This window comes from Coptis chinensis, chromosome 2 (assembly GCF_015680905.1).
Source record: "Coptis chinensis isolate HL-2020 chromosome 2, ASM1568090v1, whole genome shotgun sequence".
NCBI lineage: Eukaryota > Viridiplantae > Streptophyta > Magnoliopsida > Ranunculales > Ranunculaceae > Coptis > Coptis chinensis.
In genome coordinates this window covers 88533291-88677469 of record NC_141457.1, presented here as the reverse complement: position 1 = coordinate 88677469, position 144179 = coordinate 88533291, and the positions used below count along the sequence as shown (strand labels likewise).

General features: G+C 37.5%; 5 protein-coding genes, 3 long non-coding RNA genes and 2 pseudogenes across 14 annotated transcripts; 6 read left to right on the top strand and 4 right to left on the bottom strand.

The window, feature by feature from the left end:
* Window positions 1–7467: 7467 nt before the first annotated feature.
* On the bottom strand, window positions 7468–8424 carry LOC147518692 (uncharacterized). Its single transcript, XM_086593981.1, has one exon. It carries the CDS (start codon window positions 8422–8424, stop codon window positions 7468–7470), a length of 957 nt encoding a protein of 318 aa, XP_086450107.1.
* Window positions 8425–23064: 14640 nt separating this feature from the next.
* Window positions 23065–27535, top strand: LOC147518690 (uncharacterized). Its single transcript, XR_015214109.1, has 4 exons — window positions 23065–23225; window positions 26891–26973; window positions 27097–27129; window positions 27442–27535. It is a non-coding gene; the product is annotated as an uncharacterized LOC147518690 (long non-coding RNA).
* LOC147518691 (putative alpha,alpha-trehalose-phosphate synthase [UDP-forming] 9 pseudogene) lies at window positions 24921–26513 on the top strand (annotated as a pseudogene).
* A 6320-nt stretch (window positions 27536–33855) lies between the features above and the next one.
* Window positions 33856–37700, top strand: LOC147518689 (uncharacterized). The gene is made up of 3 exons (XR_015214108.1): window positions 33856–34065; window positions 37342–37472; window positions 37566–37700. It is a non-coding gene; the product is annotated as an uncharacterized LOC147518689 (long non-coding RNA).
* A 5998-nt stretch (window positions 37701–43698) lies between these two features.
* Window positions 43699–49026, top strand: LOC147518688 (ABC transporter G family member 1-like). Of its 2 annotated transcripts, XM_086590473.1 has the most exons (8): window positions 43699–44262; window positions 44418–44497; window positions 46437–46901; window positions 46995–47081; window positions 47183–47308; window positions 47411–47602; window positions 47716–47802; window positions 48214–49026. In XM_086590473.1, exons 1-8 carry the CDS (start codon window positions 43749–43751, stop codon window positions 48901–48903), a joined length of 2241 nt encoding a protein of 746 aa, XP_086446599.1. In that variant the 5' UTR covers window positions 43699–43748; the 3' UTR covers window positions 48904–49026. The 2 variants fall into 2 exon arrangements, with proteins under 2 accessions (XP_086446599.1, XP_086446600.1); XM_086590474.1 differs by lacking the exon at window positions 47716–47802.
* Window positions 49027–54598: 5572 nt separating this feature from the next.
* On the bottom strand, window positions 54599–57671 carry LOC147518687 (uncharacterized). Its single transcript, XR_015214107.1, has 3 exons — window positions 57344–57671; window positions 56628–56779; window positions 54599–54878 (listed from the first exon to the last, which is right to left on the bottom strand). It is a non-coding gene; the product is annotated as an uncharacterized LOC147518687 (long non-coding RNA).
* Window positions 57672–69544: 11873 nt separating this feature from the next.
* LOC147518686 (ABC transporter G family member 1-like) lies at window positions 69545–106779 on the top strand (annotated as a pseudogene).
* A 9774-nt stretch (window positions 106780–116553) lies between these two features.
* On the top strand, window positions 116554–118205 carry LOC147518685 (uncharacterized). Of its 2 annotated transcripts, XM_086590470.1 has the most exons (5): window positions 116554–116713; window positions 116901–117112; window positions 117197–117295; window positions 117403–117554; window positions 117640–118205. In XM_086590470.1, exons 2-5 carry the CDS (start codon window positions 116909–116911, stop codon window positions 118013–118015), a joined length of 831 nt encoding a protein of 276 aa, XP_086446596.1. In that variant the 5' UTR covers window positions 116554–116713; window positions 116901–116908; the 3' UTR covers window positions 118016–118205. The 2 variants fall into 2 exon arrangements, with proteins under 2 accessions (XP_086446596.1, XP_086446598.1); XM_086590472.1 differs by having other exon boundaries at window positions 116607–117112.
* A 168-nt stretch (window positions 118206–118373) lies between these two features.
* On the bottom strand, window positions 118374–123334 carry LOC147518684 (Leucine-rich repeat protein kinase family protein). 4 transcript variants are annotated; one of them, XM_086590466.1, is made up of 11 exons: window positions 123097–123334; window positions 122812–122947; window positions 122656–122727; window positions 122281–122424; window positions 122085–122156; window positions 121931–121990; window positions 121642–121748; window positions 121429–121575; window positions 120513–120851; window positions 119875–120266; window positions 118374–119171 (listed from the first exon to the last, which is right to left on the bottom strand). In XM_086590466.1, the coding sequence occupies exons 1-11, from the start codon at window positions 123197–123199 to the stop codon at window positions 118854–118856; spliced, it is 1890 nt and encodes a 629-aa protein (XP_086446592.1). In that variant the 5' UTR covers window positions 123200–123334; the 3' UTR covers window positions 118374–118853. The 4 variants fall into 4 exon arrangements, with proteins under 4 accessions (XP_086446592.1, XP_086446595.1, XP_086446593.1 ...); XM_086590469.1 differs by having other exon boundaries at window positions 118374–119166; XM_086590467.1 differs by having other exon boundaries at window positions 121642–121715.
* A 4518-nt stretch (window positions 123335–127852) lies between these two features.
* LOC147518683 (shaggy-related protein kinase eta) lies at window positions 127853–134668 on the bottom strand. Of its 2 annotated transcripts, XM_086590465.1 has the most exons (12): window positions 134507–134668; window positions 133771–133863; window positions 133321–133380; window positions 132952–133224; window positions 132790–132864; window positions 132655–132711; window positions 130906–131046; window positions 130779–130829; window positions 130539–130634; window positions 129468–129551; window positions 129214–129315; window positions 127853–128460 (listed from the first exon to the last, which is right to left on the bottom strand). In XM_086590465.1, the coding sequence occupies exons 1-12, from the start codon at window positions 134636–134638 to the stop codon at window positions 128365–128367; spliced, it is 1260 nt and encodes a 419-aa protein (XP_086446591.1). In that variant the 5' UTR covers window positions 134639–134668; the 3' UTR covers window positions 127853–128364. The 2 variants fall into 2 exon arrangements, with proteins under 2 accessions (XP_086446591.1, XP_086446590.1); XM_086590464.1 differs by having other exon boundaries at window positions 132655–132864; window positions 134507–134666.
* Between the last annotated feature and the right edge of the window lie 9511 nt (window positions 134669–144179).

Below are 144179 nucleotides of genomic sequence, written 5' to 3'. Positions count from 1 at the left end.
TGCTTGTCATGGCTCAATTCGATCTGCTTTATAAGCAAGAATGCGAGATCGGGCGTATTAGAAAAACTCTGACCACTCAGCAATCAGAATTCGACAAATTGACCCGAGAAAATAGCGGCTTCAAGAAGGAAATCCATCAATTGAAGACTGATATGAAGCTGCAATTTGAAAAAGCCGAGAAGACTTTATCGGATAAACTGGCTGAGCATGCAGAACTCGTGAAGAAAATGCTTGAAGATTTTGCTGCCGAAAGACAGAAAAGTGCAGAAACCTCTGAAGCTGCCGATGCCGAATTCAATACTGTCATGGCCGCTGTAAATTCTCTAAGTGATAAGTTGGATATCTGCAAACCTTTTGTTCCACGCAACATTCTTGTGGAAAACAATATGATTTCTGATGATGAAGAAGGAGATACAACTACTGTGGCTGCTGCTCAAAATACTGAGGCTACCTTGTCTGATGTTGATGCCCTTCTCAACAATTCTCCTCTTTAAACTATCCTCTTTTTACTCCAAAGTTGTAATTTCCAAACAAGTTATACTTTTTGATTGCCATAATTTCTAACTTTTATTGGTTTTTAGCCATGACTATTTGCCATCATTTATATTTTTCCCTTATTTACATTTACCATCATCGAAAATCAAATTTTTGGATACCCTCAAAGTATCGGCGATACTTAGACTTGTATCAAAAAAAGAAAATATAATTTTCGATATCCTCAACCAAAAAGAGAGTATCGGCGATACTTAGATTTGTATCAAAAAGAAAATATAATTTTCGATATCCTCAACCAAAAAGAGAGTATTGACGATACTTAGACTTGTATCAAAAAGAAAATATAATTTTCGATATCCTCAACCAAAAAGAGAGTATCGGCGATACTTAGACTTGTATCAAAAAGAAAATATAATTTTCGATATCCTCAACCAAAAAGAGAGTATCGGTGATACTTAGACTTGTATCAAAAAAGAAAATATAATTTTCGATATCCTCAACCAAAAAGAGGGTATCGGTGATACTTAGACTTATATCAAAAAGAAAATATAAATTTCGATATCCTCAACCAAAAAGAGAGTATCGGCGATACTTAGATTTGTATCAAAAAGAAAATATAATTTTCAATATCATTAACCAAAAAGAGAGTATCGGCGATACTTAGACTTGTATCAAAAAGAAAATATAATTTTCAATATCCTCAACCAAAAAGAGAGTATCGGCAATACTTAGACTTATATCAAAATGAAAATATAATTTTCGATATCCTCAACCAAAAAGAGAGTATTAGCGATACTTAGACTTGTATCAAAAAAGAAAAATATAATTTTCGATATCCTCAACCAAAAAGAGAGTATCAGCGATACTTAGACTAATATAAATCATTACCACATACCTTTATTATCGAATGATCTCTAATGCCTCATCCTTTGCTGATATCTTGTCCGATATTATCATTTCTGTACTTCTCAGAACCGTTCATGCCTAATATCTGCCCCTGTTTTTGATATCAGGACTTTTTGATAATTTGCCTGAGATCAACATTTCTGTCAATCTCAGGACTTTTTTATGCCTGATATCTACCACTGTTTTTTATATCAGGTCTTTTTGACAATATGCCAGAGATCAACATTTCTGTCAATCTAAGGACTTTTTATGCCTGATATCTGCCACTGTTTTTTATATCAGGACTTTTTAACAATATGCCCGATATCAACACGTCTGTCGATACCAGGACTTCTTACGCCTAATATCAACATTTTTGTCAATACTAGGACTTTTGACAATATGCATGATACCAACATTTCTATCAATACCAGGACTTCTTATGCCTAATATCTGCCACTGTTTCTGATATCAGGACTTTTTTGACAATATGCCTGATACCAACATTTCTATCGATACCAAGACTTCTTATGCCTGATATCTGCCACTGTTTCTGATATTAGAACTTTTTGACAATATGCTTGATATCAACATTTCTATCGATATCAAGACTTTTTATGCCCGATATCTGCCACTATTTCTGATATCATGACTTTTTTGCCGATATGCCTGATATCAATATTTCTATTGATACCAGGACTTTTCCTCATATATTTTTATATGAAAATTGAAAATTTGAAACTTGAATCCATTTGTATTGAATTGAAAATTCATGCTACACATCTTAACTTCCCATAAAATTTGAACAAATACACTATTGATAGAATACCTTCAGATTATTGACATTCTGAGGTTTTGCTAGCAATTCACGATCAGCTTTCTTTAGATAATACACTCCATTTATTCCCACCTTATGGACAATGTATGGACCTTCCTAATTTGCCGATAACTTCCCAGCTCCCTCTTCTTTTGTCGCCTGTGTAACCTCTTTTAGCACTAGGTCACCTTCTTGGAAATTTCTTTCTTCAACCTTCTTATTGAATATTTTTCTGAGCTGCCTGTGATAAGAATCAAACGTCATTCTTGCTTGCTCCCTTCTCTCTTCCAAATTCAAGACTTCTGCCTGCATCCCCTGATCATTCAACCCTTTTTCTACAAGCATTGTCTTTGATGTCGATACTACCATCTGAGCTGGAGTTACTGCTTCCATACCATAAGCTAAAATAAATGGTGATTCCCCCGTTGCTACTCTTGGAGTTGTTCTGTATGCCCACAGAAGGCACACTGTTTAACTCATCAACCCATAAACTTTTCTTATCCTCCAGCTTCTTTTTGATGTTATCCATAATGGTCTTATTTGTTGCTTCAGCTTGCCCATTCCCTTGAGCGTAGTAAGGTGCCGATGTAAAGTGCTTAATCTTGTATGATTCTATAAACTCCTTCACTTTACCACCAATGAATTGAGGACCATTATCCGATATGATATCATATGGCAATCCATATCGGCAGACAACTCTTTCAAACAGAAAACCGATGGTGTTATGCTCTTTGACATGTTGTAAGGCTATCGCTTCTACCCACTTAGTGAAGTAATCAGGTACTGCTAATATTAATCTTTTCTTCCCTTTCCCAGGTACTAGAGGACCCACAATGTCCATCCCCCATAAAGCGAACGGCCATGGGTTTGAGACACAATGCAACTCCTCTGCTGGCACATGAATGGCATATCCATGCTTCTGACACTGAATACACTTTTTTGCATATCGCAGACAATCCCTCCGCATTTGTGGCCAGAAGTATCCCTGCCTTGCAATCTTACTTGCTAACGATATTCCTGATAGGGTTATCTACTAAAAGCATTACTTTTGTATTAACTCTAATTCTTTATATTTTGAATGAGAATCATATGGGCAAATGTTATGCATATTATATATGTTATTAGTTATATGTATGTGTCTAATACTTTATGTTGTAGATGATATGGTGTGAACACACAGAAGATTATATCATCAGTACCTTATAAAGTATAAGTAATCGTTCACAACCTAGATGGATTTGGACAAACCATTAGTACGGTTGTAGTATAATCTGGTATTAGTCTATCTTGACTATAGGATTACACTAGTACACTTTGTGTGTATTGAACAGGACCAAGTGAGGTTGTTTCTCTTTATACTGACTGTATAAAAGAACAAACGCCTATGTTATTATGGATGTTTGTCCTCCTAATCCGGATATAATAACGGGCACTTACATGCATTGTACATTGCTTTAAATCATCAATGAGTGAGATTCATTTGTGAATCAACAAACTCAATGGATTGGATAATGACATTGTATGTAAGGTGTGATGTTGATTATAGAAGGAATCCGTGTCCCGCAAGAAGTCGGGTTGATGATGTCCCCTTGAGGAGCTCAAAAAGATTGTCATGTAAACCCTGTAGGTGGATTTATTCCGACATGACAATGAGGTTGAGTGGTACTACTCAAGGACATAAGAAGTTGATTAATGTAGTTGTCAGTAACTTAACTTAATCAACGGACATTCGATATCTTAAACACAGGGAGATCAACGAGCATATAATATGGAGCCTATAAACGCTGACACGTAATTTGGGATTAGGGTGGTAGTGCAACAATGGTCTTTAGTGGAATAAGCCATTTGTTGACGGACTTGGGCCGTGTGTTCTGGGCGAACATGGAAAGCCCAAGCCCGTCAGGAGGCCCAAACCTAATTTCTCCTCATGGTCCCTGTTGTAGCCTATAAATAGAATACTCTCTCTCTGGCCAAAATTCACTATTCACTGTATTAGAAAAAGAGGCAAGGAAAGATAGATCCAAAATTGGATCTAGCTTTGTGAGAAAGAAAGGGATTGATAGATCATTGCCCACACAACGTCCAATCTATTCTAAAGGAATACAATAGAAGATCAAGGGGTTGATTGTTGATTCAGATTCATAAAGCTTGGATTCTCAGAGTTATCTAAACCGGATCGAAAATGTATGTTTTCTATCCAAAACCGTGAACCCTATTGATTCCGCTACGCGTGGGTTCTCGCAGTTTGTAGAAATATTCGTTATGAAAATAACGGTTCCTACATTTCCGGCCGAATGATTTCCATATTCCCCTTCATGCATTTCTGCAATAACTTTCGAAGAATCTTCTGCCGATATACATTTTAAATGTGGTCCTCCTGGATTTTTTCGATACAGTTGATCGTCTATTAACAGATATCTTTCAGCTCCTTCTTTTATCCTTCTAGCCTCATTCTTATATGATGGCAATTTTCCTTCTAATAAAAATAGCACATAATCGTTCAACCATGACGCCCCCAGCGTGTCTATCTCCATCACCTCTATATGATTTATACTAATACTTGGAGTTTGCTGAACATCGACAACCGACCTTCCTCATTCTCGAGCATTGCAGCTACATATGCCATCGCATCAGCATGCCGATTTTCTCCTCTATTGAGATGCTGAAAAATAATCTTCCTGAAATCCTTGAGCTTTACTTTTACCAAATTAAGATAATCTATCATATTATCGCACTTTGCCGTATATCCTCCATTGATCTGGCTTATCACCAACTGCGAATCACTGAAGACCGATAAATCTTTGACATTTAATGATTTAGCCATCTCCAAGCCTGTTATTAGAGCCTCATATTCAGCCTCATTGTTAGAAGCGTGAAAATCTAAAGTAACTGCTGTCTCGAGTCTTTGGTTCTCTGGAGTTATCAGCACAGCGCCGATACCACAACCCTTTTGCCCTAATGATCCATCTATAAAGAGCCTCCATCCATTTGTACCTACCCAAGGATCATCCTCATCCATTGCATTATCAGTCTCTTGTACCAATAGAAGATTATCTTCTTCAGCTTTCCAATCTTCATCTTTAGCAGGAAAATCTGCTAAGAAATTAGCTAGAACTTGGCTTTTCTCCGATACTCTATTCTTATACTCAATCCCAAACTCATCAATAAGAACTGACTACTTCGCCATTCTCCCTGACTTAGCTGTCTTAGCTAAAGTTTGCTTCAAAGGAAGATTTGTCATTACTACTACTGAATGGGATTGAAAATAAGGCTTTAACCGTTGAATAGAATATAAGAGAGCTAATGCATATTTTTCTAACATTAAGTATCGAGTTTCAGCTTCGAGCATTGTTTAAGATTGAAAATACACAAGTCGCTCAGCTCCATCTTCCACTTTGACGAGTACTGAACTGATGGAGAAATCTGAGACTTCGAGGTATAATAACAACGTATCGCCTTCTTCTGGTTTTATCAGAGTTGGTATTTCTTGTAGATACTTTTTTAACTCCATAAACGCGAGTTCACATTCCTCACCCCATACAAATTTTGCATTCTTCTTCAACAACTTGAATAAAGGTTTACATCTATCGGAAGTTCGAGATATAAACCTATTCAATGCTGCAATCCTGCCTGTAAGCCTTTGAATTTGCTTCCTTGTACTAGGTGACGGCATCTGTTGGATAGCTCGAATCTGATCTGGATTAACATCAATTCCTTGCTTTGTGACGATATATCCGAGGAATTTTCTTGAACTTACCCCGAAAGTACATTTCTCAGGGTTAAGCTTCATATTAAACTGTCGGAATATTCAGAACACCGTATCCAAATCTTGAACATGATTACACGCCTTCTTTGATTTGATGACCATATCATCTATATACACCTCCACAATATACTTAATTAGATGCTTGAACATCTTTTCCACCAATCGCTGATAGGTTGCCCCTGTATTTTTCAAACCGAATGACATTCTAATGAAACAATAAAGACCCCCTTCAACAACAAATGTTGTCTTCAATTTATCTAATATTGACATAACAATCTGAAAATACCCGGAATGACCATCACAGAAACTCAAAAATTCGAATCCAGCTGTTCTATCCACCAGTTCATCAATTCTAGGCATCAGATAGTAGTCCTTCGGGCATTGCTTGTTAACATCTATGAAATCAACGCATATTCGAATCTTGCCATTCTTTTTTGGGGCAACCAGAATGTTTGTAACCCATTCTGAATTATCAACCTCTTTGATGATTCCACATTCTAGCATTTTATGAATTTCATTTTGTACTGCTTGTGCATATATCAGCCTGACCCTTCTATGACGCTGATGGACTATGGTTGCTCCTTCTCGCATATTCAACTTATGGGTACATATCTGAGGGTCGATACCAGGAAGATCAGCTATCGACCAAGCAAATACATCTTTATTTTTCTTTAGAAACTTGATCAAATCACTCTTGATTTCTGAACTCATCTCTGTTCCAATGAAAGTGAAGCAACTTTCATTGTCTTGTCCGATATTGATCTTTTGCACTTCTTCCACTGTCTTACTTAGGATTACCTCGGGCTCTATCTTCATCTCTGATGTGAATCTAAAATCCTCCTGATGGTTTTTGTTATTGGATTTTGGAGATGAACTTTCCATTAACTGCTATCTGGCGGCTTCCGAGATGCCCCCAGTGTCCACTTTCTCCCTTTTCATCATACCTTTTACCATAACAAAATTGCATTTCTCAGATTTTGATTGGTCACCTCTTATCTCATGTGGCCCATATATTGTTGGAAATCTGATCACTTGATAAAAAGTACTCAGAACTGCTCTCATAACATGTATCCATTTTCTTCCCAAAATAGCATTATGATCTGAATGATGCTTTATGACTATAAATTTAGTCATAATAGTTTATGGGCTTGCCCTTACTGGCAGCTTGATTTCTCCCGCTGGTATTGTTGAAGTTCCATTGAAACCAAACAGATTAAACTATGGTACTTTTAAATGGGATTCATTAAATCCGATGCCAGTATATGCTTTCCAAAACAGAATATTGACAGAACTACCACAATCTACCAAAATCTTTTGCACATCATATCCTAATATTCTTAATGTAATCAACAGAGCATTATCGTGAGGTAACATTACCTTTGACAAATCGTCAGGTACAAACATAATAGCTCCAAGTATACTTGCCGATATGAGAGCAGGGTCTACTGGTATCGGCTCCACATTCACTTCCAACACTTCTTTAACTGTCTATATCTTTCGAATTTTATCCCTGATGATTTTCTTCTGTGGTATAACCCCCTTTATATATCATATTGATCACCCGTAAAGGCTTATCATTCATTGCTGCTGTTACCTCTGGTCTGGCATCAGCTCTAAACTCCCTGATCTTTCCATCTCTCATTAATCGATCTACTTCCCTGAGCAATTGAAGACATTTGTTTGTCTCATGATTCTTTACCTTGTGAAAATTACAGAAAGGTTTATCTTCTATCTCCCGAGGCTTATGAGTCGGATGTTGGAAATAAGGCTCTTTCCCAACCCTTCTCAGGATGTCTTCCAATATAGTATTAATAACAATATAATTGGACGGATCCAACTCCTCTCTCAATGATCTATCAAACTTCTTCTTCTGTGAAAGTTGACCCTCTGATTTCGAAGAAGAATCATTCGCCTTTCGCTTATCGGATTTATGATGGGTCTCTTCTTTGGATGAATTGCTTGCCTCAGATACTTGTAACACAGGTTGAACTAAAGCTGATAGAACACCCTCTTCAACTTGCACGTCTTTCTCGGCTTTATCATAAAGCTCACTCAAAGTCTTAATATCTTTTCGAAGTATATACTTGTGCATATCGGATGTAGGAATGAGCCTTGTTTGAAATTCCATTATTGCTGTCATCTCAGATTCATCCAAATGTTCTACTAACTGTGCTTCTGCCTTGAATCGTGATAAGAAACCCTTCAGAGATTCTTTCTTTCCTTGCTTCAGTTGGAACAAAGCCGACACCTGCTTTGGCTTCACTCGTTGATGCCTATAATTGGTCAGAAACTTTTCTTCAATCTCCCTATGACCTGATATTGATCCCTCTTGTAAAGAACAGAACCACTTTAATGCCTTCCCCTTTAGACTTGAAGAAAAGGATTTGCATAGCAATGAATCCAAATATACAGTTCCCTTATATATCGAAAACTGATGTCGGTATGCAAAGAGATGGTCCATCGGATCCGATGATCCATCATATTGAGTGAACTTAGGCAGTTTAAAACTTCGGCGGAACAGGCATCATCTCGATACTTTGATGTATCTGATTTCTTATTGATGTTGAAGTCTTCTTGAGCACTTGATTTCCCAGTTGCTTTATCATCATTTCTTGTATCATCTCCTTGGTGATCAGTTGTGGTATCGGAATTTCCGATATTGGTGATACTTCTGCAACTCTTTCCTTTCTTGATGATGCCTTTCTAGTATAATGACTACCCGACTTCGAACTACAATGTTCCTCCTCTTCCTCATGAAGATCTCTTACCGCATTACTTGAACCTCCCTTCTTCATCTCTTGGTTCTCCTTAAGTACAACATCATTTTGCCTTTCCACCTCCTTCAATCTTTTCAATACTTCCTGAAGTGAAACCTCAACCCCTATATTTTCTTCCTGATCTCTTCGACTTACTGAAGCTCTTGTATTCCTTGTATGTGATTGATTATCATTATCCATTCGCTTGCTATTTGCTTTCTTTTTGGGAGCCATTATAATCCACTTCTTAATCCTCTTTCACACGTCTTTCACTCGAACTTAGAGAAAAACTTCGGATTCTTTATCGTAGAAGAAGAAAACATCAAATTTTCTTGTTCATGAACCACAGATTGCGCCAATGTGATGTCTAAGAACACCTTTCTTAAATGTTCTAAGCTCACACAATCTTACTAATGAATCAGAATGAATGAAAAGAATGAATGAAGAAGATGAATTGAGTCAAAGTTTTATTGATTGGCGATATAATTTTACAATCCTTCTTTCTCTCTATTTCTCTCTCTCTCTCTCTCTCTCTCTCTCTCTCTCTCTCTCTCTCTCTCTCTCTCTCTCTCTCTCTCTCTCTCTCTCTCTCCTGTTTTTACACTTTTTTGTAATCTGGATCGAATGAAAAACATTCAACCTTTTCTGATCCTCTTCCAGTCTTTATATAGTGTCCTGATTTATCTTGGACCCAGTCAATCTTTGACACGAGTCCCTTGTCTTTGTCTTTCGTTTTCTGCTTTCTACCTGCAACACAATTCAAACACCCACGAAATATACCGAGATATTGGCCTTTATGCCAATATCTCGAGTTTTAAAATACTGAAATGAACATGTTTATAGGTACGATATTTGCCCACTACAAAGACCTTCTTCCTTCTTCTGGTAAAAAAGATCCAATCCTTTTTGATACAATCCAATTGTGGAGTACCCCCTTATCATTGCATTCAAAATAAATACATTACGATTCAAAACACGGTTAGAAACTGTTTCAGCAAGTGAGATGTTTCCACACTTTGAGTAAAGATTAATTAGTTTAGTTGCAAAGTAAGAATCATGTTCTAATCCTTTTGTTATAATTTTAGAATGTATTAGTTGACCTAATAGTAGTTTCTTGTTTACGACACAGTTTTCGAGTAGTTTTTCGTAGGTTGATGGGCTTAAGAGTTTTTGGTTTGAAGATGCAAGTGATCAGTAAGTGAAGGATGATGGTTTGAAGGGTTTGAAGAGTGAGATTGAGGTTCTGAGGGGTTGAGTGATTGATGAAAAGGGGTTCATATTGTTTGGTTTAAAGAGGAGAAATGAGGGTAAAACTCAAATACCATTTCCATGGCGGGTAAGTTTGAAATAGAGAGATTTGAGGAGTCATATACAACCAATTTTTGAAACAAGTCTTGATCCTGTGGATTGCAAGACACAATACTACATGGTGCACTGGCACAACTCCTCCTAGTCGAAGTTGGTCAAAGTCTGTGACCCAATCTGACTCAAGTTCGAGAGAGCCGTGAGCCTAAGGAGAACCAGGGCTATGATAGATGCTCAATTGGCCAGAATGAAGTTAAATTAGTTTTGTTGTCTACAAAATTTTGGAAACTATCAACAACAATAACAATGCACACTAACAGGTGCTAAGTAGCAAAGTTGGTAAAATCCTTGGGTGATGATACCAAAGGTATGGAATTCGAACCCTACCAGTATCAAAGAGTCACTAATCTAATTTAATAAAGGCTTGCAGGATGGGATGGTTCTAGCATTCGGGATGGACATGGGTGCCTAGTTGCCTACAGCAGTACAACCTACTTGTATAGCCCATAGGTATGGAGTTCTGGACTATGTGCCGGTCTCAGCACTTTGGTTTGATAAGTTAATCAAGTGAACAGAGCTTAACGTTAGGGGGCCTAAAATGTCATTTGGTTGGTTTATGTCTCTCTCTCTCTCTCTCTTTCGTCTCTGCTACGATTATTATCTCTGCTCAAAATTTCTCTCTCGCCCTCCCCCATCTCTCTCTCTCGATACCCCCCATCATCTTTCTCAATACCCCACTATTGTTTTGGGGATTCATTATTTTTACTTTTCATAGGTGTTATACAACGGGAACCGGATTAGGGCTAATAAGTTGATATTGTTGACTGATATTGATGGGATTCTCTTGCGCAAATGAAGGGTAAAACATTCTTTACTTACTGAAGTTCTTACTGATAAAGGGTCTGGTATTACTATGAAATTTCTGGTACTAAAAATAATTATGGGTTGATGTTAGTTTGTTTAGTTAAATGGTCTTTTGATCTTTGTATGCTTATAGTTTATAAACTTGAGTATGAGTAGAGTTCAATTAGATTTCTACTAAATGTGTACGTCCAAGTCTTGAACCCATAATTTTAGAAAGTTGAGAATGCATTATCTCATGATGTGAATAGTTTACTATTTTATTTTGAAGAATGCGCGAGAATGCTTGTTTTGAGTGTTGGTCGAAGTAATGGTGCTAGTGTTTTTTTGGCTGGAGCAAGTTGTAATTATCTAAAAAATATTAGAATTGTTATTTTTGGTCTCTTAGTTCTAGGCTTAGAATGGTTGAACTCTTGATGCAGAAGTGGCTGGAGTTGGTATTATTAAGATATGGTAATAATGCATAAATGTGAAAATGTCGCATTGTGGAAAAGAGTATATAAGAAGTAAGGAACGTGTAACATATCTCTTGAATCTTGATGAAGATTGAGACATTTTTTTTTTGTATAATAAGAAAATGAATGACATTCTAGAGGTATTGAGTTTGAGTACTGCAAGAGTTTCTAGCGCAGGTCATAAACATGCTCCTAATGCGCTTTTTCAGTAGAGTTGCAATGCCTTTTCTTTTTATATGAACTTATCATTGCCCTCGAAATTGACATTTATGTGTGTTTGTTATTATATTATAAATTCAAAAATATTTATCTAGCTGTTGTTATTGGACCTGTATAGATGCTTCAGAATATGTAGTTTTTTTTTTTGGTAACTTGTTATTACGGTGGTCTTCATTTTTGTTGATATTTGACCCACTGTATACTAGTAACCGACCTACACGACAAATCTGAAATCACGTCGCTTAAGAAAAAAAGAAAATTGAGTACATGATCAAACAGATACAGAAAAAAGAAAGTCATAATCTATTCCAACCCTAAGATGAGATTATGAGCTAGTAATTGGATGGTAATAAAGACGTGAGACACGTCAGTCAATTTGAACCTTGATATATCTATATCTTAATATTAAAGCTCCCACATGGGGTATTTTTTGAGCTCTATTAAAATTCCACATCATCATTTCCTATTAAAACGGGAATTCTTCTCCTATTGATTTTTTTAGGCACTTCTAATTAAAACATAAATCATTCTCCTATTAAAACGGAAATTCTTTATCTATTAGAAAAAAGAAATTCTAGCACTTCTGATTAACACATGAATCATTCTCTTATTAAAACGGTATCTTTCCTAGAGTTAAAAAAACGGGTTTTTAAAACTTAATTAAAATAATTTGTTGAGAAATTAAAACGAGTTAGCGATGAAAACATGAACACGATTTGTTAGAAACTATATATATATATACACACACACACACACACACGATTGTTGAGCAAGTTTTTAAAATAGCCCACAAGGGATATTTTTATAGCTCTTTTAAAATTTCACGTCATCAACTCTTATTAAAATGAGAATTCCTCACCTATTGAAAAGAGAAATTATAGTACTTCTAATCAAAACGGGAATCACACTTTTTAATTAAAACGAGATCTCTTCCCCAATTAAAAAATGAGTTTTTAAAACTTAATTAAAACAATTTGTTGATAAATTAAAACGGGTTTTTAGACTTGATTAAAATATTTTTAAAAAAATTAAAACAGATTAGCAACGAAAACATGAATCATGATTTGTTAGAAAAAATTTATATGTATAGTTATGATTGTTAAGTAAGTTTTTAAAAGAGTTTGTGCATATACACAGGTCTACTTTCTAGTAAGTAAATAGATACTCTATCACTATATAAATAAAAATGTAATTATATCCACTTGATTAATTGCGATTAAATCACCGATTAACCGATTAATTGTATCTCACCCTGTGACCGATTAGTTCCGAAAACCGATACTAACAACTTAGGTTGCAATTGTGGTTTTTCTTAGTGCATCATTGATGTTACATGCCACGTCACTGTGTTGGTCAACCATGCCAATTTATCTGTGTTAGTGTAGAATTATTGTGAACTCAACACCTTACCAGAAAATGCAATCACCAGACCAACCTGCCAAGCCAAACTAGTGCTAGAATACTTTCAATTTTTGTTTTTAACATATAAACTGATTTTCTTATGAACTGGTTTCGGTAAATTGATTTTCCTATAAACTGATTTTTGTTTCAATTAAGTCTAAAAATTATGCAATCCATATCAAAACTTATTAGATAAATAAGAATCTGTCAGACCGAATTGAACAAAAAATCAGTTCAATTAGTGGTTCGGTTTTTCAAACATTGATTACAGGAAGTGTATGGTTCAGATCAACAGACGACATTTATGTCACCATAGTATCATACAGTATTCCTTTTTTGAGGATTGATAGCGTCCTGCCCTTTTATGGGATAGGACCATCCTATCCCACTAGAAACAAAAAAGAGTGACATGTTCACCTATTCAAATGGTTCCAACTAAAACACACTGAGTCAACTCATTTCCTTCTAGCGTCTAACCGAATGTGTCATCCACCACCAAAGCAGCTACCCACTACACCAGCCACCATCCAACGAAATCCGGTCATCTAATTTAACTGATGAGGGACAGGTGTTGAGAGTGACTTATAGCAGTGCCAGCTCAACCCTTAGACCAGTTAGGCAGCCACCTAAGGCCTCAAATTTGAAAATGCCTCAAATATCCTAAATAATGTGCATTTTCATATATTTCTTATTTTTTTTTGTTATATTTTGGATATTCTTATTGTTTATTGTTAGATAGTATAAAAGCCTAGTTTAATTAGACTTAAGTACTTGACCATTCTTTATGTACACATTGATTTTTGAAGAGATTTCTTTCAATATGGAAAGTGATAAGGCCGGACAATATTAGAGTCCATCAGTCTACTTGTATGAATATAATAGAATCTCATACTTCTAAAAGTATACATCAAATTATCTCACATTGAATCTTGTTTCAAATTAAAATTCTTCTCAAAATCCAATATTTCTTCTTCTCTTACTCTCACGAATGTTAAGGTCTGGCATTCAACAACAAGTTAGTAGTAAAATTTTTGTTCTCATATAGAAAGTCATCATAAGGGATAAAAAAGGTCTTGTGAGGGAGTAATATATACCTCCAGTGAATAATTAAGCACGTGTCCAACACACCTGGACGATCACACTCATCCACACGTCCAGGTTGCTGATGATCAGTTCATGCAGGTTAAACGACCTCATTAGCACCCTGCGCGCTCTTCTCCCAGAACGCCCACATCCAGAACACTTATATTAGCCAGCACCCCAACGACTAGTAACGTATGGCCTGGCTGTCACCTTAAAGACCGGAGCTGTAGGTGCGCACGCCATTATTTCACCACAATACGCCTTTATGGCTCCTTAAAGGCCATCAAGTCCAGAACTTGACCGGACGTGGGAGAGGAGGAGGCGCAAACACTCTCACCTATTGTAGATGTTGCTGTTTTATGCCTACGACCTGATGTTGAGGTTAAAGGGGAATGGCTGCACTCTTCTTGGGATAAGAGTTGCCTACGTATCACGTTTCTTGGGGTAAACTTGAATCAAGCCTTACGTAGTTCATCTATCTCTATTTATAGATGTTTGAGCTGACCTTCCATATTTTCTCCAGGCCGTTATGAAGTGTAGATCCACCTTGTGTGCTATCTTGGAGATTCGTCATTACTCTGATGTTACAAAGTAAATGTCTCCTTGATTGTTACGTTGACTGAGCTCCAGGATTGCGCTAGCTGATTTGCTTCTATAAATGGCTGTAACTGATGTTGGGAACGTTCTGGGGTTGGGTTGCTAGTATGCTCTGATGAAACCTGGTGTGTGGACACGTGTACTGTAGTTTAGAATGGAAGGTACTTACACAACCCCCTTTATTTTATGCGTTCTGTGTACAGTAGCGGTGGAAAAAGTATGTGTAAAATAAAGCTTGACAACACATGTCAGATAGCTTGTTATTTGAATCGGGTTTTGAAAAATGTGCAGGAACTGTTGGGCTGGATTCATGGACCCAAAATCGCGGCGGTTTGTGGGCGAGTCATGATTGCAGTTGTGGGAATACAAAAAGGCTTGTTTTTCTTCGAGGTTTGTGCTGTCAAAGGGTTTTGTTTTGTTGGAAAGGTCATTTGTGTCTTCATTTTACCAGTTCAATGAAGAAAAGGAAGAGAGAAAAAAAAATACTCAACAATCCTTCTTGCTCTTTCGTTTTCCAGGTGCGTTCTTTGAAAAAAACTTGATCTTTATCTCTTTTTGCTTTCATAATGTTTATGACCAGTGATAGTTTAAGTGGTGAAGTTGAGATAGATGAGTGGAGAGAGAGAACAGTAAGTGTTAAAGAAGTTGAAGTAGGGTTTGTTGTGGTGATGAGGCTTCATCGTCTTCGTCATTGGAGACGATGGCTGATGATGCGAGGAGGCCTAAGTCGGAGGATTGTTATGTTTCTTTGAGGGAGGAGTTTGGTTGGGTGGAAGCCGACCTGGCCATGTACGACCTGAGTGGGGAGAGGAACTTGTATAGTAGTGAATACGTTCCTTAGGGTGAAGGGGTAGTGGTTTATTTTGGGCAGTTGAAGGCTGGGATGAGGTTGCCTTTTTCCCGTCTTACTGTGGAGGTGTTGAATTTTTTGGGAAAAGCCCCTTGTCAGTTCGTAGGGAACAGTTGGAGGATTTTTCATGTGTTGGATTTGTTGAATGAGAGGGGATATAACATCTGCTTATCAGATGTGCTAGAGCATTTCACTGTGAAGAGGTCGGCTGCTCTAAACTTTAGTTTTCAAGTCGGGAAGGGGAAATTTCCTGTTATTGTGGGAGTGCGTAATGAGAATTGGGGGCGTAGGCCGTTGTTGGTTGTGGGTAGATATTGTCCTTCTCATTGTCAGTTGAACACTCGTGCTATACGGTTGGAGGGTAGGTCGTTTGTTCTAGGTCGTACTGTGTGTATGTTACATTATACTTTGGACGTTCTGACTTATTTGTTTTGTTTGTGCAGATGTTCATATTCTTGATCGTACTAAGACTAGTGCTATAGAAAGGTTTGCTTGTTTGAGGTTGGAGGAGAAACAAGCTTTGTTGGGGGAGGTTGCGCATTATTTTAAGAGGCGTGGAGAAGAGAAAATCAACCGTAAAAAACTAGAGCAAAAGAAGAGGGCTCGCAAAGTTGTTGTTGATATCTTTGATTCTAGCTCGGATTCTACAATGGAGAGGGAGAGCCATAAGAAGGCACCTGTTTCTGGAGGGGTAATGGCTGGAGAGGCTGTAGATAGCCGATCTACCTCGGTGAGGATGGCTGGAGGAGCTGCTAAAAGCCGTTCTACTTCCAAACGTTTTGAGGTGGGTGATGGTGAACGTTCTGCATCCAAACGCTCTGAGGTTGGTTGTGGAAGTGCTGCTGCTAGTGCTAGTGGAGATGCTGGTGGTAGTGCTGTTGGTAGTGCTGGTGGAAGTGGTGATGCTCCCACTTTGTTTCGGAGGCCTAATCTGAAGAGGCGCTCCGAAGTGGTTAAGACGGAGGGGGCAAAGAGGTCCCGTTTTGAGTCTGAAGAACGACCTAGTGCTGGTGAAGGTCGTGCTTCTTCGGGTCGGGTACCTTTGAAGAGGATGAACTTGAGTGATTTGGTTGTTGATGCTGAGGTGGCTGAGGCCTGTGGTAAAAAGAAAGCTAGGGATGCTGAGCCAGCTGCCCAAACATGTCAGGGGTCGGAGAGTGCGGCTCCAAGTGACAAGAGTGGAGATGATGTTCTGAGTTGGCTTGTCATGTATGATGACCCTGCGAGTGGGCTGAGAAAGTTTGTAAAGAATGGGGATTGTAGTTTTAAGTCCACGTTGGTGGCAGGAGGGTTGTTGGAGAGCATTGCTCTTGATGGAGATAGGCTTAAGTTGGACTTTGGGAAAGGCTTGGATGTGCACCTGAAAGAGATGGACTGGTCGCTGTGCTTTGTGAGTGCTCTGCTGATCTGAGCTTGTTTTCTTTATGCATTGTAAGTGTTGCGGATCTAACTTATTTTGTTAGTTGTTAGGTGCTGGCCATGTACAGGAAGTTGAGGGATATGGCAACCATCTCCGACAAGGATGCCGCCAAGGAGGCCTATGACAAGCTGGTGCCTGTGCAAAAGGTGGAGAGGACTGAGGTTGTTGGGCTGAGGGCTCAGGTGCATGATATGGCTGGGGATGTGGCATTGTTGCGACCTGCTCTCAATGCTTCAAATCTAGAGACTCAGCACTGGGATGGTGAGTTCAGAAAGGCATAGGTCGTTGCTGAAAAAGCTTAGGCTGAGTACAATGACCTGGTTGATTTGGTGGAGAGTGTGGTTAAGTACGTTCTGATTGAAGATTTTATGGAGCTGGATCGTAAGTACAACGCCCTGAAAAGATCTGTCGAAAGTGGGGATGCAGTGGTAACTGGTGGAAGTACCGTTGCAGATGCTAGTAGACGATCTGATTTGCCCTCCGACCTAGGTGTTGTTCCAGTTGCCTCTCCTGATGATGTTGTTGTGGATGTGTTGAAAGTGGTTGATGATCCGGCTAGCAACTCTGCTACTGTAGAGGGCTGCGAGCTGGATCCTTTGAATGTAGAGCAAGTTTCCCGTGTTGTGTGGTTTTGAGCTTCTATGGTTTGAGTTTTTCTTCTTGGTTCGCAGGTTCTTTGAACAATATTTACACCTTTGTGTTTTTGCTACTGATAAACTATATTTTTTATGATGGGGATATTGAGGTCGGTTTCTCGGGATAATCTGGGGGCCTCTAGTATCTATCCAAAGTTGTATTTAAGTAGCAATATTTAAATTACTTACTTGCTGAGATTGTGCTGGATGTTTGCATGCATATGAGTGTTGTTTTTGTGTTTTGGATTTGTTGTATGACGACCTGTGTTCAGAATTGATGAACTGTTGGACTTTGCTAGGTCGTCTGGTTGTAACATGTCGTAGAGCATTCGTGTATGACCTGATATATTTGCGTAGTTGACACCTAGGCTTTCTCATGCCCTTAGGTGTTTGTGCTGAGTCGTTCCTTCTTGGGGGAATTTCTTATTGATATAATTAGCCTTTGAACGAGCATTATACTTGAGTCTAACTTAAACCATGTCGAGGTCGTAAGCTGGCCTAGGGTCCTTTTGGAGGACCCTTGGATTATATTTGTTTGATAATTGACCTTTGAGTGGCAATTACAGTTGAATCATACTTAACCCTGGCGTTGGTGTTAAGTTGATTTATGGTCCTTTTGGGGGACCTTGGGTTGAATTGTTTGATAACTAACCACTGCGTGGTTGTTGTAGTTAAGTCGTTCTTAACTCTGCCTTTGATGTATGACCTGACATTGTGATGTTCGAGGTCGTGTTGTGTAGTGCAAGATGTCATGTACTCATGTAAAGATGACATCTGTACTTGAAATATTGATGAAAATTTATTTATAACGACTGATATATCTGGGGAAAAAAATTTATTGATAAAATCGCTTGAGGGGAGCTGTATTCCAAGGTCGGGGAAGCATGTCACCGAGTTGAGTTTTGATCCAGTATGCGCCATTTCCAACAATTTTGTCAATAATGTAGGGGCCTTCCCATGTTGGGTCGAGCTTGGCAGGAGCGAGTGTCTTTTTGAGAACTAGGTCGCCAGCTTGAAAAGATCTTGGGACGACCTTCTTGTTATAAGATCGTTGGATTGTTTGGTGGTACCGAGCTAGGGATATTGCAGCTGTTTCCCTTCGTTCTTCTAGGAAATCAACCTCTTTTGCCAAGATGTTGTCATTTTCTCCTGATTCGACGATGTCAGAATGTGTGGTTGTGATTGTGAGTTCTGATAGTATGACTGCTTCGGTTCCGAAGGAAAGTGTGAAAGGAGATTCATTGGTATTGGCTCTAACTATTGTTCTATATGCCTATAGAATGTTCTCGAGTTGTTCCGGCCATTGGTTTTTCTTGCTTTCCAACTTCTTTTGGAGATTTTCCTTGATTGCTTTGTTGGTAGCTTCTGCTTGGCCATTGCTTTGTGCATATCTAGGTGTGGAAAATGCTTAAATGATACTCCATTTTTGTAGAAATGCTTTGACTTGTGAGCCAGTAAATTAAGTTCCGTTGTCCATGACAAGGGTGTGGGGGAGACCAAATCTTATGATGATATTGGTCCATATGAAGTTGATGACGTGAACTTCTTTGACTTAAACTAGAGGGATTGCTTGTACCCATTTGGTAAAGTAATCTGTGGCTACTAGGACGTATTTGAGTCCCATTTTCTTTTGTGGAATGAATGGTCCCATGATGTCTAGCCCCCATATGTGGAAAGGCCAAGGGATGGCTATGTTGACCAATTCCCGTGCTGGGCTTAGATAGTTGTGACCAAATGTTTGACATTGGTGACATTTGAGAATGTACATTTTTGCTTCGATATGCATGTCTGGCCAGTAGTACCCTTGGGCTATTGCTTTATGTGCCAAAGATCTTGCTCCTGCATGGTTGCCACATTCGCCCTTGTGAATCTCATCGAAGATAAGTTGTCCTTCGCATAGAGTGATACACCTTCGGTGGGGTTCGCCTGCTGATTTACGGAATAAGCGTCCGTTGATTATGGTGTATCTGGGAGCTCAGAATTGTATGGCATGTGCATTCTTTATCTCTGATGGGAGCTCGCCATGTAAGATGAACTTGACAAATGGTCCTCTCCAATATTGACTAATCTCTTCCTCGGATGAGGGTTGGAAATCTGTGAGGCTGTTGACGCTTTCTTGTTAGTAGGCGGGCCTCTCTAAAATGTCAATGTAGATTGTGCTGGGGCAAACCTTTTCTATTTTTGAGGCTAAGAACGCTAGACTGTCTGCATGTCTATTATCATCCCTTGGAATATGCTCTAATGAAAATGTTTTGAACGATCTGATGAGGTTATTGACGACCTAAGCGTACTTTGCAAGGTTTGCTCTATTCGTGACATATTCCTTGGTGATCTGCTTGACTATTAGCTGTGAGTCACTGTAAGCTTTAAGCTTTGGGACTTATAGTTGTTGTGCCATGCGGAAGCCTGTGATCAATGCTTTGTACTCCGCTTCATTGTTGGACGTTGCGAAATCGATCTTGATTGATTTTTGTAGCTGGGTGCCTTTTGGTGAAGTTAACATAGCCCCCAGTCCACTGTCCACTGCTGTTGTCGTTGCATGCTCCATCTACGTAGAGGTGTCATGTGTCTAGAGTTGCTGGTTGATGGAGTGAAGTAATGGGCTCGGGTTCCCAGTTGACGTCTTCGACGGGGAAATCTGCAAGAAAGTCAGCAACGACCTATCCTTTGCGAGACGTTCTGGGAACGAACTCGATGTGGTGCTCTCCGAGCTCTTCAACCCATTTGGCCATTCAAGCCGTTTTGTTGTTGGAACTCAAAACTTGCTTGATGGGTATGTCGCTTATTACCTTTATACTGTGGGCTTGAAAGTAAGGACGAAATTTTCGAGCTGAGTATAACAGAGACAACATTGTTTTCTCCATTGCGGAGTAATGTTTCTTTGCATCAGCCAATGTCTTGCTTGTGAAGTAGACATGCTTTTCGATTCCCTTGTTTTCGCAACAGAGGACTGAGCTGATTGCAAAGTCAGTAGTTGCAAGATAAAGTCCCAGCGTTTCTCCTTATTTTGGTTTGGACAGGACGGGTGGAGTTGATAAATACACTTTCAGTTCGTTGAAAGATTTTTGGCATTCGTCTGTCCACATCAATGTTGCTCCTTTTTTTAGTATTTGCAGGAATGCTCTGCACTTATCAGATGCCCGTGAGATGAATTTGTTGAAGGCTAAAACCATTCCAGATAACTTGTGGATTTGTTACTTTGTAGTTGGCTCTGGCATGTCAAGGAGAGCTCGTATCTGTTCTGGGTTTGCTTCAATGCGTTTTTGTGAAATGAGGTAACCTAAGAACTTCCCTTAGGCTACTCCGAATACGCATTTGGCTGGGTTGAGTTTCATCTTGTTTTGGCGTAACCTTTCAAAGGCTTCTTGTAGATGAGAAATGTGATCGCTCGCCTTCTCGCTTTTAACCACCATGTTGTCTATGTAGACTTCCATAGTGTCGCCTAGCAAGTCTTTGAATATTTTGGTGACCAATCTTTGGTAGGTCGCACCGGCGTTCTTCAAGCCGAATGGTAAGACGTTGTAACAGAACGTTCCTTGCTCAATGATGAAGGACGTTTTTTTCCTGATCTTCCTCTACTAGCGGTATCTGATTATATCCGTTGTATGCGTCCATAAATGATAAAAGCTCATGACCGCAGGTTTGATCTACCAATCTCTCGATTCTTGGTAGGGGGAAATTGTCTTTTGGGCAGTGCTTGTTGATGTTGGTGAAGTCTATGCAAAGTTATACCTGACCATTCTTCTTTAAAACGGCTACAATGTTGGCTAGCCAGGTCGGATATTCGACCTCTCTGATGAATCCCACATTTTTTAGCTTTTCTATCTTTTCATTGATGGCCTTTTGAAATTTTAGTGCTAGTTTCCTTGGTCGTTGTTTGATAGGCTTGACAGTTGGATCTACATTTAACTTGTGACAAGCGACCTGAGGATCGATTCCTAGCATATCGATATACGACCAAGCAAAAACATCTTTATTGAGAGATAAGAATTTGACAAGTTGCTCCTTGAGCGTGGGGTCTAAATCAGCCCCTACATAAACAAACTTTGGGTCATCATCTGTGCCCAGATTGACTTTTTCTCTTGGTTCTATTTGAGCTTGTTTTCCTTTGAGCTTGTCTGCTGCAGTTGTTGGAAGGCTGGATGCTTGAGGATCTTGCTTCTTTAGGACGTCCTTGGCTTCAACGACCTGAGGCTTGGGTAAGGTCGTTGTGCTGATGTGATTGCATCGGCGAGCTTCTAGTTGGTTGCTTCTGAGCTCTATGATGCCTCAGGGTCTGGGGAACCGTAGGACTTGGTGCAATGTTGATGGAATTGCTTGGATCTTGTAAATCCATTTGCGTCCTAGGATGGCAGTGTTGGATGACTTGACATCGATCACATTGAAGCGTGTTGAAGTTTTGACCATGTCTTCCTTTTCGCCAATGGAGATTGGTAGGATAACGTCTCCGATGGCATCTGTGCGATCTCCGTTGAACCCATAAAGTGGTGCATTTGATTCTATCATCACCGAGTCTGGCAGGTACATATCCTTGTAAGTTTGATAGAAAAGTATATTGCACGAGCTACTTGGATCGATGAGGACCTTTTTGACTGTCCACCCATTGATTTTGACGTGCACTACCAGGACATCATTGTGGGGTAGGCACACCTTGTCTAGATCCTCCTCAGTGAATGAAATTGTTGTTGTTGTTTGAGGGTTGGTGGGATTGATCACCTCAGCTTTGTGGGAGAGGTGATAGATTTCTTGAAGCGGTCCAACTCTTCAGCGCTTTTCATGACCTGAGGTTTCGTCATTGGAGGTGTATGTAATCATGTTGATTATCTTTTCCTCATCATGGTCGGAGGAGTGCTATCTCCTGTTATGCCTCAAACGACCTGGTGATTTAGATCGTCGGGTCAATCGGCTCCTGCCTCTATTGTTGGCAGCTCGTTCATGGATGCGGCTCTTGCTTCTGTGTCGCTTGGCATCCAGCTTATGCTTGAGGTTGCTGTCTGGCAGGAACTCTTTCAATTTGCCCTCTTCGACCAAGTCTTTGAGGTAGTGCTTTAGGCTCCAACAATGATTGGTGTCATGGTGGTGGAGCTTGTGGAAATGGTAGTATGGACGTTCTAGAATGGCGATCACCTTGTTGATGTTGGGTTTGAAGTATGGTGATGTATATATCTTCTTCAGGATCTGGCTTGGGGTCCTGGAGAAGTTGGAGAATTCTCTCTTTGTGTAAGAGGGTTTGTGAGAGCTGGAGCTCTTGTTGTTGTTGTTGTTGTTGTTGTTGTTGTTGTTGTTGTTGCTGTTGTTGTTGTTCCTAGCACTACACCAAAACAGGATATTAGTAACGCATAAGTTTTTCAGTAACTAACGGTTTTTAAGTGTAACTACGTTACTAACGTTTTATGGGCGTTAAATTCATTTATAAAGTGTTACGTTAATTTTACTGCATTTGAGAATTAATTTGTTACGTTTTTTAAACTTTTGCTTCGGCCCATTAATCGTAAACAAATCGTAAAGGCTATGAAAAATTGAAAATAAGACGCAAAATTAGAATTTTCGGTGAGAGGGAAAGACTAAAATAATTACGCTCTTCTCTCTTTCTCATCTCCTTCTCTCCTATAATTTTCATCGCCTCTCTCAACAACAACTCTTGGGGGTCAGCACCGGTCGCCGCTGCTAACGCTATTTGGTAATTTTCTTCCTTCGTCTTCTTCTTCTATGGATTTCAACTTTACATCTAATATCTCTTTTCCGCGTTTTCTCACTACTACTAGATGTTTATTTTGAAATTAACTTGGGTTTATAATTTTGTGTTCTTCAATGAAAGATTCGATTTTTGTAGTTTTGATTTTGTTCTTTTATGTGTAATTAATAGTTAATGCAAGTGTTAAAATTCCTGCTTTTAGTTATGTTTTGATTTCTATTTTCCTTGCTTTGTGGTTTGATCTCTGAATGATTAAAGCATGTTTTTTTATGTTGCAATATGGATTCTTAGTTCGGTTGTTTGAGTTATAAAAATTTTAGGGTCTTTAGTATTGCATATTTAGAGTTCTTTGTATCCTATCGAATCGCAAGGGTTGGGTATTAAATTTGTCAAAATTAAAGTAGTTGTATACTTTGTTCCCCCTAGCTAGAAGAAATGATTTTTCATCTATGTTTATAAAACTGGTCAGTTGCAAAATGATGCTAATTAACTGTTTGACAAGATTCTTGAAAGAAAATGGTCTTAATTAACAAAATTATTTCGTACTTATCTCAAAATGGTATTACATCAAAGTGTTAATGGTGTTTAAGACTGTTTGTTTGGGTGGGTTTAGACCAAATTCAATTGTGTTATTAATACTAGTGCGGTTGTTGAGTTATAAAGTTATCAAACATGCATGGCCGGAAAGTGGCAATGCTGTCCATCGACAGATTTCATAAACCAACCCCAAGAAAAATATATACATAAGTAAAAGTAGATTAAGGGTTTTGAACGAGGCATAGTTTTTAATTATCAAAGAAATAATTTTATTAAAAATATTGTAGATTTATATAATTCCGCAAGTCCACATGCATCGATAAAACAATCTAAACGTTAAACACTTAAAGATCAAATCTCTAGCCATCAGGCCAACTTTAAATTCAAACAACAGGATGTAAGATCAATAAAAAATAATACTCTAACCACGGGTTAGACACACAAGACCAGTGAGCGTCAAGCCGGATCAGCGTAATCGGTTTGCATATCTTATTTGAACAATGGTAGCCGCCTTTCTCAAATCCCCAGTTTGGATCCACCCGGTTCTACAAGAGGCGTTGAAGGGTTTTGTAATCTTAATCGTAGGTAGGCTGAGAAACTGCGGTTGCATGATCTAGTAGAATCACGATAAAATTGTCGTTCAATCTGTTCTTGTCTTGTCATTGAAGTTAGCTTCACTGGTTTACGCCGCCCCAAAGGCTCAACAGCTGCAGATTCTTCGCGAGGATCGAGGATGAGATTTGCTTTCGAGACAGTTGGGATGAGAAAATTAGACCATTACTACCGGCTTCACTAGTGACTGGTGTTGCTGTTGGTGTTGCACTTGCGTACGACGAGTTGAAGTAGCAGAAAATATCAAAGGGGGTTCTTCTTAATATAGCACACCGGCAAGCATATCCCGGTTAGTAAAGAATTGGAATGTTAGCAGTAGTGTCATTACCTGTTTGAAGTCATTTCTGTTGGAAATCTTAGTACTGTCTATAGACTGATTTGGAAGTTGTATGACTGAGTATTTGGACAAGAAATTTTTGGTACGAAGCATGGTGTCATGTGCAGATTTTTGGATTTGGTTTCGGGGATCTACTTGATATTCCAAGAGCGCCTAGAAGAACCCTTCCGCAGTGATGACGTTCTCGGGTTATAACCGACATAGATGGTGATGGAAGTAACGGTGAAGATTCAGATATTTGTTCAATTGATTGTCGTGGCGTAAAATTATAGTGGCAAATCGGCTACCATTGCATGCACAAAGAGATGCCAGAATAGGAAAGTGGTGTTTTACTTTAGGCGAGGACTCAATATTGTTGCAAATGAAGGATGGGTTTTCATCGTAAACCGAGGATGGCGGATATAGATCTTTGGTGAACAAGAAGAGGTTTCTCAACAACTGGCTGGAGAAGTTTAGTTGTGTCCCAACATTTCTACTGCGACCTTCGGAAGAAATTTTACCATGGATTTTGCAAGCAGCGGTTGTGGCCTCTTTTTCACTACATGTTACCCATTTCCCGACCGTGGTGATCTGTTTGATCGCTCTCTTTGGCAAGTTTATGTTTACGCAAATAAAATATTTGCAGATAAAGTGATGGAGGTGATAAAATCGAGGAGGATTATGTCCGGGTCCACGACTATCACCTTATGGTACTCCCAACCTTCTTAAGGAAGCGATTCCACCGAGTCAAACTTGGCTTCTTCCTTCACGCCCATTCCCTCGTCGGAAATTTATCGAACTCTTCCAAATGAGAAGAGATTTTGAAGGCTCTATGAATTCGATGTAATTGGGTTTCATACATTTGACTATGCTCGACACTTCCTCTCATGCTGCGAGGAGGATCTTTGGCGTTGAGTATGCATCGAAGAGGGGGTATATTGGTGCGGATTACTTTGGTCGCACAATATACTTGAAAATTTTAATGTCGGTGTTCATATGGGTAGACTTGAATCTGTGTTAAATCTTTCATCTACGCATCGTTAAAGTTAAGGAGATTCAAGAACAATTTGCGGGTAAAAGGTTGATTGTGGGTGTAGATGACATGGACATATTCAAAGGGATCGGTCTAAAGCTACTAGTCGTGGAGCAACTATTGAGGCAAACATCCCCGAACTTCAAGGCAAATTAGTATTGGTTCAAATCGTGAACCTGACTAGAGCACTGGTAAAGATGTCGGGAAGCAATAAAGAGACTCAATTGATTTGCCAAAAGGATTAATAAGATTTATGGTTCTCCATTACTGACCCAGTTATCTGATTGACCGTTCTATTCCTCTTCATGAAAAGATCGCATATTATCTTTGTCCGCGAGTGTTGCATAGTGAATCTTTGTGAGGGATGGTATGAATCTGGTGCCATACAAGTATGTTGTTTGCAGGCGAGGGAACACCTAAGTTGGACGAGGCTATGAATATTAAGGTGGATTCTCCTCGCACAAGCACACTTGTTGTATCGAGTTTGTAGGTTGCTCACCGTCACCGAGTGGAGCAATCGGGGTCAACCCATGGGATATTGATGCCGTGGCGGATGCCTTAAATTTGGCCGTTATCATGCCGTCGCGAGAGAAACAATTGCGATTAACGAGAAGCATTACAGATATGTTAGTTCTCATGATGTTGCTTATTGGGCTCGCAGTTTTCACAGGACTTGGAGAAAGCATGCAAAGATCATTATACAAAGCGAAGTTGGGGAATAGGTTTCGGTCCGAGTTTTGAGGGTTATATCTTGTTATTTACGCCAAAAAACTGATTTTTTTTTTTGGAACTTATTGATGGTTAGATGCAAACACTCAAATGCATATAGGCTGCGTTGTAGAAACTGTCAATCTATCATTCTCGGATGGGTCATGGCTGCATTTATCTGTATGCTTGATTATGTTCCTAACCTTTGTCTTTCATATGTTTACAATTTTTCCCATTTCCGTTTTCATTTTAAGTTATTTGTTTTTGTTACCCTTTTTATGTTGATGTTCCTTTTATATATTTAAACAAAAGTGTTATATAAATTAAGGGTGCTTTTCAATGTCACTATATATATGGAGAAGCGAGGGAAGTAACAAAGAGAAGTATGGTCCTTGGTAGTTTTAATCAACTGTTTGTCTAACTAGCCTATTGTTTTTCTCACAGGGCATACATATTCTTTAGTTCACCTATTCCAAAGGAATTGGTTAGCCTCATCAAGAATGATACTAGTGTATTACCTCGAATAGGTGCATATAAAGAGATTTCTTCCTCATTTATCTATTTATGAGTGACAAGATTTTTTTTTGGTTTTGGATGATAGTTTATATGCTTAACAGTGATCCTCTATAATTTGGGGTGTGAACTTGCAGATGAATTTGGAGTATTTTGTCATAGATAGTCAGGTATTGTTCTTACAACTTTTGTTAGTTACCTTCATTTTGTGTCCATTCAGACTGGGTGAGCATGTAAACGAACACCTAATTTCTTTATTTAGAAGAAAAAGGTTTAAAAGCAGACATATGGGGCTGAATGAGACTTATCTTTAATTGTGTTATAGCTGTAAATGATGATATAGTAGAGGAAAGTGTGTGACCTGTAATAACAGTTTGCTATCCTATAACAGATACTATACTTTCAGTGGATCCGTATATCTTTTAAGGGATTAATTCTAAATCATTGATATTCTTTTGAGTTCTTCTGTATGGTATTATCAGAGATAATAAGAGAGCAATGGAGGAAGTTTTTGGGGGGAATGTTGAGAATTTTCGCCACTATGATGTCTGTTTGAACGTGATGGCTAGTTGCATTCTTTGCGGTTTGTGCTTCAATAAGGGTATGCATTTGTCAGAGCTGAAATTGTTTAATTATTTTGACTTTGGTTAAGTCTTGTGATGTCTATGGTTGGTTGCCAATATATTGTCAAAGGAGGCTTCTATGGCGGCTTTTTTAGTGAAAATAGTTGTAGGATATTTTGGAAACCCAACGCTTTGCGCCTCTGCCTCGCCCTTTAGAGGGATCAGACTGCTTGAAGTCCATTTTATTTTCCCACTTTTTTTGTTACAGAATAAAATCTTTGTTGTTAGAGCTCTTTAAGGCTGAGTCCAATGGCTCCCTATCCCTTTAAAAGTAGTGTTAAAGTCAATAAAATAGAGCTAAAGTCAATAAAGTTGAGCTAAAATAGAGCTAAAATAGAGCTAAAGTCAATAAAGTAGAGCTAAAGTCAACATATTTTACTCTCTATCTCTATTTTACTCTCTATATATAGAGAGTAAAATAGAGATAGAGAGTAAAATATGTTGACTTTAGTTCTACTTTATTGACTTTAGCTCTATTTTAGCTCTACTTTATTGACTTTAGCTCTACTTTATTGACTTTAACACTACTTTTAAAGGGATAGAGAGCCATTGGACTCAGCCTAACATACTCCTTTTGTTGAAACTTGTTTCTCCTTTTGGGAAGAGTAACCTTTAATTCTATATGAAGATTAACAGTAGGCTAGGAATAAGTGTTTTTTTTCTTGGGTAATTGCCTTTCGAGAAATTGAGGGAATTTTTGGCATTTAAGTGTTCCTTTGAAAGTATGTATGAGAGCATAAAAATTGTTGAAACCTAAGTCGGATGGACATTTCATATTCTTGAACCCACCCACCCACCCCCTACTAAAAAAAAAATCGTTGAAACCTAAGTAAGATGGACATTTTATATTCTTGAACCCCCAACCCCACAAAAAAAAATCTTTCCCACTCAAGACAATTTGTAGTATATTCCGTTCTAAAAGTTGTCTAAATTCCTTTATACAGTCTATTTACGAGTTTTGTTTTGGAAGATGGGTTCTTATATGTAAGTAGTGAATGTATGGTGTATATATATTCGAAGTGTGGTATCTCGGGTTGGAACTAATAGAAGTGTATAACACTGATATAAGTGGAAGTGATGTATATGTTGTTTTCATTTTAATTTTGGTATATAATTTATAGTGTCTTTTTTATTCGAGGATTGGTTATTTGACTTAACTGGCATTGGTCGAGATGGTTAAGTAGCTGGTTCTACGAATCAATATATTTGAGTAGTTAGTTATAAGAATCAATATATTATTTGATTTTCAGGTTATGACAGGATTTATGTTTATGAAATGTTGAAAATACAAAGGAGACTCTGCTTGAAATTTTTATGTATGTCTTTCGTCAAGGTGTCTGACAAGGTTATAGGGTTTTGGAGAGTTACTTAAACTTTCATGTCTATACTATGTTTCTATTGCTACTAGCCTACTACCATATTCTCTTTTCTGAATTTCGTAGTTTGAGTATAATGAGCTACTACTTAAGAATAGGATATAAGTATATATCTATACATATTTGTTTTCTACTGCCTGATTTCTTTTTATATATTTCTATTGGTGTATAGGATGAAAGAGACTTTTCTGATGATACCATCCCAAAATCATCTCCTGATGCTTACAACTATTGAAGGTGCTAGTTCTATACAAATGACGTGAGAGTTTGAGTTTAAGAACAAGTCTCATTGATTTGGAAAATAGTGTGTATTTCATTCGTGGCAAATCCTATTTATGAAATATGTTTTGGTGATGTTATTTTAATAAAAGATTATGTGATTGGATGTACTTATGAGATTAATTTCTTGTTTATATTATGGACAATTGTAGAATACTCAATAAGTGGGGGTATTTTTGGCAGAAATTATTTTTTTTACATATCAAATAGTTTTGTAACGGTGGAAAACCGTAACTAAGCTTTGCAATGAGTAACACTTACGAAGCAGCAAAACCGTTACCAAAAGAAAATTAACCGTTACAAACTTTATAAATCAGTAACGCAAAAAAGCGTTACTAATTTTATAAAACCGTTACTGATGTTAGAAAAGATTAACACAAAAAAGCGTTACTGATTTTATAAAACCGTTACTAATGTTAGAAAAGAGTAATCCTAAAAAAATGTTACTAATGTTATAAAACCGTTACTAAATAGTAATACAATTGAGCAAAGAAAACCGTTAGTAAATATTTTCAGTTACGGAAAAAACCGTTAGCAAAATAATGCTTTGTAACGCTTTTAAACCATTACAAATATTTGTAACAGATTACCCACGCCCAAACTGTTATGGATAAAAAGCGTTACAAATATTTTTTGTAACGGTTTTTTACTGTTAGTAATAGCCTGTTATGGTATAGTGTAGAATAGTGGATGCTCTCTTTGGGCTCTTGTTTGTCGCTCACTGCGAGGACTTCTTTGCCCTTGCACTGGGCCAACCATTCCTCGTATTTGATGTACTTGTCTATTCTGTGGTACAGGTCATCTAGGCGTTCTAGCTTGTTTCACATTAGAGACCCTGCTAGGTCAGAGTCATCCAGGAGAGTGTTGGTGAATGCAGAAGTTGCAAAGCTGTCCTTTAATCCTGGCTCCATTGAGAGGAGCTCCTTTTTGAAACGTCCTAGGAAGGCACGGATTGTCTCGCCATGTGCTTGCTTGAGCTGAAACAGGGAGTCCAGGTTGGCTTGCTTCTTCCTGTTGTGGACAAACTCTGATGCGAACGACTTAGCTAGCTTGTCGAAGTTGCCGATTGAATTATGAGTGAGCGTGTAAAACCATTCCAAAGCTCCGTCTTTCAGGCTAGTTGGAAAGAGTTTGCACTTCAAGTAGTCGTACTCTGTAGCGTTGTATAGGGTGAGGATCTGGGTGAAACGAGCTACGTGCTGGCCTGGACACGAGCTGTCGTCGTACAACAGGAACTTTGGTTGGATGAACTCTGATAAAGGCTGCTTGTCTCTGATTTCAGTTGTGAATGGTGACGCCTTGTACGTCTGGAGGATCTTCTAAGCGATCTGGAGCGCGCTGGCCTTGTCATTCGACTTCTCCAATATTTGTTCGAAGTCTTCTAACCTTTTGTTTGCGGTGGTGGTGAGGGCTGTGACGGCGTTGTTCTCCACTGCGTCTGGAGTGCCGTTGTTGTTGTTGGAGGTGGCTTGTTTCCGCATCGTCTAGTTCTCTTGTTACAAGGTGAGGAAGGCTTCTTGGAGCGTCTTCATCTGATCTACAAACATTTGAAGTGAGGGGTCCATGGTGGTTTTTCTGACCAGCTTCGTGGGCTTAAGAAAAGAGTGGTTGCTCTTTTCTTAAGGAAACGAACAAGCAAACGGCGCCAATGTAGATGTTGCTGTTTTATGCCTACGACCTGATGTTGAGGTTAAAGGGGAATGGCTGCACTCTTCTTGGGATAAGAGTTTCCTACGTATCAAGTTTCTTGGGGTAAACTTGAATCAAGCCTTATGTAGTTCATCTCTCTCTATTTATAGATGTTTGAGATGACCTTCCTTATTTGCTCCAGGCCGTTATGAAGTGTAGATCCACCTTGTGTGCTATCTTGGAGATTTGCCATTACTCTGATGTTACAAAATAAATGTCTCCTTGATTGTTGCGTTGACTGAGCTCCAGGATTGCGCTAGCTAATTTGCTTCTATAAATGGTTGTAACTGATGTTGGGGATGTTCTATAGGCCGCTAGTACGCTCTGATGAACTGGTACGAGCTGATAGACTACGACTTGGTGTGTAGACACGTGTACTGTAGTGTAGAACGGAGAGTACTTACACCTATATAAAGAAGAGGATGAACTATGTTTGACATGATTCAAGTCTCCCCCAATAGAGAAAATTTGATACGTAGGCAGTTTGTCCATATGAACTCAGTCAAATCCAATTGATAATCCTATCCCCCCGAATCAGCCTATACTTGTAAAGACAAACCAAATACATCCTTTACAGGTCTCTCATCAATTTACACTGCTTAAGGCCTCAAATAACCTTACTTATAGTGGAGAGGTTGAAGATGGATTGTATGGAGAACTTGCTAAGGACTCGGACTCATTTGAGAGAGTCGTAGGTTTTAGACTTTTATTTCTTTGAAATTTGCAAGTAACTAATCACCCTTTTTTCGTATGGAGGTAGGGTGGTCTTACCCCTATAAAAGTATAGGACGCTAGCAATCCTCTCTCTTTTTAGTCTAATTCTAGGATGGTCCTGCCCCATAAAAGTATAGGCGCTAGCAATCCTCTCCCTTTTTAGTCCAATTCTGAAGGAGAGTAATTGATCAAGTCACAAGTCACGTAAGTATCTCCTGCTCGATCATTGATGTTATTCACTGAGAATAATAGTGTCATGCCCTTAGTCACAGAAACCGTGGTACACCCTCACCGATCCTGCTCTAAATTCGCGCTCTTGCACTCTAGACACAAAATCGTGCTCTCACAATTTGTAAATTGCGCTCTTTGTTTCTTGCATCTCATGTGAATAGTCAAAATCGTCCCAAACAAACACAAATGCAATAACCCACATGGTGATAACGGATGCCCACACATGAATTGCTTCAATTTGCACTAAAGAGTATGAAATCCGAAATAGATTTCACGATAGATTGAGTTCGATCTTGAAACCCATCTCGAATCGCTTCATTGAAAGGAAAATATAGCGGCTGAAATAACTTCAAACTTTAAATTTAGTTATGCACTCATGGGATATATTGTTACACAGTTACAATACTGGAAAAGAGGGAGAATTTAGCTTGAAGATGGAAGTGTGGTTTCAGAAAGAGAAAACAGCAGTTTTAATGAAACTGGTTTTTATTTTTTCGTTAAATAGTAAAAATAGTTTTCTTGGTATAAGGAACTTTGGTGGGACTAGGGAGTTTCAGTGTTTCACACTTTCACTACACGTCTACACGATTTTACTTTTTTTTGTTTTTATTCTTTATTTCCTTGTGACTTACATATTCATTTCAAAATGACCTTTTTAACCAAAAAAATAAGATATGTGATTAATCATTTGGGATTTTTTTTTCACAAATCTATGTGATTAATCGTTATTTAAATTAAATATAATGTATTATGTATAATATTTAATCGGCGCTCTAAATTACAGAGCTTCCCAACTTGGGCGCCTCACGATTCCGCTCCTGCTCTCGCTCCATTATCTGGTGACTAAAGTCATGCCAAGAGAAACTAATCTCAATTAGTAGAGTATACCATAATTAAGATGGACATTTAAATTAGACCAGCCTTTTTTCTACCATGAAATACCCTTGATAAAATATTAAAATCAAATATTCAATGCTTTTAAGAAGGACTATTTAGTCATTTCAAAATTTAATACCATCTATACCCTTAAAATTATATAGTAACTCAAGGACGTATGTGTAAATTCAAGTAGGAAATCAACTATACGCCCTATTCAATTGTTCGCAACTTACTCTTCATTAATTGCAAATAATGACCTTTTATACCGAAATTAAAATTAAGAAACCAACCGGTCTCTCTTCTTCTTCTCTCTCCCAGCAGTTATTTACTTCTGGCTTCTCTTCTCCCTTTTCGTCCTCTAATGATAAAAAAAGATAAACTCTTTGTTGCCTCTCTCCCTCAACATACACTGATATACTTCCTCTTTCAGTCCTTGGTGAATTATTATAGCCAAACTGCAAATGGGGTTGTCTCGGATCTTTTCATTCCCACTTAAAAAGCTTGAAACACCACCAAAGGGAGGTTTGCAAGATAAGGGTGGACTACTTTCAAGTGTAGTAGAGAAAAAAGATGTTAATAAACAGGAAAGGAATGATTTTTATGTTAATTTGGGATTAGTTTGTAAGGACACCATTGAAGACATGCCTTTGTTGTTCTCGAAAGATCTTAATTACAATATTTACAGGTACCCTTTTGTCACTTATTGTTGTAAATATGATTTATTTGTGATTGAATTTGTTTAGTGGTTATGAATTTTGTGAACTTATGTATTGGAGTGCTTTTGATAGTTTTGCTTATGATTCAATACTTTCAATGGCTGTGTGTTTAGGTATTTGATGAAATTCGTATTGCTTTTTTAGTACTAATGGTATGTGGAAGTCGAAAAGTTAGAAAGTTATATATGGTTGCATTGGCACTTTTGAGAACTTGCTTATAGACATTATAACCATTTTTGTTTGTGAAATGAAGGGGAAATAACAATTATTACCATTGGATATATCATCATTTTCTAAATGGAAGTAAGACTGCTCAGCCATTGGTTTTCGAGTGCGTTATTATAGTTCATTATACATGAGAATGCTTTCTGTTTTGCCCAACACCCATCATCAGGGCGCTATTGATGGATCAGTTAATTTTGACATTGTATTAGTATATTATTGGGTTTGCTTCCTCAATGATATGGTTAGACTTCATTTTCCTTCTGTAGCATAATATCACAGAGATCAGAACGGATGCATTAAAACTGCTTGCTATGCTGAAAAGGCCTATACCTCGTGCTTCTATAACAATTGGGGCTTGGCTAAACATTTTTCAGGTGTGCAATTAATTATTAAGTAATATGTACCTCACTCTTACTGAGGAAGTAACAGCTTACCTCTTACTGTCTTACATTTTGTTGGATGTCCCATATAATCAGTATTATGTACCTCAACATTTTATTAACTATTAAATTATCTGTACCTCTGACTTCTTTTAGACCAGTAGCGGAAACTTTACTTAACTGACGTGATAATATATGATCAACACTATTTTTTTTAAAAAAAATTTCAAGACAGAAAAAAGTATGCAGGGAGCTTGTGATCTAACTATATTTGTGATTGATATTGGAGCATTCTTAAGGGACTATTGAATATGAATTATTTGACTCCACTTTTCAGTGTGCATATTGTAGCATTTGGTTTAGGCAATGCAGCTTGTGAATCATTGTTGACTACTTGACTATTGTTTTATTTCTATGTGTGTTTTCCTGTTTCTTGCATGGTTTTCGTCACAGTAAGTTCAGCCACCATTATTTTAAATACAGGAAATCTTTATAGGGACATATTTTAAATTCAGCTGAGATAACCTCGCCACATTTGATATACATGCTCCTCTGTCTTACAGCAATTGTATTAGTTAGCAGCTTGGTTATACATGGTTTTCACTGAGGATGTTGGATTTCCGTGTTTCTCAAATCTGTCCTCAGTTCGTACTACCTGAACTGTTAGATTTTGTTTTTTTTTTTTCGTTTTTCTTTGGTTTGTATTCTTTCTTTTATTTCTAAGTACTTGTAGGTTGATGGAAAATCTATTATACTTTTCGGACCGTTGGATCACACATCCAACGGTCTCGGAACCCTCATCTATTCTCGTGGTAGCCCAGGCTGAAACAAACACGAAATGATAAGGGGAGCATTTAGTATCTATGGCCATGGGAGGTTGAAACAAACATTATTATGTGTACTGAAATCAAGATTTGTGAACATTATTTTGTATATTGGGAGTGAAGATGATCTACTTTATTGACAACTTTGTCAGCTATAGTTATTGTCGATCTATATTAAACTAGATGTCTAGAACAATGTAGGATCATCAGTCCACTAGGACATTCGATCGATGCAGAAAAAAAAATTGTTTAAAAGAGAAATTTGTGTACTCATTATGGGATCCCTTCATTAATCAAAGATTGAACACATATTTAGAGATTTATAATCACTACGAACCGGTTTTTCAAACACTTGATAATTGTCCTTTTAACACTTCTTACCAATCTTATAGTAGTCAAAGATTTGGCCAACAACATGGTTGGGGGAGTAGTAGCACAGACATTATTTATGATTAAACAACAATAAGCATGCTGTTTCCACAGTTGACCCCTGCCGTGTATCACATACTCCTTCTTCGGCTTCACTTTCTCATGAACTACGATAGTTTTCACTTACACCCCCCCCCCCCACACACACACACACAAATATAAATATATTGACAACAAGGTAATAATAATAACAATAATAAATACTAATAATTATAATAATAATAATAACAACAACAAAAAATAAGAGAAACAAATACAAAAACAGAGAAAACAATGATTCCGAAAGCAAAGGAGGAAAAGGGAACATGGTCACAAATTAGAAACCTAAAGAATAAAGTACACTTCCCAACTTCTGTAAAAGTGGTATCATGTTCCGCTCATACCTTAGCTCTGCAAAGAATGAAAATTCAATTGTTTGTCTCCATCAGCTAGCCATTCCTTGCTTTTCTCTTTTATCAACCAACAATATTTCTTCCAATTGAAGGTATATAGTTTCTATCGTCTTCTAACAAAACATCTCTAGGTCTAAAGCTAAAACGCTTTTGACACTTTAAGGACTGATAGGTTTCCCTGAACATGCCGAGTTAGTTCCAAAAGCTTCTTAAATAACTCAAGTTTCTGGAAAATAACATACAAAAAAGACATTCAAGTAAATTAATAGTTTCAGAAACCACCTATTTAAAAGTATTGTTCATTTGAAACTTACAAAATATTGATAGGACTATATAATTACCGGACCAGCCACAAGTAAACAATCGAAATTCTGATCGGAACATCTTCAAAACATCTTCAAGATAGAACCGGAAGAAAGTTACAAGTCATGTACCAATCGATACCTTTCTCCAGCCACATTCCAATATGCATTGTGATTCTTCAACCACGCACAACAAATAAGCAAGTATATTAGGGTTTTGTCAAAGGAGGTTTTGTGGGTATTCGAGTAAATTAGGGTTTAGATCAAAAGAAGTTTCATGCGACACCTTTGCAAAGATTTTGCAGATTCACAGACTTATTAATTGATTTGACACTAAAAAGACAAAAATGTTGTGGGGTACATCCTACGTTCAATTTTCTTCCAACTCAACACAAAGAAGATGCTAACTAAATACCTACTACACTAATCTACTTGGACCATATCTAAATTAATAGTAGCAGTAAACAAATTAAGAAAACCCAAAAAACAAAACAAAAAGAAGTAACAACTTCTAAAAATAAAGACTTGGGCTTTGATTTATGGAACACGTATCACGTGTTGCCACGGGATTACTATATGCACCATAACAAAAAAATTGGGAGAATCCAAATATCAACATAAATGCAATAAACTAGCTACCTACTCATTTAACAAGCTATTGTAATGTGCTTATCTTAGAGATTTAAGGTTTATAAGTGTCTTCTTATTGAAAGAGTCTAGGCTCTTTTATTTTCTGTGTTTTGTTTAGTTTTCATATAAAGCATTTGATCAGGAATACTAATGGTCTTGGTTCTTGATCATCTATGTGATCTATATATTGTCATTTTGGTGAAAGTTAATGTTTTTGGTATGTGTAAATCCGTGTTTTTGTTTGTTAAATGTTTGATCTGTTTTTCTAGCTCTCTTTGGATTGTTGAAGTGGTGATCTTAGATTTGTGTGCTTTGTCAATTCGTTTCGGTGATTTACGTGTGTTAGTGCTCCATTTTTTGGCGGTCATGCTAGCATTGTCATTCCCTTTCTTTTCTCTCAATTAATAATATATCTCTTTTCCATTTTCAATTCCATACAATGGAGTTTGTATTTTTGTTACAAAAGTTGATTTAGGAATCTATTTTTCTCACAAAATAGGGGTCCGAAGGTAGTAATTTGTCAGATTTACGAATTTGTTTTTCTCACAAAATAGGCTCGAATGTAGTAATTGTCTCTGAAAATGAATAGATTGAGATGCAATTAGTAATATTTCATTCTTAAGATTTGAATTGTTAACTGTGGATATTTGTTGGCTCCCCCTTTTGATACTCCATGGTGTGTATGAATATCAGATTTGGCTATTAATGAAATGATAGTTTCGCAAGTGACGTGGTTGCTATTTTTGTTTTTCAAAGTCTCTGAGGTAGAAGTTTGTATAACACGTTCAAAGAACAAAAGATATCATGTGTTTTTCGTGTAACAGGTGTGCAAACTTTGTCTTCTTTTTTCTTTATCGGATCGGATATTAGATTTGATCTAATTGAAATAATTACTAATTGTGTTTGCTTTTGTGTAGATTTTCAGCGATATTCCAATGGTGGTACCTTGCTTTCAATAGAATGGTTAGACTTTAAAATCAATAATTTAGCATGGCTGACGCACAACAAAGCAAAGCTATGAAATCGTTGTCACTGACGCAAGTACTTCCTATAGCCCATTTCTTCTTATATATATATATATATATATTCTAGCTTTGTGATTTATTATTTGTTTGTTTGTTATGAATCGGTAACATGAACACAAATCTCATTTAAAAAAATCATAGATCTAATCTTGAGAAACCGGTGTCGTAGTTTGAGGTGATATTGTAATGACTTTGAAATAATGATAGCATTGTCTTACTTTGATAGTCACCCTGGAAGTTTTATGGGAGTTTTGCCTCAAAAAATATATTTGGCTGTATTTGAGTAGTTGGCTATTTCTATTATTTTTTCTACCTGTTTTTTTTTTATTGATAAAATTGTCATTCATTATGCTCAGAGTACCATTCAACGTTTCAATTCTAATTTATAGATTTGATTTTTTCTTAAGTGTGACCATCCTTTTCACAAATGCATACTATAGATTTGATTGTGATGAGTAGGGAATGTGGTAGGTGCAAAGAGTTGTATCAAGAACATGCTAATTCTTCTATTCGAAAACTTAATGAATGTTAAGTAAGTTGGTGATGGCCTTAACTTATTCCACAAGTGGTATTATATATTCTTGCCACTGATTATTGAGAACATCAAGTGGTGCAATGATAGCATGTCTGATATAGCTCAAGCTAAGCTGTCACAAAAAAGCTAATACACTTTTGCTCCTAGGCTATGCCTGTGTATTCTCGAGATGATTGCTTAACTGTAGTCATCTAAAGTCTTTCCTTATATATTTCTTTTTAATGCAGAATTATGATTATAAGATCAAATATACATCATGTACATTCTGCACATGTCGTATATGGTTTATATGGGATTTCTATCAACATGTCTTACACTCTTAATTTGGTTTGTTTGTCATTGATCTTCAATATGTTCAACTGTCATATCTTTTTAAGAATAACTTAACTAAAATAATGTGTTTAATCTGTCAGGACTAGAAGGAATGGACTTCGGTCCAGTTTTCCTATTCCTTTTCGGCTGCTGAATTCCTATTTCAGTCGCATTCTTCTTATTTTTTGTTCTCCCGTCAAGTCCTACTCCTATTACTGATCTTAAATCGTTGACTCATTATGGTTAGCCTTCTAATCGAAATATGTTTAATGTCAGTAGAAAATTATTTGTTGTTCCTATGAGAGCCTGTTATGGGTAGTCTTGCTTACTGCATGGTGCAAAGTGGATATCGCCTAAGGTCACCAGAAATTGGGTTTTTTACTATTTTATCAACTATATTTTCTTTTATTTCTTATTCACACTGAATCCATTACCCTTAGATCATTGATATGCACTGCTTTTAACTTTATCTACCCTTATTGAATGATTTTTACTGTTTTATGTTTTTCAACTGCTATATTTTTTTTTCAACTACGATATGTAGGGTTCGTACTTCCTAAGTGTAACTGGAATTAATTTCTTTTGAAATGTTGGGCTGTCTAAGGTTTTCGGCGATGTATAACAGGCGAGCAAATGTGGAACAGTTGATGTATATGGGAGCAACTCACTTATATATCCCCGTTAGCCAAAGTCTTTGAGGGATTGAGGTGCGGTTTTGGTTCTCAGATTTTTTATGTTTCTTTGCAAGTGTACTATGTTTTTTCGACGTGATTCATTTGATTTTTATTTGAATGAGGTGGTTGGTTTTATGTGATGTAAGTCGCTACATGTGATGTGGTTGGCTGAATTTTCTTTTCTGTTCGACCATATACTCTTTGTGTGTTTGTTTGTGGGGGGAAATGTCTGTGCTAACATTTGTAAATTTTCTTTAATCCAACTTCTGTTTTTGAGGATTATACAGTGTTTAGTATTTGATGTTTTAATTTTTGTTTGCACACTTGTGATCACTTTCCAAATGGTGTATTTGGGGTTGTTGCAGTGAGTTCCTATTCTTACTACCATTCTATGATTTATATATGTTCCACCAATTCTGGATTTTTCTCAGCATCCGGTAATTACTACTTCCCAGTTCCCATGACTTGACATCTTGAGGTAGAAGTACAACACATACTTGGTTACCTTGCCTAGAGTACAGTCCTTCCCCACACTCTAGATGACTCCCACAGAAACTGCCTCACGCATGCCTTAATCCAGATGCCATGCAAAATGAATTGACGTGATATTTTCCTTTTTTCCTCCTAATCTGAAAATTATGATCCAGTTATAATCCAAAATGAGTTGATGCCAAGAGTTGATTGAGCGAATAATCACAGTTCTCAGTTATCACATTCAGAAAGGCTACTGGCTTAAGTGCTTCACTAAATTAAAAAAAATTTACCCTTACAAAACAAAGTAGTAGCCCCAATGAACACAAACTTCACCTCTCTGATACGCCCTTAATGTAGAATTCTCATCCAAAATTTTTTTCCTCTTTTGTAAGGCGTACTTTATTTCAGAAAACTTCAGTGAATCACTACTATAACTAACGGGTGTTGTGATATAACACCAACCATATCATTTTTCTAAAGAAAATTTAAAGGGTTGGAGTTTCCTTTTGGAGTAACCTTATTTGCACAATGCTGGCAAACCAGGAAAGGGGCATCAAGGCCTACATGAATTGGTTTTCTTTCTATCATAGGTCCAGCTGGATATATTAATATGCAATCTGGAATCAGTCGTATTCAACTCTCTTTTGAGTTCTGATCTTATGCACCTAATGGTTAACACATGAAATTGCTGCAACAAACAATTCACTTTTGCCATTTAGTGCAAGCGAAATGTATAGTTGATTAATAACTTTTTTGCCATTTAGTGCAAATTGAGACACAATTCATATGGTGCATAAATTTTTGTTGTTTCTCTTACTAACTTTTGACAATTTGGATATCCATTTTACTCGATCAACTGACACAATGTTGAAGAAAAATGTTTTAATTCATCAATTGTTATGAAGATTTTTATTTTCACTTTTCTTCATCTTTGTTTTCTGCCTTCCTCTATGATCCTACAATGTTTTATTGACAGTGCATGACTTATGTTTAGGACTAAGGTTCTTTGTTGCTTTTTAATGGAATCTATTATGCTGTTAAATTTCTTATTGTCTGGCGTTTGTCCCGGCAGGTGAAACTCTCGTGCCATAGAATGTGTTGGAGTTTGACTCGAAGTTACATATAGGTCTCGACTCCCAATGGGTTGAAGAGGATGTTACTCAGTGTACTTACAATTGTGCACTCAATACGAAGTTGAGTGACAGTTCTTGATCCTTAATTTGTATTATTTCACTTCTCCTATTACCATTTGAATCTTTCTTGGAAGTGTTTTTCTGTGTGTTATGACAACAATTTTTAAAGTTTTTACTTCTTGATCAGTTCTTTCCTGCCTTTAAACATAATATCGTAGTAGTGTTGGTAGATGCCTTCAAATTCCCTCTTTGCATATGTTTTGGGATCGATCCTGGTTGAGGCTTTATTAAAAAAAAAATGTAATAATTTGTTGCACTGAAAGTCTTAGAAGCAAAAAAGAAACTCAATCTAAACATTTGTTTGCTCTCGGTCGAAAATAACACTTTTCTTCATCTTACGAGATTTCAAATTAGAATAGAGTTGATTTCCGAAATCAAACCAAGTAAGTTGTCTAAACGAATTCCTACTTCATTACAACTACAGTCGTTTTATTTTAAAAGTATTAGTAGTTTTTGTTTGATAAAATGTACAAAACACCTTTTTATTTTATTTTTTGCTACACGATATATCATTTATTAGTATATTACATTTAACATAATGACCATAATTGTGAATGTAATATTCTTTGCTCATGTGGGGTTTTCGAATTTTTAATATAGGCATGCGCTTCACTATCGAAACCTCATAAACTTCATTTCCGACTTGAAGATCCATATATACTCCCATCATGCTTTTGGAGATTGTCGTTCCTGTAATAATCTTCTGCTTAAGCTATCCAAAAAGAGTACCATTCAAGTTCAAGATGTTGTGATATTACTAGAGACGGAAATGGTTCACTTATTTGCCGATTGTAGCTCGAGTATCCGAGGCCTACCATTTAATGGTTAGCATTGACAGGTTAGCAATGACATCTTTGTGTATTACTTTCTATGAGATGTGGAATATTTGTGGTAGTTATAAATCCAGTTTTTTCGCACTTTCCTTTCATATAAACTAACACTTGAGTAATAGGAAGAGAGATAGAGCGAACCATTTTTAGGATAAGTAGAGATAGGGCAACAACATAAGTATTGGAGTTGACAGGCAATACAAGCAAAGATCTGAAAGTGAAGAAGTGTATCACCCCAAGGCATCTGCAGCTAGCTATCAGAGGAGATGAGGAGCTTGACACGTTGATCAAGGGAACAATTGCAAGTGCTGGTGTGATCCCTCACATCCACAAGTCACTCATCAACAAGTCAACCAAAGAATAAACCGTTCTTTGCTAAGTTTTCCATCAGGCTTAATTGTTGTTTCACAGGCATTGCCCTTTATTGACTCTAGAGATATAGTAATATGGAGAAGACAAAATTGTTTGAAGCACCGACAAAGCCGGAAGCGTCGCTTGGTTGTATGTTTAGGTACTCAGTAAATGTTATGGTGTTGAATATTTTTAGGCTGTGTTTTTATTCTAACTTTCAATTCTTAGAGACGTTCTGATTTGAACTAGGATTTCTCTCTTCTGTTTGCCTTTCCATGGATTGATGTATTTTTTAGCAAATATGCAATTTGTCTTTCCAATTTCAAAAAAAAAAAAAAAAACTGTATTTTTTTTATTTTTTCTCTATGGAGCTTAGATTTAAGCTGGTTGGAATAGATTATATTTTTAATCAACGGAGAGTTAATGTGTTTCACTCTTAAGTCTTAATCATCATTTTCACAACCTAGCTACCATTAAAATTTTCAAAATTTCCTTAAAAAAATTGTTTAATATTCACGTGCAAAAGCACGTGCATTTTAGCTAGTACTATTAACCTCACTAGAGCCACTAAGTTGTGACTTGTGAACCAAAATAGTATGTTGGTAATGTGACTGAATATAAGAGAAAGGTTGCAATTAATATATCTAAATAAAACTCATGGCAAATTACTTGATTATTGCAATGGATCCCTGTTTCTAAAGGAAAACTGGTAGGATATTGGACACATGGAATCTAACTACTTTAAAGAGTTTGGTTCGGTGAATAGTGCTTTTTTCCGGTTATACTCCTGAACAAGTTTTGTTATTACAATTATTATTAAAAGGTAAATTCGTAATAAGATATGTTATGAAAGGGTAAGACCGGTATTTGACCGGTAAAATTTAGCCGTTTCCCTCTCAATTTATCACATTATTTTCAATTTTGCAAATATTTGCAATATTGCCACTGCTTAAAAAACTGACACGTGGATGACTCTTTTTAGAATTGAGACATTACCCTCCTTTTTTGCAAACAATTACAGAACTGCCACTGCCCAAAAAAACTGCCCGCTCACGTGGCGTAGCCACGTGTCAGGAAGCTAGTTTATTTAAACGATTTTGGCTATTGTTATCATACAACTTAGAGCTGTATATTGCATTATTGCACTATTATGATCAATATATAAAGGGACCATCAATACTCAAACATAAGTTATGAATGTGATCACCAAATTCTCGACAACCGCCGGTTATTAGTTAAGAATTTAAGATATTTGGGCGCGCAATTTATCGTTCACCTGCACAACCCAAGCCAATTGATTGCATCTTTGTTGACTAGATTTTAGATTTTGGTCTCAATTCTCTAACCGTGGATGCTATTATCCCCTCGAAACCAAAACAAATTTGGCAGAAGCATAATATATTATGGTAAGATTGTAAGAAGTCTTGAGAGGAGAACGGCAGTAATTGGATGCGTATACTCGGAAGTCGGAACATGCCAAAAAAATTCTACTTGCTATCCCAATGTTTGGACATGGACAAAGCTTTAAATGTGGGGTCCTACTTCTCATTCCGTATACTCCCGATATTCAAATAATTTGGCAGCAGTAGTAATCTCAAATTCCCTCTATATAAACGCATGCCCATTAACACCTCTTATCTATCAATGCAAGCCTCCCCAAGCTGGCAAGCTTGAACAATATTTGCAAGAAATCCTGAAACCTCATCATGGATTCACCATCTGTTAATGTGCCTAGATGGACCCCTTCTCCAAGCCCAACAAGGTCACCACCTAGGGTGAAAAATGATGATCTAGAGCTGAATAGCTTCAACTCACAAGCAGCACATAACATACCCTCTCAAAATCAAACATTATTCCCATTTAGTAGTTTCACTTCACCTCCTCTTCCTCACTACCGTACTCAAACTCAACCTGAACGTATTCCAGACGCACCATCTTTTCAGATTGGCAATAAAATTAACAGTCCTATTGGGTCTGAGACAGTTAGTCTCATGAATACAAGACAAGCAAATTATATACAATATGATGCAGGTGGACAGCATTCGCAAAGTGATGGTGTGCTCTTGACATGGGAGGATCTATGTGTGACAGTTTCAGCTGGAAAAAATGAAAGCCGTTCAATTCTTGAAGGGCTCACCGGGTATGCGCAACCCGGTGAGGTCTTGGCTATAATGGGTCCTTCTGGTTGCGGAAAATCGACACTTCTTGATGCCTTGGCAGGTAATAGCTTTTACATTTACAGCACTTCACGACTTACGAGTTCATGGCAACGAATATCCTGCATTTGTAATATTACACCACACATTTTATCTCGTCTTTTGTATCTTTTAAAAGTTTTAATGAAAGCTAATTTTAAAAACACTTACTGATTGCAGGGAGATTAGATTATAAAACAAGGCAATCAGGTCAGATCCTTGTAAATGGCCATAGACAAGGACTAACTTTTGGGACTTCGGTGAGGAAATTATTAGTCTTCTTTTCTTTCTAGTGTAGCTTTAACTTTTATGCAGCAAAATATATGGCCTAATTGCCAAGTCAACCACGTTCACAAGAAGCTTGCACAAGTCAACAGCAACCAGTTCTCATTCAAATTATCGGAAAAAAAAAAAAAAAACAGTTCTTATTGTCCAGTTTAATTAATAATAGCCTTGGGCACGTGGTTTCCATTTCTTCTCTCTCTCATATTTTTTTTTTTAGAACTATGTATCTCTCTCATCTCATACTTTTTTTTTTTTTTTTACCATCTCTCTCTCATATTTGTTTGTGGTGGGCCAACAGAACAAAAGCCAAAAAAAAACAAAACAACGGCTAAAATTAAAAAAACACGTGTCACAAAATTAGAAAGAGGCAGAACTGAAAACAGCTTATTTGGCTAACTTGCTACACCTGTAAGAAAAATAGGGCTGGTTAGAACAGAGAGACAACTTATTTAGCTAACTCAACCACGCGACTTATAAGTAGTAGAGATATTGGATTTAGAACAAATCAACTGGTCCAGATAAAATAAATATTAAAATTATTGATTTAGGCTCCATTTGGGATTACTCTGTTCTTTAATTTAACTAGAAATCATAAAGCACGTGTCCAAAAGCAAACAAAATTTCCCGGCAAAAACAAACAAAAGTTCAAAAATTAGCAGGAAAAACACAAAATAGACAGAACCGATAGACATGTCAAACTTTTTAACTGACATTTTTTTGTTTTACACGTGTCAAAAAAAATGAGTAGAGGCAGAACCGATAGACAACACAAATGGCCAACTCACCCACGCTTGATTATAAGTAGTAGAGATTTGATAGCTTAAACCTAGTCGTACAAAACACATGACATACTTCAAGCGTGTAAGGTGTATGTGTCCAAAGAATTGAAAGGGATTAAAATATGGTTAAATCTATGGTGCGCAGGTCGTATGGTATGCTATCAAATCTGGCCCACTCATACCAAGGGGTGCGTGTGTATTGTATGACAAAAGTACTGATCCAAAGGCCCACATTACCTGCGCACCATACATCTCGCGCACTGAAGACATGCTCTTAAAATATTATTGAAATTTACAATATCTAGTCACGACAATTTAGATGGCGTGAGTTCAAAACTAGGGAATGAGCACAGGTGAGTAAAGTACAAATCAAAGAGAAAAGCGGGTTCTAGCAATGCCATTGGACCTTAGTTTGATTATATTTGGCCAGAACCTCTAAAGCAAGGACGCACCTCTTAATATGTTGTGTCCGCGTCCGATGCGGATACGGACGCGGCATGGACGCGCATCGGACGAGGTCAATATAGTCAAGACGCAGTCAACTAAACCAGACGCGAGTCAAGACACAGTCAGGATGCGATCAAAATGGTCAGGATGCGGATTTTGACCTAAAAAAATAAAAATCAAAAATCAAAATAATATTAAAAAACTCAATTTTTTCTTTTTTTTTGTTTTGTTAAAATTTATGACATGTTTTTAAAGTTTGATTAGGAAATATTAAACTTAATTTTGTGGCTATTTATCTTTAATAGTTTTGAATTTATGAATGTTGATACATTTAATTTAGTTTTTAATGTTTAATTTATATAAAATAAAATTATAAATATTAATTAATTTCCGCGTCCTTTGCCGCGTCCGCATCCTACTTTTTTGAGATATAACCGAGTCGTTGCGTCAGTGTCCGCGTCCGCGTCCGTGTCCGTGCAACATAAGCGCCCAGAACATGTACAGTATAAGTGCATAGACACTATAATTGCCATATGAACGATTTAAATCAGTTTCTGTTCCACTAACTTATTACAGTCATATTCAAAAAAAGTGAACCATTTATACAATATATGAATGTATAATATTCGCTATTGATGTCAATCTGTCATTGTTTTTTATTTATGATTGTTGGATTTTTTTTCACCAGGCTTATGTGACTCAAGATGATACGCTAATGACAACATTAACAGTAAGGGAAGCTGTTTACTACTCAGCTCTACTACAACTACCTGATTCCATGTCAAGATCAGAGAAGAGAAAAATAGCAGATACTACAATAAAGGAAATGGGATTACAAGATGCAACGAACACAAGAATAGGAGGATGGCGGAATAAAGGAATTAGTGGGGGACAAAAGAGAAGAGTCAGTATTTGCATAGAGATGTTAACGCGTCCGAAGCTTCTGTTTTTAGATGAGCCTACAAGTGGATTGGATAGTGCTGCTTCATATCATGTCATGAAAAGAATTGTAGGTCTTGCTAAACAAGATGGAAGAACTGTAATAGCATCAATCCATCAACCTAGTAGTGAAGTCTTTGAGCTCTTTCACAATCTTTGTTTGTTCTCATCTGGTAAAACAGTATACTTTGGTCCAGCTGCTGCAGCAGAGGAGGTGATTCTTTTAGGCCAACTTACACACTTACTTTAGTTTCATATTAATTGGATATGTTTTTACAAATACAACTTCTTGTTCAAATTTGTGTAGTTTTTCTCATTGAATGGTTTCCCATGCCCAACTATGAGGAATCCATCAGATCACTACCTTAGAACCATCAACAAAGATTTTGATCAAGTAAGAATTCATTTCATTTAAGACATTGCACAATCTTCTGTCTTGGATTATTTGCTATATTTACTTGAAAGTTGAAACTTAACTTTCTTGAATTATTTCAGGACATTGAACAGGGCTATGGCAGGTTGATAGCCACTGAGGAAGCAATCAACGCACTTGTGAATTCATACAAGTCATCTCAAATTTGCCAACAAGTTGGTAAAAAAATAGCAGAGATACATAAGAAGGTAGTATGTAAGGCACATATATGCTATTGCAATTTCTAGTGAACATCTGACACCTAATGTATGGAAGCAAGTGACGAAGTAATTAATGTTTTTAAAATGTAGGGAGGGGGATTATTGGAGAAGGGCAGCCAAGCAAGCTTCATTGCCCAGTCTATGGTTCTTACGGGAAGGTCCTTTGTGAATATGTATCGTGATCTAGGCTACTATTGGCTACGCTTTGCAATCTACATTGCTCTATGTCTATGTGTGGGAACTATCTTTTATGATATTGGTCATTCTTATGGCTCAATTCAGGTATCCTTTTCGCTGTAAAATGAACCAAATTATATGGAATAGTAGATTTTTTTTTCTTAGTGTTCAGAGTAAGGTGCAGTATCTCAAAATCATAACCATTTCTAAATTTCCAGGCTAGAGGATCAATGCTTGTGTTTGTAGCCGAGTTCTTGACTTTTATGGCGATTGGGGGATTCCCTTCTTTCGTAGAGGACATGAAGGTATTAGACTTGAGACATATCATGTATATAAATATTATAAGAAGCTAATCAAACCTATAATATACTTGCTCAGGGACCTCCCATTTGGGTGATCCATGGGGGCAAGAACAATATGCGCTCCTTGTTTTGTAAACTCACTGAATGTTTAGCAGCCTTGATCTTCTATGAAATTAGCTTCTTCCCCAAGTTGGAGTCAGCTTTCTGTAAATCAAATTCCCCTTACATATGTCCCATCTTTGTTGCATCCACCATGGAATTTGAGAACCTCCAAAGGCATGTATAGCTGCCGCAGTTTAAAACTAATTACAAACTTCTAAACATGTTGATATAAAATATTATACCTGGCAGTTGGTATGATCAAATACTTCTGTACAAAAGTTCTTATGTGGCATTTTTCTCTGTTGAAATCAGATCTTCGGACACGAAAGATTAAATGGACACTATGGCGTTGCTGCTTTCGTCTTTGGCAATACATTTTCTTCTATTCCCTACTTGCTCCTAATTTCTATAGCTCCTGGAGCTATAGCTTATTTCCTTGTTGGCCTTCAAAGGGGAATCGATCATTTTGTGTACTTTGCTCTAGTACTACTGGCATGTATGATGTTGGTTGAGAGCTTAATGATGATCGTTGCAAGCATCGTACCAGACTTCCTCATGGGTATTATTACAGGAGCTGGAATTCAAGGCGTTATGATGTTAAATGGGGGCTTTTTTCGATTGCCAAATGACCTCCCCAATCCATTTTGGAAATACCCAATGTACTACATTGCATTCCATAAATACGCGAGTCAAGGATTCTACAAGAATGAGTTTGAAGGTCAAACTTTTCCTAGCAGCCAAATAGGAGGGGCTCCTACCATCAGTGGTCAAGAAATTTTGAGAGATGTGTGGCAAATGCAGATGGGCTACTCTAAATGGGTTGATCTTTCTGTTTTGTTAGGGATGGTGGTGCTATATAGGCTTATGTTTTTGGGCATTATAAAGACTACTGAAAAGGTTAAGCCAATCATTAGAGGTTTTCTGTCAAATCCAAGCAAGCAAAGAAAAACAATTATGGAGAATCCCTCGTCTACGCCAGTACATGAATATAGTGGTCTGTAGCTTCTATCGCTATTATGTACGCCATAGTACAAAATATCAAGATATGGGTATTTATCGATACTCAATTTCTCGATATGTATTGTGGATATATCTTTCTTTTTGGGGATATTTGATATTGTTTCACAATTCACATGCAAATATCGTAGATATATCTAAAATATCGACAAATATCATAAATATTGCGGATATTTTTTGATATATAATGATACATTATTTATATTTATTTAAAATATAATATTAAATATTAAATAAAATTGTTACATACACAAAATATCACCAAATATTTCCAAATATCACAAAATATCCCCAAATATCACAAATATCGTCGAAATATTGTCGATATTTACAGTTGTATATATCTCTGAACATATCGTGATATTTATATATCTTTATCTGAAATCTCGATAGATATCGACAAATATCGTGATATTTTGTACTATGATGTACGCTGCTTAAAAGCTTCAACCATGGTTGAAATAAATAAGCTCCTAGCTAGTATATATCTATATCTTAATATTAAAGCTCCCACAAGGAGTATTTTTCGAGCTCTATTAAAATTCCACGTCATCTCCTATTAAAACGGAAATTTTTATACTATTTGAAAAACGGGAATTTTTTTTTACATCGGGAATTTTTCTCCTATTATAACGGGAATTCCTTTCATATTAAAACAAATTTTAGCACTTCTAATTAAAGTGAGAATCATTCTCCTATTAAAATGGGAATTCTTCCTCTATTAAAAAGGAAAAATCTAGCATATCTAATTAAAACGGAAATTATTCTCCTATTAAAACATGATCTCTCTCCCAATTGAAAAAATGGGTTTTTAAAACTTAATTAAAACTTTATTTAAAATAATTTGTTAGAAAATTAAAACGGGTTAACGACTAAAATGGTAGTCCCAATTTTCTAAAAAAAAATCTAAATATTTTCAAAAGAGCCGATGCATATGGACATGCCTACAAGCTAGTCTTAATATTAAAGCTCCCACAAGGGATATTTTTTGAGCTCTATTAGAATTCCATATCATCTCCTATTAAAACGAAAATTTTTCTCCTATTTGAAAAACGAAAATTTCTCTTCTATTATAACGAGAATTCTTCTCCTATTAAAACAAATTCTAACACTTTTAATTAAAGCGAGAATCCTTCTCCTATTAAAATGAGAATTCCTCCCCTATTGAAAGTTAAGCGAAAATCTATCGTATTTAATTAAAATGGTAATCATTCTCCTATTAAAACAGAATCTCTCTCCCAATTGAAAAAACGGGTTTTTAAAACTTAATTTAAAACAATTTGTTAGAAAATTAAAACGGGTATTTTTCTAGCGCTTTTAAAATTCCACTTTATCAACTGTTATTAAAATGGGAATTCTTCTCCTACTATAATGGAATTCCTCCCTATTGAAAAAGAAAAATCTAACACTTCTAATTAAAACGAGAATCCTTCTCCTATTAAAAACGGGAATTACATTTTTAAATTAAAACGGGCCGGGATCTCTCCCCCAATTAAAAAACAGGTTTTTAAAACTTATTAAAATAATTTGTTGAGAAATTAAAACGGGTTTTTAAGACTTAATTAAAACAATTTGTTATGAAATTAGAACGAGTTAGCGATCTATCCCACCCTATATATATATATATATATATATATATATATATATATATATATATATATATAGGGGTGGGATAGAAGCATAGTCACTGTAGCCACATTCTAGGCACAGTTGATCTAATCCACCAATCTGTTTCCAATAAACAAAATTTCGGCCCTTGGATATTTTTCAGAGTTTTGAAAATCAAAACAGTTCAATATCAAAATCGATAATCTTACGAAGGGTTTTCTCTCTCCTTCTCTCTCCTATTCTTTGGAAAAAATATGAATATATACCTGGGTTTGAAACCTAAGCCCAACACAGACTCGAGCCTGTAGACACCCCATTTTTGCACCCCAGGCATAATTCATTCATGATTTTGCCTTGAATTAAATTTGATCATATAAGGTGATTTGTTTTCTAGAGTCTTCATTTCTACATCAATCTTCTTTCTTTTCATCTTCTTTTAGCCTCTTTAGACTCTCCTCATTATGTTCTAGCTATGGCTGAAGTTTTGTTGCTTTCTGAGTTTTGAGCTGAAAATGACCAAAATACCCCTATAACCCTTTGGAGCCCAAATCTCATTTTTTCCACTCTTTCTTTGGATGAGATTATTTCATATTTTAATTTCCCTTGAAAAATCCTTCGAAATGAGTACAAGCTTGCCTAGGTTCCTTTTGGATTTCAGAAACCCTAATCTTGTCATATCCCGTTTCAACCCGTTGTGCGCACTGTTGAGTGCAATATTTTTTTTGGAGTAAGATTTCGACCCAAGGGTATTTGTAAAAGTTCATGGACCTTCCTAGTGGATTAATTAACATTTTTTGTGAAGAAGAGCTTGCCTAATTTTGACCCGGCCAAAGGGAATTTGCAGCATTGAAAATATGGTCAAAATGGGCCTTTTTTGTAGATTTTGGACCCGTGCTCATGGGCTGTCGATCCAGCTCGAGTTGGACCTTTTCATTACTGTTTCTAGACCATTTTCAAGCCTCCAAAAACCTAGAAAACCTTCCTTATTTTTTTGATTTGATTTGATCCCAAAAATCAAGAATATTCTAGAGAATATGCCATTTTGGAGCCAAGTTTGGAAACCCTGGATTATGGGCTCATTGAGGACGTGTAGGGCTTAATTTTTTTCCCTAATCCATCTGAAATATCCAAAGATCAAGGGCCAAGATCACACCCATTATCCCACCTCTTGAATCAAGGGCCAGATTTAGGAGGTGCAACTAGAAAGATATCAAGCCATTGGATTTTTCTTAATCAATATTCAGCCATTGGATCAAATTCATTACCATATTGAAATCCATCCCAAAAAGCTATAAATATGGGTCTCATTCACCCACAAAAAAATATCTAGAGCAAGCTAGAGCTAGGAATTCGGAGTTAATAATCTGGACCTAGTTATTCAGAGCTAATAGCCTTCTTTTCTTTAGTGTTCTTCATTTTTTCTTTCTAGTTCTTCATTTTTAGCCTTCTTTTCTTCTCGTCGATCTTGAGTAGAAATTTCTTTTCACCAAAAGTTGTTTTTTTTCCTCAAATCACCTGTTTCAATCCAAAAATCATAGTTGTCAATCCAAGATCAAGTTTATCATCAATCAATCAATCAATCTACAAGCAAGTATGAGGCAACATTCCAAACAAGGTGACATCTTTATTTTCTCTTTTATTTTAATTAGTATTGCATATTAGGATTATTATTTTTTATATATAGAATATAGTCATTTGCTTTTAAATAATTTAGTGAAGATCATCCAACTTGGTAGATTATTTTTCAAGCTTTCTTCGTTTGCCTATCTTAAAACTTTGCACCTCAATAGAAGTAAGGCTGGTTTTACCAAGCGATTGTGGGTGCCTAACACCTTCCCACATCGTACCTTGACTCCCGAACCCAATAATCATCTAGTTTCGAGGGCTAGTCCTTCACATAGGTTTTACTCAATTTTTCCTTGATAAAGTTAGTGGTGACTCTAAAAATCAATTGCATAGACCTAGGTACACATTTTTGTGCGTACAGGGCCCAAAAATCAGGCCCACATATCCCAAATCCAATCCAACAAATTTTAAAATTAATTTAATTAATAAATAAATAAATAAATATAGATTACAAATACGGGGGTTACAGAAAACCTTGTTCTTTACTTTTGCTTCTACACTTTGTTTCCATCCTTAGCCATTTTTTTTTCCTTTTTCTTTGGCTTTTAACTCCTTTGATTCTGTTTTTGGAGTTCTATCTCTTTATTTATTATTTATTTATTATTATTATTTTTATTTGGATGGAAACTTTCTTTTCTTATTTGAAGCGACTAACAAATTCTTGATTTCAAAGGTCTTTCTCTTTTTTATTCTTCATCTCTATTCTCAGACTCATTCAAAGAATGGGTAGGCTGATTTTTATTTTTATTTTATTTTGTAAAAGGTTAAAGGATTTGCGGTTTATGAAATGCTAAAGAAAGACTCAGAGGGGTGACTATCAGAAAATAATTCACAGGTTTAAAATTTTGGCTATATCGATCCAAAGAGAGCTTAAATTCTAGCTTAGGATATGATATAGTGATCAAACAAGTGGACGCGTGATTTTTCTATCCAGATTTTACTTCTCCCTTGTGTCATTTCTCAAATGTTTCACTCATATAAGGCTTTAGGCTATATTCTCACAGAATTTGTAGAATACGTACTCTAGCCTAGATTTCAAAAACTTACTACTAATACAGCATAGATACTCATGCAATATGTTTATAGAAAGATGCAAATATTATCAGCTACATATTAACTTCAGTTTCTAAAAGCTATTCTAACGCAAAAGCTAACGTGGAACTTCTAGATTATTAAGAGCATAGAGAAAGAAACAATACCAATATTCCTAAGTGTATAACATAAACTTTTTATTTATATTTTTGAAATTTTGAAATTTTTGAATTTTTACTAGAAAACAAGTGCATATTGTACATATCTATATCCTAACAGATGCCTTAATTACACGTGTTTCTATGCCACCCCCAAACAAGAAGCATGCTTTGTCGTAAAAGTATTGAAATAAAAAGGGTAGAAAAATACCATGAAAACGCGTGAAATTTTGGAACATCTGCAAAACAAGGTTAAAACATACTAATATAAAAAATAAAAAAAAATAAAAAATAAAAAATAAAAAAAAAAAGACGCAACTCTATATGAGTTTCACTCGTTATGGGGTTTACAAAAAGTAAATTGCTTAGGACGTAAACAGACACAAACTGAAACTAAAAACTTACCTTATCTCCATTGTTTAAGCGTCATCCTCCTCCTCATCCTTTTCATAGGACCAATGCTCTTTTGCATCCTGCCACGCTATGATAACTTGCCAAGCCCTTCGCCGACTCTTTTAAAAACTTGCTCAACAATCGTAGCTATATATATATATATATATATATATATATATATATATATATATATAGGGGTGGGATAGAAGCACAGTCACTGTAGCCACATTCTAGGCACAATCGATCTAATCCACCGATCTGTTTCCAATAAACGAAATTTCAGCCCGATATTTTTAGAGTTCTGAAAATCAAAACAACTCGATATCAAAATCGATAATCTTACGAAGGGTTTTCTCTCTCCCTAATTTGCTCAAAATCAAACCAAGACCTCCAAATTTAACACCTCACTACTAAAAAAAAGGCTTTTAATGACAGCTAAAAGTTGTCATTATATGCTTGTGATGACGGCTTTTGGGTGAGAAAAAAACCGTCATTACTGGGGGCGTCATAAAAAGTCTACCAAAACTGTTATTAAATTTATGACAGCTACTAGAAAGCAGTCTTAAAAGGTCATGCTCTACTAAAAATGTCATAATATGGGTGAGTTATTATGTCATGTTCTTTCTACCCGTCATGATTTCTTAGCAAAAAACGTCAAGAAATGACAGTATTTCTTGACTGATTTTCTTCAACCATTGTAACATTATATTTTTTTTCCAAAAAAATAATAATAATTTGAATTTTTCAATATATATATATATATATACACACACACACACCTGTAGATAATTTATAGTAGAAAGCATTTAAACCTGTAAACAATGAACTCCATTGTAGAAACTTGAACCATAACATAATCTATATAAAATTCAAAAACTTTCTCAATTATATAATCTCTTCTCAAAAAGTTGTATGTTAATTATATAATTTACATGGTCCAACAAACTCTCATAAACTAATTAAATTTGAACACATCATACAAATATTCTAATAAACTATATATCGATCTAAATGAGTCTTTTGCCAAGCTCTGATTCTTTCGTTTCTCAACCATGCATACATTGTTCACTCTCTCCTTTGCAAAATGAACTAATGCAAAGATATGAACATTCTCTGCATCAACCAAAGTGGACTTCCATTTCCCTGTAACAGAAAAATCACCTTTTAGTCTATAATAAGCAATAGAAAAATATACAGCTAACCATATCTTTTAAACTAAAGGACAAGTGAAGGATGTGTGCACTTCTCTTTTATAAGGCTATGTTACAATGGTTGTCATTAGTAAGCAAAACGAATTAGTCTAAAAAATGCAGACATAGGTTAAACAACTATCCCACAGTTGCTTAATTCACAATAGTAATATATATATATATATATATATATGGACCAACTCTTCACACACTCACATACACACACTTGACCACCACCTGCACACACGTACTAACATACACACACTAGCATCCTAACATATATCTGACCACTACCAACATCACCACTACCAGAAGCATAGTCACATATACCTGCACCCGCTACCAGCAGCACCACCACATGTCCACACATTGCACACCACCAGTCCACACACTAACTAGTAGCACACACAGCACCACCTGCACACACTCGCACACTAGCTAGAAGCAACACCGGAAGTAGTAGTAGTAGCAGCAGCGATACTGCGGCACTAGTCCACTGCGACTACTAGCTTGTCACACCAACTTTGGGAAGTAGTAGCGGCGGCGGTAGCATTACTGCAGCACTAGTCCATCTGCACTACTAGCTTGTCACACCACTTTGCACCACCATAGTCTAACGACACACTGCGCACACCACCGGTCCACTCACGACATACACACCACCTCCCAAAGAAAAACCGGTCCACATCTCATTTTTACCAATGGTGCGTGTTTTTCGAACAAGATAACCATACAAATATACAATTAAGTTAATGTGAAACTTTTATTGTGAAGCGAAAATTTGAGAAAACAGTCAATATACACTTAGGTCATGCATCCATATGCTAGGTTCTTAGACCAAGTAAACAACTCAAAACATATATGTTTAATGTAATAGGTATCAAGAGTTCAAGGGTGAAACTAATGTAGCAACAAAGAAGTAACAAACATAAGATCTATAGTTACCAGAAAATAGCTATATAGATATTCTAATTGACCAGTCCACCTTGCATCTAAAGTGTTTCACAATCTAATTGCTAAAACTAAGTAGTGGGCGTGACACACATAATTGTGCGTGGCAAGAAAAATTATCATTATTATATGACACTTGGGCAGAGTAGAAATGGATGAAGGTAGTGGCTTAAAAACTTTGTCGTGACTTACTAAACCATGGAAGAAGTCCTTGTTTAAGGATTGACATCTAACACCTACATCCGAAACCCGTTCTTAAAACGTACACGATATGTAAGAACGTGTAGAAGAAAGAACTTACAAGAATGTCGGATTTGTTTATTCAAAAACTTCAGTTTCACATTGCTTCATGAACGAGTTCCTGATTTTCATAACAAAATAAGAAAAATAAATTTTAAAAAAAAAACACAAGACAAAAAAATTTGTAAATGAGGTAAAAGTGTTGCGCCACAAGGTTTATCCCCAAAAAAACCAGAGATAAGTTATAATGTTATAGAAATAATATTTCAAGATTAAACCATATTTCAACATGTCTATACATCTTATATCTAAAAAGTGCCAATACCATTTCTTATGGACAAGCTTGCTGATACTAATATAGATCAACAATCAAAATCAAGCCACCGAGAAATTACAATAAAAAGTTTCGAATTGGATTGTTAACATAAGAAAAGAAATCATTTTTTATAAAAAATTTGCCAAGCCCTATAGCAATTAACTAAAAACAAGAAAAAAAAATATATATACCTACCAAATCACACATGACTTATCGACAGGGAAGCATAAGAGATGTGTGAACGATCCTACAGAATCCAAAACTCTTCATCTTCTTCACTTGCAAACTCGAGCCTTGTTGAGCATTAGCACCTAAGCTTCCCTGTCGATTAGAGTTGGTGTTATAAACTGGTTCGTCGTATACAAAAGAAACCAAAAAGAAGATTAGAATTGCAAAAGCATCAACAAGTAAACTGAAAAATAATCCAAAAACTAATAGATATAATAATTTCATTTCTCCAAAAATCTTGACAAAGGCCACACTCTCATAGAAACAATGACATGTTATTGAACAAAACTATTCCTCTCTTTCATCCCCCAAATTAAAACTACCAAAAAATCATTGAAGTGAATTAAAAAAATCAGTGTAAATTCAATGACAAGAGTAGCTAAATCATAGATTTGGGGAAAAGGGGGCAACTTTAATCGCTTCTGAAGGAAAGACAAGAGAAGTATGTGCAGGTCGATATCAAATAAGCCGTGACACTCAAAAATCACCATTTGCAACATGGTTCCATTGTCCTATGCCCTTGGACCTTTAAAAGAATCCAACTACACAACTTTCAGTATCCTCTTTAACTACGTGGTTATAACACCCACGAAACTAATAAACCGTCAAGATGGCACCCCAATCAACTCGAAAATGTATTCAAGCAGTAATAGATTTAAAGAAATTGAGATAGAGATGCATACCTTGATCAATGCAGCTTGAATTTCATCAATCCGCATAAACATGTGCAATCCCATTTTGAACTGAGACCACTCGTTGCTGCCCGCTCGATTTTGAGAAGAAAGAGCTCGAGAAGAAAGGGCTTCGATCCATTTTGATTTGGTTCCTTAGTGTGGTGAGATCTAATCCACTGAAGAGTGCAGAGATCGAGATTTGGGAAGAAGATAGGAAGAGAACTGATCAAAGGTTTTCAAGAAGAAGACGGCGGAATAAGGCTTTCTCTGTTTTTTTTTTGTTTGGTTTGGGTTTTTACTGATTAAGGGTTTTCTTCAGCTAGGACCCGAGCCTTGAGTTATTGATGTTTCAATTTGATTAAGCCCACCAAACGTACCCGTATGTTGCCTTGACGCTTGACTATAAAATAGAAACACTAATTTAAGAGTCCTCGAATAAAATGTTAACCAGCCAATTTTATTGACTGTTTAAGAACTATTGGAGTTATGGCTTGTGCTAGAACCGTCAAAATAATCCTTGATGGCTTTCTTACTCTCGTCAAAAATAGAACTATATCAGCTGATAGTTTTTTAGTAGTGACAATTAATTAAACACCGGTTTTGCTAGAAGGAAAAAGTTAGACAATTTGTGACTTGATGTTTGTGAGAAAGAACTCATAAATTAGACACCAAACTTGATACATTGATAAAAAAATGTTATAGATATTTATGACGGCTAGCCTATAACCGTCAACATTAACATCATGCGTCATAAAGTGAACGGTAAGTATACAATTGTTAGTCACAAACTTGACACATTGATAAAAAACGTCAAAGATATTTATGACGGCTAGCCTATAACCGTCAGCATTTGACATAAAGCGTCATAAAAGTAATGGTGAGATAGAAATAATGACGGCTTATACGGAAGCCGTCAAGGTAGAAAAAAAAATAGCCGTCATAAAAAGCCCTTTTTTTAGTAGTGCCTCAAACACAAAATCAAACAAAGAATCTGGCATGTGTGCTTCTCCATCTCGCATCCTCCAACAAAGTTGCGAAATAGGAAAAAAAATTGAAAACCCTCACTCTCTCTCCTTATCTCCTTTAACAGGAATGAAGAAGCAGAAACAGTTGACACAACAAATGAGTTTAAAGGGTTCGATAAAGGTGATTTCTCAGGGAGTAAGAAAAGGAAGAGGTGATTGATCGATTGTGTTCATCTTCTAAAGGATGTTAATTGTGCAGTAAGTGAGAGCTCTGAGAGGTAACAATTTACTTTTTATTGTTTTTATGACCTACCAAGTCTCTTGGTCTAGTAGTTGTCTATATCTTGATGCAGTAGGTTGTTTCCTAATTTTTTGACTTCTAAATAAATGAAACAGATTGACTGTGACCAATTTACCAATATTATCATCTTGGGCTGCAACAATTTTTTTTTCCTTCCTAGTATGTAGATATTATTTATCTTTTTCTTCCGCTTGCAGAGATGAGTTTCTAGAGAAGGAACATGCTGGTTCACCATCCATTTGGATAGATTCCTAGATAGCCATGAAAGATGTAATAAGAGTGCAAACCTTTCAGATTATTGTCTTGCAAGGCATTGTTGGGTCACTACCGTGGACTGCCATGGTGTTAGGTTCTTTACAATGTGGTTCGAACTAATTGGTTAGCATAGATGTAAATTCAAATAAGTAGGTTCTTTACAATTTGGTTCGAACTAATAGTCTGTACCGTTAATCCAGCCTGATAAAATATTACGTTTTACTAATTGCAGGCTTTAACAATAACAATGCGGCTGGCCTCCTCAGCTTGTTCGCAATTGGATATGCTATGGGATCTTTTCTTGGTGGAGTAATAACAGATAAGATGTCTCACATTTATCCACACTCAGGTCGCATCATGTGTGCCTAGTTTAGTGCCTTCATGGGCATACCATTTTCATGGTTCCTTCTTATTGTTATTCCACAGACAATAAATAGTTGGTTCACCTTTGCCACAACCCTCTTCTTCAGGGGACTTATGATTAGTTATCATAGCGTGGCAGGATGCAAAAGAGCATTGGTCCTATGAGGAGGAGGATGACGCTTAAACGATGGAGATAAGGTAAGTTTTTAGTTTCAGTTCGTGTCTGCTTACGTCCCAAGCAATTTACTTCTTGTAACCCTATAACGGGTGAAACTCATATAAAGTTGCTTACGTCCCAAGCAATAAGTTGGTGTTATGGGGTGGAGATGATCCGCTCATATGTAAGCTCTTTCCATCAACTCTAAAGGGAGAAGCATTACGCTGGTTTAGTGAGTTACCTTCAAGATCAATTCACCAATTCAATGAACTAGAAAATCAGTTTGTTAATCGTTTCCGCCACAATTGCAAGGCGCCAAAGGATGTCGACTCACTTTTGAACATCAAGCAACAACGTGATGAAAAGTTACGTACTTTTGTTACTAGGTTAGGAAGGCAGGCCGCACCGCCACCGCCCGCTACAAGAACGGCGGTACAAATGCCTCTGAAAGAAAGAGTCACAGAAAAAAGTATAAGGAAAACCTTAATCCCAGACTGGACCGACCTGACAGGGAAGGCCGACCTCGCAGATTTGAGGAAAATCGCCATCCTAGACAGTCCGACCGGACAAGGAAAAAAGCGTCCGCGGAAGAAAGTATAAGGAAAACCTTCATCCGGTTTGGACCGGCGGCGGGGAAGGCCAACCTCGCAGATTTGAGAAAAATTGCCATCCCGGCATGTGTCCGACCAAACAGGGAAAGAAGCGTCCACGAGGAAGAAAATATAAGGAATACCAATATCCCAAAGCGAGACCGACGGCGGCGGGGAAGGCCGACCTCGTTGACCTGAGGAAAATCGCCGTCCTAGACAGGTCTGATCCGATAAGGAAGGAAGGTGTCACAGAAGCAACTAGAGAGAAGATCACAATCCCAGACAAACTACCGACCTAGATAGGCTGGTTGCACGCAAAGAAAAAGACAATCTCCAGTCGGACCCGAATGTGTGTACAGCCTAAAATCTCTAACTCTTGTAAGAGGTAATGGCAGGTGTCATCTTCCACATAGGCTCGACCGGGGGCGTCTGTCTGTTTAAATCTTCTGGATAAAATGGATTTTACCCCACTTAACACGAAGTCCTTTTGATGTAACTTCCCACTTATCATAAAGTTCATCTGAACCTTAACGAATCTTAACGAAGCTTGTCTGATTCATCCGTATCCGTTGCCACGAATTTCCGAACTGGTGAACGCCACTTCGGGCTTCCACGCCTATCTTTCATGGATGCTTCTTCAGGGTACCACCAGATATCTTTGAATGTGGATGACCAAGAGTTCACCACATTCATCACCGACCAAGGCATTTTCTGCTACACTGTTATGCTTTTTGATCTGAAAAATGCCGGTGTAACCTACTAAAAGCTTGTCAATACAATTTTTTCCGATCTACTGGGAAAAATAAGAGAGGTTTACATCGATGATATAGTCGTTAAATCGAAGCATACTGGTGATCATCTTTTCAATCTTCAACTTGTTTTCGGTAGGCTTAACAAGTATAACATGAGACTCAATCCTGCCAAATGTTCGTTTGGCCTCTCTTCTAGAAAATTTATGGGATACCTCATGACTTGTAGAAGTATTGAGGCTAATCCTGATTAGATACGTTATTGATATGCCATCACCAAAAAATAAGAAGGAAATTCAACGACTTACTGGTCGGCTTGCCGCTCTTCATAGATTTATTTCTAAATATTCCGATCGTTGTCATCCATTCTTCCAGACTTTAAAGGGGGCGGCAACTTGGAACGTTGATTGTAAGATGACATTGCAACAACTGGAAAAATACTTGGTCAGTCCTCCTATATTGACAAGTCCTTCAACGCGTCAACCTGAAGGCATATATACTACAACTCAAGCTGTTAGTGCTGTTCTTTTCATTGATGATGGTAGACCCGTCTTTTTTATCAGTAAGAGTTTAACCGGAGCTGAGTCTCGTTATTCAAAGATGGAAAAAATTGTACTTGCATTGGTTCATGTCGCTCGCCGATTGAAACCATACTTCCAGGGGAGGTTGGCCAGAATTATACCGAAAATTCCTTACGCAAGATCTTTCGTAATGCACAGGAATCAAGTAGATTAGCCGAATGGGAAAGTTATCTTAGTGCATATAGCATTGTCTTTGAAAGTCATACTACCGAAAAAGGACATGCTCTAGCTTCTTTGATAGCTGATTTTCCGATTGATGATTCTCCTATTGACGATTTCTTGCGCTAGGAAGAATTTATGGAAGATATTCTGCCACCAATAACTGGGGGCGACGAAGGCCAACATGAAAACGCAATTCCTAATCCCATTGACCTATATATTGTTTACTCATATGGCTCCCATAGTAAATCTGGGTCTGGAATTGGATACATTTTTTGTTAAACCCGACGAAGAAAAGATTGGGAAATCTGTGTGACTTGGCTTCGCCGCTTCAAATAAAGAAGCCGAATATGAGGCTGTCATACGGATTCTCGCCTTGTTGCCAATCAGTTTGGTGGGTCTTTTGAAGCAAGAGATGAGCGTATGGCGACTTATCCTAGTTTGATACATAGTCTTGCTCGACAATTTGATAGCATCTCTATCACTCAAAGACCCCGAAATGACTTACGTCATGTAGATTCATTGGCTTATCTTTCCGCCGCCGTTAGAAGCGAAGGGTCAAAGCACATCACTTTTGTAGTCATCTTTTCGTCAGTTTAAGTTTGAACATTTTACGCTCGCTTAGTTCGTTACTCTCAGTACCAAAAAATCTGACGAAGTTACCACATTTAGCTTCGTCAATTTAAGTTTGAACGCTTTTACGTTCGCTTAGTTCGCTACTCTCAGTACGAAAAAATCTGACGAAGTTACCACATTTAGCTTCGTCAGTTTAAGTTTGAACGCTTTTACGCTCTCTTAGTCATTACTATTGCTACGACAAAATTTGACGAAGTTAATACATTTAACTTTGCCAGTCTAAGTTTGAACGCTTTTACGCTCGCTTAGAGCATCTTTAGGAGAGCTACCAAAAAAACACCAAAATTTTGAACCAAACCAAACACCAAACCAAAAAAACACCAAGCAACTTTAGGAGTAACATCAAAATTTCACCAAACAACTACGCGATTTTGGCAAAACCGCCCCATATAGCCCACGCGGTTTTGCCAAAACCGCGCCACTAAAGCCCAACTGACAGGCCCAAGCCTACGCGGTTTTCAGAAAACCGCGCCATGTATCACACATACACTTTTTTTTTTCTTTCCCAATCTCTGGCGCAGTTTTGTGAAAACCGCGCCATATAAGCCCAATTAGAAGCCCAAGCCCACGCGGTGTTGGGAAAACCGCGTGAGTGATCCGATACAACATCAAACCTAGAACCAAATATTGGTCAATTTGGTGTTTTGTTTGGTGTTTTTTTGGTGTTTTCATCAACATGTAGCTCTCCTGAAGTTGAAAAAACACCAAATTGTTAGAAATTTGGTGTTTTGGTGCTAGGTTGATATCACTCCTAAAGATGCTCTTAGTTCGTTACTATCACTATAACATTGTCTACGTGGGGGTGACTCGTTCTATTTCATTTCAACTGCATAAATCTACAACATTGTCAGTTTTCCGCAGGTATGTTATCTGACACAACAACAATATTCAATAACAAACCCATCTTTATTTTTATTTTTCATCAAAAGAAGTTTTAGCTCTATGGTATTACATTCACACAATTATCTAATCAATTGTCTCTGTCAATTGTCTTACGGTTGTTCGATTAAATCTTCATTTTCTTCTTCAAAATCTGCATTCGTTTCGCTTAGCGTTTTCGGTTAACTATTTTCCGCAGTCATTCTTTTTTCTAAGGCATTATGCCGATCTTTCTACGACAAATTTTCCGAGCGAAAATTTTCGTCAGCTTCATTATTTTTTCTAAGGCATTGTGCCGATCTTTCTACGAAAAAAATTCCGAGCGAAAATTTTCATTAGCGTCGTTATTTTTTCTAAGGCATTGTGTCGATCTTTCTACGAGAAATTTTTGTCAGTTTCCTTATTTTTTCTACGAGAAATTTTCGTAGCGAAAATTTTCGTCAGTTTCATTATTTTTTCTAAGGCATTGTGCCGATCTTTCTACGAGAAATTTTCCGAGCGAATTATTTTTTGATAGCTTCATTATTTTTTCTAAGGCATTGTGCCGATCTTTTTACAAGAAATTTTCCGAGCAATTTTTTTTTTTTTTTTGACAGTTTCGTTATTTTTTTCTATGACATTAAGCCCGATCTTTTCTGCGGCGAACTTTTTTCGAAGTTAAACCGTCATCAACTTCATTATTTTTTCTAAGGCAACGAGACAATCTTTCTGAGTGAATCATTCCGAGCGAAACTTTTCTCCCGCTTCTTTATTTCGTTTAATCTCAACAAACTTCTATCAGCTACTTTAATTCTTCTACGACATTAATTGTCATCTGCGCAAAACCTTTCTTCGTCGACTCTTTGTGAATATATTTTGCTCGTAATACCGGCGTTTCTCCGTGCGGCGAAAATTCGTGTTACGTCAACTTTCTGAGCGAAAACTTTCTCCTTCTTTATTTATTTATTTATTTATTTTTTTTTACAAGGCATTGAGATCTTTCCGTTCGAAACTTTTTTCTTAGACTTTTCGTCAATATATCCATCTTCTTCGTTGTTTTCAGCAACTCAAAATTCAATTTTGATTGAAACCCAACAATTTGACTGCCTCATCAAAGATCTCATCTACCTTCTCAATGGAATGAGCGTCCAAACAAACATGTATCAAGGAATTAAAAATATATGCACTGGGCAATATACCTCTGCCTCTCATTTCGTTGTGAAGCTCATAAGCCTTCTCCACATTTCTGTTTCTATAGCAACATTCGATCAGAACAGAGAACAACGTATGTAACTCTATTTGGAGAAATTCCACTCTTAGTCATCTCAGAGAAGATATCCAAAGTACTCTGCAGATTTCCTTGAACACAATACCCATTCATCAGTCTTGTTCCAACAACCACATTCACACGCATGCCACTTTTAACCATTTCATCTTTCAACTTTACTACTCTCATCACATTTCCTTTCTTCAAACAAGCTCCAATTACAGTAATATATAAATTATCAGAAGGAATCCAGCCCATCTTTCTCATCCCTTCCAAATAACGCACGCAACATCATCAATGGCGTCTGACATCGTCTCTGTTGTCATATCCATTATCTTGCTCATCCGTGTTGAGAGGTTTTTCTGTTTCTGTTCAAGCAGATTTCCTTCGAGAACAAACAAACAATGAAAATTTTCTTCAAATCCACAAACAAGTTGGAAAGTATGTTCCTTTAAACAAGGTATGCTCGAGTATTCCCTCAACTCCCCCGAGTGCTTGGATGATGTCGGTTATCCCAAGAATCCTCAAGATCCTCAATAGTTAAGCGTCTGTTCTGGGATTGTGCCTCCTCCCACTTCATACATATTCTACCCAGACACGTTGAGATTATAGAAATTCACAATGAGAAACTAAATCCTCCGCATGTTTGGCTTTTGGTTTTGGTATAACTTATGTTTTTCGGTTTTAGCTTTTTTCGGAGCAGTGTTTTTCGGTTTTAACTTCTGCGTAATGTGGGAGACTCGCTGGTTTATTTCGGTATATCATATTAGGAGAGAGTCGTGTTTGTAGGTGCCTTTTATCTACTTCCAATTTCTCTCTCTTCAAGTAGTCCTACTTGAATCACGTCCATGTGCAAGTACTATTCAAGTCCAACTTATATTGCAAACTAGCTCTATCTCTTATCCAATCCGGATTTAAATTTAGAGTCCCAGTTTTTCAATGGTATTTGATCCCATCACATGCAATAATTTATTTGTTGCATGCATGTATTTATCACTTCCTACCTTTGTCTTTATCTCTTTGCCTCCTTGGTTCCGAAACTCATGCTTTATTCTCCTACCTGTCTTTATCTCCTTGCCTTTTTTGGTTCCGAAATTCACCACCACTGAGTGAGCCTCGAAATAGGGCTTCAACTTCAATGCAGAGAAAATCAACGCCAAGGCATACTTCTCAATTCTACTGTATCGCGTCTCTGCGTCTAGCATGGTTTTACTCTGAAAGTAAACTGGTTTCTCTACTTTTTCTACAACACGCACCAGGACTGAGCTTATCGTGTACTCTGAAACCCCCAAATAAAGATACAATTTCTCTCCTTGCTCCGGTCGCGATAGCAAAGGTGTTTGTCCTAAATAAACCTTCAACTCCTGAAAGGCTTCCTCACACTCAGTGGTCCATCGAAAATCTGCGTTTTCCTCAGCAACCGATACAACGGTCTGCATTTGTCAGATGATTTAGATATAAATCTATTCAATGCCGCGACCCTTCCTGCCAACCGTTGCACCTCTTTCACATTCTGAGGGGACAGCATCTCAACTAGTGATCTAATCTGCTCGGGATTGGCCTCTATTTCACGGTACGTGACTATGTAACCCAAGAACTTTCCTGAAGATACCCCGAATGTGCATTTCTCGAGGTTGAGTTTTAGCCTATGCCTCCGGAGTATGTGAAAAGTTTCTTGGAGACCTCTCAAATGTTCCTCTTCTGACATGCTTTTTTCCACCATATCATCAATATATATTTCCATGCCCTTCCTAATCTTGTCTTCAAACATTTTTTCCCCCAACCGCTGAAATGTAGCCCCCGCATTCTTCAAACCAAAAGGCATTCTTGTATAACAGTAAGCAAGGCCCAAAATTTCGATATCGGTTAATATATCGGTGTACCCAAAAACCGAGATATATCAGATATATCGGATATCTCGGTTCTTTTGGTGACCAGTCCAAAGTTTCTAAAATATCGGATATCTCACCGATATATCTCGGATATCTCGGATCTCTCGCCGATATATCTCGGATATATAGGATATTTCAGAAATTTCAATATTAAATTATTAACAATTGGTCAAAAAGTCAACCGATATATATCGATTATCTCGGAAATATCGATTATCTCGGCGATATAAACTTTCATATCGGAAATTCCGATATATCTCGGAAAAAAAAGGGGTTTAATATTCGGTGGATATATCTCGGAAAAATCGATATCGGTGTACCAATTTACCGAGATATATCGGCGAGATATCGGATATCTCGGCGATATTTTGGGCCCTGACAGTAAGTACCTCCTTCCACCACGAAGGTTGTCTTCTCCTGATCTGGGCCGAACATCGCGACCTGGTTATATCCCATGGACGCATCCATGAAAGAAAACACCTTGAAACCAGCAGTTATATCACTAACTCATCCACTCGCGGCATAGGATAACAGTCTTTTGGGCACTCTTTATTCACGTCTGTAAAGTCAACACACATTCTGACCTTGCCGTTCTTTTTTGGAACAGCGACAACGTTGGACAGCCATTTCGTACATTCCATATCCCTGATTATCCCCACGCCCTTAAGCCGTGTAACCTCCTCACGAATCTCCTCCGCGTATTTGGGTCTTACGCTTCTCATCTTCTGTCTTACAGGCTTCGCATCTTCCTTCATATGCAAGTGATGACAAGCAAACTCTGGATCTATCCCTGTGATATCTTCAATCGCCCATGCAAATATATCAGCATTCTCTGTCAATAATTGTACCAGCTTGATTTTCCATTCCTCTGGCAAGTCCGACCCAACCGAAGTAAACTTCTCTTCCTCTCCCACCCCCAGGTTCACGATCTCAATCTCATCAAGAGTTTTCGGTCCCTGAGGAGACTCGTATTCTTCAGTCAAGTCCGCCTCCTGTAATTGCTACGCTTCTCCTTTCTCGCATGTCGATTTTTTCCCTCCTGTTCCGCGAACCATATTTTTTATCGTCACCTGATGTATATTCTGCGTGGCGACTTGATCCCCCCTTATTTCGTACATCCCCCCTTCACGGGGAAGCGAATCATCTGATAATAGGTCGACGAAATGGCCTTCATTTCATGAATCCATTTTCTCCCTAGAATGGCATTATATTGGGACCCAGTATCTACCACCATAAACCTGGTGAATACCGTCGTCGGACCTGCTGTTACTGGTAACGTTAACTCCCCTATAGGTTCTGTCATGCTACCATTGAAGCCATACAAATTTGTCTGAGGAACCTTTAACTGATCTTTATCTATGTTCATCTCTTCCATGGCCCCTTTAAATAACAGATCTACCGAACTTCCACAGTCTATCAGCACCCGCTTCACTAGATAACTACCCATTGCTATGGTAATCACCAAAGCATCCTCATGCGGCGAAACCACTGATTCCAAGTCTTTTGGTGTGAACATTATGTTTCCTTCGCCCATTGCGGTTCCCAACACTAATCGCGGTGTGCTTGCCACCTCATTTACTTTTGTGCTTCATTTGTCTTTCTTATCTTGTCTCGGTGGGCATTTCTTCCGAGTGTCTCTCCACTGTAAATGACATTTATTGTTCCCAAGATCCTAGCAGGAGCCTGCACTCTCTCCGCATGATGAACCTCCGCGAAAAATTCTCTGAGCATCCCCTTCTCAATCATTCTTTCCACCAGCCACTTCAAAGCATAACACTCGTTCATGGCATGGTTCCTAATCTGATGATAGGCACAAAAAGGTTTCCCCTCTATCTCTCCAGGTGTATTCCGCGGTCCTTCATAATGCTGCAACCCCTTGATGAGTGGCAAGATTTCCTCTAATAGCCTGTTAAGAGGTGTCTGTTCTATCTCACGGTATGGCTTTCTTTCGCGAATATCTCTCCTGTTCCAATCTCCAGTTCTTTCGGGTCCACAATTTTCCCCTATGTAGGATCCCCCTCCTCTCTCTTCTCTCTTGCCTCTATCTCTTCGATCATCCTTATCCACCGCCTGCACTGCCTTCCCAGATCTCTTTTGTTCCCTCGCATTTCTTTGCATTATGTTCTCGTACCGAATATATTTTTCTACCTTCGGGTACAGAGCGTGCAGAGTGGTGATTTCTATTTTGGACACTGACTCGTGGACCCTAGTCCCCTGCCTCAAGCCGTGCTGAAAGGCAATGACCGTTGTATGCTCATCCAGATTCTCCACCCTCAGGGTCTATTCTTTGAATCTACACAGAAATTCCCTTAACGATTCCGCTGACCTCTGTTTGATGTTGAATAATGTCGCGATATCCACTACCCTCCTTTTCTGGTGGATGAAATGGTCCACGAAGGCGCGCTCTAACTCTTTAAATCTACTGATGCTCCACGAAGATAAGCGGTAATACCAATCCGAGGCTCCCCCCTTAAGGCTGGCAGGGAACATCATGCAGCGCAGTCCATCATACTTACTTTCCTGCCACAATGGCATCTGTTGTCTAAAGTGATGCAAATGATCAGTTGGGTCGCCCTTCCCGTCATACCTTTCAAATCTTGGTTGACTGAATCTCTTAGGTTCCTCTAAATTCTAGATCGAATCCGCCATTGGATTCTTATTGAGGTTAGCAACTTCCTTTTGAGCGGCACTTTGGTTCACTTTTTCAGCCACACGGTTCACTTCTCTATCTTTCTCAATCATTGCCTGTACTACTTCTAGCGTGATGCCCTCTACTGGATCTACTCCCCGAGGCTGGTATTCCTCATTTTCCCCTTCCATCTCACTGCCCCGATGATCCCCACATTCCATGTCCTCTTGTGCGGTTTCTCTTTCCTTTCTCAACTCGGCGTTCTCGTTCCTCAACCTAACTATTTTTTCTTGCATAAGTCTGGTGGCGTCTGCCGCCACTTCAGATATATCTTCCTCTCCACCCACCTCTCTTTCTTCGCTCACAACTTCCTCTACTACCTCTCAAACAGTTTCTTTCCTAGGTCTTCCTACTCCCTTTTTTGTTATGGTGGTCATTTTATCTCGCTCTCCCCACAGACGGCACCAAAATGTATACTCAAAAAATTACAACCTAATGGCCGGATTTACTTCTTTTTCTTTTTTTCCTTATTTTTTCCTCTTCTATTCTTTATATACTGTATCTTTTTTCCTAACTTCTCTTTTCATCAGGTTCGTTCATCTCCTTTCCATCATGCGCCCTCTAGCTCTCCACCTGTCCCACTTCCTATATGGCAGTTTTCGGCAGTTAGGTTACCACGGACCTGATCCGCTGCATCATGTCTCCTCTTCGCAACTCTGCGTACGACCCCTTTGCTACCTATGACTCCACATGTCATCAATATGTCCTATGCAGCTATCCCAATGTTTGGACTTGGACAAAGCTTTAAATGTGGGGTCCTACTTCTCATTCCGTATACTCCCGATATTCAAATAATTTGGCAGCAGCAGTAATCTCAAATTCCTTCTATATAAACGCATGCCCATTAACACCTCTTATCTATCAATGCAAGCCTCCCCAAGCTGGCAAGCTTATACAATATTTGCTAGAAATCCTGAAACCTCATGATTCACCATCTGTTAATGTGCCTAGATGGACCCCTTCTCCAAGCCCAACAAGATCACCACCTAGGGTGAAAAATGATGATCTAGAGCTGAATAGCTTCAACTCACAAGCAGCACATAACATACCCTCTCAAAATCAAACATTATTCCCATTTAGTAGTTTCACTTCACCTCCTCTTCCTCACTACCGTACTCAAACTCAACCTGAACGTATTCTAGACGCACCATCTTTTCAGATTGGCAATAAAATTAACAGTCCTATTGGGTCTGAGACAGTTAGTCTCATGAATACAAGACAAGCAAATTATATACAATATGATGCAGGTGGACTGCGTTCGCAAAGTGATGGTGTGCTCTTGACATGGGAGGATCTATGTGTGACAGTTTCAGCTGGAAAAAATGGAAGTCGTTCAATTCTTGAAGGGCTCACCGGGTATGCGCAACCCGGTGAGGTCTTGGCTATAATGGGTCCTTCTGGTTGCGGAAAATCGACACTTCTTGATGCCTTGGCAGGTAATAGCTTTTACATTTACAGCACTTTACGACTTACGAGTTCATGGCAACGAATATTTGTAATATTACACCACACATTTTATCTCGTCTTTTGTATCTTTTAAAAGTTTTAATGAAAGCTAATTTTAAAAACACTTACTGATTGCAGGGAGATTAGATTCAAAAACAAGGCAATCAGGTCAGATCCTTGTAAATGGCCATAGACAAGGACTAACATTTGGGACTTCGGTGAAGAAATTATTATTGTCTTCTTTTCTTTCTAGTGTGGCTTTAACTTTTATGCAGCAAAGTATATGGCCTAATTGCCAAGTCAACCACGTTCACAAGAAACTTGCACAAGTCAACAGCAACCAGTTCTCATTCAAATTATCGAAAAAAAAAAAAAAAAAAAAGTTTTTATTATCCAGTTTAATTAAGAGCATGTCTTCAGTGTGCGAGATGTACGCGAGATGTATGGGCCTTTGGATCAGTACTTCTCTGTCGAAATACACTCTCTGTGAGTGGCCCAGATTCATTCTCACTTTCTCTCTCCTGCACACCATAAATTTACCCTTTAATTAATAGTAGCCTTGGGCACGTAGTTCCCACTTTCTCTCTCTCTCATTTTTTTTTAGAACCATGTGTCTTTCTCATCTCATACTTTTTTTTTTTTATGATCTCTCTCTCATATTTGTTTGTGGTGAGCCAACAGAATAAAAGCCAAAAAAAACAAAACAACGGCTAAAATTAAAGAAACACGTGTCACGAAATTAAGAAGAGGCAAAACTGAAAACAGCTTATTTGGCTAACTTGCTATATGTGTAAGAAAAATAGGGCTGGTTATAACCGAGAGACAGCTTATTTAGCTAACTCAACCACGCCAGTTATAAGTAGTAGAGATATTGGATTTAGAACAAATCAACTGGTCCAGATACAATAAATGTTAAAATTATTGATTTAGGCCCTATTTGGCATTACTCTGTTCTTTAATTTAACTAGAAATCATAAAGCGCGTGTCCAAAAACAAACAAAATTTCCCGACAAAAACAAACAAAAGTTCATAAATGAGCAGGAAAAACACAAAATAGACAGAACCGATAGACATGTCAAACTTTTTAACTGATTTTTTTTTTGCTTTACACGTGTCAAAAAAAATGAGTAGGGCAGAACCGATAGACAACGCAAATGGCTAACTCACCCACGCTTGTTTATAAGTAGTAGAGATTTGATAGCTTAAACCTAGTCGTACAATACACATGGCATACTTCAAGCGTGTAAGGTGTATGTGTCCAAAGAATTGAAACGGGTTAAAAAATTATTGAAATCTATATAATAAAAAGCAATGGTGTGGAGCCCGCAGGGTCTCCATCTAGTGGTTATCATTGTCTTTTAGTAAGTTGTGACATGGCAGATCCAAGTGTTTCGAGAGTTTGTGTAATTTTGTTAAGTGTAATCAATACTATGGGATTTATCAAAAAATCAACCAAAAGTCAATAATTGCGGCTGGGCTTATAAATTGTTGGGCTAGCCCATAAACTGTTAGGCCTCTAATTGATTTGGGCTTATAGATAATGAGTAATTGGGATGGCCTGGCGAATTTGGACTTATAAATTGAGTTGTTTCTACCGGTCTGCGCCCGAATATTTTGCACCTAAGATATTATGCGCCTTGCCAATGGGCGATGAGTTGTCGAGGTGGTGCAGCGCGTCCAGTCAAGGGTCCGTAGAAACGCGGGCATACCCTAGTTTACAACATCTAGCCACGACAATTTAGATGGCATGAGTTCAAAACTAGGGAATGAGCACGGGTGAGTAAAGTACAAATCAAAGAGAAAAGCGGTTTCTTGTTCTAGCAATGCCATTGGACCTTAGTTTGATTATATTTGGCCAGGACATGTACAGTATATGTGCATAGACACTATAATTGCCATATCAACGATTTAAATCAGTTTCTGTTCCACTAACTTATTATAGTCATATTCAAAAAAATTGAACTATTTATACAATATATGAATGTATAATATTCGCTATTGATGTCAATCTGTCATTGTTTTTTATTTATTATTGTTGGATTTTTTTTTTCACCAGGCTTATGTGACTCAAGATGATACGCTAATGACAACATTAACAAGTAGGGAAGTCATTTTACTACTTTCGACTCTACTACAACTACCGATTCCATGTCAAGATCGAGAGAAGAGAAAAAGAGGAGATACTACAATAAAGGAAATGGGATTACAAGATGCAAATCGAACACAAGAATAGGAGGATGGGGAAATAAAGGAATTAGTGGGGACAAAAGAGAAGAGTCGGTATTTGCATAGAGATGTTAACGCAGCGTCCGAAGCTTCGTTTTTAGATGAGCCTACAAGTGGATTGGATAGTGCTGCTTCATATCATGTCATGAAAAGAATTGTAGATCTTGCTAAACAAGATGGAAGAACTGTAATATCATCAATCCATCAACCTAGTAATGAAGTCTTTGAGCTCTTTCACAATCTTTGTTTGTTCTCATATGGTAAAACTGTTGGGAGATTTCACTAGAAAGTCACACCTCAATCTAGTTACTTTCTATCCCAAATGATTTCAACTTGGAGCTCACACTAAGGAAATCACCCACCCAAGACTTTGGAAGTTATCACAACAAACTCAAACAAGCAAAGTCACTAATTTATCATCACCCATAGCAAGCAAACAATAAATAAGGAAGTAAATATGCAAAGAGACACAAAGATTTAGGTGGTTCGGTAAATGTTACCTACATCCACACAAGAGCCAAGTTTCCTTTATAAGCAAAGATTGGAGAGTTTACAAGAGATATCAAGAATCAAGAACAAGAGGCCTCACTCAAACCCTAACTCAATAGAGCTCCCACAATACCCAAGAAATGAATCTCTCAAAAAGTTGTCTCAAAACCCTAATCTATTTCCTTTATATAGGTGTACATAGAAAAAAAGGGGAGAAAAGGTTTGGGGCCGAAATATCGACAAATCGTCAAAATTCCGAAAAGTTTCAGAACTCTAAAGCTTGCTGGTGAGATACCGGAGCTTCATACGCTCGACGGTTCCACAACCCAACAATCTCCTACTTGGAACCTTCGAGATTCTACATGCACATCACATCTCAATTGTAACAACTCCATCCAATTCCAATTTACTAAAGAAACACTTTCATCCATCCATCATGGTCTTCAAGCAAAGAAGACCCACCGGGTTGAACACAACTTCAACTTCTCGATAGGGCACGCGGTCTTTGGTCAACATATCCGCGGATTCTCACTCCCTTGGATCTTCTCAAGTGCCAAAACCTCATCCTCTACGAGAGATCGGATAAAATGATACCAGGAGACCAATGTGCTTGGTCCTAGAATGAAAGGCGAATTCTTAGCAAGATGTATAGCACTCGACCGTCAGCGTGTAACACACTTCTCTCTTTGCTTCATCCCAAGCCATCAATCCTCCGTAACGGATCATCTCTTTGCTTGCCTCTCCTCAGAACGGCCACATACTCTGCTTCTGTGGTAGACAAAGCAACAATCTTCTGTAACTGAGAAATCCAACTCACTGCAGTAGCACCTACTGTAAAGACATAACCAGTAGTGCTTCTTCTGCGATCTACTTCTCTTGCAAAATCGGCATCCACATACCCTTGCAGGTTCACAACACCCCTTCCATAACATAGGCATTTCTCTGTAGTACCTCTCAGATATCTCAATATCCACTTCACGGCTTCCCAATGTTGCTTGCCAGGATTAGACATAAATCTACTGACAGCTCCCACTGCTTGGGCTATATCCGGATGCGTGCAAACCATGGCATACATAAGACTTCCAATGGCAGAGGCGTATGGTACCTTAGCCATGAAGTTTCTTTTCTCAACAGTCTTGGGAGAGTGTTCCTTGGACAACTTGAAGTGGACTGCCAAAGGTGTGCAAACTGGTTTCGCACTACCCATGTTGAACCTCTTCAATACCTTCTCAATATACTCGACCGAGACAACTCGAATACCTTTCGCCTATATCTCTTCGATCCTCATCCCTAGAATCTGTTTCGCTGCACCCAAGTCCTTCATAGAGAACTCACTTGCTAACTTCTCTTTCAATCTCCCAATTTCTGACATATCAGAACTTGCTACTAACATATCATCAACATATAGCAACAGGATGACGTAGCTGGAGTCGAACCTCTTGAAGTAGCCAACAATGGTCAGCGTTGCACTTATAGTATTCATTTCCTTGCATGAAGTTATCAAACTTCTTGTACCACTGCCTAGGGGCTTGCTTCAAACTATACAAGCTCTTTCTGAGCCTGCATACCATATTCTCTTTACCCTTCTTGATGAAACCCTCCGGTTGCTGCATGTAAATTTCCTCAACTAGGTCACCATGGAGGAAGGCAGTTTTAACATCCAACTACTCAAGATACAAATCTTCCGCTGCAACAATACTCAAACGACCCGAATAGTATTTAGTTTCACCACTTTGGGGAGAATATCTCTGCGGAAGTCAACGCTTTTCTGCTGAAAACCCTTGACTACTAGCCTCGCTTTGTATCTCCGGGAACCATCATGTTCCTCTTTGACTCTAAACACCCATTTGTTACGTAGAGCCTTCTTGCCCATGGGTAGTTTGGCTAACTCCCCGCGTGCCACTAGAGATGAGGGACTTCATCTCATCTTGCATAGCAAGCTCCCACTTGCTTGCATCACTCACCTCCAATGCTTCATCATAGCATTGAGGCTCGCCACCATCAGTAAGTAGCAAGTAATTCACATAGGTGGAGGGTGGATATCTCGTACTCGGTACATGTGGCCTGGATGTCTTCCTTGGGGCACAAGGTGGAGATGGACTTGGTGGTGTAGTATCCTCATTATTCTCTGAGTCACTACTACTGTCATCCTCTGACTGTGGGGCTCCCACTATACCACGACTTTCATCGAAGTCTTCCAACTCAACATACTCTGTGCCGCTCTACGTACTGATTCCTTGGTTTTGTGCTTCATCTCGTCGCCCTTGTACATCACCTTCTCATTAAACACAACATCTCTACTACTGAATGATTTTCCGATTTTGATCATCCCAAAAGCGATACCCAAAATCATCACCGCCATAGCCGATGAAGGTGCACTTTAGTGACTTAGCATCAAGCTTGCTTCTAGCTTGGTCACTAATGTGGACATAGGACACACAACCAAACACCTTCAAATGGGAAAGGTTCACATCCTTCCCGCTCCACACTTCCTCTCGGAATCTTAAAATCCAAAGGTACCGATGGTCCTCTATCGATCGGGCCGCTTTGTGCTAACACTTTCGCCTAAAAAACTGCTTGGCAAAGCCTGCTAGTGTAATGCGATACACCTAGCTCTCTCTGTCGATGTTCTATTCATCCGCTCTCGCAGAACCCCATTCTCACGAGGTGTCCCTGGCAAAGTCTTTTCCATCTTGATGCCATTGTCAGCACAATACTTCTTAAAACCTGAATCCTCATACTCTCCACCGTTGTCGGATCTCAGCTTCTTTACTTTCAAGCTTGTCTCATTCTCAACCATGGCCTTCCAAGTCTTGAATACTTCAAATACTTCTGACTTGTGTCTCAAGAAATAGACCCACACCTTCCTAGTATGGTCATCAATGAAAGTCACAAAATATGACTTTCCACCAAGTGAAGAGACATTAGCTGGCCCCCAGACATCTGTATGAATCAACTCAAGCCTTCTTGCTTTCAAAGTCTGACCCATTCTCTGAAAACTCACCCGCTTCTGCTTTCCAAATACACAGTTCTCACAGAAGTCAATTTCAGTCGACTGTAACTTTGGGAGTTTACCAGAAGAGTGAAGGATTTTCATTCCTTTCTCACTCATGTGACCAAGTCTGCGGTGCCAAACATTCGGATCCTCTTTGCCATGTGCCACGGCAATCGACTCACAACCATATGCAGTCATGTAGAGAGTACCATCTTTCTTACCATTTGCAACAATCAATGAACCCTTCGAGACCTTCCAAGTATCACCGGTGAAGACTGTAACAAATCCTTCACTTGCCAATTGCCCCACAGAAATCAAATTCTTCCTCAAATCCAGAACGTGTCTGACATCCCTCAATAACCATGACGAGCCATTCATCTTGACATGCACGTCACCCTTGCCGACAATGTCACAAGGTTGGTCATCACCGAAAGACCGTTCAAGGTCACGCCGATCGTGTAGTTCTCAAGGAACTCTCGATGTGAGGTAGCATGGAAAGATGCACCGGAATCAAGTACCCAAGACTCCTTCTTGTGCTCCATCGAACATATCAAAGCGTCATCTACCATCTCAACAACATTAGCTTCTTGATTCTTTTTCTTGTTCTTATTAATGTTGTTGTTGTTTCTTGGTACCAGACAATTGGGGCTATAGTGGCCAAGCCTACCACAATTATAGCACACCACTTCACTTATGTCTCGAGGTTTGTGTTCAACGCTTTGCAATTGGGGCGCTTGAGATTTCGATCTCCCCCTCCACTTCTTCTTACCACGATTCCTGTTTGAATTTCTCCCCCTACTTTCAGTGCTCAATGCCGACCCCGAAGTTGACCCCGAAGATGAAGGACAATCCTGTCTCCGAATTTCCTCGGTTAGTACCATACTAACAACGTGCTCAAACTTCAACTTGGTCATTCCCGCAGAGCCACTAATAGCCGCAACTGTAGCCTTCCAACTTGGAGGCATTTGTCCAAGTATCGCCAAAGCTAGCACCTCATCACTAAATGTAATCTCAACCGACTCCAATTGGTCCTTAGTTTGGTTGAATTCATTTAAGTGATCCTTGAAGGATGTCCCCTCCGACATTCTCATACTAAATAGCTTGGTGATCAAATAGACTTTGTTCGCGGCCGAGGGTTGTTCATACATCGTAGTAAGTGCCTCCATGAGAGACTTCGCCGTCTTCTCAGTTTTAATATTGAAAGCTACCGACTTCGAAAGACTCAATCGGATTGTGGCCAAGGCCTTTCTATCCTGCAAATCCCATTTGTCTTGCGGAATCTCCTCAGGCTTCTCACTTATCAACGTTTCCATCAAATTCTTTTGATAGAGAACGTCCTCAATTTGCATCTTCCAATAGCCAAAGTTTGTTCCATCAAACTTCTCTATCCTGTAGCTTTCTTTGTCGGTCGTCATGACTTTACTGAATCAAAACCAACGGTGGAGAACCACTCAGAGGAATTTCCTCAAACACCTAGCCTCCAATGCTAAAGGTAGAGTCTTTTTCCACACACACCTGTAGCTCTGCATGATCCTCAGAGCTCGATACCACTTGTTGGGAGATTTCACTAGAAAGTCACACCTCAATCTAGTTACTTTCTATCCCAAATGATTTCAACTTAGAGCTCACACCAAGGAAATCACCCACCCAAGACTTTGGTAATTATCACAACAAACTCAAACAAGCAAAGCCACTAATTTATCATCACCCATAGCAAGCAAACGATAAATAAGGAAGTAAATATGCAAAGAGACACAAAGATTTAGGTGGTTCGGTAAATGTTACCTACATCCACACAAGAGCCAAGTTTCCTTTATAGCAAAGATTGGAGAGTTTACAAGAGATATCAAGAATCAAGAACAAGAGGCCTCACTCAAACCCTAACTCAATAGAGCTCCCACAATACCCAAGAAATGGATCTCTCAAAAAGTTGTCTCAAAACCCTAATCTATTTCCTTTATATAGGTGTACATAGAAAAAAAGGGGAGAAAAGGTTTGGGGCCGAAATATCGACAAATCGTCGAAATTCCGAAAAGTTTCAGAACTCTAAAGCTTGCTGGTGAGATACCGGAGCTTCATACGCTCGACGGTTCCACAGCCCAACAAAAATAGTATACTTTGGTCCAGCTACTGCAGTAGATGAGGTGATTCTTTTAGGCCAACTTACACATTTACTTTAGTTTCATATTAATTGGATATGTTTTTACAAATACAACTTCTTGTTCAAATTTGTGTAGTTTTTCTCATTGAATGGTTTCCCATGCCCAACTATGAGGAATCCATCAGATCACTACCTTAGAACCATCAACAAAGATTTTGATCAAGTAAGAATTCATTTCATTTAAGACATTGCACAATCTTCTATCTTGGATTATTTGCTATATTTACTTGAAAGTTGAAACTTAACTTTCTTGAATTATTTCGGGACATTGAGCGGGGGCTATGGCAGGTCGATAGCTCTTGAGGAAGCAATCAACGACTTGTGAATTCATACAAGCCATCTCAAATTTGCCAACAAGTTGGTAAAAAAATAGCAGAGATACATAAAAAGGTAGTATGTAAGGCACATATATGTTATTGCAATTTCTAGTGAGCATCGACACCTAATGTATGGAAGCAAGTGGCCGAACTAATTAATGTTTTTAAAATGTAGGGAGGGGATTATTGGAGAAGGGCAGCCAAGCAAGCTTCATTGCCCGATCTATGGTTCTTACGGGAAGGTCCTTTGTGAATATGTATCGCGGATCTAGGCTACTATTGGCTACGCTTTGCAATCTACATTGCTCTATGTCTATGTGTGGGAACTATCTTTTATGATATTGGTCATTCTTATGGCTCAATTCAGGTATCCTTTTCATTTGTAAAATGAACCAAATTATATGGAATAGTAGATTTTTTTTCTTAGTGTTGAGAGTAAGGTGCGATATCTCAAAATCATAACCATTTCTAAATTTCCAGGCTAGAGGATCAATGCTTGTGTTTGTAGCCGCGTTCTTGACTTTTATGGCGATTGGGGGATTCCCTTCTTTCCTAGAGGACATGAAGGTATTAGACTTGAGACGTATCTGTGGGAGAAGAAGAAAGGCAAGCAGCTTGTGGCTGACCAAGGCTAGTTGGTTAGTTGAGGTCGCCTCTAGTCGGTGTTTGCAGAGATTTATCAGATTCTTATGTTTTCTATAAAGGAAAGTCTTCAATCCTTTATAGAAACATATAAACACGAATATGCACTCATGTTGTGCTATATAAACTCTCTGTAACCTAAACTCCTATTATCTCAAGCAAAATAAAAACCTTTCTTCTCCGTGGGCGTGGTCCGCCGATTGGCACCGAACCACTATAAATTATTGTGTCTTATCTATTTATTTAGGTGTTAAATTCTACATGGTATCAGAGCGGAGCTCCTAATCTCTCTCTAAATCAATCTAGATAAACACAATACATTATGTCAGATCCAAATCCAAACTCAAAGTCGAACGTTACTCACAGACTCGATTCTAATCTGGTTGGAAGTCTGTCACCGTTCTTTTGAATGGAACGAACTACATACCTTGGTCTAGGGGTTTCTCTATCGCTTTGTGGAAAGAGGAAATTGGGGTTCATTAATGGTGCAAAGGTATGTCCCGCCATTGATGATGCGAATATGAGAATTGGGTTTCAATGATCGACTTGTTCGATCTTGGTTACTAAATTCTATGGAGTCTACTATTCTTTGGGATTTTTACTTTCTCGATTCGCGAAGGAGATGTGGGATTCAATTGAAGATTTATCACGGAAACCGAATAATTCTGCGTGTGTTTGAACTTCAACTTCGCAATCGGTGTTTTGCAACAAGGTGAGAAAACTTTTACAGAACACCTTGGGAATTTGAAGAAATTGTGGGATGAGTTAAACATTTACCGTCCCCACACCACTGATGCGAAGACTCTATTAAAACGGGCTAAGGAGGATAAAATCTTCACAGTATTTCGTAGTCTTAAACCAGAATATGAAAATCTAGAAAGCAACATTCTAATGGAAAGCACTCTTCCATCACTTGCTGCTGTTTGTGCAACTATTTAAAGGGAGGAAACAAAAAAGAAAACCATGAACTCCGAGGTAAAGTCCTCAATCTCTGAATCTACTGTATTGTTTGCAGAAAACAATTTTAGGAAGAAGTCACAGGGATTTGAAAAGGGTAAAGGAAAAAGGGGACCATCTCACTGTGATCATTGTGGAAAGAACTGGCACACCAAGGACCGTTGTTGGGAATTATATCCACATCTTAAGAAGAAAAAGGAATTGTCCAAGAAAGAGCATGTCGTTGTTGCCGAGACATCAATGTCCAACTCAGATATTAGTCATCAGTTGAGTCAAATTCTCCAACAACTCACTAAGTCCATGTCTTCTAGCAAAGGTCAGTTTACCTCAACTCATGTGTCAGGTAATTTACATGCCTATTTTACTATGCCAGAAAACAGTAACTCATGGATAATTGATTCTGGGGCTACTGATCATATGGCTAACTGCCCTTCCTCGGTCCATAATTTTGTGTCCAAACTTGGAAAACATAATATTTCCATAGCAAATGGTTCCACAGTTCCCATTCTAGGTAGTGGTCAAGTGAAATTTTTTGATAAAAATCTCAAGAGTGATGCTCTAGTCGTTCCATCATTCCCTGTTCAATTTCTATCTGTTGGAAAACTTACCAATTCGTTAAATTGTGATGTCATTTTTTCTCCTAACTCTGTCATCTTTCAGGATCGAAAGTCGAAGAGGACGATTGGTGAAGGAATTTATTCTAATGGACTCTACTTGTTGAAGTCGCATAAGAAGGCGTATCAAGCTAGTGATTTACTTGAGAGTCGTATTTTGCATAAAAGACTTGGGCATCCATCTAGTCATGTCCTTTCAAATTTGTTTCGCGATGTTTCTTTAAACTCGATGATGTTTGTGATGTTTGTCAATTTTCTAAACAAACTTCGGTTATCTTTTCCACACTTTCGAATTCGCGGTCAAATAAAGGTGTTTGAGTTAATTCATTCTAATTTATGGGGACTCGCTCCCGTTAATTCCTATGATGGCTATAAGTATTTTGTGTTGTTCATTGATGATAAATCTCGGTCCTACATGGTTATATTTATTGAAATCGGCGAGGTTGTGGATCAGTATTCAAGGATTTTCATACTATGATTACTAACAGGTTTGGTGCTAATATCAAGATGTTTAGATCGACAATGGCACTGAGTTTTGTAAAGGTATGTTACCTGAGTATCTTCGTAGCCAGGGGATAATTCATCAAACTAGTTGTGTTGGCACACCTCAGTAGAATGGCGTGGCTGAAAGAAAGAACAGACACCTTTTGGAGACCACTCATGCTCTTATGTTGGGCATGAATGTTCCTAAGCACTACTGGTCTCATGGCGTCTTAACTGCTGCATATTTGATTAATCATCTTCCCAGTCAGGTCCTTGGTTTTAAATCGCCATTGGAAGTGCTCAAAACCAGGTCATTTGGATCTCTCACCCGCGAAAGTGTTTGGGTGTAATGCATTATGTGCATCGCAAGCCATTCATCGAGATAAATTTGATGCTCGGGCTACTCAATGTGTGTTTGTTGGTTATTCCACCACACAGAAAGGCTACATATGTTACAGTCCTGCGACAAGGAAATTAGTTGTCTCTCATGATGTCCGCTTTGTGGAATCTGAAGCCTTCTTTCATGATTCAGCTGTGCCTGGGAATCGGTCCCAGGGGGAGTGTTTGGCAGATTTGGCACCTCTCCCAGCTATTATTACGGCTGAGTTGGCTCCTCTTCCAGCGGTTGGTGAAGGCATTGCCCCTGTCCCAATGGTTGGTGAAGGTACAGTTCCGGCCACTAAAGAATTGGGCGCTACTGAAGCAAGGGCGCAGGTGCGCTTGCAGGAGCGCGGGGTGCGCTCTGGTAATCCACGACTTCCAGTAGATGGGGTGCAGGTGCGCTCTGGTGGGGCGCAGGTGCGCTTGCAGATTGAGCAAAGTGATCCATGACTTCCAGTAGATGGGGCGCAGTGTGCTCGGTGGAAAGCTTGGTGCTTTGCTTGATTGAGCAAAGTGATCCACGACTTCCAGTAGATGGGGCGCAGGTGCGCTTGTAGACTGAGCAAATTAAGCGCGGGGTGCGCTCTGGTGATTCTCCAGCCCCTCCAGCTCCTCCAGTTTCTAGACAATCTGAACGAGAGAAACGACCTCCAGTAACTCTCAAGGATTACTATAAATCTGATAGAGAAAGGCATCCTCCAGTGACTCACAGGAATTTTTATTCTTTGCATAACGTTACATATCCTCTACAGGAGTATATAACGTATGCTAATATCACTTCATCTCATCATGATTTCCTAAGTACAGTTGATAACGTGCAAGAACCCAAGAACTTTAGAGAAGCTAACTCTCGTCCAGTATGGAGAAAGGCGATGCAAGAAGAACTTCGTGCTCTAGACGAGAATAACACTTGGGATATTGTTATGCTACCGTATGGAAAGAAAACTATTGATTGTCGGTGGGTGTTCAGAAATAAGTTCAACAGTGATGGTTCATTAGAGAGGTCTAAAGCTCGACTTGTTGCAAGGGGATTCACCCAAACGTATGGTCAGGACTATAAGGAGACTGATATATGCTCTTTACTACTACTTAGAGTTTTGAACTCTTTAAATTGGTGCAAAAGCAATCAAGGTTCCTTACTCACGATCTTCGTTTTGTAGAGTTGGAATAAAGATTCGAACTAAACTAAAGCTTAGAACAACTACAAATTGGAATTTACAATAAAGGGAAACTAAGGAGTAAGGTCATAATATAAATGCTAGATTTTTCATTCCTACATAAACATTAAGAAAACATTAACGTTGAAAACATTCACTTAATACCGAAAGAGAGATTTGAAAGAGAAGGTGGAGAGTTAATCCTCCTCATGTGAAACTATCATTAGTGTTGATTTGAAAAAGGTTTTGATTCTTCCTAGACTCATAGACAAGTCCCTAACGGAAAAATAGATTTGATCCCTAGCATGCATGGCTCACTAAAGAGCTCATACATGCTAGTAAGTGAAACCAAACAATGACTTATCTCTAAGCTCATTGCTTGATTCCTAACTAAACTCTACACCAACTACCATTTTGGGATAGGATGTAGAGTTAGTTGTTCTTCCTAAACCTACTAAACCAACAACAATTGGTTTACCCTCACATGAGTTAGATTAACTTCCCAAAAGGGAAGTTAGCTCATGATCTTTGGGATAAGGATTTATAAACTAAGAAAAAACACAAAAGAGAGAGAGAGAGAGAGAGAGAGAGAGAGAGAAGAAAGATGAACAATCAAACTCACTTCTATTTATTTTCTAGAAGAAACAAGTGTTCCTCCATTAAAACTATTACAAGCTTTTTAATAAAAACTAAAAACTAACTTTACATTTCTTTCACTAAGGAACTAAAATAATGTCATGTGAGGAAAATAAGTCAAGGGAGTAAATGGAGTGTCCCCCACCCTTGTCTAATTTCTTCTCCATTTGAGAGAAATCTCATTTCCTCCCACGTGAATTATCAAACCACATTAATGAATTTTTATCCACCACATTAAAACAAAGTGACACCTTGCCTTTTTTTTTCACTATTAACACCTAATCTAATTTATTACATGCAAGGTGTCAACTTTGCACCAATAATTTGTTATCTTTGTCTTGACATGCTCCATGATTGATGACTCATCCAATCTTGTGGCCCCCAAGATAGTCGGTCCATGTGCAGTCCGATGGCGGTCCGGTATTTTGGGCAGTGTTACAACTTCTCGCCTATGCGTAGAGTTCATCGCCCGATTGCCCCGAAAGCAGCTCTCTTGTCGATTCGGAGTCTTGGTTCGAGAGGTAGGAGCTTTGGAAGTTTGATGCTTCTGTGTGGATTTGGGAGAATTAAGTATATACTGCGTTCCTCGGCTTTTATTTCAGGTTTAACCAATATTTCCATGTTTACTGCAAATACCTGCAAAAGTATGAAAACATATTTATTTCATGATTATTAAACACATAATTAACCAAATTTATATGTCTCAATGGGGTTTCATAATACACTTTTGGGTGCTTATCACATTACCCCCAAACAAAGACTTTGCTTGTCCTCAAGCAAAGAAGAGACACTAAAATAGATAAGTGGCCAAAAAATGTTTAGTCCTAAACTAATTCTCGTTTCGCAGAGTGCGGTTGCATTGACCATATGCAACAAGGCCTTAAACCACTAGGGATTCCCTAGTGGACGAGTTATAGCCTCGTGAGAGTTTTCCAGAAAAGATACTCACAAACTTCATTTATACTACAACGACTCAAAATGATGTAAAACTTCGTTTCCTAAATTAATCTCAGATATCCATACATCTCCTTAGCAGGGAACGAGGATTGATTTCTTTGAAACTCAAGTTAATATGTATTCAATAATTAAAACATCTACATATGATTATTCATGCAGTGAACTTTTCATTGAAATATACTAGCAGGGTTGTTTCTGGATCCCTTGGAGAGCGTACCTAAATGGGTTCTCACAGGTATGTGTCAAAACACAATTCCACTCAAAATTTTACCACTCAGGTTTTGTTAACTCCAGTGTGCAGTAGGCACACGTTTCCTTACATCTCAATGACAGTCAGAGGAGCCGATGTCGATCAATCACGTCTACTACTTATTATCACACCACCCTACTCCTAATTGAGCTAGAGGTCTTTATTAGGTATTGTGGGGCTTAGGTGATAGTGTACAAGAAAATGGAAATGGATAATCAAAATTTACTGAGTATGAGAGAATAGGTTCTTCATATATTTACACTAGAGAAATCCTTGTTTCCTTTCCTTCTTCTAATCGAAGTTTTTCCAACCTTGTTCTTAAGCCTCCGGATACTAAGGATTTATATATATATATATATATATATATATATATATATATATATATATATATATATATATATATATATATATATGGCTTAAGAACATGATTCTATTTTCCTTTTCCTGAAGCAAGTAACCTGACTTTTATTTGGGACAAGTCTTTCTCTTTATTCTTTCCATATTTCATCCTATTTTTCATACTCATCACTTAGGTAGGTTCTTTTATTTGGTTTAATAAATGGGTAAGGAATTTTTTTGGTGAAAGTGAAAGGTTTGATGAACGGTTCGATTGGAGTGACTAGCGGTAAAATTTGTAAAGGTAAGAATTTTTAGCTATGTCGATCCAAAGAAGGCCTAAATTCTCGCTTAGGGTTGGTGGTGATCAAGTAAGTAGATCGTAATTTCCTCTAATCGAAAAACTACTCCTCTGTGTCATCACACACAAATCACTCATATCAAGGCTTTTGGTTAGATTCTCAGGATTTATAGTTTAAGTAACTAACCGTTGGTTAGAAACTTCTTGCTATGTACAATCAATGATACTCGATTACATGAATATTCATGAAAAGATGTATAAACTATTGCATAATTATTATCTAAAGTTTCTTTAAAACAAATCCTAATTAGGATACTAATGTGAGATTTCTAGACAATTTTCATCATTGAAAAGGAAACAAGACTTTGTCACTAAGTACAATTATTAATATGAAAATAAAAACTATATATAGGCTACAAGATGCCTAATTTTTTGCTACAGTTTAAAGCACCCCCAAACGTAATGATGCTTAGTCCTCGAAGGATCAATAATTAAAGAGAGAAAGTACCGAGAACCGGAGCAAAATTAGGGCTAGATTGCTTTGGGAAGAGAGGTTGGAGATCATAATATATTATTCAGAAAAGAACAAGAAAATGTTCAATAGCACACTAAACATAGCACACCCATACATAGCACACCTAAATAATGAACCATAGCATCTTAAACATGAAAACAATAGCACACCAAACGAAGGTTTAGCTAGATATATGTACAATGGAAAACTCAAGCTTACCATCCAGCAGTGAAGGTCAAGGCCCTCTTTAAGGAAATGCATTTCCTTAGCATCACGCCAATAGATAATAGTCCGCCAAATTTCTGCCCATTCTTTGTCTCCGGATTCCCTCAAATTGGTCTTCATCTTTTTGTCCTTTGGGTAACATCGAACATGCTTCGTGTATCGGCGGGACGCCTTCCATTATGAAACCTCAATGAGCTTAATGATTCGTTTTTCGGGCACATGGAATCTACCTTGACCAGTCATGAAAAGTGGTCGCAAACCGTGGGAAATGTGTCTTCATGATCCGCAAGCGGTGATCGGTAAAAGATATACCGATCCCGAAAAGTCGCGAGCTCATTTCAGTTGGAGATAACACAACCTAAAATGTTAAATAATGTATGACCCTCGAGCTAGTGCAATCAATACAACGCTATAGCAGCCTCATTGGCGAGAGAAAAATGCCAATCTCCCATAATGTTTAGGAGTACAAATAACATGGCAGTCCCCATGTTCATGGTCATGCTTGCTAATGGAATGGTGATGTTGCGCCATGGCACATGGCCATCTCCTTCTCGTTTGATCTCAAGACCATCACCATAAGAGTCGCGAAACGCTTGCCACTAAAAGGAACGGTAAGAATTATAATAGATGTACTGCCAAGATGCAGCGGGTTCGTGGTATGGAAGGTCCAAAGATAGAGCAAGTTGTTGTTCAGAAAAGATATGAGGTGTGTCACCAACTCAGATTGTGAACCCATCTAAGTAGAAACCATGCGCATGGTTGAATGCTAGTGTGTCATCCATATTAGCATAAAAGTATGCAGCCAAACTCGGAGAATAAGTTTGGTCTGGTTGAAGAATTAGGGAAGACCACCCAATGTTTGTGATGTAATCATGGAAGAGATGGCCATAGGCATTTGAATCCATCATAGACTGAAAGGATTGCTCAGGAATGAGTTTGGGAGGTACCATGGATGATGAAGATGCAATGTTTGATGAAGATGCCATGGTGGATGAAGTAAAGAAATGGGTAACGATACAGGCAAACTGGATGGAAAAATGAGTACGTAAGAAAATAGACCCTCCTATAGCACATGTTAAAATTATATTAGTCACAATGGAAATGATGACAATCCTATTAAGCATTGCATACAAAAGAAGACAAAAAGATAAGACAAAATACATAGTAAGACAGAAAAACGTAATAACATAGATGATTATATACTTATTGACTTAGTAATATCATGGATTCTTATATTGCTCTTGGAGATGCATATTTTGCACCAAACCTGTTTAGGTCTTCTATTTGTTGGCCGAAATTTTGATCTGAATGTCCCCTTGGCCGTCGGGAGAGTACGCTTTGATTTTCCATTAGAGAGCATGATTTTGCAAGAATTGAGAATGATTTTCCAAGATCTCCTCCTCGCTCAACATCATGCGTTGCTTGACGATCTTGGAAATCTCAAGAGTTGTGATGATGATATTCTCGACGGCGTGTAGTTCCCTCAAACCCCGATGAAGAAGTTTAATGCCTTCCATGGGATTAATAATATTCAAGATGGCATTTTCATCAAATAAATGGTCAATTTGAGCTTGGGGTGTTCTCGCTTCATCTATCGAGTATCAGGGTCCAAAACCAACGGAGTAGTCTGTTTGAAGTACCTTTATATATGCTCTTTGAAGGGGTGTCTCGAGAAATTATTGGATAACCCCAACGATCATAATCTAGCGTAACCAAAGTGGGTAGAGTTGTCGACCTTCTTGTTTTCTTGGTGATTACGTCCGAGGTGTTGGATCGGATAAAAAGTCATCTCTTTGAGTTTGCAAAATCCAAAGTAGGTGAAGTTGAGGCTTTGTGACTTCAGATTGGTGTGATGTACCTACCACATTATGTCCCAACCAGTGGAGCACAACACGTTGATTCTGTTTCAAAGAGCGTTGAAGAACCATGTGATGTGTATCTTCGACGTTGCCATGAGATCTGGTAGCTTCAGCAAGAAAGTTTTTTATGAATCGAATGATGACTCTTGAACAAGGGACTCCTGGGTTTTTAGTAGGATTTGAAGTATGTCGGAGATCATTTCCTTATTCAATTCTAATCGTTGTCCATAGGCATTGAAGTAGAATTTTCCATCTTCATATCCGCTAAATTGGTAGAACATCAAAACCAATTCTCGGGAATAACTAGCTGCTAAATGATATAGAAGAGGCGTCCATCCGCGACGTATGATTTCAGTGTCAAAATAAGGAGAAAACCGGCCTTCTTCGAAAGTTTTTAGGTAGTCTTTCTCTGCCGTTATTTTTCTTGGTTGAGCCATTACTGAGGGAAGGATAGTGAAAATTGTATGAATAAGAATGGCTTAAAAAGAAGAGATTTATAGGCAATCTATGAGGCTATACCAATCTGGAGTCCAAGTGTATTTAATGACCCATGTGATTATGAATAGCATCATAGGGGATCCACAGTAAGTCTTTGTCATGTCAGATATCCAAATATAATTAATAAGATGGTTTAATGTTTAGAAAATACAGAGGAAAGTTTCACAGGGTAGTTAAACTTACACGTAATTTCAGAAATGATGATCATAACTCAGTAATAGAATATGGATAGAATAATCGAAGCTGCATGTGTGACAAGTGTTATGTGTACCTTTGTAGCGTCTTGGCGATTTTCTCTCAACACTATGTATATCCATTAATTATTTTGGTGAGTTTTGGATGGCCTTTCTTTGTTATGGTTTGTTTATTTATTTACTTATTATTTTTATTTTTATTTTTTTTTATATATATATATATATATATATATATATATATATATATATATATATATATATATATTTAGAGAGGAAAAGACAACTAATATACACAAATATTTAATACGGAACTTCTCCATTTAATATGTAACCCGTACAAATGTGTGAGAATTATTTAACACACCATACTAATATACAAAATAAAAATCAGAAAAAAAAATGGTTACATAGATCTAGATGTTCTGGATCATGTTGTGCATGAGTGACAAGAGAATAATGATAAACACTATTATCACAATTAATATGATAGCCCATTCGCGTTGCTCCTTTTCCCATCGCTCTATTTTATTCATTATGTTCAAGAAATTGAAAATTTGTGAAGAAGAATGTGTGAAGAGTGAGAGAAGATAATGAGTGAAAGTGGAAAGGAGAGTTGTATTTATAACTTGATTTCTGACCGTTGCAGCATCGACCGTTTGGATCATCCGTTGGGTTCTGACCGTTGGGCTTTGAGAGTAGGCCCAATGAATCAATGAGCAAACTCATATTTTTGAAAGTACTATATTCGCATAAATAATTTCTCATTCAAACCGTCTGGAGATACAAAATTATGAGAAATCAACCGATATATAATAATTTAGCAACTAAAAAAAATAAAAATGCAATGCATAAGGGAAATAAATGACATAGTCATTTCTAAACCAAAGGAAATAAACAACTATTGTGAATCCTCGGGTTAGCGAAGATGAACCGGGTTTTACGCCTTCGCCACGATTTAACTTCAGCCGAAATGACCGGTCTAGAATGTGGCCTATAGATCAGAGTAACCGATCTTTGAATTCTTGCTGATTTGCCATCATCATTCTCTCGAATTGGCCTTGGCGATTTCTCATTTCTTGCCGGAAGTCATTGCGGGAAGTAATCATCTCTTCCTCGGCGAAGAAACATCCCGCCAAGATACTAGAATTCATGTTCCTCAAGGCATCCATAGGAGTATTGATTCGGGCGCGATGGTATCTTCATTAAAAAAAACCGTGGTGAAGGAGGAGGAGGAGGCACGTTATCATGCTCAATGTCATCTCTAGCTACCGGGTCCCAATGGTCTAAAACACAAGTCTCAAAAATTCTAAAATTCTCGAAAGACCTTGTTTCAATGAAAGGAGTAGCAGATCGAACCCTAAGTTAAGCATAAGCCGAAAGTAACAAGTACTGACAAGAGGAGTCGACCTATTTGACGCGGTCGTAAGAATATGGCCCGTGAAATGGACCCATAGAAAGTGTGCTTCCTCTCCTGTAGGATCCACAGCAGGTGCAAGAAAGTCTTGTTCACGCCGACGTCTTTGAAGTTCCAATGGCGTTGTATGCCAGCCATTGAGTGACGGCTAATTGGTTACGCCCCGGCGAATCTTGGTACACACGTTCGAGCGTTGTTGTTCCCCCTCGAGAAGCGTGTCAAACATCAAATCCCTCGTGGTCGGATACTCTGACAATAACAGGGTCGGGCTATCAGAGTTAATCGGAATCTGCGCGGTATTCGAAATCAACTCCAGCGTGAGTTCACGTTCCAACCCATCCGCCGTAATCCAAAATTCGTCACCCCGGAAACCTCCATTGTTGTAAAATTTCAACACCAATTCTTCGGAATATTGAGCTGGAATTCGATGCAATAGATATTCCCACTCTCTACTAGCAATTTCCTCATCGAAAAATGGGTGAAACATCCCGGAATTGTAGAGATTTGTGAAATTTCTCTCAACTGTGATTCTCCTTCGTGCTGCCATAGCGCGTTGTAGATTAACTTTTGATGGGGCAAATAGCAAGAGGAGGTGGTGCTGGAGGAAGGGGGTTGAGGTTGGTGGAGTTTGGCCGCAGCGTCTTGTGGCCTAATTCACCGGTGGTAGGCAGCTATGAAAGTGGATTGTGGGGGACCAAGATCCGATTTTTGTGGAAAAAGAAATGGGGGTGGGGCGTGGGTGCCCGGCGGGCTTTGTACCCAGATTTTTTAATTTTGGGTCGGGTCAAAATTTTGGCCCAAGTACAAATGAATTACAGAAATTCCCCTTATGTCCCGAAATGTTCCGAAATTTCAAACGTGGAAATTCGATTCGTTTCAACTCCAAATTGAACGGATGAGATATCAAACGATCGGCAGATTAAAATGCCATCCACTAGAATATGAAAAAACTCACATTCAAATTTTTTTTTTTTAACAATCTTTGGTTTTATTTATTTACACTTTTATATACAAATGTACAAATCGAGAAGAACGTGTCAACAACACCGGAAATCCAAATAAAACAACACATCATAACAGCTTAACTCAGGCAACTTTCATGTCGGCTCGGGTGAACCCAATACAAACCGACCGTGGCTTCTCCTTTATGTTTTGGGGCCTAGGGTTCGGATCGGTACCATCCTTGACCAATGTGCAATGGTCTAATAATAATATTACTCTTAGTACATATGGTATAGCCTCAAACCGCCCAAAAAAATACATAGAAAAAACCGATCGGGTTGGCTCGGTGGAATCCATTGCCCGCACTGAACTAGGAAATTCCGATGGTGCATATCACGACTCTCTTTGGGCACCATTCTGGGTGCTAAAAAAAACGAGTATATACATGTTGAATCTTTTTAAGTCAGATCCTCAAGACGAATGTGAGTCTTTTAACGTCAGATCCTCAAGACGAATGTGAGTCTTTTAATGTCAGATCCTCAAGACGATTGTGAGTCTTTTAACGTCAGATCCTCAAGACGAATGTGAGTCTTTTAACGTCAGATCCTCAAGACGATTCCCAACCTGTGGGAATAACGGGACGACGACGAAGTTTATCCTACTGAGCTGGTGTCAGACAATAATATACCTTATACCGGCTCATCTCGGATAGAAGATCAAGACCTGGACAGAAAGGAGTTTGACAGTTCATACACCACCCCATCCTTTTCGCTCGTCGCTTTCGAGCAAAAGTACTACGACCATTACCAATTCGAGATGGGTGAGATTTGGACCAAATGATGAGTTGGAGTTCGCGAGGAAGAGAATAGAAAAGGGAGGAGAAAGAAGGAGTTGAAATTTTTGGTACCCATTGTTTTCCTGGAGGCACGTTTGCTCGATTATCAGAAGACATTTATACTCAGTTCTGAAATAGAGTTTTGTGGACTAAGGTTCCGGCGCTTGCAACCACACACTCTAGGGATTTTTTAGAAAAGAAAATAGAAGAGGGCCCGGCTACCTTAATGGCATACTTTTCCTGTTTAAATACATGGAAAGAAGTACACCAGCGAATCTATTAGTCTGTGTAGACTGGATCATTTAGAAGAGTCTCTTCGACATCTGGAGAGCGCAACTCATGATAATGTTTAAGGCGCTGGCCATTTACTTGAAATTCGCTACCATCATTTACGTTTTTCACAGAGATAGCCCCATAAGGGGTGACAACAGAGACAATGAAAGGACCAGACCATCGAGTTTTTAATTTTCCTGAAAAATGTGTAATCTTGAGTTGTACATCAAAACTTTTTGACCGACTTTGAACTCTTTTCGCAATATGTGCTTGCCATGCACTCTTTTCATGTTGGCTTTATAGGATTTCGAGAGATCATAGGCATCACTCAATTTCCTCAAGCTCATTTAACGCAATTTTCTTTTTTTACCGCCACGTTAGTGTTATAATTGAGGCTTTTGATGGCCCATAGAGCACGGTGCTCAACTTCAACCGGCAGATGACAAGGTTTTCCAAAAACGAGGCGATTCGGAGACATCCCTATAGGTGTCTTAAAAGCTGTTCTGTATGCCCACAAGGCATCAGATAATCGTAGAGACCAGTCTTTCCAAGATGGATTGACAGTTTTTTCCAAAATGGATTTTATTTCTCGATTAGAGACTTCTACTTGACCACTGGTTTGAGGATGATACGGAGTTGCCACTTTGTGCGTGACTCCATATTTCTTTACTAAGGATTCAAAATTTTTATTGTAGAAATGTTTTCCCCCGTCACTAATTATAGCTTTTGGAACACCAAATCGAGAGAAAATATTTTCTTTTACAAACAAAACGACCGTTTTATGATCGTTAGCACGACATGCCAATGCCTCAATCCATTTTGACACATAGTCAACTGCTACAAGTATGTATAGGAAGCCATGAGAATTTGGAAATGGACCCATGAAGTCGATGCCCCATACATCAAAGATTTCCACAATTAGAATGGGATTTAAGGGCATCATATTGCGTTGAGTAATGCGACCTAACTGCTGGCAATGATTGCATGCTTTGCAATGCTCATGTGCATCTCTAAACAGTGTTGGCCAATAAAAACCACATTGTAGAACCTTGGCCGCAGTTTTCTTACCACTAAAATGACCACCACAAGATTGTTCATGGCAGAAGGATAACACATCGTTGTGTTCCCAGTCGGGAATGCAACAGCGGATTAGTTGGTCTGAACAATACTTGAAGAGGTAGGGATCATCCCAGAAATAAAATTTCACAGTGGATAAGAACTTTTTCCGGTCATTACGAGACCAAGATAAAGGGACTTCCTCGGTAACCAAGTAATTTACTATGTCTGCTTACCAAGGGGACGAAAAAATAGAATACAAGTGTTCATCCGGAAAGGAATCACAGATAGGTTCGGTATCAGTATCAACATCACTGACAAGTCTTGATAAATGGTCTGCAACCACATTTTCGCTACCTTTTTTATCTCTAATTTCGAGAGTAAACTCTTGCAAAAGGAGAATCCATCGGATCAACCTTTGTTTTGTATCTTTTTTCGCTAATAGATAACGGCGTCGCGATGGTCGATGTAGACAATAGTTGGAGAACCCACTAGGTAAGGATCTAAACTTATCTAACGATATACAACGGAGAGAAACTCTTTCTCGGTGGTGGTATAGTTACGTTAAGCTTCATTAAGGGTTTTACTCGCGATAGTAAATGACAACCGGCTTATCTTTCGGCGTTGCCTAGTACACTCCAATAGCATAGTCGCCAGCGTCACACATTAATTCAAAAGGTTTAGACCAATCGGTGGTTGAATTATGGGAGCGGTAGTTAATCGCGGTTTTTAATACCTCAAAGGCTTGTTTGCAACTCAAAACCGAAATCAAAAGCGGCATCTTTAAGCAGGAGATTGGTTAAAGGTCTAGCAACCTTTGAGAAATCTTGAATAAATCTCCTATAGAAACCTGCGTGTCCTAAGAATGCGCGAATGTCTCGAACTATTTTTGGTATATGAAGTGAAGCAATTTTTTCTATCTTAGCTTTGTCGACTTCGATTCCGTCCTTTGAAACGATGTGTCCTAAAACTATTCCTTTAGTAACCATGAAATGACATTTTTCCCAATTAAGAACAAGGTTTTTCTCTTCACAACATGTAAAGACCATTTCAAGATGTGATAGACAGCTATCGAAAGAATCTCCATAAATTGAGAAGTCGTCCATGAATACTTTCATAAACCGTTCAACCATATCACTGAAAATATGAAGAATGCAGCGTTGGAAAGTACTAGGTGCATTGCAAAGGCCGAAAGGCATTCGTCTATATGCAAATGTATCGAATGGACAGGTGAACGTTGTCTTTTCTTGATCAGCAGGGTCTATGACTATCTGAAAATAACCTGAATAACCATCAAGAAAACAGTAATAGGCATGACCGGCTAAACGTTCGAGCATCTGATCGATGAATGGAAGTGAAAAATGATCCTTACGAGTGACGGCATTAAGTTTGCGATAGTCAATGCATATTCGTCATTTTACTGGGATTCGAGCGGAAATGCATTCATCTTTATCATTTCGCACAACTGTAATGCCAGATTTCTTTGGAACCACGTGTACAGGACTCACCCAAACACTATCAGAGATAGGGTAAATAATACCCGCATCTAGTAATTTTAATACTTTCTCTCGGACTACATCTTTCATTGTAGGGTTTAGGCGACGTTGTGGTTCACGCGACGACTTAGCATTTTCTTCCAGGTGTATGCGATGGGTGCACACATTAGGTTCAATGCCTTTAATGTCATCGAGGGACCATCCAATAGCAGAACGATGTTGTTGAATGACATTAATTAAACGAGCTTCCTGATCGTCAGTCAATTGTGAAGAAATAATAAACGGGTGGCGACCATCCAGCATCAAGTCATGCGTATTTTAATTCGAAGGAAGTGGTTTTAATTGAGGGGGGGTGGGAGTGGGTATTAAAGATTCTTGAGGAAGGTTATCATCCATGTAGTAAACAGATTGATGATCATCCAAGTTACTTGACATCTTTGTTGTAGGGTCAAATAATGGTAATCGACTCTAATAACTCATTTACTTCTTGTGTGTAATCATCGCCCTCAAATTCAGATTCGCTAAAGGAAAGAAATTGGTACACTTCATCTTGAGGAAAAGAGTTTGTGAAATACTCTTTGCGAAATGTTGTCAATCTGTTGACCTCACCATCAATGTCGCTCGAAGTTGTTTCATCAACTTGAACACATTCACCTCGACCGAAAGATTTCGAAGGACATGGTCATGGAACCATCTCGACGGTTAATAAGAGCATTAGCGATTGGCGAGGAACGGACGCCCTAAGATGATAGGAATGGAATCACATGCAACTTTCAGTATCCAAAATAACAAAGTCTGGGATAGAAGAAATCTTGGACTTTTACAAGGGCGTTTTCCACAATTCCTTTTGGATACTTTATGGAACGATCGGCTAACTTGTAGAGTCATGGTGGTAGGTTTGAGCTCATGAAGACCTAGTTGTTTAAATAAATAATATGGAAGTAAGTTCACACTAGCTCCTAGGTCTAGTAGTCGCGCAAGAGTGTGTATTTGTCACCTAAGGTGCATGGAACCGTTGGTCTACCCGGGGTCCTTGTATTTTACTATACCATTGTGTTCGGTGATGGAGGAAACTATTCATTGAGGAACGCTTGTTGAGGAACATTAGTTCTCCTTTTTGTGGTGCACATATCTTCAGAAATTTTGCATGTTTTGGTAATAATTTTAAGGCATCGAGAAAAGGTAAGTTGATTGTTAAATTTTGAAAAGTCTCTCGAATTTCAGCAAAATTCTCATCGAGGTTTATTCTTTGCAAAGCGTGCAGGAAATGGTGCCTTAGGCTTAAATTTGGCAAAAAGGGTCTACTTGCTTGTTTCCTACATTCGGAGGTGTTGACTCTGTTGAATCGGGGAATCTTCCGTAGGTTCATTATTAGAAATAGATTCCTTGGAACCCTCTTTTTACTTTTGGTTGATCATCCGGCATCGTGATCGATTGTCTACAGTTTTTTCCAGATCGTAGAGTAGTGATTGCATGCACCTCACCTTGGTTGGGGGTGCTTGTACCGAGGGCATTGGGTGGAGTTCAAAGGTCGTGGTTTCTTTGGTTTAGGGTTTGGAACTACTTGTGCAGAAACACGCCTTTTCGACTATTTTCTTGCCAATTCTTTGAAGTGATTGTTGGATAGACGTTAAAATTTGAGACTGTTGGTTCATGTAAGCCAAGAAAGTCTCATTTGTCCTATCCGTAATGGTTGGCGCAGTTGTGCAAATGTAGTAGTTCTCGATTATTGCTTAGAAGTTGTTGATTATAGTTGGGATTTGGATTAAATTTGGAACAAGGTCTGCGGTTGGTTTGATAATTAGCATTGAAATTATTTGGAAATTGACCTTGTTGGTATTGTTGATTATTTCCTTGGCGGTATGGAATAAAATTGTTGGTAGAGGCTTAACAAGGTGGATTAGCTTAAACACGGAGGAGCCCCCATTTGTTGGTTATTTTGGCTTGGCGAAATTCGGATGTTGTCTCCACGGTGCATTGGGAATGTTGAATGCACATGCCTCCTCCGATTGTTGAGTAGGGGAAGCATATAACAAGGGACAATATGCATCAGGATGGTCAGGACTAAGACAAAGGACACAAGGGGCAGTGTCAACGTTCATGACCGGGTTTTGGTAGTTGATCGTTTACTTGAACTGCAAGGGCATCTACTTTTTTAGTTAGGGATTCTATCAAATTTTTTATTTCGGGATCGGGTTTTACCTCAAAAATAGATGTGGCCTTTGTAACATTGTCCTTTGATGACCTAGACGACTTCGGTGTTACCCGGTGTGTACCCTTTTTTCGCTTGTTTTTCAAGAAAAGTATAAGCTTCAGTAGCTCCTTTGTCCATGAAGCAACCGCCGTTCATTATATCAAGAGTTTCTTTTTGATGATCGGAAAGACCATTAAAGAAATGAACGAACAAGGACAGCTTTTTCGGTTGGTGATGAGGACATTTCTAAAGAAGATCAAAAAACGACTCCATGCTTACGTCAAAAGGATTCATGAGGATTTTGACGAAAAATTGAATTTTCTGAAGCATATATTTCAGTTGTTTTTTTCTGAGTGTAAAACTGAAGCATGAAAGCCTGAACTAGTTTATTCCATGTGTCTATGGATTGTGATTGTTGTCCTGCTACCCAGATTGACGTTTTTCCGCTAAAGTGAATGGGAAATCGAAGCAAGAGTTGTTCCTTAGAGGCGCTAGATGATGAAATGTTGTTGCCACTTGTTGAAGCCTACGAAGATGATTGTACGGTTTTCGTGCTCCAAACCATGATATATTGGTAACAAACTGTCACGCCCCGAGACCCAACACACATCCCGAGGACGTGGAATGAATCTCGAGGCCGACACCTATCCCGATTCTACCGAAATTTCGGCAGAGTTTCCTTTGTTTAATCGACGTTCGTAAACCCTAAAAACCTGTCATAAACCTGTCATAATCCCTGGACATCTCATAATTCATTCTTCCAACCATATATATATAAACCAACCATCTAAACAACATCAAATCCCATCCACCAACTATGTAAGTGTAACTGCTACTTAAATACATCAAATATTACATCAAAATGGCCTAGCTCACTATATATACAACCAAAGGAACTAGCCTCTTACTATACAACCAAAAGAAAAGAGCTATGCTCATTATATACAGCAAAAGAATAACCTAGCTTATCTCTATACAGCCCCAAAATATAAACTTGACTCTGTCTCTCGTCAAGCATAAGGGAATCCTCCCAAATCCCCATAACCCTCATCGCTAGGGTTAGGAAAAGCCTCCTCCGCAATTGGCTCGTCTGAAATGTTAAGTAGGATGAGCAACAACGATGCCCAGTAGAAACACACATAACCAATACTAGACTACTTATACAAAACATTTAAAACATGCAGGTTTTTATAATAATATCCAAATATTGTGACTATACAATAAATCACTAGCTAGCATAAATCATATCGGCATGCTTCTTTAATATTCAAAATATAGTTTTCACAGTCATCATACAACGATTGTGGCCGCTGCATCCTATTAGAATGGTGAGGGTGCGACGGTACTTTCGACCCGATCCACAGGCAATCTCGGTTGGTACTTCCGATTGTGAACCATGCAACCGTTGTTTTTCGATTTTACGGGCGGGGAGCTGAAATGCCGTTGTTGTGTTCGTACACACAAAATCCCCAAAGCTTTTAGGGCTCGGGTGAGCCCACGCGGACCACGACCCCCATGCGGCTGTCCCCTAACTTACGGTGGTCAACCGTTCGGACGATCGCAGACCTTTCGGGATCGACACACATCCAGAGTGGACTAAAACACTCACTCCTGGCGTCTAAACCTCATCGAGGTAGCATGTAACCCCACACAAGCTAATCACCATACAAATGTGACACGCACAAAGCATGGTTATCTAGAAAAGTAGAAAAGGAATTCTGGACTACATCCGATTGATGCATCCCTTTAAAGGTGGCCCACCACCTCGAAGGTGTACACCACAGTTGGAATCTAGAGTTTAACTCGCCGCCGTCTCCGGAAATGCGACAACAGTTCCTTCTTTATAGGAATTCACAATTTCTTTTCTAAATCCCCTCGTGATAAACATAGTAATATCTATATATATACTCCTATTACTGATTGTTTTCAAATACTCTAGTTACATATTTAGTTTTTCTTTTGAAACTGTTGATTATATAGGTGTGAGTTCCTGGATTTCCCATCATCGAGTAGAACAACCTATGACTCCCAAACGGGCCAGTCATAGTAAATAACAACCGATGATTCCCAAACGGCGAATCATCGTAAATAACACGACCATCCCGGGAACAATCCAGAACCTCGCACCTAGTTACAAACAACCGGGTAATCCTTACCCGCATTACAAAATCCATCTCTTTGTCTCCTTACTGAGACAAGAGACGCGAACCTTTCCCAAAACCAGTTTTTCACTTTTAACAAAGAAAACAATCCCTCGCTACCCCCGATTTTACAGAAAACCCATTTCACGCGAAAGCTATCTATATATATAGTTTATAGCGAGGAAATACAATGCAAAACATGAATATCATATATACATGCATGGTTTATACGCAACTATCTATTTCCTATTTAAACAATTCAAATCATGCATGAAAATAAGCAGGCTATATATTGGTGTGTAGGTTCCTACCTTAGCAAGCTCCGTTCTCCTCAATCCCACTTAACCGAATCAAGCTCGCTTAACCGAATCAACTCGAATTCACTCCTATAACAACATATACATATACGTCGGTTGTTAGAATTGATCGAACAACGAGAAATCATTATCTAGCGTAAGCCGAGAAGAAATTCTCGACGTTAAGAATTTGGTTTTGTAGATAGCATCAAAACCCAATTCTTTCTCAACGTTAATAATACTAACGTTGAATATTACTAAGCGGGTTGAATAATACTAACGTTAATAATAATGCTAACGTTGAATATTGTAGATAGCATGGTAATTCTTTCTCGACGTTAAAATTTTGTTTTCGGTTAAATTTCCATCTAACTACCGTTAACAGAGCTACATGCCATTTCTGGCACTGTTACTCTGACAGGGCTCTGTAGTCATTTACAGCCACTGTAGGACCGCACGTCAACTCCAATCATATCTATCAATCCTACTAACTATTACGATTTTTCCCAACTCCAACTACAACAAATTCCACTCTTCAATTCACATTTAATCCAATAATACTAAGTGGGTGTTCTTTCTCACTCACTCGATACTCGACGTGATCTTAAACAAGTGTGAACTAGCATCAATGCTCTAAAATAGATTGAATATTTAAAATTCTTACCGAGTCAGCAGCAAAATCGCTCCTAGCTCGCTGCTCCACCAAAATCGCTCCACTCTATCGCCTCCAATTGAGCTACTGCCGCAGTACATCACCCCCAACTCAATTAATTCCATCAATACATCACAAGTTATCGACATCGAGTTTAAATTATTTGATGGAGGCGAAATCACTCACCTTTTACTTCAATTTCGCTTGGTATGCTTGAAATTCACTAGCTTCTCCAGCTGCTACTGCCGAATTATACAACCACCCCATTTAATATCTTCAGTAACACATCCAATCCATTGAAACGAGTTTAAACTAATTGTTTGAAACAAAATTACTCACCTTTCGTAGAAAACACGACGCGAGTCAAATAAATTTTCGAATCTCCATACTCGCGTTTACTGTTGTGGAGGATTGGGCGTTCGAATTGAGATTTTTAATCACCTAATTTGAGAGAATTTGAGTTTCTCTCACCTAGGGTTTAAAGGATGCGAATTGGGGAAGAAGAGGTGCGATTTCTGTTTTCGCGATTTCTGTTTTGGGCCTATTTTTGGTTTAGTGCGATATGGTCAAGGCCCAAGCCCAATGTGACCCAATTGGGCTTAAGATCCTAATACTCCTAACCACCAACTCGTTTGACGTCGCGTTGTAATCATTTTTCCGGCCCATCCCGCTAAATTTAATCTTCTATATTCTATCTCACCGCAGGCTATAACAATAACCCACTCATGCGTGTAAGCTGTTACTCGTGCCAGCTTCGAACGCAGAAAACCGCTAACCGCCATTTTTGGTCAAATTTTCGTATATGGTCGCTTACCTAACGTGACTTAGGAGTCGGAGTTAAGTTCCAGTAAGTTACGTACGTTTGAAATATAACCCCGACGACCAATTTACATAAATGACCCTAGATTTATTATGAAATTTACAAAAATACCCTTAACAAGAATTTGAGTTTTTACACAAACTGAAAACGTTTGGTGGGATACGAAAATCACCAACAATGTCCTCAAGTTTGATGCAGGAAGAAGGTCCTTCCTGTAATGCAGTATAGAAGTCCGAGAGGGGCTTCTCTGCTGGTGGAGGATCGTCGGCCATAATGACAGAAGTTGATGGCGACGAAGGATTGTGATGAAGGTAATTAGCAGATAAAGAACAATTTTTATGTGAGAACTTACGCAATTGCTTATCGTATTTTTTTCGACGATAGGTATGTTCAATTTCTTTAGTGGAACCAGACCTTAATCTCATGCAAGCATAAAATTAGATCTTACTTACAGAAGGAATTAGGAGGACTCGAATTTTATTATTATCTTAAGCATTAGGGTTGAACAACATATGCCTAAGCTGCTGCTAACGTAGCAGGGAAGCTAGGAATACGTGTGCATAAACCAACAGCCAGGTCACAAGAGAGATATGAGGGAGGCTTTCCGTGCAAGCACGGTTCTAATTAAGTAACCTCAATCTTTCAAGTTTCCTAGACACCATTGGAATATGATTTAAGATTTATGGAATTAAAATTTATGCAAAGGTGGTATTAATTTTAATTTAATTTAATTTAATTTTTGTTTTGTTTTTTTTTTTTAAGATTTATGCAAGGGTTAAAATACAAACATGCAAATACGATCTACTCATACAATACTAAGTGCAGTAGCATGTGAAGATACTCTACTCATACGTACAGCTATACGAATAGGTAAGCTTGTGTCATCGATAAATATTTCCATACGTACAGGCAAATATACATCAAGAATAATGATATATGCGCTTAATTTGTAAATCGATATTACGTAAACGATATCAACAAGAATGTGCTTAATTTGAATCACTCATCATGCGTATCTACATACATTAGCATACGAATACAGTATACATACGCAGAATAGACGACAAAACTAAACATGCAAAGTATTATACCTAAACTAAAATACGACTCTTGTATTGCATAATAAATCGATTTCGACAATACTCATTGAGATTGAGAATGTCCTATAGAGAGCAGCTTTACCCCGTAGGGTTTAGAAACAACTTACCCAACTCAGATTTTAACTCTCGTTGGAATGTTCTCCTCTTTCTTGACAAAATCGACTTATTAGACAAAACCGTGTACGTATACGTAGAGAAATATCAAACATGTAACAAGAAACATTTATATGTAAAAAGACATATACTCATGCAATACAGTACCATTAATATGTAAATATACATTCATATGCAATTCATGTCCGTGTAATCGTATATAAATATTTACCGGTATACGAACTTGATTCATGCATAATTCTAGGTTAAAACGTAAATAATAATCCATAAATATTTCCTAATACTATATACATGGCATACATGTAGAAAAAACATAAAAAAAATATATATTACAATAATACTAAAAATTGGAACCTGTAGCTTCCCGCGTTTTCGCCCTTGAAACAAACGTTTCAATTCGTCGACGCGATTAATCCCAAAGGATTATCGAATTTTTCAGGTACAGGACCAGATATTTAGGCCTGGAAATGGATCAAGGTAGATCTGGAGATGCTGGTGGTTAAACAGGAGCAGCAACAAAGAAAAATCACTTTCAAGGACGCTGGTCACACCTCGCTGACTACATGACTACACCACCGCGCACGCGTGTCAAGTAATCCACAGTGAGCTCAATTTTTTATGGAAGTCTTATAATCTTCTGAAGAGTTGTTTCCCAGTCCTAACTTTGGGTACCTGCAAGTGGAATGAATTTTTTTTTATCGAACAGGTCTATTGCAATGTTAAAATTCAAATTTGAACTAAAAAAACGCAACGAACGACAAGGAAAGGAATGAAGAGAATGGGGGTTCCCCCTTGATGCAACTTCCGATTTTTAGCACAAGTTCTATGGCTTTAGAACAGCAGCGGCGCCATTTGATATATGCTCTTTACTACTACTTAGAGTTTTGAACTCTCTAAATTGGTGCAAAAGCAATCAAGGTTCCTTACTCACAATCTTCGTTTTGTAGAGTTGGAATAAAGATTCGAACTAAACTAAAGCTTAGAACAACTACAAATTGGAATTTACAATAAAGGAAAACTAAGGAGTAAGGTCATAATATAAATGCTAGATTTTTCATTCCTACATAAACATTAAGAAAACATTAACGTTGAAAACATTCACTTAATACCGAAAGAGAGATTTGAAAGAGAAGGTGGAGAGTTAATCCTCCTCATGTGAAACTATCATTAGTGTTGATTTGAAAAAAGTTTTGATTCTTCCTAGACTCATAGACAAGTCCCTAACGGAAAAATAGATTTATCCCTAGCATGCATGGCTCACTAAAGAGCTCATACATGCTAGCAAGTGAAACCAAACAATGACTTATCTCTAAGCTCATTGCTTGATTCCTAACTAAACTCTACACCAACTACCATTTTGGGATAGGATGTAGAGTTAGTTGTTCTTCCTAAACCTACCAAACCAACAACAATTGGTTTACCCTCACATGAGTTGGATTAACTCCCCAAAAGGGAAGTTAGCTCATGATCCTTGGGACAAGGATTTATAAACTAAGAAAAAACACAAAAAGAGAGAGAGAGAGAGAGAGAGAGAGAGAGAGAGAAGAAAGATGAACAATCAAACTCACTTCTATTTATTTTCTAGAAGAAACAAGTGTTCCTTCATTAAAACTATTACAAGCTTTTTAATAAAAACTAAAAACTAACTTTACATTTCTTTCACTAAGGAACTAAAATAATGTCATGTGAGGAAAATAAGTCAAGGGAGTAAATGGGGTGTCCCCCACCCTTGTCTAATTTCTTCTCCATTTGAGAGAAATCTCATTTCCTCCCACGTGAATTATCAAACCACATTAATGAATTTTTATCCACCACATTAAAACAAAGTGACATCTTGCCTTTTTTTTCACTATTAACACCTAATCTAATTTATTACATGCAAGGTGTCAACTTTGCACCAATAATTTGTTATCTTTGTCTTGACATGCTCCATGATTGATGACTCATCCAATCTTGTGGCCCCGCATAGTGGGTCCATGTGCAGTCCAGTGGCGGTCCGGTATTTTGGGCAGTGTTACAACTTCTCGCCTATGCGTAGAGTTCATCGCATACGATTATGCGAGCGACTCTCTTGTCGCATTCGGAGTCCTGGTTCGAGAGGTAGGAGCTTTGGAAGTTTGATGCTTCTGTGTGGATTTGGGAGAATTCGTATATACACCGTTCCTCGTGCTTTATTTCAGGTTTAACCAATATTTCCATGTTTCTTTGCAAATACCGCAAAAGTATGAAAACATATTTATTTCATGATTATTAAACACATAATTAACCAAATTTATATGTCTCAATGGGGTTTCATAATACACTTTTGGGTGCTTATCAGAGACCTTTGCACCAGTTGCAAAGATGAATACGTTTAGAGTTCTTGTATCTCTAGCTGTGAATCAAGACTGGAAATTATTTCAGATGGATGTGAAAAATGCATTCTTACACGGAGATCTTAAAGAAGAAGTGTATATGAGCATCCCACCTGGACATCCAAAGGAGACTAAGGTCGGATTAGTATACAAGTTAAAAAAGACTATCTATGGACTTAAACAATCTCCACGAGCGTGGTATGTCAAGCTCAGTTCTATTCTAGCTATGACTGGTCTTAAGCGAAGTGATGCTGATCCTTCTTTATTTGTTAAATCTAGCAGGACAGGCTTGGTTATAGTTCTTATTTATGTTGATGATATAGTTATCACAGGTGATGACCTTATCGAGATTTCTAAGCTCAAGGAGTTACTGCACAAGAAGTTTGCCATCAAGGATCTGGGTATTATGAAGTACTTTCTTGGGATCGAAATTGCTTATTCATAAAAAGGTATATTTTTTAATCAAAGAAAGTATGTGTTGGATATTTTGAGTGAAGCAGGAAAGCTGGGGGTAAAACCATCGATTCTCAACCGATAGTGGAGCCAAGTTGGACAACATCGGTGATCTTCTTAATCGACATTGGTCAAGATATCGGTGATTAGTTGGTAAACTAATATATTTAACTATTACCCAACCAGATATTTCTTATGCAGTGAGCTTGGTTAGTCGTTTTATGCATGCTCCAAGGACTCCACATATGAATGCAGTTTCTAGAATACTGCAGTATCTGAAAGGGTCACCAGGCAGAGGTATTTGGATGCGGAAAAATGGGCATACATCTATTACTGCGTACACAGATGCCGATTGAGCAGGATGTCCAGTTGATCGGAGGTCTACTTCCGGTTATTGTACCTTTGTGGGAGGTAATTTAGTCAATTGGAAGAGCAAGAAACAGAATGTAGTGGCTCGTTCTAGTGCAGAAGCTGAGTACAGGGCTATGGCTTCCACTACCAGTGAAATCATATAGTTTCGCACTCTTCTAAAGGATTTGTGTTTTTGGTTGCATATGTCAACTACACTTTACTGTGATAATCAAGCTGCTATGCACATTGCGGCAAATCCAGTGTTTCATGAGAGAACTAAGCATATCGAAATTGACTGTCACTTTGTGCATGAAAAAGTACAGTCCAACATTGTCACTACCTCCTTTGTTCGAAGTGACCAACAAACTTGCGCAACATTTTACCAAGGGACTTCCGGCTTCCAAGTTCCATGATATTCTCTCCAAGTTGGGTTATTTGGATATCTTCGCACCAACTTGAGGGGGAGTGTGGGAGAAGAAAGGCAAGGGCGCAGTCGCGCCTTGACCAAGGCTAGTTGGAGCGCAGGTGCGCCCTAGTCGGTGTTTGCAGAGATTTATCAGATTCTTATGTTTTCTATAAAGAAAAGTCTCCAATCCTTTATAGAAACATATAAACACGAATATGCACTCATGTTGTGCTATATAAACTCTATGTAACCTAAACTCCTATTATCTCAAGCAAAATAAAAAACCTTTCTTCTCCCGTGGACGTAGGTCGCTGCATTGACACCAAATCACTATAAATTATTGTGTCTTGTCTATTTATTTAGGTGTTAAATTCTACAATATCATGTATATAAATATTATAAGAAGCTAATCAAACCTATAATATACTTGCTCAGGGACCTCCCATTTGGGTGATCCATGGGGGCAAGAACATTATGCGCTCCTTGTTTTGTAAACTCACTGAATGTTTAGCAACCTTGATCTTCTATGAAATTAGCTTCTTCCCCAAGTTGGAGTCAGCTTTCTGTAAATCAAATTTCCCTTACATATGTCCCATCTTTGTTGCATCCACCATAGAATTTGAGAACCTCCAAAGGCATGTATAGCTGCCGTAGATTAAAACTAATTACAAACTTCTAAACATGTTGATATAAAATATTATACCTGGCGGTTGGTATGATCAAATACTTATGTACAAAAGTTCTTATGTGGCATTTTTCTCTGTTGAAATCAGATCTTCGGACACGAAAGATTAAATGGACACTATGGCGTTGCTGCTTTCGTCTTTGGCAATACATTTTCTTCTATTCCCTACTTGCTCCTAATTTCTATAGCTCCTGGAGCTATAGCTTATTTCCTTGTTGGCCTTCAAAGGGGAATCGATCATTTTGTGTACTTTGCTCTATTACTATTGGCATGTATGATGTTGGTTGAGAGCTTAATGATGATCGTTGCAAGCATCGTGCCAGACTTCCTCATGGGTATTATTACAGGAGCTGGAATTCAAGGCGTTATGATGTTAAATGGGGGCTTTTTTCGATTGCCAAATGACCTCCCCAATCCATTTTGGAAATACCCAATGTACTACATTGCATTCCATAAATACGCGAATCAAGGATTCTACAAGAATGAGTTTGAAGGTCAAACTTTTCCTAGCAGCCAAATAGGAGGGGCTCCTACCATCAGTGGTCAAGAAATTTTGAGAGATGTGTGGCAAATGCAGATGGGGTACTCTAAATGGGTTGATCTTTCTGTTTTGTTAGGGATGGTGGTGCTACATAGGCTTATGTTTTTGGGCATTATAAAGACTACTGAAAAGGTTAAACCAATCATTAGAGGTTTTCTGTCAAATCCAAGCAAGCAAAGAAAAACAATTATGGAGAATCCCTCGGGGCCAATACATGAATGAAGTGGTTTGTAGCTTTTCTTGCTATCTCTACACTATATGATAGCCGGGTATTTAGGAACCCCTCTCCACTGTCGAGTAGGCAATTTGTAATCCCCATAGTTGCTTAATTTTGAAACACCTCCTCACAAAAATTATAACAAACTCCCTATTAATTAATAATTTAGAAAAGCCTCCCTAATATCACTTAAATTATATAATTATTTCCAATTATTAATAACATAATTATTCCGTATTAAAAAAAATAGATGAGCCTTTCCTATATAATTACAATTACCAATTACAATTAGAATCCAAAAAAATCATGTTAACTATGAACTCGAGAGACGGGTTTTAAGACTTTAAGACTTTAAAAAAAAAAACCAATGCGCAACATGGTTTGCATACTTGTTATGTATATCATAGTACAAAATATCAAGATATGGGTATTTATCGATACTCAATTTCTCGATATGTATCGTGGATATATCCTTTTCTTTGGAGATATTTGACATTGTTTAATATGCAAATATTGTAGATATAACCAAAATATTGACAAATATCATAGATATTGTGGATATTTCTTGATATATCATGATACATTATTTATATTTATTTAAAATATAATGGTAAATATTAAATAAAATTGTTACATACACAAAATATCGTCAAATATCTCCAAATATCACAAATATCGTCGAAATATTGCCGATATTTGCAGTTGTATATATTTCTGAACATATCGTGATATTTATATATCTTTTTCTGAAATCTCAATAGATATCGACAAATACCGTGATATATCGTGATATTTTGTACTATGATGTACGCAGCTTAATAGCTTTAACCATGGTTGAAATAAATAAGCTCCTAGCTAGTCTATATCTATATCTATATTTTATTATTAAAGCTCCCACAAAAGTATTTTTTGAGCTCTATTAAAATTCCACGTCATCAACTCCTATTAAAACGGGAATTCCTCTCTTATTGAAAAGAAAAATTATAGCACTTCTAATTAAAACGGAAATCATTCTCCTATTATAATAGGAATTCCTCTCCTATTAAAAAAGAAAAATATAACACTTCTAATTAAAACATGAATCCTACTCCTATTAAAAATGGGAATTACACTTTTAAATTAAAACGGGATCCCTCCTCCAATTAAAAAACGGGAATCATTGTCCTATTATAATAAGAATTCATCTCCTATTGAAAAAGAAAAATCTAGCACTTCTAATTAAAATGGGAATCACACTTAGCTTCTAAATTAAAATGGGATCCCTCCTCTAATTAAAAACGGGTTTTTTAAATTTAATTAAAATAATTTGTTGAGAAATTAAAACGGCCACAAGGAGTATTTTTCTAGCCGGCCCTCTTAAAATTTCACATCATCAACTCCTATTAAAACGGGAATTCCTCTCCTATTGAAAAAGAAAAATATAGCCCTTCTAATTAAAACGGGAAACATTCTCATATTAAAAATGGGAATCACACTTCTAAATTAAAATGAGTTTTTAAAACTAGCTCCCACAAGGGGTATTTTTTCTAGCTCTCTTAAAATTCCACGTTATCGACTCCTATTAAAACGGAAATTCCTCTCTTATTCAAAAGAAAAATTATAGCACTTCTAATTAAAACGGGAATCATTTTCCTATTATAATGGGAATTCCTCTCCTATTAAAAAAGAAAAATATAACACTTCTAATTAAAACGGAAATCCTACTCCTATTAAAAATGGTAATCACACTTTTAAATTCAAACGAGATCCCTCCTCCAATTAAAAAACGGGAATTATTCTCCTATTATAATAAGAATTTATCTCCTATTGAAAACGAAAAATCTAGCACTTCTAATTAAAACGGGATCCCTCCTCTAATTAAAAAATGGGTTTTTAAAACTTAATTAAAATAATTTGTTGAGAAATTAAAATAGCCACAAGGAGTATTTTTCTAGCCCTCTTAAAATTCCACATTATCAGCTCATATTAAAATGGGAATTCATCTCCTATTGAAAAAAGAAAATATATCCTTTCTAATTAAAATGGGAAACCTTCTCATATTAAAAACGGGAATCACACTTCTAAATTAAAACAAGTTTTTAAAACTTAATTAAAACAATTTGTTGAGAAATTAAAACGGGTTTTAAAGACTTGATTAAAACAATTTGTTAGGAAATTAAAATGGGTTAGCGACGAAAACATAAATCACGATTTGTTAGAAAATTTCTATGTGTATAGTTACAATTATTGAACAAGTTTTTAAAAGAGCCGATGTGTATGCACGGGTCTACTTTTTAGTCTTAATATTAAAGCTCCCACAAGGGGTATTTTTCAAGTTCTATTAAAATTCAACGTCATCTCCTATTAAAACGAGAATTTCTCTCCTATTATAACGGGAATTTCTCTCCTATTAAAATGGGAATTTCTTCCCTATTGAAAAAGGAAAATCTAGCATATCTAATTAAAACGGGAATTATTCTCCTATTAAAACATGATCTCTCTCCCAATTGAAAAAAAAATGGGTTTTTAAAACTTAATTAAAACAATTTGTTAGAAAATTAAAATAGGTTAGCGACTAAAACGGTAGTCCCAATTTTCTAAAAAAAATTTAAATATTTTCAAAAGAGCCGGTGCGTATGCACGGGCCTACAAGCTAGTCTTAATATTAAAGCTCCCACAGAGGTATTTTTCGAGCTCTATTAAAATTCCACGTTATCTCCTATTAAAACATAAATTTCTCTCCTATTTGAAAAGCGAAAATTCTTTTTTATAATGGGAATTCCTCTCCTATTATAACGGAAATTATTCTCCTATTAAAACCAATTTTAGCACTTCTAATTAAAGCAAGAATCCTCCTCCTATTAAAATAGAATCTCTCTCTCAATTGAAAAAACGGGTTTTTAAAACTTAATTAAAAATAATTTGTTATAAGATTAAAACGGGTTAGCGACTAAAACAATAGTCCTATTTTTCTAAAAAAAAATCTAAATGTTTTCAAAAGTATCGGTGCGTATGCACGGGCCTACAAGCTAGTCTTAATATTAAATCTCCTACAAGAGATATTTTTCGAGCTCTATTAAAATTCCACATCATCTCCTATTAAAACGAGAATTTCTCTCCTATTTGAAAAACGGAAATTTCTCTTCTATTATAACGAGAATTCTTCTCCTATTAAAACAAATTATAACACTTTTAATTAAAGCGGAAATCCTTCTCCTATTAAAATGAGAATTCCTCTCCTATTGAAAATTAAGCAAAAACCTATCGTATTTAATTAAAATGGTAATCATTCTCCTATTAAAACAGAATCTCTCTCCCAATTGAAAAAATGGGTTTTTAAAACTTAATTTAAAACAATTTGTTAGAAAATTAAAACGGGTATTTTTCTAGCGCTCTTAAAATTCCACACCATCAACTGTTATTAAAACGGGAATTCCTCTCCTACTATAATGGAATTCCTCCCCTATTGAAAAAGAAAAATCTAACACTTCTAATTAAAACGAGAATTCTTTTCCTATTAAAAACGGGAATTACACTTTTAAATTAAAACGGGTCGGGATCTCTCTCCCAATTAAAAAACAGATTTTTAAAACTTAATTAAAACAATTTGTTGAGAAATTAAAACGGGTTTTTAAGACTTAATTAAAACAATTTGTTATGAAATTAGAACGAGTTAACGATGAAAACATGAATCACAATTTGTTAAAAAATATATATATATATATATATATATATATATATATATAGTTACGATTGTTTAGCAAGTTTTTAATAGAGTCAGTGCGTATGCACGGGTCTACTTTCTAGTCTATTAATAAAGTGTGTTTCAAAAAAAAAAAAAAAAAAAAAAAAAAAAAAAAAAAAAAAAAAAAAAAAAAAAAAACCAATTTTGGAGTGAAAATACGAACATTAGACAACAATTAAAAAAATAAAAAAAAAATCTATGACTTTTTATCAGCATCTCCGTTATGTTCTTCAGGGTATTATAGTTTCCGATGGTCCTTGCTTCGGTTATTTACAATGACGTTTAGCGACACTTCCATTATGTCTTTGTGGGTTAGGTATTTATTGTGTCACTAATGTCTCAGCATTTGCTTTTGTTGTCTCTCGTTTTCAGACTTTTGAACTTCAGAGCCACATTTTTAGGAGTTGTGGCCCGGTGTGGATGGGTGATAATCTTAATGATGCTAGCAGTGCATTGCGTCTCCTTCGTCTACCCAATTTAGACCTTAATTCTCTAGCTGTAAATGTTATCGTCCCCTCAAAACTCAAAAAAGTTTCGGCGGAAGTTTTCAATGGTAAGATTGTTGTTGGTCTTAAGATAGAATTTAAGTTATCTGCTCGTCATAAAACAATCATTGGGTGCTTACAGTCGGAACATGCAAAAGATTTTCTATTTATTATTCCGATAGAGGGACTTGGACAACGTATGCCACAGGTGGAGTATCGTGCCATTTGATAAGCACCAAAAACTGTAATATAAAACCCGGTAGAGACATAGCATTTTGGTTAATTATATATGTGTTTAATAATTATGAATTAATTGCATTTTCGTGCTTTTACAGGTTTGAGCAATCAACGTGAAAATAAGGATAAAAGCCAGTATTTAAGCACGAAATAGTGTGTCTACATTAAGCATTCCGATTTATCCCACGTGAAGCCAAATGAAGCCCAACTAAAGCCAAGGAATCAAATAGGACCGTTCCAAGTCAGAACAAGATCAAAGTGTCGAAAAAATGTCAAATTTCCGAAGCCTGTATTTGCAAGACCTAGACTCCAATGGCAGCAATTTAACCATCAGAATGATCAGTGTGACGAGCTCTACACATAGGCGGGACTTTGTAAAAAGTCAACTTTTGGATCCACCAATGGTCAAAGCATGAGGGACCCACTGAAATTGGTGACCAGGCTTTCGCGTCAAGCTTCAGCACCCGTAAACTTGCATGAAAGACTATTGTGCATAACTTTGGCACAAAGTCTTATTTGGTGGGCAAGAATAATTAGGTGCATAAAGTCTTCATTAGGTGGAAATTAAGTAATCAAATAATAAAAAGTCTTGAGTGGTAATTAAATATGCAGTTGGGTGTTGAAGTTCACATGAAGGAAAGGAAAAAAATGCACTCTCATTTGCTATAAAAAGGAGGCTTGATGGGCAAGACACAACTTTTGCTTCATAGGTAGTTTTTAGTCGGAGTTTAAAAGTTTCCACCTTTGTATTTTTGCTTTGGTTTTGTTAAATTAGATAATATGTTTTTAAGTCTAAGTTATTAATAAAAGTCATTTCTAAGTTGAGTATTGCAATATTAAGTAATTAGTAGAGTTTTCTTTTCTTATGTTTCTTATGTTTAGTATAATCAAAGTTGAGTACCTTGCAATTTAAGTCACTTTGGAAAATAGTGTTAAAATATTTGTAAAATCTTACTCACAAAATCTCCTCTTAGAGAAATCTTCACTTGGTTGTTAACTAGAGTTCTAGCTTTTTGGTTTGGAACGAAACCCTCACTCCAATTATATTTCAACGTGCACGTGAGTGAGTTCTTTTAAAAAATGTACTCGAGTGTGTATTGAGATTCAATTCTTAAAAACGTACAAAAGTGCATTTATCACCATTCTCCAGTACTGTCTTATGATCTCTCTATACTCTGATGGTAGTCTTTGCCCTATATACAAAAAGAGTAAACTAGATGCCTTTGGGATCACCTAGCACATTGTAGATAATTTCCATATTTTAAATACTGACATGATCATGTTAAAGACATTTTATGTGATGCATTTTGGAGGATTGGGGTACAAATAAAGAAATAGACTCCTCTTAAAAATGAGGGCAAATCGACACTTTGACTTGCGGATGTCTTGATTTACAGTTAATCTTAGAGAAAACATGCATGTGTTGATGTAACTGGAGTCTCACCGTTGGTAGGGATGAGGAATGGTGACTTTGAGGTGGGTGAAGTAGCTAAGAGAGCAGTGACATGGAAGATGGAGAAGCATGAGGAAGCTTGTAACCAACATTGTTTTATTATGTTCAGTTTCGACACTTTTGGGTTCTTGGCACAACCGTCTGTTGAGCTCCTCAAGAGACTTTAGAAAGTTTGAACTATAACATAATGACAGCTGGCTCTAACGAGTTTGTATTTAGAAGGATAATATTTGCTATAAAGAAAGGACTTGCAGCGCAGCTTGTCCTAATTATTTGTAAAACTCTTACTTTTATCACTGAAATTTCCATTTCAAAAACAAGAAAGAAAAAAAAAACCATTTGTGGACTTCATAACTAGACAAGGTTGATTTGTGCCGAGATATGCAACTGCTCGTAATTTAATTCAAATCAACAATATCTTCTTATCAAAAAAAAAAAAAAAAAACAGTATCCAATTGGAGAGTTGCCTACCGAAAAATAGAAGTTGACAAGTACCATGCAGTTACTGACCCTACAAGTATCACTCGTCACTGAGAAAAAAACCTTGCTCTATGATATATATATATATATATAACAATCTACGGTTCTCAGTGTTCTTTGGAACATCTGGAATATCCTCATAAAGGGTCTGAAAGATGAAGGAAGGAAGAGGCTCAGGGTTGCCACTCAATTCGTGTAGCTCCTAAACACTCAATATGTTGACGAGTGTTATGAAGATTATGAGATAGATCATCATACCCCCTCTGCCTACGATGAAACCCCCATACTTGAAGACGTGGAATTAGGTCATGAGTCTCATTTTGTTGCAATGACTTCAACACAGGATGCATTACGTGAAAATATTCATACCACCAATACTGAATCAATAAATAAAATACAATATCAACATAAATATAAATACGCCAACATCAATAACTAACTAGATAAATAAATGATCAAGATGAAACAAAAACTTAATAAATAAGACTTACCGGTATAATCCAAACAAAGTCGCACAAATTGCCTTTAACGGCTTTAGTCTCAACTGCGAGGTCTAGCCAATGGTAAAAGTACACCAAAATCGATTGTCCCGAGTCATAACCCCACATCCTCTCGATCTACGTATAAGACAGCGCCCATCCACCCGATCGACCCCACATCCAAATGGTACCGCAACAATAAAGTAAAAGAGGAAGGCATTGCACGTACATATTCTTCGATCGACTCAACGCCAATGTGATAGTCCCTCGGCTTCTCCTTTAGCCTATTTAAGTATCTCAAAGTAAACCAACTCATATTTATACCTCCTCCCTTAAAGTGCTCAGCTGATAATCTAAAGAACACGTCATCTTCATTATCTTCTACAATATCAAAACCTTCAAAGAAACTCATTGCAGTACTAAAAGCCTCCAAATTTTCATCAAAAGGTACGACATCTCCATAACCAATAGGGATACCCGTGAGCATGGCGGAATCAAGAAGGGTAATCCTAAGCTCACCCCATGGGAAATGGAACATGTGGGTAGATTGCCACCACCGCTCAACCATCCCAAACAACAATGTTTGATCATTTTGCCCCAAATTTGAATCTAACAACCTCCCAAATGGTGTGGCAGCTATAATGTTAGTAATCGTGACAAAGTTAAGGTCTATCTTTGATCTCAAACAATGTCACCATGACACGACATTTGAAAGTGTGCAACATACTTTCCATAGGTGTATTGCCTACATTTATTTTACACGCAATACAACAAACTATTCAACACGATATAATTTCAACTCAAATTTTATTAACGCAATCCAACAAATTCAAACTAATTACTGATATAAACTAACAAACATAAATAATAATTAAAATAAAAAAAAATCTAAAACTTACTTGAGACGCTGCCACTCTATTTGTTACGTGTTGGACGGATGTTGACGCTAATGGTGGGTGTTGGTCGACTTCACAATGTGGTGGAAAGTTAAAGCCAAGCTCAATTTATGCTTTTTTGAGTTAAAATCATCTTTTGAGTCCTTCCTTCTGATTCTACAGAGAGTGTGGTCTTCGTGATCCTTCATCACAAACTCATCCATCATATAGGGACTCTTAGCGGTCCCTTTGTTCTTCGACTCTACAAAATTCAGAAACTTCTTGTATCCAATAGTTCTCTTCTTTTGATCAAATACCGGTTTGTTTTGTGAGATCCTCCATGTCCACTCTCCACTTTTGACCATTCTTTCATTCTTTTTCCGACTATCGTATTTCTTTTGAATCGTCGTATAAACATAAACTTCACTCGTCCTACTCCCCTCAAACAATTGCCAGGGTTCATATGCTTTGCTTCCATAAATCTCGCATACCATGATGTTATAGCACGACGGAAGACTTTCCCCGGCCAGTGACTAACCTAGGAAGAAAATACGTGATAAGCTCTTCATCTGTTGGAGCAAATTTAACCCCACGTGGTACTTCTTCCATGATCACCTTCAACTAGCTTCTTCGACTCTTCTTTGTAAGGAAAAGTTTATGAAAGTTGATAACAAGAGAAAACAACAAGCCAATATATGCAATGTAACACTTGGTAATTGAATTTTACACTTGTACATACGCACCCTATATTTATAGGCAAACACTAACTGCATCTTTGTTATGCATTCGAACTAGAAATCCGAATCCTAAACCAACTAAAATCGTAATGGCACACGGTAATGTCAACAGTAGGGGGTACCAGTTCCGGTTCTAGGTCTTAAAAAGTTAGACCCATTTAAAATAAAATGGGTCATTAAGAACCGAACCGATAAATAACCGAAACCGTATAACCAATTCAACCAAATAATAAAAAACTTGTGGGTACCCGAACCGAAATCGGAACCGATTATTATGATTTTAATATATAAAATTTAGTATTATATTACATTTAAAATAATCAAACTCATACATTATAATATAAAATATGGTTTTTACGTGTAAAGGTCTATTAAATATATATAGCATAATAGAAAATGTGTTTTAATATTAAAGCTCCCACAAGAGTATTTTTCAAGCTCCCACAAAATTCCACGTCATCAACTTAATAGTTAACTTAAAACAGGAAACTCTTTCCGTTTTAGAATCCAACTTCAAATGGGAATATCCTTTCCTTTTAGAACCAAAACTCAAATAGTAGCATAAAAACTCTTTTCTACGTGATCTTTAATCGAGTTGTGTGGTGTGGTGTATCCTCTTCACAGGTAAATAATCTTCTCTCCTATTGAATTTTTTTTTATTTAGGCACTTCTAATTAAAACAGGAATCATTCTCCTATTAAAACAGAAATTCTTCATCTATTAGAAAAAATAAATTCTAGCACTTCTGATTAAAACATGAATCATTCTCTTATTAAAACGGTATCTCTCCCCCAGTTAAAAAACAGGTTTTTAAAACTTAATTAAAATAATTTGTTGACAAATTAAAACGAGTTACCGACGAAAACATGAATCACCATTTGTTTTATATATATAGGGGTAGGTTTCGTACGTTTACAACACTTTTTATACAACATTTTATACAATATCTCTTGAAAATATGAAATAAGCCTTGATTCTTTGTAGATATGATCTTCACACCATGGAGATCATTTCCACAAAAATTCAACTCATTTGAAAACTCCTAACCATGATAAAAATTGCTCTCAACCTATGAATTTTTATCAACGGTTCAGAAATATCGATTTTGTAACTCATTTTTGACAAACTTAGAAATGTTCAAAGGATCCAATTTTTTATGGAGGTCATATCCATAGTGAGAACATTTTATCCACAAAAAATTAGCCTTTATAACATCTTGAAAAGTTGGGTGGGGGTATTATATAAAAAGTGTTGTAAACGGAATCTATCCCATTCATATATAGTTACGATGGTTGAGCAAGTTTTTAAAATACCGGTGCGTATGCACGGGTCTACAAACTACTAAATCATATAACTGCTCTTCTGTCTCTCTAATTCTCTATAATATTTCTCACATCAGCGAGCACTCCGGTTTTTTCCCGCATTATTTTTTCTCTCTCTCACACTTACACATCGAAACCCTAGAAACGGTTATAAAAATTAGAGATTTCTTTTCTTTTTCTTTTACCAGTTTCTTTAATTTATTTGATCTGCATTACTGTTAATTACTGATTACTCAATGTAACTAGGGCTGTTATTCTGTTTTAGTGTTCATAATACCAATCTTACTTCTTACATCCTGTCTAATTAGCTAATCGATTTCTTTGCTCTTTCCAGTTACAGCAATGTATGAGAATCTTGGCAGGCAGCCCCCAATATATCAGCAAGGTGTGGGGCCCCCAGTATATCAGCAAGGTGTGAGGCCCTCAATATATCATCAGCCTGACCCCTTGAAGAATGCATTTTCTGGGGCTGGAATCATCCGCGATGGATTGGGTGCATATGGAGAGAGAATTCTTGGTTCGAGCACTGAGTATGTGCAAAGCAATGTATGTATCTTGATGATAAAATATTTCCAGAGTGGATATACAACTGAGTAAGATATACTAATTCTTCTTTTATCCTTTGATCAGGTAAGCAACTACTTCTCTGATCCTCAGTACTACTTCCAAGTGAATGGACAATACGTGAGGAACAAGCTAAAAGTTATCCTTTTTCCTTTTTTACACCGAGTAAGCACAAAGTGATTTGAAATTTCTCTAATGCTGTTTTTTTTTTAAAATTTCTCTTGGGATTTTTGTTTTGTTCTTTTGTTAATCCTTTTGACTCTTCTATTCAGGGCCATTGGACAAGAATAACTGAACCAGTAGGTGGCAGACTCTCCTATAAACCTCCAGCTTTTGACATAAATGCCCCTGACCTGTACATCCCCCTGATGTCATTTGGTACCTATGTGGTCCTTGCTGGCTTCACATTAGGCCTCATTGGAAAGTAAGACTACATAATTAGGGCAATACAATGTTTTTCCCCTTACGAATACGTTTCCAATGTTCCTCATTTCCTTCATTTGATGCAGGTTTAGCCCAGAAGCTTTGAGCCTTCAGTTCACAAAGGGACTACTTGGATGGTTTCTGCAGGTACTGCTACTAAAGGTATCATTGTATTCATTGGGGAGTGGGGAAGCACCGTTGTTGGACATTGTCGCATATGCTGGATATGCTTTTACTGGGATGTGTGTGGCTGTTATGGGAAGGATCATGTGGAGTTACTCGTACTACTTTCTCATGCCGTTTGTGTGCTTATGCATGGGGGTTTTCTTGGTGAAGACCATGAAGAGAATTCTATTTGCAGAGATAAGGAGTTATGATTCCAGCAAACAGAACTACGCTTTACTCTTTATGGCTTTGGCCCAGTTTCCATTTTTCATGTGGCTTGGCGTTCTTGGGGCTTAACTGCCATGCTAACATACTGGATTTTTGTAGTATAAGTGGGAAATGAAATGTAACAGGGACTATGCTCTGTGCTCTAGTACTGAATCCAGGTGCAATTGTTGTTTAAGCTAACCAATTTTCCTTTTTTGGTAAGTATATACACCTGGTGTAGCTTAATCTTGCCCACCAAAGTTACTTTGAACTTGGAATTTGCTTATTGATTCTAGGGACAGTCCACGGTTCAAATGTCAAATTACGCAGGCATGATCCTGGTTTGATTTCATTATAAGTTGTGGCCCCATTAATCCCCACAAAGTTATACATCAAACTTCATACTTCGTCGCAGATATGGATTCCTTTTTCTGCTAGTATCATAACATTGACCTAAAAAATATGAGCAAGACCAGAGGCCTCAGGCCTCAGCTCTTAGTATTTATTCATTATAATCATTATTTTCGATATAAGTAAGAAATAAGAAGCAAAAATAACATTTCTTCTGAGATCTCTTTCTCTGTGCAGCTATAGGTTCGTGAGCCTTAAAAACATGTATTCACAATTAGTAGTAGTGGGCTGATAGTGGCACAGTCATTTGAATTCACTCTTTTTCTGATTTACTTCCCAACAGCTGCTCCTGCTCTTGGTTTAGATTTCTAGTAATTTCTCAAGTGTCTTCCGTTTGTGTTGGTATACATCAGTATCCTCAATCGGATCTATTGGCCAACAATGAGGTAACTTGTATCATATTTATCAATAAGGCATGGTTTTGCATCCCTGAATATACATAATCTCCTTGCACTGGTTTGCGAAAGAGATGCAGAAGATCTTCACCTTCTGCATATGGATTAAGGAGAAACTCTCATCACCTGGGTCCAGAGAGCTCTATCGCTTCAATGACGAATGAGGACTCTTCATGGACCTCATTATAATTTCTAGAGAAACTGCATGCCCTCCCTTCACCTATGCTTCCTCCTTGTGGTTCTTCCTCATTTCCTTCTTGTCCAACTATACCTTCAAGGACATTTACAACTTCCGACATCTTTGGCCGTTGGTTGGGATGCGATTGAGTGCATTGCAAAGCCAACTCTACTGTCTTTTCCAGCTCTTCTACCTCGAAACAACCATTTAGGCCCCTATCAACTAGCACTTCCAGCCTCTTCTCCTCATGTAATGTTCTGACCTGTACAATACCTGTTAGTGTAACTCGTAACGATAAACAGGACTAGAAACACATGTAGTGGCTAGTCTAAGCCTCTAAGGTATTGGTGAATAGAGAACATTTAACAGACGTTTACAAACAAGATGCCTTACAAGCATGGGCAGGCGAATCAAATACGAAGCATTTGCAATTAAGACGAGACTAGGGGGAAATGAAGGGGAAAAAAATACTTGCGAGAAAAATTAAAAAGGAAAGCAGAAACACAGTAAGCTGTGGTTAACACAGTGCAGAACAGAAACAGACAAAATATACCCTGAGCTGTAAGTCTGAGCTGACGCAAAAGAAGTTCAACATGGGTGGGCCTGGTTGAGCTCGGCTTGTAAGATATGCCCACAAAAACCTCATAAAACATATTATGTGGGGCATTTAGCAAAAGATTCCAAGCAGTTTATAAGCAAGTTTGGGGATGTACTGATGTAGGATCAACCAGTTTAATACAATATTTGAAATAACAATTGGCTGTTGGATGGCATAGGGCAGTAAATCTTCTGTTTGAGCCTTGAGGCAAGATGGTTGTCATGAAAAATGTGAGCACAAAAGATATCCGCACAACTTATACCGAGGAAGGAGATCCAGAAAGAGGTTCCGGAGATGGGAGTACAAAATTTTGCACTGATCAAATGAATAGCATAACAAAAAACAAAACTTCAACATAATTACCTACCCAGTCTAAAATCATCCCTTTTTGAATCTGACCATTTCCAGCATCCAACGCCTTCTGTCCTGTTATAAGTTCTAACAGCAGTATACCAAATCCAAACACATCTGTTTTCTCAGAGGACTGTCCTGTAGAAAGATATTCAGGGGCGATGTGTCCAACAGTACCCCGTACTGCAGTAGTGACATGTGAATCCATCTGATCTAAAAGTTTTGCAAGTCCAAAATCTCCAACCACTGCTTCAAAGCTTTCATCGAGCAAAATGTTTGCTGCTTTGACATCCCTGTGAATGATTTTGGGGTTACATTGTTCATGTAAGTACAACAACCCACGAGCAGTCCCAAGGGCGATACACATTCGTCTGTTCCAATCTAAGGAGGGTTTCTCTTGACAAGAATCTACAAGTGGAAATAAATTTTGATCAGTAAAAAAATGTTCAACACAGCCTCATACTTTAATAAAAAATGTAATTCTCAAATGATATTAGAGGGGTTTGCAGTCATTGTGGAAATTCCTTTCTCACTGTGATTAGTACCTTAGACGACGATGTGAGACTTCAAAGTCACATGTAGAGAACCAAAGATAAACCAATAACAGAGTTTTCACAGCCACACTTAAACTCAGCCAAGAGATATAAAACAAACCTCTTAAACAATCGGCAACACTTCCATATGGCATGTATGGATAGACCAGCAGCCTCTCATTTGATGCCATGCAGAATCCATACAATCGTAAAAGGTTCCTATGCAGAGCTAGGCCAATCATCTCAACTTCTGTTTGAAACTGCACTTCTCCAGTAAATTTGGGATCCCTCAATCGTTTGACTGCCACTAATGTCTTATTCCGGAGACAACCTTTATACACCACACTAAATCCACCTTGGCCTAGAATGTTCTTGGGACTAAAATTCTTGGTGGCAAACTGGAGTTCACGGAGAGAGAACCGCTTCAATTGTCCCATATCATATTCACACTCTTGCTGCACTGCAACATGTTAGTTGATGTATCAGCTGTGCAGTTAAATCGCTACTTGGTCGCTACTCGTTTGAAGAGCGAGTAGCGAGTAGGTGTAATCGGTCTGGGATTAATCAGGATTAATCGGACGATTTTTCATAACACTATATTTTTTTACAAATAATTATTAAATATATTTAACTTTGAAATACCAACATAATGAAGCCAATTAAGAACCTAATCAATCAATAAACAATTAAAACACTCAATCAACTAAAATAAATATAATTAAAGTGTAGAACTTTACAGAATCGAGGGTTGGTCGAATCGGCGAAATGTCGAGTTCAATGTATAACATTGAAATAGTTGAAATATTGAACACAATTACTCAGCTAATCGGGCCTGATCGGCCGAGTACTCGGGGAGTTTTTGAGCCTGATTGTGATCGAGGATTAAATTGTTAGTCGGGTCGGCTAAGCAGCGAGTAGCGAGTACTCACCGATTACTCGGCGAGTACTCAACGATTTAATAGCCCAGATATTTTTAACTTCACTTTCCACAATGAACATCCTACATACATATAAGAAAATGATTTGAGTGAAAGTACCATATGATGTAGAGTGGACTCGCCATCGGGACCAGTACACCCAACAAGCAATCAGTGCCACAGATATCATAAAGGTGCAAATGACACCTACAGCAATTGCGATCGGCCACCTATGTTGGTCGCCAGATTTCCGAGATAAATTGGCATCTGCAACCAAACGTGACTGTTAACTACCATTATAGCAGAAACAAAATAGGCAGTTTCATAAGTTACCTTTTAGAGGCTTTGAAGTATTCATGCAAACTTGTTGCAATGATGATGTGCAAAGAAACATATTCCCTGCAAGACTACAGTGAACATATAGCTTCAGACAACTCTGCCTAAAAGAAAAAGTATGAAAGTTAAAGTAACATTAAACACTATATAAAACTGTCTATGAAACATGTTTCCATATGCACAAAGAGCTCTACACAAGTGTATATTCCGAGTTAACCACAGAAAAAAGACAACTCCCCTTGGAACTTTAATTGGAAGAGCATTTGTATCGCAGTTCAATTCTCACCTATAATCTTTTGCAAGTATTCTTGGAGCAGGACCACTGATATTATTAAATGATAGGTCCCTGTTTCAAAGTAACAAGGTAAATAACATAGTTAAAGAGTACCTCAAAAAAAAACATAGCTGATGAGATAGAAAAAAAAAAAACAAAAACATACAGAAATGAAAGACCTGTGAGGTTAGCAACACCTCTTGGAATCTGACCAGACAGCCTGTTCTTATTAAGCCGCCTGATTAATTAGAGAAACAAAAACAAAAGGAGGCAAATTAATAACCCAGTTGTATTAATAAACAATGGATCATAGCAAAAGGAGACAAGAAGCGGGGGTTGAAAGAAAAGAATTGTACACTTACAAGTAGCTTAGACGAGTTAAAAATCCCAAAGAGCTGGGAATTTCACCAACAAACTGGTTACCCGAGAGATCAAGAGTCCGAAGCTCTGAAAGCTTCCCAATCTCTGGAGGAACAGGGCCAGATATGTAATTATTCTGCAATAACCTGCTAGTAGTACGGTGCATTATGAGTCACAACGTAAGAGAGTTGGCAATGGAACAACAATTTGAAAGTAGACAACAGCAGATAACGACATAGAACAAAATGAAAGCATACAAAGAGCAAGAAAGATTCACAAGCCCTAAATTAAGTGGGAGCTTGTGAAGTAACTAACAGTACTCTAAACTCCAATTGATTAATAGAAACCCCTTGGAAGCAACTACAACAAGGACTCACATTGTCCGAAGGTGAGGCAGATTTCCAATACTTGGAGAAAGCGTGCCGGATAACCCCGTACTAGCCATTTCTCTGCAAATGAAGAATGCCCAAATATCAACAAAAACAAAAAATATACATTCCAGAAGGAGTTGACCATATAACCAAATCACTTACAGAGAGATGACAAAGCCTTCAGCAGAGCACCCTACCATGTTCCAAGTACAAGGATCTACTGAGTTAATATCCCATCCATCCAGAACATGCAAACCATCATCTTTCAACTTATTCTTCACCGACATCAATGCTGCTACTGCAAACAATCACTCAACACAATAACAACAGTGAGTTACCCAAACATCCTAATGACTATTAAACCAGAAAACTCGGTGAAGAATAAATCGAAATATAACCACCCCATTACTGTAAAGCAAAACTCCATCAACTTAAGCAGTCTCATACCTTCGAAGTTGACTCCTTTAGGAGAGAGAAGGCTGTCGGTAGCGTGAACAGCAACCAAAGGTAACAACACTAGTAGAAACAAAGACTTTAACATCACCATCATTACTTTGGGTTTATGTTGTTGTGGCAAAAGAAGTAAAGAAGAGTGAAAGAAGAAAGAAACGTAAACTTTTGGGCCATTGGCGTTTTGTTAATTAAATGAAGAAAGAAAGAGTTGATCGATGTGGAATCTCTCGAGCCTCGGAATCAATAAAAAAAATAAAAGAGAGATAGAGTGGACTTCGAGTGAGAGTGGAGAAGAGCGAGGCTTTGTCTTGAAAGCGGGAAATGTTTTATAGCGATGAAATTGTCACCTTGTCTTATTTACTTAATTATTATTTATTTATCCTGTGTTTACTTGTTTAAGAGATATTATGTGCGTACTCGAATCTCTAGGAAACAATTTATGAAGAGTAGAGCCTCATCATCCGACTGCCTCTGTGGTTCTATAGTCTATACTTTGCATGAAAGATGAGGTTTCAAGAAAAACATGTTGGTGCCTCACTTAACATTTAGCGAAACCCAAAACTACTAGATAAGAGAGGGAGAGATGGATTTGTGGGTGGAGAGAGATAGAGTTAGGGTTTGGTTGAGAGGGAGAGGGAAAAAAAGAGAGATAGATGAGCACAGACTGGCAGAAAACTACCAAACTACATTTTATCCCACGTACCCCACCCCTCCCAAAAACGTTTCCTCTACTCACTTAATTATGGAGCTTTGTGATTAGTCGTACTTAATTGTGTAAAATTGGCAACGACAGGTCGACAATGACACGTAAGTACCTCGAATTGCTTGTTGTAGCATAGGGTGCAAAATTCCATGTTGCCGTCATTAGACCTTGGACTCTCGGATTACTTGATCTCGAAATCTGGGTAGTCATTATATCACTTTCTTTAGAGCAAGTCTAATGGGGGAGTAATTATAATGGGTTGCTAAAAGGTGCCATATAGGCCCTTTAGCAGCCCCAGCTAAATTTGGCAACCTAAATTCGGAAAACCAGTCTAATGGGGACTTTTCGCAGCTATTAAGTTCGGGATACAGACGTAGAGTTTCTGCCGTCTGTAACAAACGGCAGAAACTCTCCTGCCTATACACTCCATACGCTATAACGCACGAATCTCTTCTCAATTCACTCCTTCAATTCCTCAATCCCTCTTCTCTTCTCTCCTCACTCCCAAAAACCAAAAACAAAAACAATTCACTCCTTCATTCCTCAATTCACTCCTTTTTGTGCTCAATACTCGTAAGTCACTCTGTCCTATTGAAATTCGATTTTAGAAATGTTAATTGTGATTGAATTGAATTGAATTAAATTAAATTGTGATTGAATCAATTTTAGGATTGAATTGAATGTTGATTTTAGAATTGAATTGAATTGAATTGTGATTGAATTGATTTTAGAATTGAATTGAATTGTGAATTGAATTGCAGGTACCACGCAAAATGAGTAACAAGGGTAAACGATTTTTCGGTCGAAAATCCAGTAATTAAATTTCCGGACCCAGTCGATCCACTAACACATACTACATTGGCTAGAAACCCGGAAACTCACATCTTTCATCATGTAAATATGGTAAGCATTTGATCGTTAAATTTTATTTATTTAACATCATAATTTGTATTTTCTTTAATTTTAATAAATAAATGTTTTGAATAAATATTTAGGGAGGGGGGGGGGGGGGGAGATGAAATTGCAGTGTTGTTGGGCATCCGTGAACAATTGGTGGAAGATAATGGTTGCCAAAGGATATTGTTTTGAAGGCATAAGAAATGAAATTTTACAATCTCCGTTTAGATCATTGAATTGTTTCAATGTGGTTATCAAAATGCCGACCGTGGTTTGATATACGCTTTGATCGAGTGGTAATGAGACACAACTCACACTTTCCACTTTTCACAATGCGAGATAGGCATCACTCCAATGGATGTTACTATGCTCACGCGAGAATGAACGTAGGAAGGGTAAAGGTCGTTACGTTTGGAGAAGGTCGGTTCGCGACTTTTGATTATGCACAGCAAAAATGGCCGAATATAAGGCCGGAGCATTGGGCTAAAGGGGGTATCAAACCCTCCTTTTTTGTGAATGAGTTCATGGAGAATACAAAAGAGAGTGACGAAGGTTAGTGCCCGACGCGTACAGATCGGGAGAGATATTTGAGAGTATTTTATTTTTACTTAATCACGTAATGTTTCTTCCCCACGGGTGATAGTTCACTGAGATTAGGTTGTATAGAGTGTTTGGTTTGGTTAGATTACATGCATCAGTATGATTGGGGTGGTGCTGTGTTTGGAGCTTTGATTTACGCATTGGATCAAGCGTGCCGAGTCACAGCTAATGTTGCAGATGGTCAATGTGGCGGCTTCACCCTTCTTTAATTTACAAGTAAGTTTTAAATCTTTAGTATTATGACTTTATAATAAATAGTATTATAATTTTTAAATTACGTACAAGTTTGATTTTAATATTTGTTTTTATGATAGTATTGATGGCATGAGTATGTACCTACCATTGTTCATCTTCTGAGATCGAGCATGGACCGTGATATCGTCCCACGAATTAGAGCATGAATGAATGACTTTAAAGATCGCCGAACTAGTCAAGAACACCACAACATTCACTTAGATCGTAACCAACTCGAGACTAGGTCGACATTGGCAATACAGTGGACACCATGGTTTCATACTCGATATATGGAATTAAATGTCGATGGTGTGGAGGGAGGTACCATGGATGATGTTTGGTTACGTGAGGCAATTCACCATGTTGTTCGTATAATCTTACAATGCGCCAAATCGTCTTTGAGTTTGGAGGTATCATCCTGTGGTACCTGGGCGATAGGTGTTGGCACCAAAATCATTAGGACACCTTTCATCCCACACCCTCCTCCGGAGAATATGTGCCCACTGGGAAGAGTCAGTCAGTGGAGGTCCTATCTTAGAATGCATGAAGACTTGTGGCCACAAGCTTCTCTATATTTAGATGTGGATGGTGACTACGATAGTTACTGGGATTGTGTCTCAAGGGGTCCTATATTGCCTGCTAACATGTACAGAGCTGCTAACATGGACTTTGTGGGACATAAGGCTATTAGAAGTGATTTGTGTATCCCACACCCTACTGAGCCTTACTCTTCATCTCAAGGTCTTTACGAGTCTTTTGTTCCAGCCCCTTCTGATCCGGATAACCCATGGAGCTATGGCATAGTTACATCTCAAGGAATTGAATGCATGATATCATACATATACCTCATGTTGATCAAAGTTATCTTCCAAACCTTGTCCCGGATTTTGACACTCTAGATGAGGTTAGTATTTGGTTTATATTTTGAAACTTGAATTATATTTGGTTTATAGTGATGATTTTTCTTAAAGTTATTGATTTTTTTGTAGGCTACACTTAGAGCGCGATATGCCGAGTCTAATGATACATGGGATGCGCAATTCGTTTATGACTACAACCGACGAATACTATTATTATTTGGTGGCCGAGTGAGAAGAGAAGAAAAAGACACATGATAGAGTCGCGAAGTTAAAAGCGCAGGTGCTAGAACTGATATTACGAGAATCACGGTGAGCGAGTAAATCAAAGAAGACGCAAGCTGGCGAGGGTTCAAGCAGAAATTAGTTTAGAATTTGTTTTTATGTGTGTTTTGATTTACTTCTATGAATTTTGTTTAGTTGAATGAATTAAATCATATTTGTTTAATTAATTATTTTTATTTAGTTAAATCATATGTGTGGATTGTTGTCTCTATTATATGAACGAAATGGATTGGAATGAAATAAAGTGGAGTGAGTTTGTATATGAAAAGAAGAATAAGATTTGTCAGTTTTTGCGTATGGCAGGTACAGACGGCAAAGTTTCTGACGTCCGTCTATTTAATTAAAACGGGATACGGACGACATAATTTCTGCCGTCTAGACATAAATAACCAAAAAACTATATCATCCGTCTCCCGGAACTTATTATGACAGCTACTAGCGAAAGTCTCAACTTTGGCTGGATTTTTTTACTCCTTCCAAATTTAAGACCTTTTTAACATCCCCATTGGAATGACATTTTTGTGTTTGGGAATGCTATATTTGCCTTTAGCAGCCCATATAACCCCCCATTGGACTTGCTCTTAGAATGTAACTTGGGTATGCTTAATTTGACTAGAAGTCTTGTACTATTTGTATGCTTTCCTATGTTTCACTACTATACTACATTCTTGCAGTCTTGCTCAGCCTCAGGTGTCAGTGAGCTATTTAAATTGTAACGAGCTGTTCAGTTAAAAATAAGGTAGGAGGTGGGCGTCATTACCCTTCATAATCAAATTTACATCAAAATTTCAACATTTTTTCACCTCCAACACCTTTGACAAGGTAAACAACATCAGTGAAATATATTATGGTGTTATGCGCATGAACTTCAGTGCTTCACAGTTCAACAACAATTTCATACCAAGGATACAGAACGGAAAGCCATGTTCTCGTTTGGGCAGAATTCGCTAAACTGAAATTTATACGCATCAGACCATCAGTCGAAGCCCATATAAGTACTATACCCAGGACCTCTGGACATAAGCAACGCCAGACAAACTCTTCAGCCCATTTGGGTTCAATTCTATTCACATTACAGCTCCAATTGGAAGCTTCATAGCTTGCAGGATGTGCAAACAGAGAACAGGTGTACTGAAGAGACGGGTTTCAGAAACACATACAACGAGAGACAAACTTGGAACTAACAAACCATACAATTACAACAGAAGGAAAATGTGAACAAATTGCAAGTAATAGTGCCACAAGAAAATGAAAGAAACAGGAAGAGATATAACTAACCTACTAACCTATGCAGTTCGTAATCCACAATCAGCATGATACAACATGAGTAGAAACAACAGAAATAAACAAATCCAACCAACTACCTGATCCCATTGCTCCGTCATTCTTTTCCCATTCAACCACCGTAACTTAGGAAGGTTCTGCATCATCTATCTCATGCTCACAGTTCTCTGATCAGTGAGACTGGGATTATCTTTATGATCAAACATATACAAAAAGTGAAACAATTTGACAAAATATATTAAACTACAGCACCAATAACGACCAGCTATTCAGCTTCCCGCATCTGTATATATCTTCACTGAGCTGGAAGCACCATTGAATGGTGAATGCATTTTGACTATCACAAAGTGAGAGAGGGCCTCTTCTTTGCAAAAAACAAGTGGTATATTCTGTCGTGGTCCATTACGTGCCCGCAGGATGCAAGAAGTTCAAATCAAATTGCCGCCTCATATGCTCTGGTATCAGCTTGTTAATGAGCTCCGGCGAAGATCCAGATAACTGTAAACCAGTGAACGACATCATTTAACACATGATTTATCTTTTATTCTTGTAAAAACTAAAAAGTGGTAATACAATATGTGAATTGAGATCGTAAGAAGTTGTTGGATGTTTCTTCGTTATTGCCTTATTGGTAATAGTTGAAATACATCTATAATGCTTTGATATTTAGATACATCTATAATGCTTTGATATTTAGATACACTAAATTAGGGGGACGGGCAACCATACTTTAGTATCTTACTGATTTTTTTCATAAAATTATAACATCTTATAAAGAAAATGAGGTTCATCCCTCACTCAACAGACAAGAACATGGTTATACCAGGTTGATCTTTTAACCCTAGCAGCATGAAAAATATTTTCACTTCCTTACCTTGTCTGTGATGCTTGTGCACTTAAACGTTAACTTCCTTATTTATAAAATATAACAGTATAATACCATCACCATCTCTAAGAAACTTCACTTTATATGCATAGTGGACTACTTGATTTTCAAAAATGAGCATACATCTCTATATTAAGCTTGAACAGAAGAGCCTGATACTGGTTGGAAATGGGAGTAGGGAGGGAAGGGATGAAAGATTAATAGTTCATGTGTATAAGTTTTGAGGTCATTCTGCATAAAGGTTTGGTTGTTAAGATTGAAAGTCTCTCACAAAACATATAAATTTAATGGATTCCACGCAAAACTCAAAGCGTCGGGAGATACATAAAAGATTATAACACAAAACCCATAGTCTAGAGGCATACTTCTTGCTTAAAGTTAAAGAGTGGAGGGAACGGGCGCCCATTCGGTAGGCGGGCATTGGGCTCTCTAAGCTCATCAAAGAAAGGATGTGCACATGCTTCTAGCTGCATTGACAAAATAGTGGTCAGTAAAAACGAATATTGTCAGCTATTGGAGCGACATGCAACCTAAGCTTACTGTTGAATTCAATAACTCGTAACTGTGCTTATTGGGATTCTGAACTAGGTATGAAGGTACAGAACAAAGAAGAACTAACCGCAGTGCAGCGAAGACTTGGTGAATATTGAAGAAGGCGTGAAGCAAGATCAATTGCTTCTGGAGGCATCCTTTTGTGGAAAACCTGAAACAGAGAACAAAAAATCAGGCTCAAAATTGGTCCATATAAACATAATTTGCGTTCCCCCACCCCTCAAGGAAAAAGAATTTGTTGAATTGCATGTCTAGTCAAAGTTACTTGGCTATGAGTGACATGGCCCTTTGATCTTTTGTATTATGATGCAAGGCTTAAAATGCCCAATGTAGAATTATATATATCAACACGCCCCCTCACGTGTGGGGTAAGCTAAGTAAAATATCTGAATTAATATATTGGGTAATGTGGAGCATATGGGTTGTTGGGCCCAACAGAACAGCCTGGAAAGAAGTCCTGCACTCACCAATTAAGACGGGAAAGCTCTCTTTCGTCTTTTCCTCTGTTTCTATTCTCTCTCTCTAAAGCATGGAACCACAGCTTTAGTAGGTTACAGACATACGCTTAGGGTTTCTCACAGCACTATACAGTATCCACCTTTTCCCGCTGGCAGAAATAGCATGTACTTTACAAGTAACATATAACAAAAAAATTGAAATGCAAGCCAAAACTTTGATATCTTTAGCAAGTGCTTCCTTGAATATCCTTGGTCGCGCTTTACTTATGGATTGAAGAAATACACCATTGCGCAGGGGAAGGATGAAAAAAACGAGACGGAACAAACAAAGCCTAATTATCGAAGTTACATTGACACAGCTACGTGTCGGTATCCAACATGGCAAGCTACCAAAAAAATGGGGTCTGTCACACAATATTTTCATGCGCCATGTCCTACACATCCAACATAGATTATTTTTCAAATATTCTTTGTACAAGTGACATAGCTAATTATAAGAATTAAATTTAAACTTCTCTGAAGGAAAATTGACTCAATACAAAGAATATTTCTTTTTGCAGCAGAGTTTATGCTACGGTATACAGCCAATCACCACATAAAATCATAGTTTATCTAATTTACAAAATTTACATCAACACCAAGACCAGCGTGTTTAAGAAATTTTTAGGGGAAACACATACCTTATGCCAAGGATGAGCTTTTATCTGCGGAAATCTGAATTCAGTATAATTTGGATTCATACAACGAATTTCCTCTCGAGTTGGAGTGCCAAGGACCTGGATAACAGCATTGTTTAAGTATGTGCTCACCAAGAAGGTAAAACTACAGCAAAAGTGGCATCAACATAACACAAACACAAACACAAACACAAACACACATAAATAAAAAAGAGTAAAGAAGAAAGAAATTTAACACTGCACCTTGATTATCTCAACAAGCTGGTCAACAGCACTATCTCCAGGAAACAATGGCTAAGACAATTACAACACAAGTCAGCAAAATAAAAATATTACAAGTGATAAATAAAATGCCTAGCAAGCTGCCCACCTGGCCCAGAAGGAGCTCAGCAAGAACACAACCAGCTGACCAGATATCTATTGATGTTGTGTATTCTGTTGCACCAAATATGAGTTCAGGAGCACGGTAGTATCGAGAGCATATGTATGATATGTTTGCTTCACCCCTGACCTAATGACATTACAACCACAATGAATAATGAGAACAAGCCTTTTCACCAAAATACTTAGAGAGAAGTCTCTGATACTATCTAATAAAGTACTGATCAGGAAAAGCTAGATGGTTTTTTTACTATCAAGTCCATTATCCTTTGTGCATTGTTGGTAACGTGCCCATTCCAATATCAAAAAGCGTAACAGGTGGTTCTAAATTAACAAAAAATGGCTTCAAAACTTATCGAGAACAGAACTTTGTTAATGGCAGAAATTTCATACATAATTAAAACACATGGCTAATTGCAAAAAGTTCATACATATTGAAAACACATTCTAATTAGTATTTCATTTTCTAAAATTAACACATTACCGCCTTTGACATGTCCTCTTACTTACAGTGCTTGTAATAAAAGATTGTGGGGTTTAATAATGAATTACCAAAAAAGATGGATAAGATGGACATAAAGTGGCATCTGACCACGACCTTCGGCTATAATTAATAAATTTCATCTCATATGCTCTTTATTACTAAAGCATTCAAATGGGGCTGACTATACTAGCCACGTCGCCAAGTAAGACAAAAGCTGATAGCATGACTAGCCTTAAGAGCTAAATAATCAACTAGGGAACATACTTGGTGAAAGTGTGGGTCTGGCCCTTGCCTGGGCTGTCACTTCAAGCCTTCAAGGGATTAGGCTAGTGACAAACCTCCAAGAGCAAGGTCTACTGGAACCTAAACCGCATCAATACCTTGTATTTCCTTCCATTCTATACTCGCACTTCATAACTCGTTTGCTCCGGATTTCCTGCCCTAAAATCGTAATACTGAGTTCTTTTCTATACCAAAATGACTTTTCAAAGCTTCTAACTTTTCTTTTCTTAAAACACTATGTATCCCATTTCTCTCTTTCTTGATTTCTTGCCACATAACTCACCCTCTCTTGATTTCTTGCCCTCAATTCATAGATACTGAGTTTTCCATCCGAAGCTTCTAACTTTTTCCTTTTCTTCTCAAAACAATTCCAAACCTCTTCAGCCAATCCTATTTTTCTCTTTCTTTCTCATATCTTACTTTCGGTCTAGTACTAATAAGTTTAGAGTCTAGAAGCTTACTAAGCTGTATGAGTCACTAACCAAATGAAATATACATAATCAAACGGTGATGGCTAAACATGCGCACCAGGGGGAGAAGTGATACTTAGATATATCAGAGGGTTGCTAAATGGTAAACATAAGAACAAGGAAGCCCACAAGCACCGAGGCGCAAGGCATAACCGCGTAGCTTGCTCCTGGTGTGAGGCGCTGACCTGGTAAGAGAAAGCACGAGGGCTATTTCTTTACATACCAGAGTCGAGAAATTGTTAAACTGTCTCATAATGAACATTTTGATAGATATATAAGTATGCTGGAGGAAATGAGGCCATAAAAGACCACAAATGACTATAAGAGAAACAATACAGTGATACACTACTACCAAGTAAGAGTGCAAGCAGAAATTATCTCCATTCTCCACAATATAAATATGTATTCCACTGCAGATATTTAGATCATTTTTGACTTATGGAGCTCCGCAATGAAAATATTATTAAGAGAACAACTGTAAGAAAATGCAAGAAGTCTATACCAGAATTTTTGCGCTTCCAAAATCACAAAGCTTTACGTCATGGGTATGAGGATCAACCTGCTCCAAAAGAAGAAAACTTAAACAATACATCTCATAACACTTTAATTGAATATAAAACACTGAGAGAGTAATTACCAGAAGATTTTGTGGCTTCACATCCCGATGGCAAACTCCAGGTACAGTGTGAATATATGCTAGCCCTCTAAAGATCTGAAAAAATTCATCAATTACATGGTGTCCTATCAAAGTTACTATGATAAAATATATATATATATGAAAAAGAAGGGAACTACATACTTGGTATGTATAGAGTTTCACATAGAGGAGTGGCATCCTCTGATTCATGTTCGAATAGTGCTTAAGAACTCGGTAGACAGTTTCAGGGACATATTCCATTACCAAGTTGAGATAAAGTTCATTTCTACTGGTGGTAGAAAAAAAACAGTGCTTTAATGAAACAACGTTTGGGTGATCCATTGAACGCATCAACTGAAGCTCACGATTCTTATATCGTCTGTCCTGTAAAACCTTCTTTATAGCCACAGTCTCTCCAGATTCTAAGCATTTAGCCTGACATGAAAGAGGGTGGAAAGCATGATATCAAAGAGAACGGTCTATAAATCAAAATTATCAACAGAATTCCCATGTTACTCATGATATGTGTACCTGAAAGACAACTCCAAAAGATCCATTTCCAACAACCCGCTCTGCCATGTAGCTAATGGTCTGCAAGATGAAGGACAAACAGCATTAAAATCCAAATTTCCAGAGAATAGTATGCTTAGAGCTTCATTTTCATACCAAACAAAAAGGGAGGTACACAGCTCTCCCCAATTTCCTCATTTTCTCTCTTTTCTTTTAAAACCTATCCCTTCATTCTTTTTTCCCTAAATCCCAACCCTTAACCCCCTCTTACCCCATGTCCGAGCTCGATTTCAAGACACATAGGAACAACCTCCCGAGGTCTCACTTACCAGCCGGTACCAGACATGGTCATTTTTATCCTACTTCAAAAATGTTCACCACAACTAGACCATACGAAACTGTTACGAACTTCAATGAAATTGGAGGTAATAAGAACAACCGAACAGCCAGATGTAACAGATCAAGTCTAACCTGTTTGGGTTCACCATTTTTGCCTCCAATCGTGGTGGAAATGATGTGACCTGTGAGTGGATCGTTTCCCTCAACCATGGCAGACGGCATTTCCTGTAACATTACAGCAATTCAAAGAGTTAGGAAACCTATTCAAATATTTTTTATCCTTAAATACAGAGAAGAAACAAACAATTCCAAACCAACTAGTAATAACTAGCAATTTTGGTATTGACGACTAAAAGGCGCACCACATAAGTCTAGAGAAATATAGAATTATCTCATAAAATCGAAGAAACCACCCAAACAAAACAAAAAGAAAAAAAAACTACCAGAAAAGCAAAAAATCGGACAAGTGGTCGGTAATCTAAAAAATGGTGAACTAAGATGATTATGAAGCTCCAACTTTAAGATCTCCTAGAAAAACCACCAAAAACTATACGACCAGATCTTGTTAGGAAAAAAATATATATAGTCAAACGAAAATGAAATTTCCAAGTAGATTCTCTAGAAACATCCTCATTTCCACTAGATCCAAACTCATTTCATGGCATAGAAATTACATAACAACCAGATCTTGCTTAAAAAAACATGAAACAATCCAACACAACTTGAAAAGAAAGAATTTAACTACCAGATCCAGCTCAAAAAATGTGACTAGAGAGATCTGACTAGAAATTTTTTTTTTTTAAAAAAAAAAGAAAACAAGTTAAGAGTCTGACTAAAAAAAGAATAAGATAAAATAAGAAGATTATACCTTATCGTTGTTGTTGTTGTTGTTGTTGTTTTGGTTATTTTCAGCCATTTCGGGCCGGTGAAGAGGGAGTGGTTGTTGAGTTGTATTTGAGACTTTAACGTTTTCAGACGGATTAGGCGGACCCGAAGCCATGTGGAATAATATTACTACACCTCTTTCTCTTTCTTTCTTTATTTAACTTATATATTAGTCATTTACGTTATTGCCCTTCTGAGATTATTGGATTTACGGTGGTAAATTGGTGATGGGAGGGGTGGTATTGGGAATTCAGTTTGGGAGTGGGAAAGTTTTTTTTTTTTTTTTTTAATTAATCGAGGATGGGACAAGAGGGAAAGTGTTTGTCGAGGATTTTGTCATGTGACGACAAATTAGTGATTACTGCTAACTACTTGTGATTATTAATCATTGTTAATCAGACTAGGATATCCATCTACTTAATTTAGAATGAGTTATACGATCTTGTGGAACCGGTTTCAGTGATTAAATCTTGCACCTGTGCAGTGCATATCTCGATGCGTGCCTTGGATGATTGATTGAAATAATTGTAGAGGATTAATTCTACAATTTTTTTTTTTTTGATAAACAACAACTAGTTTAAAGGAGTTGTTTTCATAAATTCATGAAAAAATATATTTTACTACCAAAAATAAATGAAAGAAAATTGTTCAGTGTACATTGTGCTGCAAAATTCCTTCAATTCAAAAGAGAAAGTGAGAAACCAGAGTTTGTTTTCTGGTTACTTAAAAATTTGTTCCTATGCAATTAAGAGCGAAAAGTCTTTTAAGCGCATCTCCACCATATATCCACATTTTTTTAACTACTGGTTAACTTTAGTTATTAAAACAAAAGTAACCAAAGATTTATTGTCAATTTTTATTTTTTTTTATTTTTTTTTTTTGTCTCTCCAAGTTTTTCCATACTTTTTTTGTGTTATATATATATATATATATATATATATATATATATTAATTAGAGGGACAAATGCGTGAGACTCTACATACATTCGTCTTGTTTAGTAGCTCTTCCATGTGGAATTGAAAAGTTTGCCGACATGAACATTTTAATGTCTAATAATATTACACCACTACACCGTACCACTCTATTACTAATGTAGGACATCATCACTAGATATAACTTGTCACACCATTATTAATTTAATTAGTAGTTTCTATTTGCTTTTAGTTGCTAGTGTATTTTCATTCTTATTGTTTATATATAGTCTAGAAGTCTCTAAATTGAGTTCTAATAGATTTAGCCGTTTAGGAAGTTGTGTTTATGTTATACATAGCTTAGGGTTCATGTTTTCCTTGTTTCAATAGGTTTCTAAATTGTTTCATGTGAGTTATCTACCAATAATGAGCTCCAAGAACAAATTTAATTTTATGAAACTTTGATCAATAAAAATACATCTATCTAGATTCTAGATGAACTTAATTTTATCATTCGATCTATTTATCAACCTTATTCTCAATCTCAATTCCCTTATTATTCTTTTCATCTAATTATTTTTTATTTTCTTCTTATTCTCTCTCGAATGAAAACTAGGCTTCTCTTCTCTTTTAATCTTTCTTTACACTCTCATTACATCAATTACACTCGTGTTATTCATGTTACATCAATAGACAACAAATGAAGTTTTTTTTTTTCAAAATATTATGGGGTTGAGGCAGAACTCGTGTCTATTGATTAAACTTCAAAAAGTTGCATACCTCCCTAAGAGTACAGTCATTAAAGAGAGAATCTCAATACATAAACACTAGGCTCTAAGCCTTACAATCGTGAAAAACTCATGAACATAACCCACTTGGGTACACACATAGATATCAACAAAAAGAAAAACATCTAACGTCTGCCACCAAACAAAAGTGTTTATCCCTTAAGACCGGATGATCATTCCTTACAAAAGAAGTTAATTAGTTGTAAGCTACAAGGACATTTTTTTTTAAGCCTAACCTTCTAACATGAGTAACGATCTACATTTTGAAGATCACAAGCTTATCCATGTCTGGAAAGTTTATTGGTTTTCTTCTAAACAATCAATGTATTATTAAATATTCAACAAGACGTGCAATGAAGTTGCAAAGCTATCTACTCCTCCAAATGTGAAATAATCCCACTTAATTATATATTAACAAGGATTGGATTAACAATTCCAAATATTATATAGAAAAAGCTACAGTTAAAATTGGGTGTTTGTGGCGCCAAACTGCCAATGTATGTAAGAAAAATGATAGATGAGACGTAGTGAATATTGAGAGGAAGGAACGGAAGGGAACCAAGGAAATTGTGATTATACATTTTTCTTATAAAAAAAAATATATGGAGAGAAAAAATAGAATGTAATTGGAGATTAATCTCCAGTTATTTTTTTATTAACTATAGTTAATCAGTTGCTAAAAAGACGCAGATATGTGTGGAGATGTGTTGGGGAAAACGATACTAATCGATCCCCACTAAGATAGTTTGAATATGAACACTCTAAACTCCAATAAAAAATATAAGTTTTCACTACAACCAATAACCACAAACCTAACATATGGAATTAACTATCACAAACAAGCAATAGTAATGTAAAGTAAAACTTACCACAGTGAGACACAAGATATAACTTGGTTTGGCCAATGATGCCTACTTCCACAAGAGCCAATCTTTTTATAAGAGTGGAAAGGAACATTACAATCACTCCTCTAAAGTCTCTCCAAACTTACTACATCTCTCTCACTAATATCTCCTTACAAATACGTTTTACCTCTTCACAAAGGTTTTCTCTCAATTTTGGTTGCTTTCAAAATTAGTTTCTCTCTTGTATAACTTATTGGTAAACAACCCTAACTTATATATAGGATTCCAAAATTTTAGTGTGAAACGAAATTCCAAATTAGCTCAATTTGTCTGTTGAAAACTGAAGTTCTAATTGTGCACATCATGGGGGCGTGCACCCCTTGGGCTAGGATATTTATTAGGGGGCATGCACCCCTTGTGAACAAACAACTTCCAGTACTGATGTTACACATCCTAGAGATTTCTGTTGAGTAAGAATAGGGGGTGTGCGCCCCTTCTCCAAGGCAAATTAGGGGGCATCCACCCCTTCACTTCTTCACAGTTAGTGAATCGAGGGACCACACCCAACAATCTCCCCTTCCCGGGCCATGAGGGGGGATATCTCCATACATTCTCATATCAATCAAAAGAGTGTGCTACCATTCCGGCGGTAGCACAACAAATATCAAACTTGCCTTTAGATAAAACGTAATTTGGTCATCATATCCTATCCATTCTTGTCGGTATGGATATTCTCAATGCACAATTGCTTCTTTTCGAGAACTTCTCTAATCTAATGATAGCGTACATGTATGTGTTTGGATCTAGAATGAAAACTTGGATTCTTGCTAAAATGAATGGCGCTCTAACTGTCGCAAAGAACTACAAACTATTTCTTTTTTAGCCCTAGTTTATTGAAAAATCTCTTCATCCATAACATCTCTTTGCAACACTCAGTGGCCACAATATACTCGGCTTCTGTAGTGGAGAGGGAAACACACTTTTGTAACTTCGATTGCCAAGAAACTGCTCCCCCTGCAAAAGTAAATAGATAACCGGAAGTGAATTTCATCAAGTCAACATCACCTGCCATGCATGTCTGCATCTGTGTAGCCTTCAAGTAAGGTCTTACTCCCACCAAAATACAAACACGCCTTAGAAGTGCCCTTGAGATACCTCAATATCTACTTAACACCTTCCCAATGTTCTTTGCCTGGATTTGACAGAAATCGGCTTACAACATCAATAGAGAAAGCAATATTCGGTCTTGTACACACCATTGCATATATCAAGTTGCCCACTGCGAATGCATAAGGAATATTTTGCATTTCTTTCTTCTCATGCTCACCCTTCGGACACTTATCTTTGGTCATGCGGAATTGGTCACCAAGCAGAAAACTCACTAGTTTTGCTTGATCCATGTTGAATCTCTTCAACACCTTCTCAATACAACTTTCTTGAGAAAGCCACAACTTCCCACTCTTTCTGTCACAAGTGATCCGCATACTAAGTATCTGCTTTGTTTCATACAAATCCTTCGTCTCAAAAGATTTACTCAAGTATTTATTCAAATTGGATATCTTGTTGATGTTTTGGCCAACTATCAATATATCATCCACATACAACAAGGGCACTGTGAAATCTCCATCTGGAAACTTTTTAACAAACTTAACACACAGTGATCGAACGCAGACTTCTTGTAGCCATGCTTCACCATAAATGACTCAAACTTCATGTACCACTGTCTCAGTGCCTACTCCAAACCATACAAACTATTTCTCAGTTTACATACCAAATGCTCCTTGCTTTTGACCACAAAACCCTCTGCCTGGTCCATGTAGACATCTTCCTCAAGATCACCATGAAGAAAAGTTGTCTTAACATCTAGCTAGTTGCTTAACCTTTAAGTTCATACTTGCGGCCAAACCCAATACCACCCTGATAGAAGTTATCTTAACTACAGGAGAGAAAATTTCATCAAAGTCAATACATTTCTTTTGATCAAATCCCTTCACAACAAGGCGAGCTTTGTGCCTTGGATGTAGATTATTTTTTTCATGCTTGACTTTGAAAATCCACTTATTCTTGAGAACTTTTCTTCCTTTCGATTTCTCAACTAAGCCAATAACTTTGATTCTTATGCAAAGAACCCATCTCATATTGCATGACATTCAACCACTTCTCTTTGTTTGTACTTTCAAGAGCCTCTTGATAGTACATATGTTCTCCACCATTAGATAGTAAAATATACATATGTGGTGGGTACCTGGATGAAGCTTGTCTTTTTCTCTCAGATCTCCTGATCACCTCATATTCTTGTGGCTCAGTAGGATGCACTTCTTCTTGCTTAGGTGGTAGTTCATGCACATCTTCTACATCTTCTATCTCAATAGGTTCAATCCCATCATGAGCAATATGATCATCATCATGAGCCTCAAACCCATGGTCCTATGCATTCTCAATGCATTCTGCAACTCATTCCATAGTAAAAACTTTTGGTTCTAAATCAACAAGATCATCAACGAAAGCTTCTAGCTTCTCACTATTTTCAAAGTCTGTTATTGTTTGGTCTTCTAAGAACACAACATCTCGACTTCGGATTATCTTCTTGTTGATTAGATCATAAAGTTTGTGACCAAATTTCTCATCCTCATAACCCAGAAAAATGCACTACTTGCCTTTGTCATCAAGTTTTGATCTCTCATTTTTGGGAATATAAACAAATGTTCTACACCCAAATGCCCTCAGTATCCATAATCAACATCTCTACCTGATCATACTCTCTCTGGATAATCACTATTCAGAGATTTTGAATGCGATAGGTTGATCACATGTACAGCTGTGCGCATTGTTTCTACATAGTAACTCCTTAGTAACTTAAAGTAAGACAACATGCATCTCATCATCTCTACAATTATACGGTTCATCCTCTCGGCTATACCATTGTGTTGCGGTATCTTGGGACCTGTATGCTCATGATGAATCATATGACTCTTGCAATACCCTTCAAACAACCCAATGTACTCTCTCTCATTATCTGAACGAATACACTTCAAAGGCTTCCCGGTCTCTCTTTCCACCATGCTATGAAAAATCTTGAACACACCAAGAATCTCATCCTTGGTCTTCAAACTATATGCCTATATCTTTCTTGACGCATCATCAATGAAAGTTAAGAAATGCAAAGTTCCCCCGTGGGATTATTTCACTTTCATGGGACCACATAAATCTGAGTGTACTAGCTCAAAAACATTCTCCTTTTAGTGAGAGGGGAATTTTTGGAAAGATACTCTATGTTGTTTTCCAACAAAACAATGAGTACATCTATTTAAATGCGTACCTTTGATGTTTGACAACACATTTTGTTTGGCAAGAACTTTCATACATTTCTCTCCTATATATGACACAATCTCTTATGTTATAGTTCGGTGGAAGTTTCTTCTTGTGCCACATTTAACTCTGCTTTACACAAACTAGCTTGTGTCTTGTAAAACAAATAATTTTTCTTCCTTTGGCTGCCACAAAGGAACATTTTCTTAGTTTTAATACCCCATTACCAAAGGAGCTTTGGAAACCATCATCTAACTTCCCAGCAGAAATTAGGCTTAGTCGAATATTAATGACATATCTTACATCTTTGAGTGTCAAGGTGTAGTCAGCATTAGTTTCTATATGAACATCACCAATGTTTGTAATCTTTGAGACTCCACTGTTACCCATCTTCACCTCACCAAAATAACTGCATCTGTAGGTAGTGAAGAAACTCTTGTGCGGTGTGATGTGATAGGACACTCTATCACCCACTCTGTATCCTGACATGAGGTACACTACACCATAATGGTCATTTTGTAACAGTTCATTTGTAACACTTATGTCCGTTACTGTCTTTCTAACGGATATAAGCGTTAGGCATTACATTAACCGTTACTATACGTCTATTTTCTCTGTTTTTTTTATTTATTTTCCAAGGATTTATTTATTTTCTAATTTTGGGTAGCAATTATATCTATTGGAAAAGTCATAAGTGAAAATAAAACAGACTTGAAAGAAATTAAATGAAGTCCAAAATCCGAGTTCACACTCCTTCTCTTGCAATGAAGTTTAGGGTTCCAAATCCATCTGTCGAAGAGGAAGACGACCAGTTTTATTCGAACTTTAATGGTACCTTTCTCTCTTTCTTCTATGGTTTATGACGACGAACCAAACTAACCAGATCGAGGAAGTGACCTAGCTTAAAGGAGGAAGATATGATGAATCAGGAAAACCCCCTTTCAGTTTCATTTCTCTCTAGCACAAAATTCTAATTATTTTTTCTTTTTTGGTTTCTCAATTTGAGAATTACAGGAGCATATATACCTAAATACCTAATCGTGTATGAGCTCTTCACTTAAAGGAGGTATCTTTGGAATTTGAGGTACAATTTTTTGTTCTCTTCCATTTGCCTTTTTTCTTTTGTTTGCAAGAGGAACTATTATCTACTGGTTTTGCAATAGTTTCCCTGTTGCGGCTAAGTCTAACTTTGAAGTAAAAGGTTAAATCTTTGTTGATTTAATAGTTGTGGTTGCTCAATTGTTTGAACTAAACTATGCAACTTATTCAAATGAATTGGATCCATGCCCACTTTTGGCCATGTAGAACCTGATACATCTGTCATTGAATGGCTAAATTTTTTACTCACTGAAAATTTATATTTTTGTTGTAGCACACGCAACTCGTTTCGCTTTCTTCTTTCCTGTTTTAATTTTGATTTTTGGTATGAAGATCAGGTAACTTCATTTCATTATAAGCGCCTGCTTGCTTCCTCTTTGATCTATATTGATTTATATGTCAATTTCATTTTGAATGTGTATACTTGTGTATGTCTTTATACCCTTGTAGTTGATTTTTGTGTAGTTTACTTGATTACACATCGACATGTAGTTGTAACTAGTCCTATGCCTATATGGTCATGAAACCATTTCCATACAAAACTGGACCATACTATAAGATTATTATTTAGGATTTTTCAGCAATTTTTTTAAAAAAAAAAATTATAATTTAATGCTTATTGCAATGACTCAATCAATAACAAGTATCTAGCAATTGCCAAGACTGGGCTGGATGTTCACGTAATTTAGACATCGATTGCCTTATTAGTGTATAATTACAAAACTTGACCATGCTTTAAGATTATTGTTTAGGATTTTTCAGCAGTTTTTTTTTAAAAAAAAATGATAATTTAATGTTTATTGCAATGACTCAATCAATAACAAGTATCTAGCAATTGCCAAGACTGGGTTGGATGTTCATGTAATTTAGACATTGATTGCCTTATTAGTGTGAACGCAGCTCGAGTAGTGTGCGGTAATGCCTCAATCATGACTGCTTTCATTTTTTGTATGCAGACGACTTAGGGGTGACTTGACCATATGCCCACTAGTTTGTATGTGAACTATGTATGTGGACCATATTAGTATGTTACTAGCTAGTCTGACGTGTCTATAAGTTATTAAATAAGTTTTTAGTTGCCAATTATTTGTTATATATCTTGATTTTCCTTGTTATAAATCATCAAGGCTTTTTTTGTTTTCAAGTACTTTGTGGTGCAGATGGCAATTTAGATAGAGATATATGAATAGATACTTGGAGCAATTAGGAGTCACTCAGTCACCTGTGGGATACATAAACAGCTGGTTAGTTGTTTTTATTATTTTTTTTATTATTTTTTTTTATAAATTTTAATCTAAAGTTTTCATTCATTTTTATTTATTTTTTTTTTAAAAGTTAAGCATGGGTTTTGGCAGACCCTAACCTGCATTCATGAAAATCTTGAGTACATTTTACCTTCCTTGTCTTCTTTTATGATTTTTGACAAACAATCATCAAAAGGAGGAAAAAAATACATATATTTTTTAGGTGTAGAGCTAGAAAAGAAATGACCAAGGGAGGCTAAGTGATTAGCAGCCCTATTTGTTTCTCGATAAACAAGCTGAAAGGTTATTTGTTTGAATTTTGTTGTTAATTCCCTTATCTCCATTGTGATGTTCAGGTAGTGCCATGGTGGTTTTGTTTCCTTGTTGAGAATCCGGATCGCATTTAGGGAGTCTGAGGCTATCTTGAGCTTGTAATTATCGATATGAAGACTGCCAATAAGACCATATTTTATACCTTGAAGTTCTTGAAAGAGCACTGATTGGTTTCCAGAGCTTCCAGTGTATGCTAGCTTGACCTCTCCATTCTTATCTCGTAAAATACCTTCAAAGCCAATTTTGTCTTCTGTGACTGACCCATCTGAGTTTAGTTTTAGAAAATCCTTTTCAGGCCTTGTCCACATGCTGGTGATGTGAGTGCATTCCTTCATTCTTGCTGTTACTCTAATCTTCTGTAGAAAGTCTCGATTTTGCACTGTATCGGGTATCTCCTTGAGTTCAGATTGCAAGTATAACCTGGTGGTGCTGATGACATTAAGGGCAACTCCATGGGCTGGCATCTACATATGATCAAACCTCCTAGAGTTCCTCTCGGTCCAAATTCCATTCATAGTTGCACATATAAAAGCTTTCATGATCTCAACTTTTATGGATTTCTCGTTAACTGCTCTAAAGATACTAGACCATTCTCTATTTGCATTTCTTGCATCTGGTAGTATTCCCATGAACTTCTTGACTTCATTCCACACTTGTTTGGAGTAAGAGCATTCAAAAAAGAAATGCTTTGAGTTCTCTCGACTGTTAGCGCAAAAGATGCATTGCGAATGAGTGAGGACTTTTTTGTGCATTAACCTATCTTGAGTTTGAATCGAGCCTGAGAAGAGTAGCCATGTACAGATTCCCCCATACCAATGATGACCATCTTACTTGAACTGCTCTTCTTTTGATTGCATCGTATGCTGATTTTGTAGTGAATTCCCCCGTGTGCGATGTAGTCCGAACTACGAGATCTTGGTGCATAGCAGTGTTGATATCAGTAGAGAGTATTTGGGCTTTTAACTTATGGTCCTGTATAAGGTCAACATAAGAGTTCCAGTTTCCATCAGTGATAAGAGCTTGCACTTTAGTATCTTGGGGAAAAACATATCTCCACGATGCTAGAGCATGGTGATTTGACAGAAGAGGTTCACTAGAACACCATAAGTCATGTCATAGGTAGGTTG

Coding starts and splice junctions, on each gene's coding strand:
- LOC147518692 (XM_086593981.1), bottom strand. CDS start 8,424: ATGGACCATCTCTTTGCATACCGACATCAGTTTTCGATATATAAGGGA.
- LOC147518684 (XM_086590466.1), bottom strand. CDS start 123,199: ATGATGGTGATGTTAAAGTCTTTGTTTCTACTAGTGTTGTTACCTTTG. Junction 122,728..122,811: donor GAAGGCTTTGTCATCTCTCT/GTAAGTGATTTG, acceptor CTTCATTTGCAG/AGAAATGGCTAGTACGGGGT. Junction 121,749..121,930: donor ATACTTGCAAAAGATTATAG/GTGAGAATTGAA, acceptor TTTTTCTTTTAG/GCAGAGTTGTCTGAAGCTAT.
- LOC147518688 (XM_086590473.1), top strand. CDS start 43,749: ATGGATTCACCATCTGTTAATGTGCCTAGATGGACCCCTTCTCCAAGC. Junction 44,263..44,417: donor ACTTCTTGATGCCTTGGCAG/GTAATAGCTTTT, acceptor TACTGATTGCAG/GGAGATTAGATTATAAAACA. Junction 47,803..48,213: donor CTTTCGTAGAGGACATGAAG/GTATTAGACTTG, acceptor TGTTGAAATCAG/ATCTTCGGACACGAAAGATT.
- LOC147518685 (XM_086590470.1), top strand. CDS start 116,909: ATGTATGAGAATCTTGGCAGGCAGCCCCCAATATATCAGCAAGGTGTG. Junction 117,113..117,196: donor CTGAGTATGTGCAAAGCAAT/GTATGTATCTTG, acceptor TCCTTTGATCAG/GTAAGCAACTACTTCTCTGA. Junction 117,296..117,402: donor TTTTTCCTTTTTTACACCGA/GTAAGCACAAAG, acceptor TCTTCTATTCAG/GGCCATTGGACAAGAATAAC.
- LOC147518683 (XM_086590464.1), bottom strand. CDS start 134,638: ATGGCTTCGGGTCCGCCTAATCCGTCTGAAAACGTTAAAGTCTCAAAT. Junction 132,865..132,951: donor TGAAACTCTATACATACCAA/GTATGTAGTTCC, acceptor GAATTTTTTCAG/ATCTTTAGAGGGCTAGCATA. Junction 130,830..130,905: donor CTGAGCTCCTTCTGGGCCAG/GTGGGCAGCTTG, acceptor TAATTGTCTTAG/CCATTGTTTCCTGGAGATAG.